General features: G+C 38.4%; 3 protein-coding genes across 5 annotated transcripts; 2 read left to right on the plus strand and 1 right to left on the minus strand.

Moving 5' to 3' along the window:
• Positions 1-61,054: 61,054 nt before the first annotated feature.
• Positions 61,055-90,050, plus strand: LOC114646788 (uncharacterized). 3 transcript variants are annotated; one of them, XM_028795126.2, is made up of 3 exons: positions 61,055-61,257; positions 76,433-76,588; positions 88,166-90,050. In XM_028795126.2, exon 3 carries the CDS (start codon positions 88,333-88,335, stop codon positions 89,251-89,253), a length of 921 nt encoding a protein of 306 aa, XP_028650959.1. In that variant the 5' UTR covers positions 61,055-61,257; positions 76,433-76,588; positions 88,166-88,332; the 3' UTR covers positions 89,254-90,050. The 3 variants fall into 3 exon arrangements, with proteins under 3 accessions (XP_028650959.1, XP_051779975.1, XP_028650960.1); XM_051924015.1 differs by having other exon boundaries at positions 76,433-76,521; XM_028795127.2 differs by lacking the exon at positions 76,433-76,588.
• Positions 90,051-109,855: 19,805 nt separating this feature from the next.
• On the plus strand, positions 109,856-112,784 carry LOC114646790 (uncharacterized). The gene is made up of 3 exons (XM_028795129.2): positions 109,856-110,878; positions 112,023-112,241; positions 112,333-112,784. The coding sequence occupies exons 1-3, from the start codon at positions 110,055-110,057 to the stop codon at positions 112,538-112,540; spliced, it is 1,251 nt and encodes a 416-aa protein (XP_028650962.1). The 5' UTR covers positions 109,856-110,054; the 3' UTR covers positions 112,541-112,784.
• On the minus strand, positions 112,719-119,255 carry LOC114646789 (uncharacterized). Its single transcript, XM_028795128.2, has 13 exons — positions 119,065-119,255; positions 117,379-117,500; positions 116,912-117,218; positions 116,733-116,818; positions 116,312-116,364; positions 116,020-116,059; positions 115,854-115,918; positions 115,542-115,631; positions 115,044-115,357; positions 114,595-114,773; positions 114,211-114,383; positions 113,418-113,632; positions 112,719-113,317 (listed from the first exon to the last, which is right to left on the minus strand). The coding sequence occupies exons 1-13, from the start codon at positions 119,219-119,221 to the stop codon at positions 113,082-113,084; spliced, it is 2,037 nt and encodes a 678-aa protein (XP_028650961.1). The 5' UTR covers positions 119,222-119,255; the 3' UTR covers positions 112,719-113,081.
• Positions 119,256-121,896: the final 2,641 nt, after the last annotated feature.

The raw sequence follows: 121,896 nt of genomic DNA on the forward strand, positions 1-121,896 counted from the left end.
GGCGCCCTTGACTGATTTGACAAAGAAGTGGGTCCAAAACATTGTGGTATGGACTGAAAAGACAGGCGCTGCATTTAGTGACTTGAAGCTGGCCCTTACATCCGCACCTATTTTGAAAGCACCTAACTTTTCTTTATCTTTCATCCTCCAGACGGACACTTCGGACACAGGCCTGTGAGCCGTGCTGAGCCAAAGTGTCGATGGTGTGGAACACCCCATCATGTTCCTGAGCGGGAATCTGTTGGACCGGGAGACCAGGTATGCGGTGGTGGAGAGGGAGGCTTTGGCGATTGAATGGGCTATTACTCAGCTGAGGTACTACCTGTTGGGCCGGGAATTCACCCTTGTCACAGACTATGCACCTTTACAGTAGATGGCCATGCACAAGGAGTCGAATCCGTGCTCTCTTCACGCCAACACCGATGCTCTTTCTCAGGTTCACGACCTCTCAGTTAGGGTCGCCCGACCCAATGGGTCTGGGCTGAGGAGGTGGCCTTATCACGCACATGCGCATGGGTGGCAGCTAAAGGGCTTGAGTAAGGGCAATTCCAATTTAAACCAGGATGTGACAGAGTGCACTGACTCTTTTTCTCTCTTTCCTGTAGACCAGTCATGGGAGATTCCACCTGGTCCTCTTGACATCACTTCCGGGACCGAGTCTATGGAAGAAGACCTTGCCGACTCCGGCCCCTGTGATGTCATATCCGTGCTAGAGCTTATAGTTGAAGACCCCCATGAGCCCGACCCCTTTGACCTCACTTTCTGTCTTCCCCTTTATAAGCCTCCACCTCTTCCCTATTCCCTCAGTTCTGTTTTGGACTCGGTTTTGTGCACATCAGTGCTGTATTCATTTTTACGACATTGCAGCCAGGATACCAATTAGGGTGGCTGCCCCAAACCTTGCTATGGCTCTGTGTGGAGTTTGTAACACTGCTCACTAACCATTACCTCTTTTCTTACCCTAGCTTCCACTACTCTTTCCCATAACTTCATGCTGTGACTAATCAATTTTATCCCTTCATAGCGATTACAGTTATGCACATCACCCTTATTCTTAAAAATCTATACCAGTACACTTCTACATTTTTCTGGCATCCTTTCACTTTCCAAGATTGCATTAAACAATCTGGTTGAAAACTCCACTGCCATCTCTTCTAAACACCTCCATGCTTCCACAGGTATGTCATCTGGTCCAACAAACTTCCCTTTCTTCATCCTCTTCATAGCTGTCCTAACTTTTTCCTTGCTATCTGTTGAATTTCCTGGTTCAACACATCATCCCACCTTCTCTCGCTCTCATTCTCTTCATTCATCAACCTCTCAAAGTACTCTTTCCATCTGCTCAACACACCCTCCTTACTTGTGAGAATGTTTCCATCATTATCCTTTATCGCCCTAACCTTCTTCTCATCTTTCCCAGCTCAGTCCCTTCTATCTAGCCAATCGGTATAAGTCCTTTTCTCCCTCCTCAGTGTCCAACCACAAATACAACTCATCGTATGTTTTATCTTTAGCCTTTGCCACCTCTCTCTTCACCTTACGCCTCATCTCCTTGTACTCCTATCTACTTTTCTTCATCTTTCTGACTATCCCACTTCTTCGCCAACCTCTTCTTCTGTATATTTTCCTGTAGTTTCCCATTCCACCACTAGGTTTCTTTGTCCTCCTTCCTCTGTCCAGATGTCACACCAAGCACCTTTCTAGCTGTCTCCCTTTCCACTTCTTCTGTAGTTGCCCATCTATGTGGTAATTCTTCACTGCCACCCAGTGCCTGTCTTACCTCCTCCCTGAACTCAACCTTGCAGTCTCCTTTTTCAACTTCCACCATTTGATCCTTGGCTCTGCCCTCATTCTCCTCCGCTTATTGTTCACCAATCTCCAATCTCCTTCAGACTGACACTCCTGCATAGAATATAATCTACCTGTGTGTCTTTTCCTCCACTCTTGTAGGTCACTCTGTGTTCCTCCCTCTTCTTAAAATACATATTCACCACAGTCATATCCACCCTTTTTGCAAAATCTACTATCATCTGACCTTCTGTATTCCTCTCATTGACACCATACCTACCCATTGCCTCCTTATCTCCTCTGTTCCCTTCACCAACATGTCCATTGAAATCCACTCCAATCACCACTCTTTGTTCCTTGGGTACACTGTCCATCACTTCATCCAACTCACTCCAGAATCTTCTTTCTCATCGATCGCACACCCAACTTGCGGTGCATATGCACTGACAACATTCATCATCACACCTTCAATTTCCCGCTTCATAATCATCACTTTGTCCGACACTCTTTTCACCTCCAAAACACTCTTGACATACTGTTCCTTTAGGATAACTCCTACCCCATTTTTCCTGCCATTCACACCATGGTAGAACAGTCTGAGCCCGCCTCCAATACACCTGGCCTTGCTCCCCTTCCATCTGGTTTCTTGCACATGCAATATATCAACCTTCCTCGTCTCCATCATATCGGCTAACTCTGTCTCTTTACCAGTCATGTGCCCAACATTCAAAGTTCCTACCCTCACATCCTCTCTCCTAACCTTTCTCTTTTCCCCCGCCTCCTGACATGCCTTCCCCCTCTTGTTCTCCTTCGGCCAACAGTAGCCCAATTTTCCCCAGCACCCTGTTGGCTAACAGTATTGGTGGCGGCCATTGTTAACATATACCTTATATACTTATACCAGATGCCTTTCCTGATGTAACCCTCCCCATTTATTCAGGCTTGGGATAAAGAAGAATCACATTGGTTTGTGCATCCCCCAAAAAATTACTTACAAATATAATATAAAAATTACTTACAAGTATAATATGAAAAAATGAAATATAAACATAAAATATGCCAGCACGGTATAATACAATGTTATTAAAATTAAGTCCAAAGACTTGATTTTAATTATTTTTAGCAACACAGGAATGAATATAGTCTTAAAGGCAATGTAGTCCAAAAGCAGACTGGAGTCTATTATAAAAGGCTTAACCTACATTCAATGTCAAGCGTTCTTAGCCAAAGTCAGACTAAATTAAACCTTGCAAAGATCTGTTTTTTAAATAATATTCACTATGGGAAAAAAAACACAAATCTCTCTCTTTGTTTTAACAAAGTTTTGAAATCCATGCTGCCATCCTTTATTGGATGGTTCAGTAACATCAAATTTCACAAACCATGTGATTAACTGGGGGATCGTAGCTATAAATATTATGAAAGGATCTATGAAAAATACAGCAGAAAATGGTGATGCCATGAGAAAACATGATAAAATTAGCTGTAAACAAATATTAACAAGACAAATAAAAATAGTAAGAGTTCACATTTATAGAAATCAAATCTGGACAATGAGTAATGTGTTCCTGATACATTGTAAGTTCTAAATCTAATTATCTTTGGTCAGCTGCATTTTAAAAAGAGGCAGACCAAGTGCCACCATGGACAATAAGAAGTGAAAGAAACTGGAAAAATGTAGTAATGGCAAATCTATACAATTTATTAAAAATCAATATAAGAGGGCATTAAGAAAAACTTCAGCAACATATTTAATGATGTTCTGCCAGGATGAATGATAAATGAATGGTCACAAGGATGTCATTATTAGTAGGAACCAGGAGGGAAACATAGTCAAAAGGAAAGGAAAGTTAGATATCTGGAAGTCAAGAGTATTGCTGGCAAAACAAAAGCACTAAGAAACATAAACAGAGATTTCAAAATCAAGAACTTTGCTTGCTAGATTTCATTTAGTAAATATCCACAATCTCGGAAGTTGTTGTTACAATGCCAGCTTTTATACCACCACTGCTGTGTAACAAGTCTTTGCGCACATTCCAAGACCTTGCCCCTAGCAGCTGATCCTGCCACCACAAAGCTTGACAAGTTAGAAAACATACACATGACGTAACAGTCAGGTGTGATCGGCAACTAACTTAACTGATATGAAATCTGGAGCATTTCACGTTTTACTATTTACTGCATCCAAGAGTCAGTTATTACACTTTTATTTAATAAATAGTTTTATAACAATGAGTTATATTGAAAAGTAGTAGCAATAACAGAATACAATTACATGTGTTAATAGACTAAATTAAATATGTGCTTTTTTAGCAGAATTAAACATGGAGAGCAATTAGGCTTGTGCTGGCTCAGTGGCTTTCACACACAGCAGACTGGAATTCAGGTGATGTGAAAATGACATCGATTGATGTGTGTTAGTGGTGGCAGATCAATATTACCCTATGAAAGGAGAAAAGGAACTGAAATAAGTTTCCATTCTATTAATATTAGTTAGAACAAATTTGTTAAAATTACATAAATAAGTAAGAACTTGAAAAGGAACTGATTTATTGTATAACAGGAATATGAATGGTACATGATTGCAAGAAGATCATGTTGTGATGGAGGCTGGCAGCTCAACCCGGCCGACACCCCCAGGATGCTAGATGGCGACTTCCCTGTAGCTTAGCGGTGCCCCAGATTCCCGCAGGGAACCGTGGGAGATGGAGTTCAGCTTCACAGCCCTGCTGGGTACCGTGGGTGCCACCAGGGGATGCTGCAGGGAGACACGGGGACTTATGTTTCCCATATAGCCCAGAAATACTCCCAAGTCATTGGGACAGAAGGACAGAAGTACTTCTGGACTGAAGAAAATACAAATCTCCATCTGACCCGGAACTGCTGAGGAATCACATGGACGGAAGGACAGAGGCACTTCCAGGTCAAGGACTATATAAAGGACTAGTGGAGACCCAGCAAGAGTTGGGAGGGAGTGTGACGGAGCTGCTGGGAGGAGAATTGTATTAGTTATTATTGATTTATTGAGGTGTTTGTGGTGCTTTGGGGCACAACATAAAGAAAAGAAGAAAGTAAAAAATATTCTTAGTACTTTTTAGCCTGTGTCCAGTGTGTTTGTCTGTTGGGGTAAAGATGAGCAATAGTGCCACCTAGCATCCACGTGGGACAATGTATATCTGGGACTGAAAGATCAGGCCTGGGAGGCAGAGATCATGGACTTAAGCCACTGAAACTCCCTGTCCACACTGTCCATTTTTAACCCCATTCTCTATTTATATCAGTTAGGGCAGCTGCATCTTTTCTGTGTTATTAACAAGTTGGTTGGTAACATCGGTTCTTTACTTTAATAATCTGAGTCAACTCAGTCTTTTAGATGCTTACATGATTGCTTTCCCCTTCCATTTATTGCTATTGGGATCAATGTTTCTAACGTTACTTGTGTCACATAATCCACATGCTCATTATCCAGTAGTATGCTAAAAATGTGGAAAACACATGTATTTATGCTTAAATATTACTACAGTTTACTTCTAAAAAAATTAGCATACAGCATAAACAGGAAAGGCATTCCCATAATACTGTGCTTTTGAATTGAAGACCTGTCTCTCCTTTTCTGCATGGCAAAACCCAAAACAAACAAATCAAATAGAGAACTAATAAAAAGTACATTAGAATGAACCAAGGGTTGAAGCCTGTAAATCTAAATTCCAAAAGATGCAAAAATCAAAAACAGGAATTGAAACAAAGATGCAGAAATGAAGAATCTGTAACTTCAGCAGCATCATGTTTTATACAGCTGGGGAAGAGCACAGGGCCAGATAACAAATTAAACTAGTACATTTATTATTAATAAACAACAAAATCACAAAATATTGAATAAACAACACAATATCAATAAATATCATAATATTACAGAAATACAGCAAAGAAACAACCAAACCAAAAACAGAATTCACATACCATACCCATACCATACCATTTTCTAAACCTGCTTAATCCTGAGCAGGGTTACCAGGAGCTGGAACTTATCCCAGAAAGCATATGGTGCAAGGCAGGAACAACCCCTGGACATGAAGCCAGCCCATTCCTGGTCATAACATAACATGAATCATCATAATTAAAAGCAACACACAGATTGCCTGTCTTGAGCCAGGTGAAAGACCCTTGCTGAAACATAACATAGTCTAGATGACACCACAAAATAGCAGCCCAAAATATTAGAAAAATGGCATAACATAAACAAAAGTGACTTTGTTAAATATTAATTCTAGACACTGGAAAAATCATTAATCTTAATCTCCGATGTTTCAAAATCCCCAAAAGAACTCCCAAAAATATTAAGAAAAATGTATCTGAAGAAATATAAATTTTAATGCCTCATAAATAACAACAAACATGAGTCTATTATACTAAAATAATTAGTTTCACGCCTTGATTTAAATGTTATTGGTAAGCAGATTGTTCCAGAGTTTAGTTGCTCTGTAACTAAAACATCTGCTTCATACACTAGCTTCATTTATTCTGAGAATATTGTTTTGAGCTCCTCAGTTGTAGATTTCTGTCTGTTACATGATCCAATCTCTGCAATATTTTAACTATTGGATACATAGCCAAACATTTTTTGAAGAATAAAGCCACCCAGGCTCTTGTGATGTCAGAACAACCATAAATCATCACCCACCCACAACTGTACTCTGTATTTAGTGTGAGATTCTTGTGGTGACAGCAAACATGATGTTGTGCATAATGATCAAACACGTCCATCTTAGTCTCATCTGTTCAGAGGACATTGTTCCAGAAGTTGTGTGGTTTTTACCCATTCAACTTTGCAACCTTAAGCAGTGGTGCCAGCTTATTTTAGGAAAGGTACTTTTTCCTGACTATCCTTCCATATTGTCCTATAGAGCCTTGGATGTAGCTTTTGGGTACTTTGTATTTGGTAACACTTTAGATTAAGCACTGCAGAAATGCATCTACTACTCATTTACTCTTATGTAACAAGACCTTAACAAAGGCTTTTTTTGCTCTTAATAACATTTACAAGGACAACCGTAAAGCAGTTAAGCCACCTTCAATACGTTGCTATTGTTGAATTGTTCAGTTCCAAAAGATCTAATACAGTATCTTACCTTCAGCTTTCATACAGCCAGTTCCTGTTTCCTGAAGACTTCTGTCCGGCATTTCAAAGTATTTCATCACCGTCTTGCCATAATCTAAAAACTATTTACTGTATTATTGTTCACCAATTGTTGAAAGCTTCATAGTTTGTTCTTTCAAGGGACTGCAAATTGTTTGTGAAATATTTCACTTAACACATTTATGGTTTCCCTTATGAAGTTACTTGCGACAGAAATTCTCAGTTAAATTCTTTGTTTTGGAGAGTTTTCACTTCCTGTTTGGGGATTTCTATTCAATTTCATTCAAGTTTATCACTTTGAATCCAAAGGTTAAATTTAATGAGAAAATCAAGGGTTAGGAAATTATCTCAGCTGTCACGCTTTTGTCTTTCCAGAAAGTTTGTATGAATTACTGCCATGTGCAAAATTACCCCTTGGACAACTTTAGGAATATTCCCGACTCCAAGCTTGCTCATCTTCAAAAGGATGACCATCTATAGCTGTAACAAGGGTCAGTGGTCTGATCCTGGTCTTGTAATCCTTGCTGAATTTGTAAAAGTGGGAAGACAGGAGCCTTTTCTGGGATAACCACACCATAGGAGGTGTTCATGTCTAGAATGAATAGCTTATGACATTCTTCTGTAAACCTAGGATCTCATGTGAGTCCACATCTGGATTTAGTAGCACAAAATGGGTTTAAGCCCTGTTTGACTCAAGGTACTATCCTAGGATATGTTCATTGGGTCTTTTTCTATTGAGTTTCACAGAACTTCTTGTCGGAGCTTGGTGTAGCGTAACGAATGGAGCCATAGAATTTAAACAATTTTAATTGTCAAGAAGAGCTGTCTGAAGAAAACAACCATTTGGAAAGAATAAAAAAAATGCAAGACTCTGATCATCAGAGAGATCATCATCTCTCATTCTTTCCTGCTGGTACAGTAATTTAAGCATTCAAAGAAACCAAACACTGTTGTTAAACCAGTAACAGCACACTTAAGGTAAAAAAGAAATCACTCTGCTACTTCCTCTGCTCATTAGCAATGATAATCTTTCCTGTGGGGTGAGCAGTGGTCAATGAAAGGATTACTCAGCAGGTTCCATGCAAGTTTAATGATATTTTCCCTGGGAAGCCACAGTAAATAATCTACAGGGAATATTGTCAGTGTTGTGTCAGCAGTATAGCTTGAGTTTTACCGGCATGTAGTTAAGCCTCTCAGACTGAGAGTTTTAGAATAACTGTATTTGAATTTTGCCTTCAACACTGCAATGTACCTGGAGCCAGTCATGTTAAAACACAATGATGAAGAAGATATTGAAGATATTGAGTACATACAAGAGTACAGTTAATTTATTCATCTTCTATGTTGCCGCAATCCAATACAAAGTTACAGAAGACAAAGACACAAGGATGGAATCAAGTCTGGATGAACTGTTGTCTGCTTTATGAAACAATCTCTCCCATACCCACACTCTCTCATTTGCACCAGATCAAATAAGAGTCACCAACCTAACCTGCAGAACTTTTAGACAGGATTGCCCACAGAAGCAGAGATACTGGGAGAACATTCTGGGGATTAACTTCATCCTCCTGGATATGAGTGGCATCAGAGCTAGCTTGAACAGGATTAATGGTAACTAGCGGTGCTACCCGTCTAAGATGGGTTAAAATCTAAGAAATCAATGCATTATCTTATCATTAATGTTACAGTCTACCGTGCAATGCATATGTTTCTGTTATATGCCATTTGGTATGAGATTTGTAAAAGCAGTGTTAATGTTTGTGATGTGCCATCTATTGGAATGACAACTGCAATGCATTTTATTACTAAAATGTTTTGAGATGCGGCATCTTTTGGAATGAAAGAAACATAGCAACTGGACAGACACACAGACTATTATCCTTTTATTAAGGTGGATTGTTATATGTATATTTTGTTTTCTGTAAATTTCACTTACAGTACTGGGTGCACTCTACAACTGCTAAGTTACACGCCATAGCTCTGGCTTCACACTGCTCAATATCTGCAGGTATAGAGTCTGCAATCACATACAATACATTAAAGGGGCAGAAGATAGCTGTGTCCCAATGACTTTGAATCCATTTCACTTCTTAATATGAATATTGCTGTGATCATATTGCTTTCAAAGAAAGCAATTTGTAGTTATTGCTCTCACCTTTGATGCCATTTCTCCACTTTAATATTCCTTCCCCTCACTTCATGTGGGATGCATTTTCCTATGGATCACCATTGCTGCTAAAATCTAATACAAAAAATAGCCTTGCTGGACTCTTTTGAGCCATGCTACAGTATACATGTAATGAACTTCTTTGTGAATAAGGCAACAACTTTTAAAAAAAAAAAAAATGATGCCAGCTGTGGAATTAGAAACTGATGGGTTTTCAGAAGGAAATCCAAAAAGAACTGCTTTATGCCATGCAGGGGTCTAAATACTAAAACACCAATCAAGGAAACTGAACCTCAAAGTCCAGAAAGAACCAAAAAATCTAAATTACAAACCCTGTCTCTTAGCCTTTCCTTCTCTAAACAAGTCATTGATGCTTTTACAGTCTTTGATTTAAAGCTTACACAAAGCCTGTATGCATGCTGCCATCTCATAAAGTGGCTGCGCAATGATACTACGTGCCATGTCCATATGATGTTACATGCTGCACTTTCTCTTTTGACATGGAATTTTGTTCATTTCTGTTGTTAATTTTTTTTAGTATTGTCACAAAGGTCCTTTTGCTTTTTTATTTATGGTAATGCCATCTTGTTAGTGGTTGCCTGGCAGGTTGCTTAGTGTGTGTGTTATGTCACAGCCAGGATTTGACCCTGGCTTGTACTTATTTGTTGTTTCAATGACATTTTTAAATTATCATTTTGCATGTTTTTATGTAATTTCTGTTACGTTTGTCTATAATTTAGTATTTGTATTCTGTAACTTTAAATTTAGAACCATTCTATGTGCTTTATGGATATAGCCCCAGGAGGTGGGGTCACTTTGATGTCATTGCTGCTGGGTCCTACTTCTGGCTTTAAATTCAGTCTGGATAGAGAGACTCAGCAGTGGAATACTGAGATTGTGTTGGACTTATTATTATGGAAGTATTATTATTCTAAATTTAGTTTTTTTGTGATTTTCTTCTCATTTTCTTGGAGTCAGCCTTTGGATACTGTGTTGGAATTACTTTGCTGTTATATGCAAATCCTTAGCCTTTTTTGATCTATTGAGCATTTTTGTCTCATTGTTCTATCTCTCAATAAAGATTATGTGGTTGCTCTTTTGTGCACAAGCCAGGGGTTTATGGCTTGTGGGTAGATCACCAGTTTAGCCACCATATTGTCACTACTACAGGACCACCCTCAGCCTTTATATTGAAGTTTCAGAGCTGTTCTCAGTAGAGTGCCATTGAGGTTCGTGGAGAAGAGATGATAGTTCTGCGTACTGTTTTTGGATTTCTGATTTCGGGATTGCAATTTGGACTTGATAGCCACCGTTTTGCCATTTTTTTTTCCTATGGCCTTGCCATTTTTATGCATCTTGTACTTTTTATTTTATAAAGTTTCATCATTTGCTTTGTCTTCTCAAGCCACACCTTTTATGGTCCACCCTGTCCCTTTAAAGGCATTTTTGTGTATTTGGGACATTTAAATGTAATTTTGAACTTCTAAAGTCTGTACCCTGTTTTGGGTCTGGTCTGTGCAGGCCTTGAAACCTGCCTTTTGATTTTGGCATCAGGCTACCTGAGGATAAGACCTGTTTCTGAGGCTTACCATTTAGGTCCTGGTCGGGTGTTTATATATGTATGAGTCCTGTTTTCTCCTTTTCACTCTCTTATATGTTGCATTTGTCTTCAGTTATTTCAGTCAGGTTACAACATTTCTTTTGTTCCTTCTGGATATGAATCTTACATACCCCTTTTTGTTTTGACGAACAATCTTTATAAAGCTTTGTTTTGACTTTCATTTGTTTACTATATCTTTCTTGTATGTCATCCAAACACAATTTATGTTCTAGTCGATATTGCAGTCAATTCTATTTATCCATGGGGTTTACATCTTTGAAAACCCCACAGATATGGAAACAACAACTACTGAAGAATTGATCCTATAGAAAAAGTTCTGTTAGGTTCCAGGGGACCCTAGTGCTACCCATTATCATAAGCATATCATTTCATGTTATGAAGATCAATTAAGCTCATCACAACACGTTTGTGCTTAGGAGCACTTGACAAAACACTTTCAGTAGCACTATGCTTCACTTGCATTGCTGAAATGAATTAAATATGTCTGAAAAACACAGTGAACATGTAGAAAATTATCAGAATGTAGAGACTTGTTAAAAAAACAGAATCTAAGAGTATTAGATCATTAAATCATATCACTGAAGCAGACAGGAAGGGAAATGTATCATAATAGTTTGGGTTTGGGTGGAACAAGTGGGCAGGACCCATTGGGTCGGGTGCAGGGAGAGTTGTGGGGGGGATGAATGGGACACTTGCTGTCTGCTCTTGCACTCTCAAGGCTGCTTCACCCACAAAAATCTTGTTTCAACTTTTACGTTTCCTAGATAGCCAATGACAATCATCTTCCTAGCTCTCCTCCACAGGCCATGAGTGACCGTGGTAGGGTTGATCCAAGGACCTCACTAAAGAATCCAATTGATAGTAGCAACAGGTAGTATGTACAAAGAGTAGGGACGTAATCAGTGTGAGCTTGTAAACAACCGAAACAATCATCATGAATGAGGTTCAACAGCTTACCCACACAGCCTGGCATTGTGTAATCAAATGTTGAGCATCACAGTCCTGTCATTGCTCAAACTTGTTGTGATTAGGAGTTCCAAACATAGTAAAATGTGATTTGAGGCCTCCTAAAAGGACCATAAAGGCAGGGCCTTAATACAGTATAATCAGTTTCTGGCCTAGCAGACTGCAAAAATGGAAAGCTGTCAAAATATTCAGAAATACTTCAAAATATAACCTCAAAGCCCCACCAAAAGGATAGCCAAAAAACTTTAACTTGTATGTACAGGGCAAACTTTGAGTCTTTATAAATAAAGCATTTATTAGAAAACAAATTAGAAAATTTCAAGAAAAATGCTTAAAGGGGAGAAACTAGGCAAAGGAGTCCAAGACAAACAAGTCCCAATCCTTAAATCCAAAAAAACAGAATCTAATACCAGAGCAAAAAGATCAAAGAACCAGCAAAAGCAAAGAAATGGCAATACTCACAAAAACTCCTTCACACTATAATGTTCTTCTAATTTTAGATTCCTTCTCTCTGGCTTTAAATAGCGAGAGTCAGGGCTCAAAAGCAGTGATGTTAGGAAGGCCCACTTCTTGGGGCTCCGCCCACAATAGCAAAGATTGGTAGCACAATTGGAGAGAGAATACACTATTATTAATATAACAAAAAATATGACAAGTAATCATTCAATAATACTTAAAACATACATATATACAGACCTTCCCATAACAAATCTCATATGTTGCTACTGTGTGATTTTTTTTGTACTCTTCAAGGTCGTGAATAAGCAAGATTTGACCGCGGGTGTTGTGAAATGGGTTGCAGTTCTCTAACAGCCGACAAGCGGATCTGCTTGAGCTGAATTCAGAGATATCAAGGATTTATTGTAATGTCCTTTCTTCTTTTATAAACTTGCCCATTTTCACTTATACTAGCTTTGCTGCTATAAAAAAACATGGCAGCACACATACAGAAATAGCATACAAACATTTACTGTAGATACTAATAATGACTTATTTAAAAACCAAGACAAATAACTCATGCTGACACAACATGCATAGATAGCTCAATAGTGTGAAAATGCCATTGAACATACAAAAAAAGCCTTACTAGAGTTTGTGTGATGGTGCATATCAATGTGCTTCTGTGGCTTCAATATCTGATATTATCTTTCCTGTCCCCTACTTAAGTTTTTTCTCAGCTTATTGTGTAGTTACTTCTTAACCTGGCTTCCACTACTTTTTCCCATAACTTCATGCTGTGGCTCATCAATTTTATCCCCCTGTAGTTACTACAGTCCTGCACATCCATCTTATTCTTAAATATTGGCACCAGTACACTTCTTCTCCACTCCTCAGGCATCCTCTCACTTTCCAAGATTCCATTAAACAATGTGGTGAAAAACTCCACTGCCATCTCTCCTAAACACCTCCATGCTTCCACAGGTATGTCATCTTAGACCAACGACCTTTCCATTTTTCACCCTCATCATAGCTTTCCTTACTTCCTCCTTGCTAATCCGTTGCACTTCGATTCACTATCTCCACATCATCCAACCTCTTCTCTCTCTCTCGTTCTCTTCATTCATCAGCCTCTCAAAGTACTCTTTCCATCTGCTCAACACACCCTCCTCACTTGTGAGTACATTTCCATCTTTATCCTTTATCACCCTAACCTGCTGCACATCTTTCTCAGCTAGGTCCCTCTGTCTACCCAATCGCTACAGGTCCTTTTCTCCCTCCTTAGTGTCCAACCTCTCATACAACTCATCATTCGCCTTTTCTTTAGACTTCACCACCTCTCTCTTCACCTCCTTGTCTCCTCTGTTCCCTTCACCAACATGTCCATTGAAATCCACTCCAATCACCACTTTCTGTCCCTTTGGTACACTGTTCATCACTTCATCCAACTCACTCCAAAAATCTTTTCTCATCCATCGCACCCCCAACTTGCGGGGCATATGCACTAACAACATTCATCATCACACCTCCAATTTCCAGCTTCATAATCAATACTCTGTCTGACACTCCTTTCACCTCCAAAACACTCTTGACATACTGTACATTCAGAATAACCCCCACCCCATTTCTCCTCCCATCCACACCATGATAGAACAATTTGAATCTACCTCCGATTCCCCTGGCTTTACTCCTCCTCCATTTAGTCTCTTGCACGCACAACATTTCAACCTTCCTTCTCTCCATCATATCTGCTAACTTTCACCCCTTACCAGTCATACTGCCAACATTCAAAGTTCCTACCCTCAGTTCCACTCTTTTTACCTTCCTCCTTTCTTTTTGCCTCCGGACATGTCTCACCCATCTTCTTCTTCTTCTTCAGCCAACAGTAGCCCAATTTCCACCAGAGCCACTATATAACTAAATGGTCCATTTTAAGGCTCATAAAGGTAGGAATTGAGATGGATCTATGACTTTTGGTCCACAGGCAAGAATCAGAACAGGCAGTGGACATGGAATAGCATAACTAATCAGGCGAGCCAGATAGAAATATTGACTTGCTGCATGAGCACTTTGAGACACATCAATGGAACTGATATGCAGTCTAACAAAGAGATTCAGGTTCAGCCACTGTGTATCTAATACTCCATTGTAAGGATCAGAGAGTTGGGAAGTGAGACAAATCTGTGACCTCAGGCTCCATGGGCAAGAAATGGCACTGGTGGTGGACACAGAGTAGCATAATGAGGTTGGGTGAGCGAGACAGGAGTGTAGGCTTGCTGCATGAGCACTGTGACATGGAGCAATGGAACTGAAATGCAGCCTAACATAGAGGTTTGGGTTCAGCCATTATGTAACTAATGGCCTATTGTAAAGACCACTACCTCACTATAGACTTTTTTTTTAATGTTTCCTCAAATATCACCTGACAGCTGCACAAGTATTGCACTGGCTGTGGGCTATGCCACTAGTCTATAAGTATACTGATATAGAACTACTTTCTTGCAATAATAGCAGAACTTTTTCATATGTTTATTAAAAAACTACATGAAGCAGTTTAAAGATAATTTAACAGATTTTTATTTTTTTAAGAATGTCAGCCTTGCCAGGAATCCCTTATTTGAAAACCACTGTATTAGGCAACACTTAAAAATCAATTCATCTAGAGGTAGTGCTGCTGCTTTGCAGTAAGGAGACTGTGGAAGATTGTGGGTTCGCCTCCCGGTTCCTCCCTGTGTGGATAGCGCTTTGAGTACTGAGAAAAGCGCTATATAAATGTAATGAATTATTATTATTATGATGTTGGGCCCAGTAAATAACAATATCTTCCCATTGTAGTGTGATTCTCCACTGGAATGCTTTCTTTGAGGGGTTCTTATTCTTATTTTGAACTGTTTTCATTCCACAAACCAGGTTTAATAGTGACTCACATCTGCACTCATGTGCTTGCCCTACAATAGACAGGTGTAATTCCTCCTTTCCCCAGGTACATGTATCATGGAACTTAATAAAGAGGCAGACAAGGAAACCAATGTTGATTATACACTGTTTGGCTTTCATTTCATTATGTTACATAAATACAGATTTATTTAACCTTATTTCCCAACCTGCTGTGCCATTTGTAATGACTATCCACAGGCTCCCTTACACTTAATCAGTAGGGGTACAACAAAACATTTTTCAATAATAATACTAGAGCATTAGAAATTATTTTGATGTGAAAAGGTGCAAAGATGGTCAATTACTGTTCATGTAGTATGATGGCTTAGAGGTCCCTAGAGTGCCTCTTGCACCACATAGTCAAAGGATCCAGGTTACTTCTTATAGTGCCATTATTGTTCTTTGAAAAGCAAGTGAGAGAGATAGACAGAGCAAGAAAATTGTAAAATGGATTTGAAAGTGTCAATAAAACACTCCTGTTTTAGACCCACTTTTTATAAGATCGACCAAAAGCCTAAGAGATGTATTATTCTGATGAATATATCATTTTGCAGCCTTACTGTATTTGTTGCATTGCTGTAACAACTGCTTTACAATAAATCAAACAATGCCCCAAGGTGTTATTCAGTTGATTGAGTATGAATCTCGACTACCAGTGGTTCTCTCAATTACCTCCTAAAGAAAGGATGAATGATATTTAGAGAAGTGATTACATTTTTCCCCCTGGCTTGAAAGTACTCCATCATAAAGTTAGCAAAAGAAGACCAAATGAAGTGCTGCAGTTCCGGAGAATGCAGAAGCATCAGTGGCCATTTGTTTATACTAACTAATGTCCTATCCAGGATTGCTTCATACTTTCAGCCTGATAATGGAGAAATTAATGCTGACTTCACATGAAATAGACAAGGTGGAATTTCAAGATTGTTATATTAACTGTTAGTATACACTGGTGTCTCATGTAAGGCTGGTTCCTGTCATATGCATGATGCTTCAGGGGAGTTCCCTGATAGATTTAAATGGATTAAAAAGAAACCAAGACTGTTATATTATAGTATATTAACTGTCAGTGATGAGCCAGATGATTTATGCAAAAATTAACCTTACTTTACAAAAAAATTCACTGAACAAGTGGTGTTTTGTGACCATTGAAATTCATGAAGTTAATGTGTATATTTTCATCTCATCTTCAGCCTTTTTCTCCTTGTGCAAAAGGGACAATTTATTCTGACAAAGAGCATGGGGGAATATGACTAAAGATCACTTACCTACAAGTACTGCAGAGGCGATTCTCCCATCGTAAAACCCATTGGCCAGGGTGCATGGATATCAGAGAGTCTCCAGAAAAATTCTGCCTTGTTACATCTTATGGAGGTGGGTAGAGTTAGTGCTGCTAGTTCTATTTCTGACCCCAAATGAGCAGTATAAGGGAGAACCAGTGGCATAAATATGAAGGCTGGAAGTGCAGGGGGAGAATGAAAGTATATGAAGCCACATGAAAAATGCTTTGGAAGACTGGGAGGGCAGAGACATCATTAGAAGTCAGATGAAGAAGGAGACAGTAGTTTCAGGCCCACAAAAAAAATGCAGCCAGCAATATTCCTTGCTTTCTAGCCCAAAACCATTTAAATCCTACACCCCAAAAATAACTAATTTGAATTAGTTTTGCTATTGAAGAATAATATATACAGTGGTGTGAAAAACTATTTGCCCCCTTCCTGATTTCTTATTCTTTTGCATGTTTGTCACACAAAATGTTTCTGATCATCAAACACATTTAACCATTAGTCAAATATAACACAAGTAAACACAAAATGCAGTTTTTAAATGATGGTTTTTATTATTTAGGGAGAAAAAAAATCCAAACCTACATGGCCCTGTGTGAAAAAGTAATTGCCCCCTTGTTAAAAAATAACCTAACTGTGGTGTATCACACCTGAGTTCAATTTCCGTAGCCACCCCCAGGCCTGATTACTGCCACACCTGTTTCAATCAAGAAATCACTTAAATAGGAGCTGCCTGACACAGAGAAGTAGACCAAAAGCACCTCAAAAGCTAGACATCATGCCAAGATCCAAAGAAATTCAGGAACAAATGAGAACAGAAGTAATTGAGATCTATCAGTCTGGTAAAGGTTATAAAGCCATTTCTGAAGCTTTGGGACTCCAGCGAACCACAGTGAGAGCCATTATCCACAAATGGCAAAAACATGGAACAGTGGTGAACCTTCCCAGGAGTGGCCGGCCGACCAAATTACCCCAAGAGCGCAGAGACGACTCATCCGAGAGGTCACAAAAGACCCCAGGACAACGTCTAAAGAACTGCAGGCCTCACTTGCCTCAATTAAGGTCAGTGTTCACGACTCCACCATAAGAAAGAGACTGGGCAAAAACGGCCTGCATGGCAGATGTCCAAGACGCAAACCACTGTTAAGCAAAAAGAACATTAGGGCTTGTCTCAATTTTGCTAAGAAACATCTCAATGATTGCCAAGACTTTTGGGAAAATACCTTGTGGACTGATGAGACAAAAGTTGAACTTTTTGGAAGGCAAATGTCCCGTTACATCTGGCGTAAAAGGAACACAGCATTTCAGAAAAAGAACATCATACCAACAGTAAAATATGGTGGTGGTAGTGTGATGGTCTGGGGTTGTTTTGCTGCTTCAGGACCTGGAAGGCTTGCTGTGATAGATGGAACCATGAATTCTACTGTCTACCAAAAAATCCTGAAGGAGAATGTCCGGCCATCTGTTCGTCAACTCAAGCTGAAGCGATCTTGGGTGCTGCAACAGGACAATGACCCAAAACACACCAGCAAATCCACCTCTGAATGGCTGAAGAAAAACAAAATGAAGACTTTGGAGTGGCCTAGTCAAAGTCCTGACCTGAATCCAATTGAGATGCTATGGCATGACCTTAAAAAGGCGGTTCATGCTAGAAAACCCTCAAATAAAGCTGAATTACAACAATTTTGCAAAGATGAGTGGGCCAAAATTCCTCCAGAGCGCTGTAAAAGACTCATTGCAAGTTATCGCAAACGCTTGATTGCAGTTATTGCTGCTAAGGGTGGCCCAACCAGTTATTAGGTTCAGGGGGCAATTACTTTTTCACACAGGGCCATGTAGGTTTGGATTTTTTTTTCTCCCTAAATAATAAAAACCACCATTTACAAACTGCATTTTGTGTTTACTTGTGTTATATTTGACTAATGGTTAAATGTGTTTGATGATCAGAAACATTTTGTGTGACAAACATGCAAAAGAATAAGAAATCAGGAAGGGGGCAAATAGTTTTTCACACCACTGTAGGGTGCACTTGGAATGTGCCAAAATTCATTTTAGCCAATGAAAGGAGTCAAGGATCAGAAGGCAGAAACGGTATTGGAGGGCAGCTGAGGAAGGAGACAGTGGTTTTGGCTCCTTAGGAAGCAATACTCTTTGCTTTCTAACCCAGAAGATTAAAAAAATTAAAATTATTTTGGCAAATTGCATGCAAAAAAAAAACTTGGATGTTTTGCTCATCATATTAGCTGTTAATATGACCTGGTGTTCTATGCACTGCTTTTACCTGTTCTGTGCATGATACTGCCAGAATAGGTTCCAGCTCCATCACAACCCTGAATTGGTGACAGTGCTAACAGTTAGAACATGATGTCTCTCCTAGGGTTAGTTTCTATCATATGCCTGATGCTCCAGAGGTACACTCCATTTCCCCAAAAGTATGTTAAGCATTAATATGTACTAGTGCTCTATCCCGGTCTGTCTCCTGATTGGTTCCTGTTGCTGATTGGATAGGCTACATCTCCCCATGACTCTGAATTGACATAAGCAGGTTTAAAAAAGGGTGGATGGTTATCTGTTAGTGATCACCTGCAAAAGATGACGTTACCCAAGTCCTGTATCATCTCTCAGACAGGGTTCCTTCCCTGGCTGGGGTTTAAATTCATATTTCATGTCTCTTCATTTTTGATTCTTTTATTTATGTTGACTATTCATTGTTTTTGGTTTTGTCTATGTATATAAACTGTTTTTGCTATGTGTCATGTGTTTTGTAGGTAGTAACCTAAGAGGTGGGGCCACATGCCAATCTCTGCCAGGAACTGCCGTCCACCCTATATATCCGGAGAGTCTTCCACTTTTCCTGGCGGATCATTGTGGATGTACTCTGGAGTTGGTGAGTTATCTGTGTTTTGCTGTGCTTGTGCCCTTCTTGCTGTTTTTTCGACCACTCTGTTTAGATTCTGCTTTGGGACTTTGTTCGACTTGCATTGCCTTTGTTTCAGGCAACTCAATTTTGCCTTTGTTCTTCATGGAGCTTCATTATGATTGGAATCCTTTCTGTGAAGAATAAATCTTTTATTTTATGAAGACCCATGCTCTTTTCGAGATGTATAAAAACTAAACTTTGTGCAAAGCCACGCACGCTTCACACCATGCATACGAAAGTCTCTGCTCAGTTTTGCAAATGGATGGCATCCAGCATTAAAGTAGTGCTACTATTCCTTCTTGGATTCTCTTTGTTTTTTAGATTTGTATCCATTACATCAAATGTAATCAAATACACTAAAATTAATTGCATATAATTTACAAATTATTTCACTTGATTGTAATCATTCTGTAACAATATAATGGTGCAAAGAATGGCCAAACTATTCCAATTACCATGGCTGTTTAATCGTTATTAGAAGACATCACAAATGGAAGAAGTAGAAGAGAGCGCATATTTAGATATCTTACTGATTTCTTTTCCCATGATGCTGACTAGCTTCTAAGTCAAATTCGATTTCCAAGAGCTATCCTCTAGGAGCTGTATGCTGAACTGCCACCAGCTTTACAAAGACAGACTTTGAGGAATTGTGCTCTACCTGCTCATTTGGAAGTTCTGTCTCCTCTTGGGTTTTTAGCCACAGGAACTTTTCAACATGAACTTGCTGGCCAATCCGGTATTCCACATTTATCATTAAGTTGTGCCATGCCAGTTGTATGGGATGGTATTATCCTCTTGTAATCCAGATATATAAGATTTCCTTCCACTGTGGTTGAACTGGAAAACATCAAAGTGCAATTCGCAGCAACGTCCGGTTTTCCAAAAGTAATTGGAGCTGTCAAGTACACACACACATTGCAATTACAATGGTGCTGGACAAGTTACTTTAGCCAGGGATGAAACACCACAAGAACGAAACGGAGTTACATCATCTATAGCCTATAAAAATGGTAATTCCACATAGTTGCAGGTGTTTTTTCCAACTAGTGCAGCAAAAGGCAAGCAGTCATTTTAAAGAGAGTGAATCACCTCAAATAGCCATGTAAAGAGCAGAGAAACTATCCAGTGTGGTGCGTGGCGCCAACACTACACTATTAAAGTGCCTTAAGAGAATAAATTTGTTTATGTAAATAGAAAGCATTTCCACTCCATTAATGTGCTGATCTACTGTATTCAACAACAACATTTATTTATATATATATATATATATATATATACAGTGGTGTGAAAAACTATTTGCCCCCTTCCTGATTTCTTATTCTTTTGCATGTTTGTCACACAAAATGTTTCTGATCATCAAACACATTTAACCATTAGTCAAATATAACACAAGTAAACACAAAATGCAGTTTTTAAATGATGGTGTTTATTATTTAGGGAGAAAAAAAATCCAAACCTACATGGCCCTGTGTGAAAAAGTAATTGCCCCCTTGTTAAAAAACAACCTAACTGTGGTGTATCACACCTGAGTTCAATTTCCGTAGCCACCCCCAGGCCTGATTACTGCCACACCTGTTTCAATCAAGAAATCACTTAAATAGGAGCTGCCTGACACAGAGAAGTAGACCAAAAGCACCTCAAAAGCTAGACATCATGCCAAGATCCAAAGAAATTCAGGAACAAATGAGAACAGAAGTAATTGAGATCTATCAGTCTGGTAAAGGTTATAAAGCCATTTCTAAAGCTTTGGGACTCCAGCGAACCACAGTGAGAGCCATTATCCACAAATGGCAAAAACATGGAACAGTGGTGAACCTTCCCAGGAGTGGCTGGCCGACCAAAATTACCCCAAGAGCGCAGAGACGACTCATCCGAGAGGTCACAAAAGACCCCAGGACAACGTCTAAAGAACTGCAGGCCTCACTTGCCTCAATTAAGGTCAGTGTTCACGACTCCACCATAAGAAAGAGACTGGGCAAAAACGGCCTGCATGGCAGATTTCCAAGACGCAAACCACTGTTAAGCAAAAAGAGCATTAGGGCTCGTCTCAATTTTGCTAAGAAACATCTCAATGATTGCCAAGACTTTTGGGAAAATACCTTGTGGACTGATGAGACAAAAGTTGAACTTTTTGGAAGGTAAATGTCCCGTTACATCTGGCGTAAAAGGAACACAGCATTTCAGAAAAAGAACATCATACCAACAGTAAAATATGGTGGTGGTAGTGTGATGGTCTGGGGTTGTTTTGCTGCTTCAGGACCTGGAAGGCTTGCTGTGATAGATGGAACCATGAATTCTACTGTCTACCAAAAAATCCTGAAGGAGAATGTCCGGCCATCAGTTCGTCAACTCAAGCTGAAGCGATCTTGGGTGCTGCAACAGGACAATGACCCAAAACACACCAGCAAATCCACCTCTGAATGGCTGAAGAAAAACAAAATGAAGACTTTGGAGTGGCCTAGTCAAAGTCCTGACCTGAATCCAATTGAGATGCTATGGCATGACCTTAAAAAGGCGGTTCATGCTAGAAAACCCTCAAATAAAGCTGAATTACAACAATTTTGCAAAGATGAGTGGGCCAAAATTCCTCCAGAGCGCTGTAAAAGACTCATTGCAAGTTTTCGCAAACGCTTGATTGCAGTTATTGCTGCTAAGGGTGGCCCAACCAGTTATTAGGTTCAGGGGGCAATTACTTTTTCACACAGGGCCATGTAGGTTTGGATTTTTTTTTCTCCCTAAATAATAAAAACCACCATTTACAAACTGCATTTTGTGTTTACTTGTGTTATATTTGACTAATGGTTAAATGTGTTTGATGATCAGAAACATTTTGTGTGACAAACATGCAAAAGAATAAGAAATCAGGAAGGGGGCAAATAGTTTTTCACACCACTGTATATATATATACAAATAATGTAGCTCAAAGTGCTTTAAATGATGAAGAAAGAGAAAAAAGACAAAATAAATAAGAATGAAAATTAGGGAACACTAATTAGCATAGAATAAAAGTAATGTGTGATGGCCAGGGAGGACAGAAAAAACAAAAAAAAAACTCCAGATGGCTGGAGAAAAAAATGAAAACTACAGGGATTCCAGGCCATGAGACCGCCCAGCCCCCTCTAGGCATTCTACCTAACATAAATGACCTCAATCAGTCCTCATTGTATTTAGGGTTCTCATGGAAGAACTTGATGATGATGGTCACGTGGACTTCTTGCCTTTAATCCATCAATGTAGGGATATCACAATGCTTTGATTAGGTGGTGGTGGCAGATTGCCACCACAGAAAACCGAAAAAAGAACAGAAGAGGAAGTAGGGGTTACTATGGATTTTGGAGCCACCATGAATAATAATGATAATTAATTGAATATACAGAGCATCAGGATTAAACTAAAATGAAATTATGAGAAAGCCATGTTAAAGTATTGTGTTTCCAGCAGTGTTTTAAAGTGCTCTACTGTATTAGCCTGGAAAATTCCTATTGACAAGCTACTCCAGATTTTAGGTGCATAACAGTAGAAGGCCGCCTCACCACTTGTTTTAGGTTTAGCTCTTGGGATTCTAAGTAGACACTCATTTGAAGATCTAAGGTTACGATTTGGAGTGTAAGGTGTAAAACATTTCGAAATATAGGATCGAGTGAGATTATTTAAGGCTTTGTAAACCATAAGCAGTATTTTAAAGTCAATTCTAAATGACCCAGGTAACCCATGTAGTCACATTAAAACTGGAGAAATGTTCTTTTCCTACTTTAGATTCTAGCAGCTGTATTCTGCACTAGTTGCAATCAATTGATGTCTTTTTTGAGTAGTACTGATAGGACTGCGTTACAGTAATCTAGTTGACTGAAAACAAAAGCATGAACTAATTTCTGTGACATGCCTAATTTGCCTTAATGGTGGCGCTAGCCCTGCTTATATTCCTTAGTTCATTGGCCACTTCTCTTACAGCATCCACTGTTGCATTTTGTAACTCCAGAACAGCGTCCATAAGTACAAAGCCAGAAGGTCACCCTGCAGTTTTCAAGGCAGAGATGTGTGTGCAGCCAGCGCCTGAAGATGTGCTGGGCACAGCATCACCATCACCTCTTGGAGTCTTGTCCTTGGCATAGAGGTCTGCTTTTGTAATATTGTCTGAAAAAGAATAAACAGACAGCTATTCTATTTCTATTTTTATTTATTTCGGGCACTGTGCGACTTTCTGAACTTGAACTTTCAAGAGTCTTCACCATGCTGTATCACTCCATCAGTTTCCTTTTGTTGATTATACCACTACTTAAGCCAACAAATAGTACATTTTTCCTTGCCTCCACTTTGCATTTGCTGAAATTCTTTTTTCCACATGCTTTCACCATTGTCTTTTAACAAATCACTGAAAGGAAAGTCTATTTATATTGATTTGCATATACAAATATGCAAAGTTCTGGGAGGAGTCGGTGTGGGGCTGTAGATGCGTGCGTGTGTGTTAAAATTCATGTTGATTGGGATTCATAAAGAGGAAATGCGTTGAACTTGACGTACACACAGTTTCATGCAACTGAACTTTTTTTACGCATATTTCCAGTTTTGTCTGTACGCCACCCCTCCTTTAACCGCCACCTTATCGTGGTGGACGGGTTTGTGTGTCCCAATGATCCTAGGAGCTCTGTTGTCCGGGGCTTTATGCCCCTGGTAGGGCCACCCAAGGCAAACTGCTCATAGGTGAGGGATGAGACAAAGAGCGGTTCAAACCTCCTATGATGAAAAACAATTTTGGACGGCGTTTTCCCTTGCCCGGATGCGGGTCACCAGGCCCCCACTCTGGAGCCAGGCCTGGAGGTGGGGCTCGATGGCGAGCGCCTGGTGGCCGGGCCTGCACCCATGGGGCTCGGCCGGGCACAGCCCGAAGAGGCAACATGGGTCCCCCTTCCCATGGGCTCACCACCTATGGGAGGGGCCAAGGAGGTCGGGTGCAGTGTGAGTTGGGTGGTGGCCGAAGGCGGGGACCTTGGCAGTCCGATCCTCGGCTACAAAAGCTGGCTCTTGGGACGTGGAATGTCACCTTTCTGAAGGGGAAGGAGCCTGAGCTAGTGCGCGAGGTTGAGAGGTTCCGGCTAGATATAGTCGGACTCACCTCGATGCACAACTTGGACTCTGGAACCAATCTCCTTGAGAGGGGCTGGACTCTGTACCACTCTGGAGTTGCCCCCGGTGAGAGGCGCCGAGCGGGTGTGGGTATACTTATTGCCCCCCGACTTGTAGCCTGTACATTGGGGTTTACCCCGGTGGACGAGAGGGTAGCCTCCCTTCGCCTTCGGGTGGGGGGACGGGTCCTAACTGTTGTTTGTGCGTATGCACCAAACAGCAGTTCGGAGTACCCACCCTTTTTGGAGTCCCTGGAGGGGGTGCTAGAGGGCATACCTTCTGGGGACTCCCTCGTTCTGCTGGGAGACTTCAATGCTCACGTGGGCAATGACAGTGAGACCTGGAAGGGCGTGATTGGGAGGAATGGCCCCCCTGATCTGAACCCGAGTGGTGTTTTGTTATTGGACTTCTGTGCTCGTCACGGATTGTCCATAACCACCATCCGGCGTTTAAGGAAGGGGAAGCAGTGCAGTGTCAACACTGTATATGGTGGGGATGGTGCGCTGCTGACCTCGACTCGGGACGTTGTGGGTCGGTGGGGGGAGTACTTCGAAGACCTCCTCAATCCCATTAACATGCCTTCCAATGAGGAAGCAGAGCCTGGGGACTCAGAGGTGGGCTCCCCCATCTCTGGGACTGAGGTCACCGAGGTGGTCAAAAAACTCCTTGGTGGCAGGGCCCCGGGGGTGGATGAGATACGCCCGGAGTTCCTCAAGGCTCTGGATGTTGTAGGACTGTCTTGGTTGACACGCCTCTGCAACATCGCATGGACATCAGGGACAGTGCCTCTGGATTGGCAGACCGGGGTGGTGGTCCCCCTCTTTAAGAAGAGGGATCGGAGGGTGTGTTCCAACTACAGAGGGATCACACTCCTCAGCCTTCCTGGAAAAGTCTATTCAGGGGTCCTGGGGAGGAGGGTCCGTCGGATAGTCGAACCTCGGATTCAGGAGGAACAGTGTGGTTTTCGTCCTGGTCGTGGAACAGTGGACCAGCTCTATACCCTTAGCAGGGTCCTGGAGGGTGCATGGGAGTTTGCCCAACCAGTCTACATGTGTTTTGTGGACTTGGAAAAGGCATTCGACCGTGTCCCTCGGGGAATCCTGTGGGGGGTACTCCGAGAGTATGGGGTACCAGCCCCCCTGATAAGGGCTGTTCGGTCCCTGTATGATCGGTGCCAGAGCTTGGTCTGCATTGTCGGCAGTAAGTCGAACCCGTTTCCATTGAGAGTTGGACTCCGCCAGGGCTGCCCTGTGTCACCGATTCTGTTCATAACTTTTATGGACAGAATTTCTAGGCGCAGCCAGGGCGTTGAGGGGGTTCGGTTTGGTGGGCTCAGGATTGGGTCACTGCTTTTTGCAGATGATGTTGTCCTGTTTGCTTCATCAGGCCGTGATCTTCAGCTCTCTCTGGATCGGTTCGCAGCCGAGTGTGAAGCGGCTGGGATGAGAATCAGCACCTCCACATCCGAGACCATGGTCCTCAGCCGGAAAAGGGTGGAGTGCCCTCTCAGGGTTGGTAGCGAGATCCTGCCCCAAGTGGAGGAGTTCAAGTATCTCGGGGTCTTGTTCACGAGTGAGGGAAGAATGGAGCGTGAGATCGACAGGCGGATCGGTGCGGCATCCGCAGTAATGCGGGCTCTGCATCGGTCTGTCGTGGTGAAAAAAGAGCTGAGCCGCAAGGCGAAGCTCTCAATTTACCAGTCGATCTATGTTCCTACCCTCACCTATGGTCATGAGCTATGGGTAGTGACCGAAAGAACAAGATCGCGAATACAAGCGGCTGAAATGAGTTTCCTCCGCAGGGTGTCTGGGCTTTCCCTTAAAGATAGGGTGAGAAGCTCAGTCATCCGGGAGGGGCTCAGAGTAGAGCCGCTGCTCCTCCGCATCGAGAGGAGTCAGATGAGGTGGCTCGGGCATCTGATCAGGATGCCTCCTGGACGCCTCCCTGGTGAGGTGTTCCGGGCACGTCCAACCAGGAGGAGGCCCCGGGGAAGACCCAGGACACGCTGGAGGGACTATATCTCTCGGCTGGCCTGGGAACGCCTTGGGATTCTCCCGGAAGAGCTAGAAGAAGTGGCAGCGGAGAGGGAAGTCTGGGCATCTCTGCTCAAGCTGCTGCCCCCGCGACCCGACCTCGGATAAGCGGGAGACAATGGATGGATGGATGGATCTGTACGCCATGTTTTAGTGTGAATTCTACACATAGTGTTATATGTAAGGCCCCTGGTGCTTGCACTTACTACCCAAGGTTTGATAGCGGGTGTTATTGGATGTGTTTTGGACTATGCGCTTTTGAGCTCATTAGTGCTTGGGACTCCTAATTAACGATATCCTGGGGCAATTTAGTCTTTGTCAAATTCCAGCTTTTGTTGTTTGCAAAATGAACAATTTGTGTTTTTTGTTTCTGTTTCTTGACATATTTTTCTTTTATGTTGTTGTCTTTGGGAAGTGTAATCACCAGCTGGAACTTTTCCGAGTGTTGAACCTCTATAGGCAGGGCTGGATTAACCATTTATTGAAATAAGCACATGCTTAGGGCACCAGGTTCCACAAAAAAAGGGCTCCCACAATAAATGAAAAAATTACATATATACAGTAAATATACAATAATGAAAATAATAAAATGGTAGTAATAGAGGTTAATGATATATATTAATCTTGGGAAAACAACAAAATTAGAATCTGGTAACTGCCACATGGTCCACCGAGGCTCACATGATCGTTCTTGTCTTGGTCATTTTGGCTGTCCCATTCAGTTGTCCACTGAGAGTGACTGAACTTACATACATGGGGACACCAAAATCTTTTAAGTGCTTAGGGCCTGTAAAGGTCCTAATCTGGTCCTGGCTACAAGTTGTGGTCAGGCAACTTATTGAGCTTTAACCCCTATAGTCTTTGAGCTCCAGCATGGGCTCATTGTTCATACTGCTTGAAACGTGTGCTTCAAAAATGTGCAAATGCAAAATGAATTAAAAAAAAAAGCTCCCTGAGGTCTGTGCATCCTGCTGACTGCTGTTTTAAGTAAGTATAAACAGTTTCAGCATTAAGACATCCGGTCAGCATCCAGCAGCTTTTATCATGATTCTGAAAAAAACCTCAGAGCCGTCAAAGACCATCCTCTGAGTCTGTAGCAATGCAAGCAGCCATTAAAGCCCACAGAATTCCAGTAAAACTATGATATATGTCATAAAAATTGAAAAAATTCTAGCATGACAATCTTTGATGTAGATTATAGCACTTTCCATTTTATACAGAAACAGACTTTGACTTGACCTTCTGTTTAATGGAATCCGTAAACTGGTCCCTTGGGCCAAAGGTTATTGGCTGAGTAGAATTTTATTTTTATTTACAAGTCTTTCCTTAGGAAGATCACCATCAGATGCAAATGCACAGGACAAAGGCACAACTACATCCACACCGGTGCATTCTTGAAACTTTGTGTAATGATTTTCCACAAAGAAGAAAAATTAACCGACAAAGAAATTAATGTAACACATGGGTCAAAGTGAAAGAGTACTTTTTAGGTTGGACAGAAGTCATAGATATGTGTAGAAATGTTATGGTGTAACCTGGGTTTTATCCCTGGCTCAAGTTTTTTGTTTTTTTTATTATTTTTAGTTTATTGTCTGTAATGTATTTTGTTGTTAACTAAGTTTTTGGTTTTTTTTCCGTTAATATTATTTTGTTGTATCAAGTTTATTATGTATTTATTAGTTTATTCCTGCATGTCCTCTATTTTCTTTATCTTGAGCCCAAAGGGGTGGGACCCCCTTATGCTTCAATTGGGTGGCCAGCCCCAGTGCTATTTAAAGGTCAGCAGCATATGAAGAGAAGGTTGTCTTCTGTTTCTGGTTTTCAACTTCTGGCATTGATTTAATCTTTATAGATTATGTTTTGGTTTAAGGTCCTTTCAACCTCTCTGTTTCCTTTTTGTTAGTTTCTGCCTGTGTCTTTGGTTTTTTTTCAAGATTCAAGATTTTGAATTCTTACAATAAATCCTTAAATTTTAATGGAACTTAGTTTGTTTTTTTAGGGGCCAGAGGCTTTACTTTTTTGTCTTTACCAATTAAATATATTTTTGAGACTTTAAAGCCTTTTGTACTATTAAGACTATTTATATGTATATTTTTTATGTATTTTGGATTTTTTATGCATGAAAATTGAATTTGTGACATAGGTTTTTATAAGGCAGGCAGTGTAGTGTAGTGATTAAGGATTTGGACTTCAAACCTTGAGGTTGTGAGTTCAAATCCTGCTGCACGCATCATGTGACCCCAAGCGAGTCACTTCACCTGCCTGTGCTCAAACTGGAAAAAGAAAAGAAATGTAACCAATTGTATCTCAAATGTTGTATGCTGCTTTACATAAAGGTGTCAGCCAAATAAATAAAAGTAAATTTGGTTTTTAAATTACATTTTATATTTGGTTTTGAAATTACAAAGGCAGATGACTTTATTGTCATATTTTCTTTATTTACGTAAACCATAACAGTGATTGACACACTGATGACTTCATAAGATGTTACGATATAAATAAGACAACGATCATCTGCTGTTTTATCCTTCAGGGATCTAAAAATCTTTGAAAATCTTAGCAGTAGTTAGCTTTATTTCCCAGTTGGCTCTAGTAGTAGCATACTTTTGCTGTTCTTGTTTCGGTTTATGTTTTTATTTTTTATACATATTTTTTCATGGATTTCTGAAATCAAACTCTTGTTTAATTATTTATTCATGGAAATTCCAATTGCTTAAAGATCAAATTTTTTGGGCTGTCTTGTCTGCCATTTTGTATTTTCCATGATCACTGCCATGCATGATTCCCGTCATTAAGACTCCTTGACAGGTTTCTACAGGCATGTCCTTGGAGGTCACAATCTTCAAGTACATCACAATGGGATAAATAGAATTCACTTCATCAATCAGGTTGAGAAGTCAAACCCCTTTATCAAATCACTTTCTCTAAAAGTTTCTCAGTCCTAAAGTTTTCTGGTTTTAACTTTTGCTTTGAATTTTTGACCATGATTCTCATCTTCCATTTTGGCTTTGACACTCATATTTTTGATTTCTCAGTTTTTCTCCTTTTTCTTGTGTTTTCTCCTGGTCATTTCTCAAATCATGGTAGCTCACTGACGCAACACTTCTGATATTTTGATGCTTTGCTTGCCCTGATCATGTCTGTTTGCTGCTGGTTTAGCAGTGCTCACAATAATCCTCGGGCACTGCAACATGTCCATATTACCTTTATTCCACTAATGGGTCTGTGTAGGCCATAACCCTGCATCTTGATTTTGGAGCTTGACTGTCTGGAGTAGTGAGGTCTTTTCGTGCAGACCTGTGGTGGAGTGCAGGTCCTTCTTTTGTTTTAGAGATATGTTACCTGGTTTGAACTTTTTGAAAAGGTATGATTGTAAAGAAAATAGAACAAGCAGGAAAATGAAACATCAAAAAAGAAACAGAATTAATCAAAACAAAAAAAAAAACAATCCTTCAACTTCTTTTTGGTTAAGCATTTTAGCTTTCCTTCGCCTAGACAGAGCCACCATGCCTATATTATCAGACTGTTGAAATCACACCTCATATGACTTCCATAGTTGGCGGGTCATTTATTTTTATTGCTACTATAGTGATGCCATTTTGAAATTTTTTTTATTGTGATTTCCTACATTTTGTTGAATGGCTGCCTAGGTGCAGCCATCTTATTATTTAGCAATGACACCATTGCCAGTTAAATGACCAGCATTTTACATCTGACATCACTGCACTGCACTCCATCATAGTTTTGAAATATCTGCATTAAAATTACAAACCAGTTTATAGTGATGTTTTTTTCTCCTAATATTTTTGGTTTCTGATTTTTTTTCTTTGTTTTTAACCACTTATTTGCTTTTTTTTTAATTGCCAACTGTTATTTTTTTACTCTACTCTCCCAGTATTCAGCTTCCTCTAAATTGGATTTTTGCCTCTCTCTGTCTCTTGGCACTAGATTCTATTAGTGGAAGTAGTTTGTGCTTCCATTTAGTTTATTGTTTAAAGTTTTCTTCAAGTCTTTGTTGTTTATCTTTCCATCTTTGATCAGAGTTCAAAGCTGTCAGGGTCAGAATGTTGATGGGAATGATGGGAATGGGTTGTAACCAAAAAGCAAGATAATCTTGCACCAAACCCAATATGTATAACCCAAACTCGAAAATCAAAAATAAGGTATGGTAGTGAAACAGTCTTCTAAATTTATTTGAGAAGAAGAACATTCCAATAGGAGAAGACACATGTACAGTATTTTAGCTTTAAAATGTGTCTTTACCTGATTGGTTTGCATAATGGAATATGAAAACTATTAAACAAAGAGAATACCCTAAAGAAAGTGGAAAGTGCAATGTTTATCTAAACGTTAGAATTATCCAAACAGATAGCCAGACTTTATTACAACACAGAAATGACACAGTACCGTTTAGGGAAAGATCAAGACATTTATCAAAAAACAGGTAGATGTTGCTACACTGAAATATAAAGGATTAAATAATCTAAACCAGCTGCACTTAATAGGAAAACTCTTATTCAGACCTGGACACAAGAACAAATTAATCTAGACCGTGAACAAAACAAAAATTCAGTTATTTTGTATATTTGTGGCCAGTACACAGAATAAAATTAGTGCTATGTAAACTATCTGTCTTCGAAGCACCAATTACTGGCACTTTTGTATCTGCTTCAATCCCAGAAGCTACAATGCTCTGTCTGTGACCTTGATGATCACTGTGCAAGTCCTTAGTCTACCACTTCAGACAACATTAGCAAGCTTCACCTTAACCATCCATCTTCACTGTTCTATAGGCTGTAGTGAGGATATTCTCGCCAAGTTGACAACAGTGAAAATTTGTTGAAGAAAGTAAAAATATGTTCAAAATCTTTAGCACAAAGAAAAGAAAGGTTGATAATGAAAACCGTGCATTTAAAGATGAGTACAGTCATGGCCAAAGGTTTTGAGAATGACATAAGTATTGGTTTTCACAAGGTTTGTTGCTTCAGTGTTTTTAAAATCTTTTTGTCAGATGTTTCTATGGTATATTGAAATATAATTACAAGCATTTCATAAGTTTCAAAGGCTTTTATTGACAATTACATTATGTTTATGCAAAGTGTCAATATTTGCAGTGTTGGCCCTTCTTTTTCAAGACCTCTGCAATTCGCCCTGGTCAATGCTGTCAATCAACTTCTTGGCCAAATCCTGTCTGATGGCAGCCCATTCTTGAATAATTAATGCTTGGAGTTTGTCAGAATTTGTGGGTTTTTGTTTGTCCACCTGCCTCTTGAAGACTGACTAGATGTTCTCAATGATTAAGGTCTGGGGAGTTTCCTGGCCATGGACACAAAATTTCAATGTTTTGTTGCCAGAGCCACTTAGTTATCAATTTTGCCTTATGGTACGGTGCTCCATCATCCTGGAAAATGCATTGTTCATCAACAATCTGTTCTTGGATAGTTGGGAGAAGTTGCTCCCGAATGATGCTTTGGTACCAGAAAGAACTGCAAACTCTTACGTCTAAACAAAACAATGCAAAAGTTTTTACTTTTTTATCTGATATAACATCCTACCCCACTGACCTAAATCTCCAGCTCCAGGGTAAAAACACTGCAATATGTGACCTCATGTCAACAGTGACTTCTTTGCAGAGAAAACTGGTTGTTTTTAAATACGACCTATTGCAGGGCAGCATGCTTCACTTCCCAAACCTTTTGGCACAAACAAAAGAAAAACATCACTATCAGAATTATGCCTGTTCCTGGAGAAATTTAGTAAAAACTTAAAAACTCGAAGACTGGAATAATAAGGCTTGGTGTACATTGAAAACACATTTGCAGTAAAAAGGGTCACAAAATTTTCCATGGAAGTCCAGAAAGTCTACTGAAATTTATATTTTGTTAAAGCGAAATCTGTTTATCCATTCTATGTTGTATGAATGTTTGTCCATTCCAAAAAAAGTATTCATTGTTCTGAAAATTTTGTTACTTCAATATTCTCTATAATGGGATTTTACCTGTATGTATATCATTTCAACACAAATAACAGTGATAAATAAGAACACAAAGTAAAATGAACAAGAACAGTAAAAATGCAGAAATTGAGAACCTGACAGTAAGCCTCCTAATAAATAAAACATGTAATGATTTTTTCCTGAACAAAGTGAATATAGACATCTTTCTCCATGGGTCTGTTTGTTAGTTATTGACTATCAGCATCAAAAAAAGAACATTTTCATTGTGATTTTCTTTCCTTTAACCAGTAAGGGGAGAAATGCAGTCTGACTTCTTATTAAAGGGACTGCATTCCCAGGAAGCAAATGCCCCCTGCTGGGTACAAGATTGTTCAAAGATGGATAAATCTCCTTTGTTTTGTACTGCCACTTTCATGACAAAGACAATCCTAAAGATTAATATGCACTTTAAATTACAGTGCATCCGGAAAGTATTCACAGCGCATCACTTTTTCCACATTTTGTTATGTTACAGCCTTATTCCAAAATGGATTAAATTCATTTTTTTTCCTCAGAATTCTACACACAACACCCCATAATGACAACGTGAAAAAAGTTTACTTGAGGTTTTTGCAAATTTATTAAAAATTAAAAAACTTATAAATCCCATGTACATAAGTATTCATAGACTTTGCCGTGAAGCTCGAAATTGAGCTCAGGTGCATCCTGTTTCCCCTGATCATCCTTGAGATGTTTCTGCAGCTTAATTGGAGTCCACCTGTGGTAAATTCAGTTGATTGGACATGATTTGGAAAGGCACACACCTGTCTATATAAGGTCCCACAGTTGACAGTTCATGTCAGAGCACAAACCAAGCATAAAGTCAAAGGAATTGTCTGTAGACCACCAAGACAGGATTGTCTCGAGGCACATATCTGGGGAAGGTTACAGAAAAATTTCTGCTGCTTTGAATGTCCCAATGAGCACAGTGGCCTCCATCATACGTAAGTGGAAGAAGTTCGAAACCACCAGGACTCTTCCTAGAGCTGGCCGGCCATCTAAACTCAGCAATCGGGGGAGAAGGGCCTTAATCAGGGAAGTGACCAAGAACCCGATGGTCACTCTGTCAGAGCTCCAGAGGTCCTCTGTGGAGAGAGGAGAACCTTCCAGAAGGACAACCATCTCTGCAGCAATCAACCAATCAGGCCTGTATGATAGAGTGGCCAGACAGAAGTAACTCCTTAGTAAAGGGCACATGGCAGCCCTCCTGGAGTTTGCCAAAAGGCACCTGAAGGACTCTCAGACCATGAGAAGGAAAATTCTGTGGTCTGATGAGACAAAGATTGAACTCTGTGGTGTGAATGCCAGGCGTCACGTTTGGAGGAAACCTGGCACCATCCCTACAGTGAAGCATGGTGGTGGCAGCATCATGCTGTGGGGATGTTTTTCACCTGCAGGAACTGGGAGACTAGTCAGGATAAAGGGAAAGATGACTGCAGCAATGTACAGAGACATCCTGGATGAAAACCTGCTCCAGAGCACTCTTGACCTCAGACTGGGGCGATGGTTCATCTTTCAGCAGGACAACGACCCTGAGCACACAGCCAAGATATCAAAGGAGTGGCTTCAGGACAACTCTGTGAATGTCCTTGAGTGGCCCAGCCAGAGCCCAGACTTGAAACCGATTGAACATCTCTGAAGAGATCTTAAAATGGCTGTGCACCGACGCTTCCCATCCAACCTGATGGAGCTTGAGAGGGGCTGCAAAGAGGAATGGGCGAAACTGGCCAAGGATAGGTGTGCCAAAGCTTGTGGCATCATATTCAACAAGACTTGAGGCTGTAATTGCTTCCAAAGGTGCATCGACAAAGTATTGAGCAAAGGCTGTGAATACTTATGTACATGGGATTTCTCAGTTTTTAAATTTTTAATAAATTTGCAAAAACCTCAAGTAAACTTTTTTCACGTTGTCATTGTGGGGTGTTGTGTTCAGAATTCTGAGGAAAAAAAATGAATTTAATCCATTTTGGAATAAGGCTGTAACATAACAAAATGTGGAAAAAGTGATGCGCTATGAATACTTTCTGGATGCACTGTACAAAATATACCAGATAGCCCAACTGGAATTTCAAAAAAGTTTAATAAAACTAGTTTACATTGGGTAATTTCATGAGGTTTTCAAGTGGCTAAGGGGTAGATAGGGTCAGGAGGGGCTTTGGACTACAGCTTTTTTGTGCCAGTCATATGCCATTTCTACCGATGCAACAACTTTCCAGTTGGCAAGCTGTGAGCAATAGGTATATTGCTGATACCAGAGAGTAACTTTTCTGCCATTGCTAGCCATTCATCTACACCCCGCTCATATATGTATCCTTACTTATTCTGTGACCATGATGGAAGAAAATTTTAAAGGATGCAGAGTTCTCTGAGGAGAGCAATGCTTAATTTTGTGAGCAAGTTAATTGAAAGCTGACTTAAAAAGAGAAATACTGAAGGAAGAACACCGTGTGCAAATCAGATGAGTCCCTGGTAGGTAAAGCCATGAGATGCTAACAACCGGTAAAATTAAACACAGAGAATCAGAAGGAGAAAAATAAAGCAACACGGCACACTGGCAATTTTTGAGTCACAGTACATACAAAGATAAACATGAGATTTGTTTTTTCTTTAGTCAGTCTCCTTATTTCTTACGAAAAGTACAATAACATTTAGACCACTACGGGATATTCTGCACATGATCATTTTTGTGCTTGTATTTATAATAGATACAGATCCTTTGTACAGAAAACATGAAGATGAAATCTCATCATATAATATGGTTGTCCAGAGGGTTGTATAATATATTTATTGTGTTCATTCAAGCACCCTGTCACATAAAGATTCTGCCTCTGCATGCTGTGTGAAAAGTGCTATTCACAGATCTCCTCATGAGTTTCATGTGGTGAGCTTTGGTTCTGACAGGTAGCATAATGGTGAGCTTGGGCCATCATACATTTACTGTGCTGCATTAGCTGGAAATTAATAACTTAATTATCTTTCCATTTTCTAAGTTTATAGATTATTAATATCAAACAATCAGCTTTAATACATTGTGAATTACATCCACTGTGGCTAAAGGTCAAACTGGTTTTAGGAAGGTGGGACAGCTGCTCCCTGGGCAGAAGTGGACCTTTCTTTAGCCTTATGTGCTGCTTGTATAGTAGGTAGAAGACATCAGTTAGCAGACTGCCAGGAGTAGACGAGCAGCATCCTTAAGAGTAAAGAACTGGGGGTTTGCATGTCTGCCAATGCCCTGTGAGCCTGATAAAACTGTCACTGAAGCTGCAGCAATGGATGAAAAATACTCTTGACTTATAAGGTTAACTGTTTATGACCTCACATTTCTTCCTGAATGACATTTCTGACTAACATTTGACTTTGCCTAATTGAAACATGTAAATTATTTTGAATTTTCTCCAATTATCAAAATATTTCGACCTTGTACAAGCTGTGCCAGCTGTATCTTTTTCCATTTGTCATAAAGTTATTATGAGTAGCAAACATAGTGGATTTACAGGCAGCTAAACCAGGAAAATGCTATTACAAAAATGCAATAACTCTTCAAACAAATGTGCTAATTGTTAATTAACTGTGTTAACTTAGCAAAAACAAGTAACACAGTCGACATGTTAGTGTAAAAAAGAAATAAACAAAAAGTAGGAAATTTAACTATTAGCCTTCTGCTTTCTTGGCTTTTTGTTCTGTCATTGCCATATAACTCTGAGCTCCATATGTGGTCAACTAATAAACTGGTATTGCTGTGATCACAGTAGGTCAGTTGCCGTTTGCTATGAGCTCTGGATAATCCTATGCTGATCTAGTCTTACATATTTACAGTAACAAGACTATTTTTCGTGTTTAGTGCCACTGCAGTGTGAAGTCAAGAAAATGACAACAAAATTGTGTACTAACTTAGACCACTCCATGAGTAGGTTTTCTGGTTTAGTATGGTAGATAATGTTATGAAATGAATTCTACACACATCACACAGACTGGTTCAGACATGAAAAACCACAAATGTGTCATTAAAAATAAAAAAATAAAAAATTTGGAAACCATATTGTAAGTTTTATTTGGACTGCAGTATAGCATGATACTCAAATAAAAAATATTTAACTCAACGCCGCAGAAAAAGTCAAGTCAAGCAATGCATGGAAATATTTATATTGCATAATATAAGAAATACAAAAATACAGACCACCATACATTTAAACATTAATCTTCAGTTAAAAGACACACAGTTGGTGTCCCTAATTAAGAAATCTTTGTAGTACTCTACAGATTGAGTCTGTGGGTGCCAAAATCAAGATGAAGTTCCCTATACTTCCTTTGATACTAAGGATTTATGAAACCTTAACATCACTCAGCAATGGAGTTAGCAAGAAAGCCAAAGCGTGACTTGTAGTAGTTTGTGTTGCATGGTAGCCAAGACACAACCTCTGTTGCTGTCTGTCCTATATCTGTTATATAACTCATTTTACATATTGTTTAAGTACATTTTTAGTAGAGTGGCATGGTAGCACAGAGTTATTGGTGGAAGCCTGCACTTTAGTCACTGTCTGTGGGAAGCTTGCAATATCTCCATGGTTTTTCATCTGTTTGGGAAATTTTCTTTAAATAGCAGTCAATATCACTGTTCTGATGTTTCCAAGATGGATGTTCTTAATGACAACAATCCTGAGGAAGTTCTGATTTAGAACGGCTTGGTTGTTTATAACAAAACTGAATAGGTTTGGGAGAGAATTCAGTTTACAAAGCCAGGATAATTTTAATATTTTTTTGAAAAACATCCATTTACACCAGGGGTAGGCAACGTCAGTCATGGAGGGCTGCAATTGCTGCCGGTTTTTGTTTCAAACCAGTTTCTTAATGAGAAGTCAATAATTGCTAATGAAGCATTTACTGCTCAAGTGACATTTTTTTGCTTTGTTTTAATGGTCTCGCTTGCTAAGGTTCCCTACCCTTATTTACTTATTTCAGTCTTAAAGAGCTGCAATCTCTATTTTTAATTGGCTCATTATTAGCAATAAGATGCAAATGACAAAGGAGCCAGCATTTCTCCATCTAACGTTTCCATTTACATTTGTATGGATTCACTTTGCACTTTTTGGTTTGATAAAACATTTAAGAGAAAAATGTGCTTCAAATCGTTTGGATAATTTCCTTTGTATGATATAAGAACATTATATTGCAGACTAACAAGCCATAAAATTAAATAAGGTCTGAGATTGACAAGGATTGGTTTCTAATTAAGCAATTGGGTTAGAACGAAAACCTGCAGCCACTGCGGCCCTCCAGGACTGACATTGTCTACTCCTGGTTTACACCAATCAACATACAGGTAAATAGTATTATCCATAACACACTCTATACCGTTGTAGATCTATAAGGCCCAAAATAGGTAAATAAACTGAAAGATAAAATGAAACGTGTAAATGTCATGTGATCTCATCATCTCCATTGTAGGAGTGCTGGAAATAGATGATACTGAAAGTCTTAGTTTGAGAGGAAAGACACACTCAAAAGCAGTCACAAACTCAAACTGAAAGTTTCCTGATAACACCTCTTACATCCCAATGTCATGCAGGTTAGCTTAACTGGAGACTTTAAACTTGTCCTCTGCAACTGAGCATGGATGTGTGAGTGAGTCTTGTGATGAACTAGCAATCGATCCATTGCTGTTTCCTGGCTTGTGACCAAACCAACTGGGATATATTCTTGCTCCCTGAATAAACTAAATTGATTCAAGTATGTTAGTTAATGGATGGATTGGAAAAGGAATATTCCACTAAGAATTTACAAGCAGTCCAGTTTATTAGATGCAAAGATGCACAGGTAAATGTTCTAAAAATGGCTGGCAACCATCAAAATGACTCCTTTGTTTGTTGTTAAGTGGATCTTCCCCTCACAATTGTTCCCCTCTCTTCAGCTCTGTCTGCCCCTCTACCTTTCTCCAATTGTGGTAATGCATGTTAAGAGTCTGTGGCTGTAAGTAGGTATTTTAAAATATAGACAGTGCATTGAGGCTCAGAGGGGTGTAGGTGTACTTGGAGTGGCTTCTGAGGTTGATGGGGATATCATCTTCAGCCAATTGCCTAATTAGTACTTCAGAGTCTGTAATCAATGCATTTGCAGCAGGTTAAAAGGAGCTTGAGCAGGAAATTAGGCAAGAATCAAACTGGAATCAGAAGCAAAGATAGAATAAGGAGTGTGAGCCAGCATGGTTGAGTGAGGCAGAGTGGTCAGTGGTCCTATGAGGGAGTGAGAGGAATGCTGCTTCAAGGGCAGGTCACTCATACTGAGCACCATGGAGGAGGTGGGATCAACTGAGTGCTCCGAGACAGAGAGGTCCTGCAGACGCAGACAGAGACAGCAGGAATAAGGGAGCCAGGCTTTGAGCATGCCAGTAGATGCCAAAGGAGGCATGGAGCCAGAGACTGGGACCCAAAGGATAAAACGACACACTGGGCTAAGAGGAGGTAAAGGAAAAGAACCAAATGTCTGAAGAGTGTTATTGTTTGATTTTGCATACCTTATTTATTGCTATTTTTTACCTCCACGGAAGAGAACTTGTTTTTATAATAGATTATTTACTTATTTATTTAGAAGTACTACACTTTTTTGCACTTGGGCTTTTGAACTCTTGCTGTGTTATATGTTCTCATTGCCAGATTCACCCTCAGTTATGACAATCAATTCTGCCAGGTGCAACGAATATGGCAGCAGCACCCAACCTGGACCATCACACCAGTCATCACACACACTGCTGATGGTTGATGAATGACAATTATTATTTGTCAAAGTCAAAATTTGTTACTGTCCTATTTTTCACAGTCAAGATGCCATTACAACATAGGGATCAATTGAACACATCAGTTTCTGTGTGAAGTGTCGCCCTTTCCTGTGCTCCCCTGAAAATTCCTCCCAATACAGCCAATGCATCTATTCATTAGCAATGTACTTTTATATGAACATCTTTAGCTATACTTCCAACCACAAGAAAAATATTAACATCTTTAATTTTTTCATGCTATATATTTATCATGTTACGTAATGCAGAAGTTCAATGGCAAGTCTTACTGTAAATAGTTATTTATTCTGAATGACCTTGTCTGAGCTTCTAGTTAAAATATGATTCACTTGACTTCATGTTACACATAACACTTTTTGAATGTTAAAAATCAGCAGAGGAGTCATTTGCTGCTTATAGCATATCTGTGATCAAGAGCAATACAATTACATCACTTGGCCTGGAACAGTTTTACAGTATATGTTGTTAAATAAATGTGAACTTTAGTGTTCTTTTTGAGCTGAAACCTCTCTGCAAGGCTAGGATGGCTGTTGGAAGGCAGGATTTATTAAAGAGACAGCCACACCTTTATATGTGTCCCTTAGAAAAATTAAAGGTTACATTTGACAAATGCTGAAGGAAGGAAGGAAGCAAATGCAGAGTTAAGGATTATCAATCCATGTGCTAAAGGTTCCAAAATGTTACGTGGAGGAAGTCTAGATGGTTTTTATGTATAACAGATGTAACCACCTAATGCTAAGCTGTAATTATGTTGAGAGCTGCTCAAACACCAGAATATGTAAAAGAAGCACATCGGGTTTTATAACCTTCATGTTTTAAATGACTATTAACTAAACAGGTGGCACTATTAACTGCTGTCTATCTTTTTTTAAACTCCGCAAATAGATTTGAAAGCAAATGTTTCAGACTACAAAGACTCTGGTATTTAGAATAAGGGAAGGCCTAGAAATGAGCTTTTACTATTCAATCAGAAATTAACCATCATTACTGATCAAAATCAGGATCATGGGGGTTGAAAGCCTGCCTCAGCATGACAGAATTCAGTAGTGGAAGGAGCTCCAGTCCAATCCAGGGCATACTCACATACACAAACTCATATAGGGCCATGTGGTTAGTTGTGAAGATCAGTTAGATTCAATCCATCACTGTGCTCTGTGTATTTCATAAGCATTGAATGCTGGGCATTAGCTGGTAGGTAGCTTTCTGGAGAGGAAAACTGCAGTACCAACAGATTTGAGGATAATATGCAAACGCAATGCACTGATTGGGCTACAATATGGACCCTGTGTTTCCCTGTGCTATCAAATTGCATTGAGTACCAAACTATATACCGGTAATCATGTGATATGTTTTCCTTTACATGCAACCTTGAACTGGATTAATAAAGTTGCCTAATGAATGGATGGGTATTTTACTTTATTGATAAATATTATGACTCATTTTTATGAAATTACAAGCTAATTATGAAAGCTAACAATTGCCATTTCTGATAAGTAGCTTTAATAATTCTGGCAATAATGTTAACATGTAAAATAATTACTCTTTTTTCTATTTAAGCTTTTAAGTCCTTGATCTATTCATCTAATCTGTTTTACATAAATCAAGTAATTTAAAAAAAGACAAAAATAAACATTCACCAGAATTAAACAATGCAGCAAGTTCCTATTAGTACATAATGGACTTTTCCAGTTCATGCCTAATCTCATTATAGGATGCAGATTAAAGCAGAATTCAGTACGTAATGGACAGCTTGTAGCCATCGCCTCTTGTTTCTATTAGAGGTAACACATTTTTAAATTACTGATATAAACCTCAAACATGCAAGCTTTAGTGCAGGTGTGCATGTCTGTTTGCACATCTGTCAGGTTTCATGTTACAGAACCCTTTCTGCTATTGGTTGGATACACCTGTTGTGAATTAATGGACAATATTTTCCACAGACACCAGGTCAAGGTCTTTTGCCAGATTACTTCTGACAGCCAAAACAGCAAGTTCAGCCACCCTCCAGAATCACAAGTAGGGCTTCAAATGCATTAATTAAAAAACAAGTGACTTTTAAAACTGCCAGAAGTGCTGAATATTCTTGTACTGATTGCTGAGTATTATAAATTGCCTTCTGGGAGCTAAGAAGAAAGATCTGGGGGGACACAGCTGGGGTTCTCCATTTATTTCCTCAATTGATGAGCTATAAAAGGCAAAGGTGTGATAGCGCGCTGCCAGCAGCCACTGAGACATGATCACTAATCACAATGGAGAATTGCTGCTTCTCTCTCCCCTTCTCTCTCTTTATTGGAGTCTCTCCCAATCACCTCCTGGATCATCAATATGCCATCTCCTTGGCTTTTTATAGATGTACCAGACAGGTGGAGTAAGGCCATGCATTCAGGTTCTCCTTCTTGTTAATAAGGAAGAAACTGACAGAGTTGTGAAATTCTTGGCTTGTGTCTCTGCCCTTCTGTGTTTCCTTGTTTTCATTCCCCATAAAGTCAGAGCAATGGTCACACTCTGCAGGGTATGCAGGGCTGTTTTTTTATAATGTGTAGTCATGTATAACTACTTGTGGCTTGTTTATACAGTATATGATGCCTTGGCACTTTACACTGTATTACTTTAATTCAGGCGAGCATCTCATGAATGTTTGATGCTCCTGTTGTCATTTATTCCTATAAAGTAGGTCTCAAAAATGCATTAAATCATCTCTCTATCCACTTTTTGAAACACTCTATTGTTTGCAGGTTCTATCAGATGAGAAACGCAGATTAGGGCACCAGTTCAACTTATAGCACAGTTACAAAAGCCATTTTAGAGACTTCAATCAATCTAATATTCCCATACTTTCATATGGAAGGAAGGCAGTAATTCTGAGGCAAAACCATATGTAAACAGAAAGGAGTCAAACTGGAATTTGAACCCAGAATTCTGAGGTATGCTGCCATCTGCAGAGCAGGTCATTAATTTTAAAAACTTAGAATGCTTTAGTCACTGGCCTGAGCCTGATTGTTCATTCTCATTATATATTGTTTGGTCTCATTATATGATTCTGCACTTATGGGGTGTATTCATAAGGGGGATAAAACAGTGTATAGGAGTCAGGTGGAGAAGTTTGTTTCCTAGTACAAACTTTCACTGCACCAAAGAGCTTCTATGTCCAGTCACTATTTAAGGAGTGGATATAGAGGTGGTCCACTTGTACAAGTACTTGAGTGTCCACAGTAATGACAGATTGGACGGGTGTCATAACACAGAGGAACTATATAAGAAAGAGCTGAGCAAGCTCCTCTTCCTTAGGAGTCTGTGGTATTTAATGTGGGTAGTGACATCCTTCATATCTTCTATTACTCTGTGATGGCCAGTGCGATTTTCTACACTGTGGTGTGCTGGGCTGGTAACATCACTTCTAGAGAGGCCCACCAAATCAACAGGCTAATTAAAAAGGGCATACTCAGTTATGGGACACACTTTGAACCCTCAGAAAAGGATAGAATGAAGACAAAACTGAGTGTCATTACGGAAAATGCTACACATCCCCTCTCTTACACTGAGGACTTTCGGCCAATGAATTATTCAGAAGTGCGTCAAGAAACACTGCTAGGGCTCCTATATACCAACAGCAATAACTCTGCATAATGCCAAACTAGGACTGTGACAGCCAAGTTTAACGTTTTGTTTGTTTTTATATTTTCCTTTTTCTTAGTCAGTCTGGTGTTTGCTAAGACCATGTATTTATATATTTACTAGGGGGCTTACCCCCTGCTCGCTTCGCTCGCCAACCCCCCTTCCCTACACTACACACCAGCCACTTCGCATCTCTGCCACTCGTGTTGTGAAGAGGGGGGCTGAACGCACCCCATGGAGATGCATTCGCTCCTCCGAAACCCCCTCTTAAACGGTGATACAATGGGAAACAAATAGGTTTTTTTAACCTCCTCTTTGCTCGATCAGCTGCTGGATTGCTGCTGCTACCATGACACATGATCTGCATCTCGCGCAGCGCTTCGAACATTTAAAAGCCTGTACAGCAGCTGTCTTTGTCGTCTACTCTTTGTGTTTTATTTCCAGCCCTGGGTGTGGTTAAATCTGTTGGCACAAAGTCACGTCTCGCAGGACGTGAGTTCTTGATATTTTAGTTTATAGTTTAAAAATGGAATAAGAATCTGAAAATCTAACATCACATTAAAGTTTGATAAATACTGAAAAGAATGATACCAAACATATATATGTAGGTTTTAAAATAACCCAGATTTAAAGTGTAACAAAAAATGTGACATAAAAACGTCACATAAAATCGTTGCACAAAATCGTTGCACTTTTAGGCTTAGGATTTTATATATAGAGAGTAGATTTGTGTATTCATTTATTTGAAGAGCTTCTGTAAAAAGCCAAATTTCCCCCTGGGTTACAAATAAAGTTCTATCTAATCAAAAATAAATTTAAACTGAATATGGCCACTGATTAAGTTAACTAAAGATCCAGTAGCTATCATCAAACGCATCAAGAATCAGTCAATTCAACTCTTACTTTTTCCACATACATCTTGCACCTCTGCAGGATAGCAAGCACACTTGTGTACATTTGGTTATAGTTACTTTGCTCATAATTTTGTACATCAAGTTAATTCTTTAAAACAGTGGAATAATGGACTTTATATTAACATGATTTAACAATGTTAATCAAAATATAACAATATGCTGACACTGAATGTATGATAATGTGAATAAATGTTGTAAAGGACAGCAAATTGTTCTTGATGCATTATAATTGTAGACTTGAAATTGAAACCTGAATTTGGGTTTGAGTCCTGGCTAGCTCACTGCCCCTGTGGATTTTGGACAGTCTCCTCATGTCTGTATCGAACTCATAACTGGAATAGGCTGAGTGAGTGTGGGTCCATGCTAGAATGTGCCTATGATGGACTGTGCATGGCTGCCATCTCGCCTTTCACTTGATGCTAGCAAGACAGACTTTGGCCTCCCAGCTTCTGGAATAATGAAGGTCCAAGAATGAATGTATGAATAGATAAATTTGTATCCTTTAGTCAGCTGAAAATTTGGAAAAAATAACACATTTATGTAAAAAATGGCTACTTTAAGGTGGTAATCATATTTTGTAAAATGCAATGATCAGGATAATCTTCTATACCACAGAGAAACTCTACTACCATATGTGCTTAGATTTTTAAGTCTTTGGATATAACCTGATATTTCAGATAAATCTTATTAAAATAAAGTGAAACTTAATGATTAATTGATACAGTGCAAATTTTATAGGTAATAAAAATTGCTCAGACATACCAAAGTGGAAGAAAAAAGCAAATTACCTGAATGAAGATAAAAATGCCCTGTGTAATTCTATTCTTTATTTTACCAGTCCTTGAATTGACACATGCTGGCACAGGATGATCATTCAACAGGAAGACGACAACAAATCCCAAAGTAAAAGAAAGCTTTCGGTTTACCAGTTTGTTGTGTCGCAGGGCTGGTTAAAGCTTTGTTTCAAGATATACAGCTCCAGATGTTCGTCTGCATAAAAATAATCCAGATGTGACCAATATCAATTTTAATCCACAATCCCAGACAAAGCTTGTCTCTTTCTGGTGTCACTTAATTGACTATTCCTTTCCTGAATTTAGACTTGCTGCAGCTGCCGTCTGACCTCCTCCCTCTCTTCCTTTTTTCATAAGCCAAAGTCTTCCCAAACTCCTTGTCACTTCTAGATAGGACAGATTGGGAGTCCCCAAAAAGTCAAACATCCAGGGGTCACATTTTTACTCTAAGACCTCTTGCACCCTCGGTACATGTTAGAGTTTAGTCCACAAAGGAAATGCATTTGATGAGATGACCCCCTGATGGTACTGCATGATAGATAGAAATCTTAGCAGTGAGAGGAACATCAATGTTGACCAAATCACCAGCTGCATTTGTGGAAATGCAGCTCCAAACATCCAGAGAACCTCCACCATGCTTCACTGTTGCCAGCAGACACTCATTCACATACTGTTCTCCATCCCTTTGATGGACAAACTGGCTTCTGCTAGAGCGCAAAAATGTGAAATTTTGACTCCACAGTCCTAAGCACCTGCTTTTCTACTTATTATAAGAGGATGTGACATAATGAAACAAATAAAAAATCATTCCATTTCTGCTATGCAAAAATTTAATTGCTTGGGCTTTTATTTAAAGTTTTTACCAATATAAAAGGTGACAAACATATGCTTTTTCCTTCAAAAGTCTGAAAACAATGAACCGTAGAAAGAAAACACCTTCACCTTCTCAGTCATCACTTTGTACCGTGATATCTCATTTCCTTATTCACTTTACTGCACTCTCAATTAACTATTCATGTAAAGCAAGAAATTTGCTATTTCTCTGTGATTGTATGGTGAGACAAAATAATGCATTCACCTCTGAACTGTCATAAACAAAATTAAATGTAAACTTGGCAGATAAAAAGAAAACAGGATGTATTTGAGAAATAGACCATGAAATGTCTCCCCTTAGTTTTAAGGTTCAGAGACAGTTGCATTTTAAGTATTTTATTTTATTTTTTTTAGCGTTTTATTGATTTTATTAAAATGAAATAACATTCCATACAAGCAAGTAAAGTTTAACAAAACTAGGTTCGAAACAAATCAACCCCCATCCATAAAGTCATTTAAAATATTTTATATATAATTACTCTGGCAGTGACTGTGTCATCTGTGGAAGACAAAATTGTTTGTTATTATATTTTTATTGATAAAGTGAAAAGGTAATCCAAATGCCAGAACAGGAAACAATCAATATGTGAATTAAACCCAAACGGTTCCCACCTACCAACCTCCCACACCTGTCCTATGTCCTTAAACATTTTAACTCTTGTCACACATGGGCACTTAAATTTCCTCCATGACTCAATCAAGGCTTTTTTTGCCACTCCAGGACAAGAGGGGGCACTGCAGCTCTCGTTTAGTCTCTCCACAGCTCCAAGAAGGTACCCAATAAGGGCATATGATGTGCCCAGAAAAGGTATTAACCCCTACCTGCTGGAGCCTTATAAAAATGGAGTCATGGCATTTGGACCCAAGCTTGCTTCAGGATGTATCTCTCAGTGTGACCTGCTCTAATCTTGAGCTATCTTTTCAGAGCTGCAGGAGGCCTATTTTTATTTTGTTTATGAGGTGCCATCGTGCATTTGTTTTTCTTTGTTGCAAAATATAGTTGGGGTGGCCCAGTTGGATCCCCAGCTATTCTTCCGGACTTTTTTTAATTGCTCAGGCAATTACACCCTGTAAGCAGGAGAATCTCTTTTGTTAACGGAATCAATGAATGCCCCATTAATTCACAATACAGACAACATCAGAATCAGACTATAAATAAAAGAGAGCAGGTTCTTCAGGTTGACCACATCAGGGAACATGTATCTTTAAGAAAGGAGCAGTTTAGCTACTACTGTGCCCATACATATAACATACACAGGAAGGCCTGAAAGGTCTAGGAATAAAAGTATTGAAGAGAGTGAGCTTGGAATTAGAGAGCAAAAAGCCAGAACAGGTGAACAAAGGCAATACATATTCATAAATGTCTTTGGGACATCATGGGGGAAGAAGTGACAAAGGGAATGGGAAGTATGTGACTTGCAATAGTTAAGATATAACGTATGCAAAATTTTAAGCTGAATAAAATGATTGTTGGGGTCTCTAGATGAGAATTGTATTATTTTTTAAAATAATATTCCAGCAAAGAGTAAAGAGTAATATAAGGTCTTGAACCACCAACACATGAGGAATGGGGATTTATAGGAGACCACACATAACAACAAGTACAAAAAAACTGAGACCAGCTTTCTGGGAGGAGAGAACAAGTTAGCAGGAAAGAAAATGGAAGGTAGGATAAAGGAGAGGTAAGCGAGATGCCATAGATCCTTAGTCCTGAGTTGTACATAGCAGAAAAAGAACAAAGAATGAAAGTCAAAGGAAGATTGAAAATTTTGGAATGATTTAAGGCCACAATCACCAAAGAGATCTCCAAATGAACTACCACCACACTGCATTCAGACAGACAGGCAGACATCTTAGGCAACAATGTGAATATTTAATAAATTATTCCTTATCTTTACACACTGCATTGTTTTTTTTAAATATTTCCTTCCTTTAAATATTGCTTCTGCCTGAGTAAATTAATCAAAAAACTTCAAAAAGAGACATAAGGAAAATGTTGCAAACAGGAGTTACAGTGGATTCAGAAAGTATTCACTCCTCTTTCTGCACATTTTATTGTCTGTACATATAATTTTAAATTTGCCATTTTGGCCCACTCAATGACCCAAAATGACAAAAGTGAAAACATGTTTTAAGAAAGGTTTGCAAACTTAAAAAAAAATTTTGGACAAGGAAAGGAAAATTGCACTATGGAAAATAAACAAAGGTCAGTAAACTATCAAGAATATTTTTGCAGCTTTCTATTATGACTGTAATTTTGAACCAAAGATAGAGTTCATTCGGGACACACCATCAAGCTTTGACTACATCCCCTTTTTAAATGTATCCATGCTTCACTGATCAATGGACAACAGTCTCATTTCATTGGGTTCCAGAAAAATGCTACATCACTCAGAGTGATGTTTTTTATATACCCTGCACATTCAGCTCTCCCATTACTGTCATCTCACTGTTCGTACTTATTCAGTGAACCTCTTTGAAGGACAAAACGTACAGTTAACCTTGTCCCTATGATTCAAAATAAAAAATGAAATATTGTATTAAGCCTCCTCTTAACCTCCTTCTCCCAGTGTAGTGGAGGGTTATTTTCATGAGTCTTAGCTCAGTAATCCAGTTCATCAGATCCAGGGCTTAATCTTGTATCTTTTTCTCAGAACTCTTCTAATACGACAATATCTTTTCATATTGTTCAGTAGCTGAAATCTTACTTATTATGCATTGTGTAATTCAGACTTGATACAGCTGGAGCACTGACACACAGACGTACACACACACGTGTCCACGCAGGCACAGCAGTATACACACGCAGGCCCATGTGCACATAAGGCCTGGGATACACATGCACAGACATGCAAATCCTTTCATACGTCAGCACTGAAATGCAGAGATAACCACAGAGGGACATGCAGGAGATCAATGAGAATCACACAGAGGGATCCCAAACACCATAAGCCAACAGTCTTGCTTGCTGGACCAGGATGCAGCCCATGCATGCTCATAAGTATACTACCCATCCATCCATTTATCCATTTTCTGAACCTGCTATTCCTATTCAAGGTGGTGGTCCAGGTAAAAAAAAATCATTTTCTTATATGTTCAGCCAGATTTTGCAGGGTATTCCTATTTGTTCTCATTGGCAGTACACCTCTAATTGGGTATGAAAGCCAAAAGATTTAAGAAAAATTGTATTTTTATCAACAAAAACACACAAGGAAAAGATTATCCAAGAGAATGAACTGAAAGTATCATAAGCAGAACAAGACTGGGCCTCACTATTATAGAGGTTCTGGTTACTGTAACTATTCACTGGAGTGGATTGCTCTCCCACCCACCATCTGAAAAAAATTGTGTTCAAGCACCAAATACTCTCCCACACATATTGCTATGGTATTGCAACAGTATGATGTAAGAATTATTATGTGTGCATGTGTGTAAGTGACTTAGCCTGTTACACTATAAATGTTTCTGGCAAATGATAGTAAAAACTTAACCTAATTACAGACACGTCTGAAAAATATATGACACTTTAACAGCCAAATCAAGAATGAAGTGAGTAGAGCTTCTAAGTTACATGGAAAAAGAAACTGGAATGGTGGTAGTGTTAGTGTGGATTAATATTAATCCTTTGGAACAAGCAAACTTACTCAAATGGGTGATGTTAAAAGTTGCTGAGCTGACAAAACTGAAAAGAGGCTTCACCTCCTAAACTAGGCCTTATACAGGGAGATTCACTCGAAAGAGGCCCCAATTATTTTGTAATAACTCTCACTAGGACGAAGCAATCTGAACGAAACAATGTGCAATATGCTCCTCGGTATATGGAGCTTCGAAACAATCCAGGATGCCCCTGCGTCGGAGCGATGAGGAAGGAGCCAGACAGCCACCTCAACGTTTAGCCTCCGTTTGCAACTTCTGGATGCATACCGCCCGTACCCCTTCACTCAGTCACTCAACTTCTCATCAGGATGGTGGTGTACAGTATTGAGCAGCGTGTCTTCATGGTGCAAACCTATTGGGTCACCAATTCGTTTAAGTAATGTCAGAATCAACTGCATGATCATGAGTTAACGGAAGGTTACTTCCAGCAAGATGGAGCAACGTGTCATATATCGGCAAGGAGCATGGCAGAAATTGAGTCCTTCTTCAGCAACAGGGTAATTTCAAACGGGCTTTGGCCACCACAGTCGCCGGATCTGACACCACCAGACTTCTTCCTTTGGGGTATGCTCAAAGGAAAAGTCTATCAGAACAAGCCTCACACTGTGGAAAATTTGAAGGAAAACATCCAACATGAAATTTCTGCTATTCCCCTCGAGATGCTTGCCAATACGTTGAGGAACATGGAATGCCTGCGTCAAAATGTGTCTGGCGGAAAACGGAAAACACTTCCAAATTCGCATGTAATGCAATCAATTACACATATCTCAAGGTATATAGCATATTTGTTTGGTTCATGTTGCTTCATCCTAACAAAAGTTACAGCAGAATATTTGGGGCCACTTTCGAATGAATCTCCGTGTATTAAAAAAAATAGGCCTCTACTTTCAGACCTGCCTGTTAGGAATCTGTTTTTCAGTAAATCCTGCATCATTTCCTAGCATAAATACCTGTTCATATGTTATGGAGAGTTTTCTAGACCAGTCATTTTTGTTCTTTACAGAACCATTTCATGGCTCCCATAATTAGGACAGTGCTCCATGTTGTTAGGGGTGTGCCTTCAGAAGTGGTGATTGCTCAGTAATGACGCAACAGGTTAAATTAAAGATCATCTTTCAAAACATAAATTTGTGGATAAAAAAAACATTTTCAATAGTTCCTGGCCTGATTTGTGCTTAGTTGTTTGACCAAGAATTTGTCTCTTCTTTTATCGTCATTAGGTGTTGATTGACTTCCCAGTTTAGACTTTTATTTTGGCTCCTGACTATGTGTTTTTTTATTATCATTAATTATTCTTTGCTAGTGAGCCTAGCATAACACCAAATAGGCTTCAAAGATATGTATTAGGCCTTGCTCTCAAAAACTCATTTGGCAGGTTCTTTGTCCTACATATCAAAAGGAGTGAAGCTTATAATTCACAAAAAGTTACAGATTTGTCTGGTTTCGATTTGGCTCGAAAACTAATCAGCACATCATCATCTCATAACAGGCTTAAGTCTCGTGTTTGGTATTTTTCCATCCAGCTGTTTTTGCTCTAGACTGTCCTCAAGAAACTGTGACACACAGACACACACACACACACACACACACACACACACAGACAGACACATCGAGATATCAATGTTTTCAGTATCGGGAGACCATAAAACATCAAGATTAAAACCGAAGATCAAAATTTTTCATGAATCTAAAGCTTTCGTTCATCAAGCATAGATAATAGTTTATGGTGGGGGAGGGCACAAAGCACTTACAGAACAAACAACCTACTAAATTAAGATGCTTAACAAATATACAAGAACTAAAAACTGAAGAAAACACAATATAAAAAGCAAAATATTAAATTATAAAACTTAAAAAAAAACATTGAAAAGCAAACAGAAAAATAAACAAGGAGAACACAGAGCAGGGATGGAGTCCTGGCTAAATCATAACTGTTGACTTGTTTAAAACAATGTATTTCAAAAGCTAAAATGCATTAGGCACACCATGGGAGGAGCTGAAATCTTACTAACAGACAATGTAACAAAGATGACCACTTTATGACGATGGTGGTATAGTGGGAGTGCTGCTGCCTCACGGTAAGTAGACCAGGTGTCTCTTGTCCTCCCTGTGTAGAATTTGTATGTTCTCCCTATGACTGCATGGGTTTCTTCTAGGTGGTCCAGTTTCCTCACAATGTCCAAAGACATGCAGGTTAGGTGGATTGGCAATACTAAGTTGACCCTAGTGTGTGGTTGGAGGGTGTGTGTGTTTGAGTGTGTGTGTCTGTGTGTTCACTCTGTGATGGACTGGCACCCTATCCAGGATTTATTCCTGCCTTGCATTCTGTGCTAGATAGGATTGGCTCCAGCACACCCCATGACCCTGTTCAGGACTAAGCAGGTTAGAAAATGACTGACTGACTTCATGACAACATTCACTTCAGCTCCCTTCTTAATGTTATCTACTCATTTGTGAAAACAAGATAATCATTTATTTTTCATTGGGATTGTTTTGGCCATTCTTTTTGGCAAGAGTAAGCAATCGATATTAAAAGAAAATTGCCAAACACACCCCAGCCAGAAAAGTCCACATAAGCTGTAGCCACGCTCTCAGTCAGCTTGAAGCAACCCTAACCCTAATTTCTAGAAAAAAAATAGGAGATGAACATGTCAAAGTACGGCCTGAACTAGAGAGAAACATTTTTGAAAAGGACCTCAAGAGAAAATATAGTCAGAGACATGAAGTTTGTTAACCAGAAGGCAATCTTATCTTTCATCAAAACAAAAAGGGAAAAATGAAATTGTAGTCAGAAGTTAAAAAGAAAGAGATCATTTTAACACAGAAAATTCAAAGAAATGACTGACAAAGACTTCACAGGTCTTTATCCAATCTTTGATAAATTAGAACTTAAATGGGCAACTCCTAACCTCATTGGTGTTAACCCCAAGCCTGACTAAATGTTGGAATTCTATGTAACTAAAGTTAAACCTTAGTTAGGCTCCTGGTGACACGTCATGTTACACTTTATAGTGTTAAGCCTGAGTAACTCTGTGGACAGTATTAGTGGAAGAAATAACATCATACCGCAAAACAAATATATATATATATATATATATATATATATATATATATATATATATATATATATATATATATATCTGTGCTTTCTGCCACTTTACGGTAACTCCAGAGTAACTCATTAGTATTCATGTGTGGGGTGAAGCCTTAAACAAAAAAACACAGTGGCAAACAAAAAGCTGTAGAAGGAGTTTTAGAATGAACTGAAACTGAACTATTACTCCAATCAAGAGATAGTGATGACGATGTGAATTGGTCAACAGACATTGCCATGGAAAGGGAAACTGAGACATGATACAACACTGCCTGGTGAATTTTGTCACGTGAAGGTTCAATGTGGTGCAACAGTAGCTGCATGACAAAAGGCAAAATAATTGTGATCAATGACAATAAAGATATTAGCCCCCTAAGCACTGTTCACAATGCAGCAAATGTTAATGTTCATGTCAGGGGAAATGTGTAAGTCACTAAGCCTTGAGTTGTGGTAGCCTGCAATAACACAAGCGGTGCGTCAATCATGCAGTTCAGACACTGACATTAAACCATCTCATGTGCAAGCAACACACAGAAAATGTAAGAAAAGTGTGCAAAGAAACATTCTTCTATTGTCCTGATTGCAACGTCAGACTTGTGCATTGGTGATCACCTCAAAACATGTCACATGAAGGACGTGTACTAAATCTGCATCAGTACAGCAGTGGACACTAGACAAATCTCTTCTACCATATTTATGTTCAACCATTGGTATTTACATGTTTTTGTTACACATAATACATTTTTTTCTTTTTTTTTGCTGATTTTTCCTAGGATAAATATATCGCTAAGGAACACGAATAGTCATAGTCATATCATTGACATCATTGTCACACCGTCCCAATGAACTGCCCTCCAGCCATTGCTGCTAACACTAGCTTTCAGTATAGTCATGTAATTTTCTAACCTGCTTAATCTAGACCAGGATCTCTGAAGCATGTCCCAGCTTGCATAAGGTGAAAAGCAGGAATAAACCCTGGAGAAGGGCAACAGTCCATCATAGGACAAACACTCCCATGCACCAGGACCAATTTAGCATCACCAATTCACGTAACCTGCATGTCTTTAGATAGTGAGAGGAAACCAGAGCACCTGGAGGAAACCCACACAGCCCTGGTGAAAACATGAAAACTCTACGCAGGGAGGATCTGCGAAACGAACCTTGGTCTCCGTACTGCGAGACAGCTGTGCTGCCCTTTCAGTACAGTAATGAAGCAGAAAAACAAAGAGATATCCTACATTTTCTTGTACTTTTGATTCTTAAGTACACTTAATTTCAGATAAAGTACTTTACAACTTCTACTTGAGTAGTTTTCTCAAGGGGAAATTTTACTTTTAATTAAGACACTTTCCAGAAAGTCATCTCTACTTTTACTCAAGTATGACTGTCAGGTACTTTATGCAACATTGCTTTCTATGATACTATGACAAAAAAAACACTGCTTAGGGATAAAAAAAATATATAAAATGTATTCAATGTTAATCTGAAATAGCGTGTTTCTACATGGAAATGGTTTAATTCTCCTCATTTGTTTTCAATAATAATGGTCAGACATATGAAGTAACTAGATGTGCTACCCATCCAAGATTTGTTGAAATCTAAGTACTCTCTGTAGACCTCAGCGTTAACGTTTGCAGTGCACATTCTATTAGAATGTACTTGGTAATGCATGTAGTAATAAAATGCTTTGCATTTGTCATTTCAACAGATGGCATACACAAACATTTGTAGTAATAAAATGCATTAATACAAATGTTTGTGAGGTACCATCTGTTGGAATGAGAAATGCAATGCATATGTCTCTATTAAATGCCATTTGGTATGGGATTCGTAAAAGGAGTATTAATGCTTGTTATGTGCCATCTGTTGGAATGATAAATGTAATCCATTTTATTATTACAAATGTTTTTGATGTGCCATCTGATGGAATTAAGACACACAGCAACCAGACAGTTACACAGATACTCAGACATTTATCCTTTTATTAAGGTGAACAAGTAATAGGTACAAACAAAACAATTTCCAGATGCCAAAGTAACGTGTCTAAAAAGCTAAAAGTCTCCATCTGATTTTACCTTTAATTGTCTGCAGCCCCATGATCATTTGGGGTTAGTTCCTTCATTGTACCTATAGGTGTTGTGGTTTCTACCTCCTGGTGACCCTGAAATGGATTAAAAAGTTTTACATGGAAAAGATAAAATGGTAGGCATGACACAGCATTTAGGCGCAGTCTGAGACTTAGTTAACTGTTTTGAAAGTTTTAAACTTTTCAAGTCACTTCATCAATGAGTTAATTATTTTGTTTATTAAATGTTTTTCTTAACAGTGAGCAATGTTAAAAAAACAGTTATAACAGAATGAAATCACATACATTAGTACATAAAAATGATTTTAATATCATTACACAATATCTTGTAATCAAAAACGTGAGCTGCTGTGACTGAGATTTTGAACATGCCTCTATGGAGCACACGATTGCCTCTTCAAGTGTTCAACTGTTTTGCTGCCAGAAGTGGCCATTAATCAAGTAAAATGGGAAACTACAAAAAATTGACAAGTTAAAGTAGCCTCTCTGAAGGTATATTTGAAACAGGAAACGTATCCATAATTAAAGATGCAAAGAATGTTTCTCTGTTTTAAGATAGATGGGTATGCGAATTAGACAGTGCATTTCAATGGGAGCTTTTAAATGACAACTTTTATTGGCTAACTGAACAGATTATAATATGTAAGCTTTTGAGGCAGCTAAGGCCCCTTCTTCAGCTTGCATATTGTAATCAGTTCAGTAAGCGAAAAAAAATGTATCATTTTGCTTGACTTCTCATTGCATTCATAATGGCTAACATGGTAGAACACCCTGTTACTAATGGGAACTTTTGAAATTTCAAAAATGTGTACAGAAAACTGTATTCAAGATATTTTAACAAAAATGTAACTGTTCTGACAAATTCCATTAAGAGCCAAGTTGTGTCATGTGAACAGACAATTATGTATGGCAACTGTAGTAGGTGCCTTTTAATTTAGAAATGGAAAAAGGGATGAGTTAAAAAAATGTTCCTCCATTATGAATAGCTGTAGGCCATCTCCTTGTGCCCTGCTACAGTACTTTGAATATCTAATGATGATATGAGACATATTGATTTACTTCATTTTTAGTAGTTTTTTTTTTTTACTTAATATTATTTTCTTCAAAAACCTTTTAATTCAAAAGTCTCGTTTCTTTTGCCCTTCCTCTGGAGAGCTGTAATACATCTGATAAAATGCTAAGTTTAGCTTTTAATTATCACTCAGATAAAGGATTATTAATCTTTGCTTTTCCAGTCTTCCTCTTTACTACTATTCCATTATTTGCATGAGATGAAATGATTTTTCCTATTTTTTTACCCTAAACGTAACCTTGATTTTCTCATTCAACATTACACTTGTAAATATTTCATAACCTGCCTCAATAAGTCACATGTTAATACTCCCGTGACCCTGCACTGTATTTCACCCTTCAGAAAATGTCATTGCTTAATATTTTCATTCTTAGCAAGTGCTCATTTTTTGACTTGACCCGCTTTTCCCCAAAGATTTATTTTGTGTTGTGAATGTAACTAAACATACGGCATTCTGTAACTCTACTTTTACTGTTCATAAAATATGATTTTTCTGATATGAGGTAAAATCAGAATATGAACAGATGTTTCATTTGTCTGTTTTCTAATGCTGTTCTCAGATTTAAGAAAGAATTTTCTTTAGAAACACTGCCACTGCCAAAGGTTTTGTATAAACTATAGGCTTTTTTTTATAGGGGGAGCTATCCATCTATATTTTATACCTACTTTTCTTCTCAGGCTTGTGGGTATATAACACAAAAGCAACCAGACCATAATAATAGTAATAAATACTGCAGACAGATTGCCATAAATTCAGATTTGAATAAATCTGAGCAGTGTATAATATTATCTTCTTATATAATACACTACCGTGGCTATCCATTTGTCTGTCCAGGATTTTTAATCACCAGTAGCTTGCAAACCGTTGAACAATTGACCTGAAATTTGGTACACATATACCACGTGACATCTATATCCACTTTCAGGGTGATGATTGACCTCCAAGGTTATTCCTCTTTTTATTTTTATTTTATTTTATTGTGGAATCTAACAGCAGCCCTCAACAGGGTGTGCATACGAGCGCCGTTCTCATCCCTACCACCGTCGCTGTCACTTCCCCTACTTCCCCCCCATTCTTAAGTGACTTTAAGTGAAAAGTTAAGGAAAATGTACTAAGCAATTGCAACACCAACACTGACTTCATCAGTTGTAATGCGAAAAGATGCCGACGAAAGAAGAGAAAAAGCAGGCCGCTAAGGTGGAGAACAGAAGAGCTGCTCAGGAAGCAGCAAGTGCATCAACCTCTAAGCAAATGAATGCTAAACGTACAGAGAAAGAGGATGAAAACTATGAATGCTCAAGTCAAGTGTATTCACTGCACGTTATTGTGCACTGTGCCGTTATTGGTATATTATATTAATTATGGAAATAATAAAAATGGAATCACAAAAATTAATGAAAACAAAATTCTGGGCACATGAACACACAGGCTTTTTCTCCAATGATGCTACTACACCTGTAACAACACCAGCAGTTGTGGTGATTGATGTTGATTTATATAGTCACAATCTGAAAATAAGTAACAGCAAACAATTCAGAATGATTTGAGAAGCTATTGACTACCCATTTAAATTCTAGTAATTGTTGTATCGCTTCCCTTCCTCTAAAATTGAGTTTTAAAGCTCTGAATTGTAGCTATGTGTTTTCCCTTGCTACTCATAAATAATTGTCTGTATGTGTATCACGTGTACTTATATATTAGGACTTGAATGATTGTGTCCAGAGGTGAGACTTGTTTAGCATCAGGGTTTGTTGGTGTCTTCTTGATTGTAGATATAAACAAAGTAATGTTAGACAGATTGTTCCCATGTGTCTGTCTGCACACATATGTATATATTGTGTTTTACCTGTTATGAAATTCAGTGATGCCATGAATTAAATTAAATGTCTCCAGAATGCCTGTTAAGTGAACGCTTAACCATCTTCTGTTTGCGTAAATCTGAATTGTCTTGGACACTATGAGGAAAGCCATCCAGCAGGAAAAATAAACCCAAGATGGGATGCCAGTTCTCTCTGAACACACACACACACACACACACACACACACACACACACACACACACACACACACACAGATGAGCCAAGTCTCACTCATTTAAAGACAATTTGGAGCTACTTGTTAAGATAACAGCATATATTTGGACTGTAAGTGAAAACCAAATCCACCAATGAACATGAATAAAAACAAAAATGTTAACTTCAAAGTCAGAACAGACTGATACTCTATTTACAATTTCTACAATAAGTCACACTTCTCAGTAGTGTTTATGGGCGAAACTCTGCAAAGTGTTTTTCCCAAGACATATGTTGTGTTCACCAGTGACCTTGTTCGACGAATATTTTCCTGGAAGTTCGTCATGCAGCTAGCTTAATCAATCATGCAAAGACACATGATTCTTTGCAAGGCCAGCGTGACAACACAGAGCTGTAACAGCCAAACTGTCACACACGTTTACTGTTAAGATTATTGCCAACATGGCATGATGTGTTTCGTGCTTGATAGTGTTGGGCAATATTTTCCCCCATCTCTAAATGCAGTCAATTTACCAAAAGGAAGCCCAGTTCTTCCACTCATGTTTATTTCAACCTCTTGGATTTCCATCCCTCATGCATTTAAAAAAAATACAGAAAAATTTACATTAGCTGACTATAATGAGAAAATTATGAGTACTGCCACCAGATTTATACCACTGTTTCATTATGCATGCAAATTAGCCATTTTCCCAGCTGTGATTCCAAAACAAGCTGTAAAGGAGCCTTGCCCGTCCCCCTCCCCTCATCAGAAAACACATGACAAACAATGAAATAATAAAAATAAAAGATTTATTACTGTTTACAAGGCATTTCTTTCTTCTCTATGAAAGTATCTGTACAGATAAATCAGAAACAAAACAGACATTAAAGCTGCACCTGGAGCCATGACTTCAAAAAGTCATACGAGCCCCACACTGGAGCTTAGTGGTATGGGCAATGTGTGGCCCAAGAGTGGAACTCTGTGAGCGCAATGATCTATAATTTATTTACTTATTGCTAGCTTGTGGTCGTTTGTTGTATTTTAGTTGTGGTATTCCTTCAGTCTGTGTATTTTGTTGTTTAATACAAGGTGGCAAAATGGTTAGCACTACTGTCTCACAGCTCAGATCACATATTTGGCAACCACAATTGGTCCAGCATAGCTGACAGACTTTTCCCTAGCCCTCAGTGACACTTAAAAGACAATTGCACCATTATAATCTACCCAAATCTAGTTCCAGTCCTCCTTACCCATTGATTTCACTACATTTAGGCAATCTCACAGCTCACACGACTGTTCAGAGAGACCTGCAAGCATACATTTTAAGAGAAGTGTATGAGAAAAAAGGATGAACTTGTCTAGTCATCCATTGAATGTCTGAACCTGATTATTTCATTGTAGAATTTTGGGAGAGCTGAAGGCTATCCCTGAAGTACTGAGCAGGAATCAACCTTGAAGAGGAGGCCAGTCTATGCACACCTCCACATTCATTCATAGACAGCCAGTTTAGAGATGCCAGACCTAACCTCAGACATGCAAACTTATAATTAAAACTGGCATACCTACAGGAAATTAATTTGCATGGTAAGAAAATGTAAACCCCACACACGCAGTGATCAGGCTAGGATTTTAACCCATACATCACTCTTTGAAAGTAAAACATTGTAGAATTATTTCCTCCATTGCAATGGAAAATCTATATATATATATAAAATCCATCGTCTGTATGACTATTGGCTTTTCATTAGAGAACTTTTTAACGGATTTAGATTGGCTTTTTTTCTATAATTTGCTTGAACATTCCAGTTGATTTTGCGAACTTCTCTCATCACACTAAGTATTATAGTTTGGTTGTGGCACTGATTTTTCCACGCAAATTTGAGACACAGGCTGTGGGCCAAGGGGATGGGGAAAAGTGACCTCAGGAGTAGGGAGCCGGACGGGGCCATCCCCACTCACGCGCCAGCCTCCATTCGAGTCAGTCTACCTCTCACCACGTGTTGGAGCATACCTTGCCTCCACTTAGCTAGCAATACCTGTTTGTTTAGCAGACATTATCATCTAGATATTGTTAAAGAGTAACCTCTGACGTTTTTGAGAGAGAGATCTAGCTATGCGTGTTTTAGAGAGATATCATGGTCACGTGCTGTTCTCCACATGTGGGGGACACTTTCCCATCAGCCGAACACAATCAGATACAGTAGCAACATGACACGTTGGAGCATACCTACCTTCTGCTTGGCCAGAGATACCTTGCCAACTTTTTACATTTTTGGCAAAGAGATCACAGCTACATTCTTGCCCCTGATAGCAAAAACAAAAATATTGTATATCAAGAGGCCCTCAGATATGAAAGGTATCAATATAAATTCTTCTCAATACAAATTATTATATTTTTTTTAATTGATTTTTAAAGTTTTTCCTGTTTCACTAGTATGCGGGTGGAGCTACAGGGGACAGCTACTAAAAAATAAAACATAATAATAAAAATAGAACAGACATTAAACACAATAAAATTAGACAATACAGTTCATCCTAGCTTGCAAAAACAGTCTTCAGTATAAGTAGACTTGTGTTCTGCAATTAAACAGACGATCACAAAAGGAAAGACTGGTGGTGCTAAAGTTCTTGGAAAAATTCAAGTCTGATAGAAATTCAACAATCACATTCCAGCTGCAAGAACCTTGGAACTGGAAGTGACAAATTTTAATGAAAAGCAGAAAAGAAATACTCATTGACTGTTAAAATTTGGAAACAAATTTAAGAACATCATTATCCTCCAGAATGGTTTGAATTAAGTTTTGCAATTCTGCATGTTCTCTGCAAACATTTCAAAACAGGATGATTAACGTTTTCCACTGCCATTAAGCAGGTTCAGAATTGCACAGTGTTCAATATTTTTACCAAGCTGTAGACTATTTGATATCTTACATTATTGCATATGTATAGTTGGGACAAAGGCAGGCTGAATAACTTAATCGGGGCTATGAAGCAGAGGCAGGAAGTGAACCAGCATCCTTGCGGTGTAGGCATTCTCCACAGGTCTGCAAGGGGTTTGCACCAATTACTCAAGTTAGATCTGCTGATGAAGACTTTAAACTGCCCCTCCGTGAGTGAGTGTGACAAGCCAGGACTGCTTCCTGCTGAACAAGCGGTGATTAAAATGGTTAGATTTAAAGGAAACGCAAAATGAAGATTCTTTATGTTGTATGTTAAATTGTGCAATCAGTCTTAATAGTAGCAGTGGGAAGAAGCAGACTAAATATTCTAACAAAAATAATGTCTCAAAATGTTGTTTACGTGCTAATTACCGCATAGTATAGATAGATAGATAGATAGATAGATAGATAGATAGATAGATAGATAGATAGATAGATAGATAGATAGATAGATAGATAGATAGATACTTTATTAATCCCAAGGGGAAATTCACATTGGCATGGTATATTAAAATCCAACCATAATGAAAAAAATGTATTCTCTCCAAAGACGCAAAGATCGGAGTTACACAGAATCAACTAACGCATTTTAGAAACCAACAGTACTTTTTTAAATCATCTAGTCTACAGATACCAAAACGACTGTATACACCACATTTTTCTGATTGGCGCGCCTGTCTTTGCCCTCCACAACTCCACAAAGCGCGCTCTCGATTTGACGCGTGCCCGATATCCCACTGGCCAAAGAGCTGCAGCGACGCTTCGCGGGCAGTTGCTTCAGTACCGACTAATAAGTTTCAGTTTTGGAGAAGTGAAAATAGAAAGTAAAAACATAGATCGGATGGCTGCTCCCACTGTAAAAAAAAACAGCTGAGAACAAGTAATAAGGATACATATTTTAATAGCACAGAAGTGGTCATCTGGAAGGAAACGAGCTGTACGTAGGTTTCTCCTTGCTCAGCAGACTGGGAATTTCTCAGACGCATCATTTCTGTTACTGGTAAGCTCTACCTGCTCGTTCACTAAATCTAACTAATGTATAAAAGTTATGTAGAAATCTTAAGATATAAAGGAATGTTTGGTCGGGTGCTTCAATTAGCCTTCTTCCCCCATAACTGACTCCGAGGATTTCCTTCATATTTTATTTTATGTTATAATTTATATTTTGTGTTGTGGTTGTATTTCTAGCACACGTTAGCGTAACTAGTCGATACAGTGAATTCTGATTCGTATTCTTAAGGCAAATGTATTAAAAGGATACATTTTTCCGCCAGTTTATACCATTTTAATCAAAGATAGGAATTCGATCGCAACGTGCTGAAAGACAAGTCGTAAGGTGGTACAGAGGAAATGTATTATTAGATCAAAACAATGTAAATAAAAATATTGCATGCAGTGGGTTAAGAAACTATTCTGACTTCTTCACTTTATGCACACTTTATTGTGTTGTAGATTTAATTTTAAATGGATAAACTTGCCATATTGAGCTTGCACTCAATATCCCATTATGGCAAAGTTAAACCATGTTTTCAGAAAAGTTTGTAAACTTGCTAAAAATCAGAAACTGAAATCCCTCATTCATACACTGTAAGTATTCAGACCATTAATTCAGTAGTTTGTAGAAACCCAGCAATTACAGCTTCACGTCTTGCTGGGAAAGTCTCTACAAGCTTTGCACATCCGGATTTCATCAGTTTAGTCTATTCTTCCTTGTAGATCCTCTCAAGCTTTATTAGATTGGATGGGGAGTGTCTGTTAACTGACATTTTTATGTCCCTGCACAGATGTTCTATTGGATTTTAATCTGAGATGATCAAGGACATGTCCTTGTGCCACTCCAGTGTTGTCTTGGCTGTATGCTTCAGGTCATTGTCATGTTGAAAGGTGAACTGTTGCTCCAGTCTGAAGTTGCATGTACTCTAGAGCAATATTTCTTCCAGGACCTCTTTTTATGTGGAAACATTCATCCTTCCCTCAATTCTGACCTGCCACTGAAAAGCATGCCATAGAATGACGCTGCCACCACCATACAATACTTCACTTTAGGGAAGGTATTTAGGCAGGTGATGAGCAGTACTTGGTCTTTTCCAGACATCATGCTTGGACTATGCTGCCCAAAGAGTTCAATTTTTGTCTCATCAGATCAGAGAATCTTTTACCTCACTCTCACAGAATTCTTTAAATTGTCATATGCCTTTTCCTCAAGAGCAGCTTCCATCTAGCCACTCTACCATAAATGCACAGAGTGCTGCTGAGGTGGTTTTCCTTCTGGCCAGCTCTCTCATCTCAACAGTGGACTTCTGGAGCTTTGTTAGAGTGACCATTGGGTTCTTGGTCATCTTCCTGACCAAGGCCCTGTTGCTCAGTTTGGCAGGATAGCCAACTCTAATAAGAATCCAAATGTCTTCCATTTCCCAATTATTGGGGCCACTTGGAACACTCAAAACTTTAGAAATGGTTTTATTCTCTCACCCTGATCTATAGCTCACCATGGTTGGATCACAGAGGTCTACAGAGAGTTCCTTGGACATCAAGACTTGGTTTTTGTCCTGACATACAGTTTGAATTGTAGAACCTTATAAATAAAGGGTTGTTGCTTTTTAGACAATGTCCAATCAATTCACTTTTCAACAGGCGCACTCAAATCAAGTTCTAGAAACATCTCAAGGATAATTAGAGCAAGTAGGATGTGCCTAACCACAATTTAGTGCCAGAGCAAAGAGTTGAAATACTTATATGAACGAGGGATTTAAGTTTTTAAGTTTTAATAACATATTTTCACTTTGTCATTATGGGTTATTGAGTATAGATTACAGTGATCCCTCGCTATATCGCGCTTCGCCTTTCGCGGCTTCACTCCATCGCGGATTTTATATGAAAGCATATTTAAATATATATCGCGGATTTTTTGCTGGTTCGCGGATTTCTGCGGACAATGGGTCTTTTAATTTCTGTTACATGCTTCCTCAGTTGGTTTGCCCAGTTGATTTCATACAAGGGACGCTATTGGCAGATGGCTGAGAAGCTACCCGGCTTACTTTTCTCTGTCTCTTGCGCTGACTTTCTCTGATCCTGACGTAGGGGGATTGAGCAGGGGGGCTGTTCGCACACCTAGACGATACGGACGCTCGTCTAAAAATGCTGAAAGATTATCTTCACGTTGCTATCTTTTGTGCAGCTGCTTCCTGAAATGACATGCTGTACGGTGCTTCGCATACTTAAAAGCTCGAAGGGCACGTATTGATTTTTGATTGAAAAACAAACTCTGTCTCTCTCTCTCTCTTCCTGCTCCTGACGGAGGGGGTGTGAGCTGCCGCCTTCAACAGCTTTGTGCCGCGGTGCTTCGCATACTTAAAAGCAAACAGCCCTATTGATTTGTTTGCTTTCCTCTGTCTTTCTGACAGACTCTGCTCCTGACGCGCACTCCTTTGAAGAGGAAAATATGTTTGCATTCTTTTAATTGTGAGACGGAACTGTCATCTCTGTCTTGTCATGGAGCACAGTTTAAACTTTTGAAAAAGAGACAAATGTTTGTTTGCAGTGTTTGAATAACGTTCCTGTCTCTCTACAACCTCCTGTGTTTCTGCGCAAATCTGTGACCCAAGCATGACAATATAAAAATAACCATATAAACATATGGTTTCTACTTCGCGGATTTTCTTATTTCGCGGGTGGCTCTGGAACGCAACCCCCACGATGGAGGAGGGATTACTGTAATGGACAAATGTATCTATTTTTAATTAAGTGAAGAGGTCTGAAGATTTTCTAAATCTACTGTATAGTAAAGCAATCACTATTATGATTCTTTAAATATGTCCAGTCTTTATACTACATATGTAATTATGTAATATGCCTCACATTTTACCTTTCATTCCCTTATTCATCTTTGCAGCTTTATTCTTTCTATTTCTCTCTGATACCTTTACTAGCTGTGTTACATGGCTTCACCTGGGAAATTTCCTAAGACAATGGGCTTCAGTTATAGTGCTGTCAGTAAACCGAATTTATCAGAAGTACAATGATTTTATATATATATATAATACGAGCGACATTCAAAAAGTTTCCTCACTTTCGTATTTTCATTGGAAACGTTGAAGGTGGGAGGTGTAATAATTGTAAAAAGTTGGTACGATGCTGGGAAAATTGCATCGCAGATGAAGGTGACTATTTGGAAAAGCGATGTCATTTGTATTTGAAATTCTTAATAAATAGAATTTAAAAAAGTGTGGAAACATTTTGAACATCCCTCGTATTTGTAGTTTTGTTACCAGGGGCTAATACTATTAATTCACTTCAGTTTCTTACTATTTAATACAATTGGCCTTGAGAAAAAAACATTCCTGCCATAGATAAATTCCTGCTTTTCCTCGTGACAGACTTCAGCTTTGTTAATGATCAACATAATTTTACCAGAAACTGTATTCTTTTGAATTCAAACACATAATAAGTTGAATAGTGGGAATTATGAGAATGAATGTCCACCTGCCTTGTGCCCTATGCTTGCTGGGATAGGTTTCAGCTTCCCTGCAACCCCCCTCAGAATAAAGCAGGTTTAGAAAACGGATGAATTGATTATTATTATTATTTAAGTTTTTATTCTGATATGATTCATGTGTTTACATCATTGACTCAAGCATTACGTTTCTTGTTCTTCATCACTTGTATGTTCAAGCTTTTCTGTTTTTCTGTGTTTTGATGTGAATAATAGGTGTCATGAAATTTTTAGTACAACCGCACCCCACAGTGTGAGTCAAAGTAATGCTCAGGCCCAGAAACTGCTTCACAGGAGGTTTACAACATAAAGCACACAACCTTATCAAAACTGTTAGCTGTTACAGTCAAGTCAGTAAATGTTGGTATATGAAATAAAATATCAGCATACATTGTGTGTACTGTCAGGATTTGAGTAAAGAAACACTGGCAATGTGAATATGGTTTGTTGACTTTTTATTAACACAACAGATAGTGTATTCGTTTCAGTACACAGTGTGAGTACTTCAATATTTGGTGTACGTACTATGAAGAATAAATCAATTAAGTCACAAACGGCACCTTATAGAAAAGAAATAATACCATGAAAGAAATGTTAACATTTTTTATAATCATGTCTTTTGGGATAGGCTTGATTAAATTAAGTACTCTTGTTTTCCCTAAACATTCTTCATTAGATTAATGGATGACTTTTAGTTGTGAGATAGTGTGAGTGTGTGCATGAATGTGCCCTGTGGTGGACTGGCCCCATACTGTCACAATAGACTCTGTGAAGGAGATTAAGTGGCTTAGGAATGGAAAATGACAGACCATTTCCCCAAGGCTATAAAAGCAACACATGGCGGTGTGGCATCAGATCAACATGAAATTAAGGGGACCATGTTTAAAAATGTCTTTTTTTCTAAACGACTCATACAATATTTTTGTTAACCCCTTTGAAGCAAAGCTTAAAGTCTATATTTCAATCATATCTTTGTTTCAAATCCATTGTGGTGGTGCACAGAACCAAAATTATGAAAATTGTGCAACTGTCCAAATATTTATGGACCTGACTGACATTTTTATGCATATGTGGGTCAGCCTGTAACTTTTTAAGTAACAGTCTGATAACTGGCACATTTAGTGCATTAGTAATTGCTGCCAGGACATCCATTAAGCTTTTCACTAGTGTTTTTGGCACTGTCTCTAAAGAACAGGTAGCACTTTCAATTTAGATATTAAAGTTATGACTTCCTGCTCTGTTATCAAATAAAAATTACTAAAGCAGTGTATGCAAGGTAAGACAGGAATTGCCGATGTAGTGTTTAGTTTGCAAGGTAACACTAAAACATGGGACCTTAAATTGTAAATTTTATCATTTACAAAGTTCATAAAGCCTGCACTGCTAATACTTGTAAGGATGTGACATTGATTTTCACAATTTCTATTTGTAAGAATAGCTACTGTTCTAAACGGTACATAAGGATTATTTCTACTGTCATCTATTAATCTAGCACAATAGGTCAAACTGGCCTTAAACAGAGCTTTATTATATTTTTTAACACTCTTTGTCCATGCAGTTCAAAAGATCTGCAGCTTTGTTGCACTCTATCTATGTTACAGTTACTCAAGCTTAAGTGTGTGAGTACTCTGATTAAACCAGAGTGAGTTTATATGTGTTCCTGCTTGCTTTAGTTTTAAGGAGAGCTGCTGTATACAAAGCCTCTTTTAAAGTCAACTTATAATTTGATGTTATATCATCTAAGTTGTTTTCACAATTATTCTTGCATTTCCCAAAATATCTACAAATTTTGATGCAGACTTATAATCTAGATGTCACATTGTTCTTATTTTAATCTGCAAGAAAATTGGTAAGGGCAAGAACAAATCAAATGTAATTAAGCAGTGATGAGAAATAACTTCATTTAATGCAGTGATATTTCAATTTTGATCTTCAGCTCTGTAAGTAATAATTAGATTATTGTTTGGTTATGTCAGTGAGTTGGGACAATCTGGTAAAACCCTACTGAGTTTAACAAATGAGTAGAATATTTGCTGTAAGTTTCAGTTTCAACATCAATGTTGTATATTAAAATTCCCCGTCAACAATACATGCTCATAATGTATAGCTGAATCACATAAAAGGCTGCCAAATTATTTCATAAATACTGAATATTGCCCTGGTTGTTATGAAGTAGAAAGTCCCAAAAAAACTCAGAAATGCCCATTGGGGGAATTACCATCAATCCTTGGCTTAAACCCCAAAAGACAAAGAAGAATCTTTATAAAATAAAACGATTTATTTTCACAAATGGTTCTGTTAAACTGTGAAGCTCTAGAAAGCACACAAGGTAAGTTCCAATCACAAATCCAAAGAATGGTTGAAAAGCAGAGCACAAATCCATCAATATACAAAAAACACAAGAATACTCACAAGAGAAACTCACCAGACCACAAGTGCATTCAATGAACTGCAAGGAACTGTGGGTTGGCTCCGCCTTTAGTGCTGACACAGTGATAGGCAGACAGCCCTACATCTTGGGGAACCACTCACAAAACACATGGTACATAGAACAAGATACACAAATACATAGAAACTAAATGACCAACATTTGTAACATAAACAAAGGAAATTAATACATTAAAAAAACAGATTTTAAACAGCATTTTAACACTAGCCTGGGGAGGACTAAGGCTGAAACATAACATTGGTTGTCTGTAGATTAGGACTTCAGTTGGAATCTGTTTTAACTCTTTCAGGGCTGATGTTGACTTTTGTCGAAATTCAGGGGTAGAGGACGGTAATTGGCTGTAAACTGCAACAAAACTTGCCCTTTATGTTTTAGTTCAACTCTCTTTGTTTGAAGGAAAGTTATGTAGCTTTGTTGATTTGACCTCGATTCCCTGCACGTGCATGAATAGTGAAGAGCAAACAGCCTCTAAAATGGCAGCGACATCTGGCGAGAGACTAAAGCAAAGCAAAGCAAAATACTCCATGGACATTTTACGTATTATTTCTGAATCAGTCTTTGACTTTTCGGACTCTGAGTTTGATGCAAGTTATCTGGAGATGGAAAACGAAAATGAGGTACCTGCATCAGCCTGTCGGTCCCCAGCTACTTGTGGTGCTGAACACATTTGTGTAGCAGATACGTCTACAGCAGCGTTCGCCTAGGAGGACCACCACTTATGACGACAGGAGGTACAAACCATATTGCGTCACACTGCGACTGCTATGCGAAGACAGAGAGGTAGCCGGCCTGCCGTGCATTCCAGCTGGCCATTGAGCCACCCCTGTGCAGCTACTGCTGCCAGAGATGGCAAACAGGTGCCAACAGCAACCACAGCACGTAGCAACAGATATTTTATGTTGGTTTCTATGTGAAATGAGTGCATTGTGTGCTTTTCAGAGTTTTTTGGAAAAAATATTCTATTCTAATATTCTATTCTAATATCTAATATGAGTGTCTAAAAGGATGTGAGTTCGGCTACATTTTTATAAGCAGTTTGCAGTTCATCACACAGAATTATCCCAAGGACACCTCGTCAACCAGTATGTCTTGATTTATGAAGGAATGTCCAGTAAAACCATGTGGTGCTACCTTAGCTACAGAAATAATGTCAGATTTACTAAGCCAGTTTTCAGTAAAAAGATAAAAAATCAGATTTTGTACATAACATCATTTACCAAAGCAGGTTAATTTCTGGAGAGAAGATGCTTAGTAAACAGCATTTTTAGCTGCAAAGATGTTTTTTGAACTGTTTCTTTTTTTTGTTTTGTTTTAATTTGAGTTACCGTCCTTAGCGTTTTCTCAAAAAACATGTAAAAGGCATATTTTTTGGCTTGAAAATTTACAGTTTTATTAAATTTTTACTATAAAACATGCAAAACACTAAAAGTACAAAGTACAATGTGTAAAAAGTATAATAATAGTAATATATGAAATTAATAATAATGTTGATGATGGTGTTAATATTGTATATTCTGTCAAAATATGTCTTTTGTGTGGTATGTCTTTGAACGGGAAAACTGCTTAGGTGTACAATCATTTTCCCAATAGCATAACGGTTAGTCACAACAACAATTCTTTCAATCACGTCATCATCAAGAAATAATTTCAAGTAAGTAAGTGGATCTTGGCTGTCAACGTTCACTTTTATTCCTGTCTGCCCCACAAAATCAAAACAAGGTGGTACTGGTTTATTTGAAGCAGGATCAACAGAAACCCAAACACAAGCGTCACTTTCATATTCATCAGTATCACTTTCGGTTTCACTCTCCTTTTCAGTTTCACTGCCTGAAGACAGATTCACTTCATCATCACAGCTGATGAGCAACTCCTCAACATTACTGCTTGTATCACTGTCAAGAGCATACAACACCTGGGCTTCTGAAGAACATGTCTTATGGGACGTCATTATGAGGCTAGGATAACATGTGTCTACATCATTAACACTCTGACAATTATGTAAGACACGCCTATACCATTGCTGTAACGCTCAGGACTAACAGTGTTATCAGTTTTACACCCCGAGTCATCCTTGGGTCTGACGGTTATGCGAGACACTTCTATACAGCTGCCTGAGTGACACTCAAGATTCCTCATATTGTTGTAAAACAATATCATTAGTCTTGGGGTGTAATAATGAGGTGGATACTCTTAGGTCTAATTTTGCTCTTTATTCTTTCATTGTCTTTTTTTAGATTTTGCTTCGAGACTATATTTAGAAGATGTCCCACAACAATGATTCTGGGTAACAGCTACAGAATTAATTAATTAATTTAAGATCACAATGCTGCAGCCTGTATGGTGCTCAGCAAGGTAGTTTTGCTGCCATAACTTGGGATAAAATAAAAGATCTCTTCCAGTTAGGATGAAGACCATCTCTCTTGAAAAATATAGGTCTTTCACAAAATTCATGCCAATTATTCACAAAGGTTATGCTTTTATTTGCATATGAGGTCTCTAACCAGCAGTGAAAGGTATTGTTAAATACCACATAAGTTCCAAAATTTTGCTTTAGCTCTGGTGCATAAGTATATGAAGTTCCTCCCTAATTCCTCATATTGTTGTAAAACAATATCATTAGTATTGGGGTGTAATAATGAGGTAGATACTTCATTGTTGGCCAGAAAGCCCAATTTAGCCTCAATTTCGGATACATTGACCTTTGAGAGGCATTTAACTTAACTGCTGGATAAAGTTAGTTTGGGATTCCAACATTCTGCACTATTGAATTAGCAATTATGAGTACTTTCATTTTTTTCAGTCTTGACAAACATGCTGCTGAGTGCTCAAAATCTGTTCTGGGTCCAAATTGGTGACCACGGTGCAGAAGGACTGAATTTTGACTTCTTAGACCCTCATCTCACGGTTACCCACTCACCTTATGGCCGGATTGGTACTGCTAATTATGGGCGCTCACTGACCACAATGGGGCCTGGAGAGACTGAAGCCGAATCATAAATAGCCAAATTGTTTAAACAAACTGAGTCAATCCAATTTTTGGTTTGCCTAATCACTAGTACCTTTCTAAAATGCTCCTTCATAGCATGTATTTTCCTAACCAACTGTTAATTAACTATACATTTTTGGTAGGTGTATTTATCTATACCATTGGCCAGAAAACCTAAGCTATACATGCTGCAGGACATACAACATGCAGACATTCTGGCATTGCAAAGGAGCAGGATAAATGTGACATTAGTGAATAATACTTTCTTTTACAGTACTAGATTTAATCTCTTCTTCATTGCCTTTTCTTTACCATCTGGTCTATTATTTTCTTTATTAGAATTCCATTGTTACATCTTAGGCACTTGACTGCTGTGTTCACCATTACATCCTTGTGCCCAGAATGTTTCCAATAAGAATGAAGCTTCAAATAAAAATAAGGCTGCAGATCTAAAATGTATTGCAGCAATAACCCAGCACTGAAGGTAAAAGAACTCGCTGTGGATTTCAGGGGACACAGAGAAAATCATGTTCCTGTCAGCAGTGGCAGTATAAATTTAGAAAATGATAAATGTATCTCTTCTGTAGGCACTTGCAAACATGAAACATGAGAAAATGTATGTTTACAAATGTTGTAACTGGTGAAATCATTATGCGGCACAGTAACATAACTGCATAGGACAGAAAGTTAAATCACCTGAATGTTGCATGACTTTAGTCATGCAAACAATTTGTCTAAAAAAAACTAAATAACTGCAAATTGTAACTTTCTGTACATGATTGTACAGTATGTTCACTGAATACATGTATATATATCCCTACATGTCTGATATCATTACAATGCATTTGTACTGTGCAAATTATGATTTTCTGTAAGATGATAATAAACTAATGTGTTTTATGAGCTTTGAAATAGATAGATAGATAGATAGATAGATAGATAGATAGATAGATAGATAGATAGATAGATAGATAGATAGATAGATAGATAGATAGATACTTTATTAATCCCAAGGGGAAATTCACAAATAGGTACATACACACATTTTTTAGTTAATATATTACATTTTGTGGTGAAGATCCTTTGTCTCCTTTACAGTTTGTCCTTTGGAAAATTGTGAAATTCAAACATTGACACTGCTACAGTATAACGGTGTGTGTTTGTTAATTCTGTTCATTTGAGAGGTTGTTGTTGAAAGTTATTAATTTACTATCTTGAATATTTTAACTTTGAATTCTTTATTTATTTAATAAATGTAATTAAATTATTAACTTTTTTGAGTAAATAGATTTTTTGGCAGTTATGGTCTCTCTAACTTCGGTTGAATTAATAACAATATTTTGCTATCGTTGAAAGGTTTTTCTTTTAATTTTCATTTATCAGACCTCTGTCTGTTTAACGATAAGCCTTTTGAAACATCCCAAATGACTATAACTCTCTGTTTCTGCTTTGCAATCCCCTTATGATTTATACACAAGGCTTAAAATCATGACTTATGGATTGCTGTTTTCTGTAAAATATTAGAAAGTCACGATTTTGGTTGTCCACTCAAATTACAAGGAAATTTGCCACTGGATGTGATCTAACAGACAGGCAGTTCTAGGAAGGCTGAGACCTGGTTATAACAGGAAAACAGTCTTAACAGTTTGTTATTAAACAAACAATATGGTCAAAAACGAGGGCTGTTTTGAACAAAAACAGGAAATGATGAGAGCTTGAGAAAGAAAACTTTCATGTTTGAAAAATTTGGAAAGCGAAAAATGTGGAAAAGCACTTGCCATAATGAAGCTATTAATTATTTAATTTATCAATTATTTTATATAATGAGTTTAACAAACAAAGGAAGGAAATCAAAATAAGAAAACACTAAATTTCAAAGTACAAATGTAACAACAAAAAATAAATTCCAAAAATATGAAGAAGAAAAAACAAGAACCAAGGGACAGCACAAATTATTTCCCACAGCTCCCATGTTTGTTTTTCTTTGTTGTTGTTTACTATTGTTTGCTACATTTTTTGGATAATATGGATAGCAGAATTTGTGAAGAAAGACTCACACTCACTTACATGTGCCAGCAATGGCTGGACCTGTGTCCTTTAACTCCCAGAGCACTTGGGCTAATTGCCAGACTCCAGTATAACTATTGCTGGGGAAAGAGAGCAGGAGCCACAATAAAAAGGAGAAGGTACAAATCTTACCTGTCTTTTATCATCATGGACAATGTAAGATCACTTGTAAATAGAACGGATGTGCTCTCAATGCTTAGCAGGTACCAATCTCAGCGGTCTTATGTGTACTTCATGTAGATGTGGCTTAGAGCTAAAACTCTGTACTCTATGGTTGTATTGGATGGTTTTAATATCAGGCAGGTATACAAAACCAGCCACAAAAGCAGTAAGAAAAAAGAAGGTGGATTTATTATTTTTGTGAAAGAAAAGTGGTGCAATTACATTGCACATTACAATTAAAACACAGGTATGTGACCAGAGTGTTGAACTGCTCATGAAGGGCTTATGGCCTTTTTTATATGTTGAGGAAGTTTGCAAATACCATTGTGTTGTCAGTTTGCACCCTCCCATTGGCAGATTCGGCTGTCACAACCAACACAGTATATTCTGTGCTGAACAATCTCACTAGTGCTTTTAACACAATTTCTGGGAACTTTAACCATGTTTAATTTTCCACAACTCCTCAATTTATACTAGTTTGTGGACTATGCAACAAGTGACTTGAGGATCCCAGACCTTATATATGCCAGAGTTAAAGAGGCATATAACACTATTGCTTTGGCACCATTTGGGCAGGTCTGACCATATTTTGGTTCAGCTCATACCTGCATATAAGCCCATTGTCCAGTATCTGCCAGTCACCACCAGAACCATGAGGGATTGGACAATGAAGGCTGATGAGGGTGTGAAGGATGTTTTTGATAATACTGACTGATGCTTTTTGAGTCACATGGTGAGAATTTGGAGGGATGCAGACACTGTAGTAGAGACTACATCATGTTTTGTGTGGATAACACAGTCCCCACAATGACAGCACAATATTTTTCCAAACAACATGCCATGGATAACAAGAGACCTAAAAGCCCTTCTGAATTAGAAGCCTTCCAGTCTGGAGATTAGAAGAAAATCAAGCAAGTGCAGTCAGAACTGAGGAAGCAGCTACATGAGAGGAAATCTCACTACAGGGACAAGCTGCAGTGCAGGTTACAGCAGAACAACATGAAGGAAGTGTGGAATGGGATGAGGACAATCACTGGTTACACGCAGGCTGTAAAACCTGCAAAGGAAGGGAGCAAGGACCATGAACTGAATGAGTTCTTCAACATGTTTGACTCATCCTTGTTATTTCAATCCTCCCCAAAAAGTGCAAGCCTCTGCGCATAAGCTGAGGAGGTTCTGTAATCCCAAATGCCATTTCCACACTGCACGACCTATAGTGATATCACATCTGTTGCCTCCAGTCCCCTTCCTGACCATCGCTGCTGATCAGGTAAAGAGAGATCTAGGGAAACTGTGCATGAACAAGGTTGAGGGCAGGATGGAATCAGTCCTAGGATGCTGAAAACATGTGCCAGCCAACTCTGTGGGGTCCTTCAGCACTTGCTCTCCCTTTCCCTGAGTTTTCAGAAGGGTCCCCATGTATGGCAAACATCCTGTGTAATCCCAGTACCAAACAAAGTGCATTCTAGTGACTCATTACTTTATACATCAAGAAGACCTTTGACCGACTGGTCTTTAAACAGCTACTAACCTAAGTTTGGTCTTCTGCAGTTTGCTTATCAGACACATATAGGTGTGAAGGATGTTCTGATCTACATGCTCCACAGAGTTTACTCCCACTTGTACAAAGCCAGTACCACAGTCAGAATAATGTTCTTTGATTTCTGCAGTCCTTTTAACACAATTCTGGCTCGTCAACCAGGGAAAAACTTCTAGGCTATGCATCTTGATGTCCCGACAATCTCTTGGATGATGGATTACCTGACCAACAGGCAGCAGTTTATGAGATTCAAATATTTTGTGACAGAAATGGTGGTTTATAACACTGAGACAACTCAGGGAACTGTGCTGTCTCACTTCCTATTCAGCCAATATATAACAGACTTGAAGTATAATACTAGTGCTTGCCATCCATAGAGGTTCCCCTTTGACTCCTCCATCATAGGCTGCATTAATAATGATAATGTGACAGAGTACAGGAGCCTGTTGAAGGTCTGTGTCTTGTATTGTAGGAAGAACCACCTGCAGCTCAACAAGACAAGACAAAAGAGATGGTGGTGGACATCCAGTATGCCAAAGAGCCTCTGAGAGTAGTCACCATTCAGGGACAGAATATGGAATTAGTGCAGAGCTACAAGTACCTGAGGGTTCACATAAACAATGAACTGGGTCTGAAAACACATTGGAGCTATTTAAGAAGGGACAGAGCAGACTGTACCTCCTAAGGATACTCAGATGTTTTGGTGTATGCAGAAAGCTGCTAGAGATGTTTTACAAGTCCATAGCATCCAGTGTATTGTTTTACACTGTGGTCTCCTGGGGAAGCAACTTGAGTTCAAAAGATGCATAATGCCTGAACAAATTTATTTATTATTTATTCTCCATCACAGAGCTAACCACGGACACATTGGATGTGATTGTGGGAAAGAGAATGGTGGCAAAATTGGATGAAATTATTAAGCACCATCCCCCTTCAGGAGGTGTTCTCTTAAAGCATTTTTAGCCACAGGCTTATTCCACCAATATGTGTGAAGAAGTGCCTCTGAGGGTCTTTTCTGCCTACTGCTATCAGGCGATTCAATGCATCCTCCCTAACACCCCAGACTAAATGCTTATACTCTTTAATTTTCTATTTCAGCACAGTACACATAATTAATTAGTAATAATTTATTTATCTAATGGTACTAATGAAGTTGATCTAATCTAAACTAAACTAAAACAGCAATAAACAGCCTAGAAGTAAAAGACAAAAATCTCAAAATCCAAAATAGATAATGCCTACTTAAAAAAAAAAATTGAAGAAATAAAGAAAAAACTATGAATAACAATGAAACAAACAAAGGCCAAATTCACAATGCAAATATTAAGCCCAAAATTAAATAAAAAAGATATTTCAAAATAAAATGTTAAGAAACTGCAAAATGAAATAAAACATGAAGTGTAAAAAGGGGACAGAAGCACACAACACTAGGGTAATGTCACTACACTGCGTCACAATCTGGCTTTTGTTTTTCATTTTTCACAGCTGCAGCTGGGTCCTCCCTGTGTGGAGTTGCATGTTCTCCCCTTGTCTGCATGGGTTTCTTACGGGTGCTCTGGTTTCCTCCTACTCTCCAAAGACATGCCGATTAGGTAAACTTCTGATGCTAAATTGGCATTGATGTGACTGTGTTCACCCTGAAATGAACTGCTGCACTGTCCACGTTTTGTTCCTGCCTTTTTCTTGTTCTAACTGGGACAGGCTCCAGCAACCTCCTCGTCTGGACTAAGTGGGTTAGAAAATTACATGATATGACACTAGCTGTGCTTGTTGAGGGTTTCCAAAAAAGTTCAAAATGTAGCTACCAGAAAGGTTCAAGCACTTGGTACGACGCATGTACAAAAAAAATCCATAGTCCTTGTTTTAAAAGATTTAGTGAAATCCTAAGCAAACAATTCACAAACAAATAAAGAAGAAACTTGATAATGCAGACAAAAAAGAAAAATAACTTCTTGTCTATGATGTTTCATTTAAGGCAGGGGTGTCTAACTCCAGTAATGGGAGGGTGCTGCTATGGCTGCAGGCTTTCATTCTAACCATTTTCTTAGTAGCAAAAACTGGTCACTAATTAACTGTTTTTGCCTTAATTGTAATTGACTTTCTTTTTAAAACTCTGACCTATTATTTCTAAGACCTAGGTTATAACATATGTACATAACAGATTACTACATGCCTTTATATCTTTTTTACTAACAGATCATGTTTTTGTCTAGCTATTTACCTAATATCTGAGATCATTCTATTGCCACACCAGAGATATAACTAAACATTAGAAAGATAGATAGACAGGTAGACGTTATTTGTCTCAAAGGGGAAATGTTGCTTTTTATAGATGCTTATTAAGTAAAACAAAATACAAAAAAATGTCACATATTCACGTCTGGGGACCACCTTCCTGACTCTAGTGAGGTAAGCAGTTACACCCCAAGATGAGAGGGTGTACTGATGCTAACATTGTCTTCACCTCCCTCTTTCACAGAAAAGAAAAAATGCAGAAGAAGGATGAATGACCCCACCCCACCATCCAGAGAAAACTCCACCCCTTCTCGTGTCAGCTCTGTAAAGCCGGTCCATTCCTGGAAGGTGGCGTCAGATATCTACTGAAGGACAGAACTCCTGAATGACTACCTGAGTGGTAAATCTTAAAATATTGTTTTTCAGTTTGAGCTGATAGTTGCCTATCTTTTTTGTTGCGATTAAAAGGGGTTACCAGGGTGGTACCCCAACCTTTTTTTGACTCCTTGAGTTGTCTGCTTAACCAGCCACCCTTACAACATACACACACAATATAGGAGCATTCTGTTAACATTTTAGCTTATAGGGTATAAAAAAGAATCTCCCATTAGCTATGTTGCTATGTGAAAACTACAGTTTTGTGAATTTATAATGAACTCTTACAACAGAGATCCCTTGGTTTATTAAAATATTTAAAACATCATTTTGGGTGTTTTAGGGTCCAAAGAATCTCATGGTAAAATTGATTTTTTTTCAATGCATTTTTTTATGTTAAAAATAATTACCTTCTCCCCTGTCCCATTTTCATTTTTCATTTTGCAGACAGGGCCATCTTAACGTGTGTGCACAAAGGGCACTGGCTGGGGACCCCAAGTGCATAGGGGCCCACGATATTTCTGATACCTATGTATGTTTCTGTTTTGCTATCAAAACAGGGGCCCCAGAGCTTTACTTTGCCTGGGGGTCTATGGTATTGTTAAGATGGCCCTAAAGGCACTGCCATATTGAGACATTTTACATTTGTTCTTACTAGGCAGGAAATGTGTAGCGCGTAACATAATTTCCACGACAGCGTAAAGGAAATACTTCCTGGTTGTCCAGTGTATGTGTCCAAAAATCCTAGCGTTATTACTGAGTGTTAACGACAGGTCTCCGATTACAAATTCTTTTTTTTTCTTTGACTACAATTTGCATCCTTCATTTTGGCTCTATTTTAGTTACTGACTCATTTGCTATGCTTTGTTTCATGTAATGGGGTTTGTTAACTAGGTCTTTAAAAAGTCCTCAAGCCATCTCCTGTTTTAATTTCTAAGTTAATCTGGCAGTGGCTGTAAGAGATATTTACATCCCCCTGGTGCTGAAGTGAGGCTAATTAATATACTTGGGGCCTGAGATCTAATTAGGGTTCTTGTCCCAACTCTATCAGACACAAAAAGACACCCAAAATTTAACAAAAGACAGAGAGAAATAAAGCTAAACTAAGAAGGTTAACAATGATGAAACAATAAGCAGAAATAAAGCTAAAACAGAACATCATAAAAAAAGAGAATAAAGAGCAAATAAAATTAGCAACAAACAAAATTCCAAGGTAAGACATAAATCAGGCAATAACACATTTAAGGTCTGCTTATAAAGCATAGCTGAGTAACAAAAAGTAGTATACAGTCCTATGGTTTTTCATTGCAACTCTGTGGAAGACGATGCTTGCCCTTTACTTAGGGAAAAGCACCACATTATCACCATTTTAGCCATTCACGCCTCTATGGTAGTTTTCATGACAGTACATTGTGCAGGTGACAGAGGAAAATAGCAAGAAAACCTGATGATGCTTGTTTGTGACTACTAGGTCAAAAAGCCAGACTGATCTTGTCTGTTGATTAGAGTTTAGTTGTCAGTTAGTGTAAATAATTCTTAGAAGTATGAGTTCACTCTTATATGACATGTAAGGGAGCTGTCATATGGTAAAGGTCACATGATTGTAAATGTGGAACAGCAGCTCGACCTTTATACAAGAGTGGTGCCTTGTCAGCACTTAAAAACAATTAAATGCTTCAGCAACTTGGCCATCTATTATCTAGTGTGAAAAAACAGAGCCCTGATAAAGTACCTTAAGCATGTGTTTGGTAGTTTTTGTTGTGGTTTTTTTTTTTGTCTATTTTTTATTATTTGGTTTGGTGACATTTTATCACTATTTATTTTGTGCACCATCAAAATACACTGAGGATAGTTCAGTGGTTCGTTCAACACCTACATTTCAAAGGGTGGAAAAAAGAAAAGTAGAATCTAGTGTGAAAAATATCAAGAATGACACATTCAGGAGTGTGTTTGTAGTATTTTGGTAACACTTTCGTTTAGGTACTGCAAAAATGCATCTATCATTCATTTACTCTTATGTAACAAGACCTTAACAACAAAGGGATTCACTCGTCTTTAGTGCAGTCCTTCCATAATTTAGTGAATCCATGGTTCACTGTACACTCTTAAAAATAATTTCATAGAACTAATGTATGTGGTTCTTTACTGGGTTGTGAGGTTATTTATAGTGCCATTGCTTCACAAAACTTATTTTATTCTGGAATGGGTCCTTTGCATTTCAAGTTGGTTCTTTGTGATTTGAAACATTCAAATATTTGCAAAAAAATCTGAAATGTTTAATGTATGGTAGGTTACCTAGAAGGACACCAACAAATTATGAAAACCTGGACTTAGTTTGTGTAACTGTATGTATGCAGCAGCAGTATATTTAAAATCATGACCCACTGGTATTTCACAGATCTTTTACCATCTATTGCATTGTTATTTACTGTATGGAGCCTGTTACGTATCTAAATAAATAAAGGGTCATTCTGGAACCTTCATGTAGATGGGTCTTTTTGGAACCAAAAATGGTTCTCTGTGGCATCACTCTAAAAAAACACTCTGGCACCTTAATTTTAAGAGTGTCAGGAAAATATTGTCAATAGCCATTGACATTCAGTTATAAAAATGAATGAACACATTTAAAAAACAAATCCCTAAGTAATGAACACACAACAACTCTGTTAATTTTGCCATAAGCACTAACAGTGGGAAATGCTGTTACATCATAAATCCAGCATCATAATATTGAAACCCTCTACATTGACAATTATATTATTGTTATTGGAGCAAACCTTTTTGACAGAATATTGCTATGCTGCATCTGGTATGATCTCAGTAATATAAACCCACCAGGATGCAGTCTAGCTGGCCTTGTAATGGATTTCTTTGTATGGTAGTAATGTGAGACTTTAATACTATATGTACTATATTTTGGATACTCCAGTAATTAGCCATTGTAGTATTACAAACTGGGCATTATTAAGATGTGATGTCTAAAGCACTGCCCATTATAACACTGTAAGTGTACAAAATCTCCCGTGGTAATTGGGGGTCCTATTGGTTCCCCACTGTTGGCTGAACACTAGAATTTACTCGAGACTATAGCATTTTAGGCAGCCATGAAGTTTGATATTCAGCGCATCACTATGGTCTGTGCATTCAATAAGAATTGCATTTATATAACCCATATAAGAAATATCATAAACCACATATATTTTTTATTTCTACTTATAAATGCAGTATATTCCATTGCTTGCTCACCATTTTGTAATACATTTTTTTGTTTTTGTTTTCACTGTTAATTAATCCCCTTGGGATTAATAAAGTATCTATCTATCTATCTATCTATCTATCTATCTATCTATCTATCTATCTATCTATCTATCTATCTATCTATCTATCTATCTATCTATCTATCTATCTATCTATCTATCTATCTATCTATCTATCTATCTATCTATCTATCTATCTATCTATCTACCAAGCTTTGAGAAACAGGGTAAGTACTGAGAAAGTTCTTTGTTTCCAGAGATTGTTAGCAAGAGGGGTGGCAAAGCTTATAGCTAATCACTCATTAGTCTTTTGTACCAAAAAAATATTATCTTAAAATTATAAAAAAAAGTGGTACAATGCACAAGCATTTGATGCCACAAAACAGCTGAACCTTGAACATCACTAATGTACAACTAGGAATGCCATGTTGTGGTCCACTATAACCTTCCACCCTTAAAACTTTTGCATACGTCAACAACATCTGAAGAAGGTAACAGTTGAAACACTGAGTTAACTTCAGCACTCATCTCTGTAAAATTTTATCAGGGGTCTCCTGTCAGGACCAGATTATGGATTTGAATACTGAAAGATTCTTTAATACAAGTACGATACAAGGGGAGGATTTCAATGTGGTCTGGAAGTTCATTGGATAGTAGTAAAAGTAGGGTGTATTATATGCTTTTAATGAGTTTGAATGTAACTCAAAGGTCAACTAAATGTAACTTAAAGCTGAAAGTGTAGGAGATCTTTGCCTCGTCTTAGAGAAAACAAGAACATAATTTTCCAAGGTTAGAATGAAGTAAATGAGTAATGAACACCCCTCCAGAAAGTGGGGATGACCTGATGGTAAAGCCCATTCACCCCTTCGATAAAGCGATAAGATCAATAGGACACTCTGCAAAACACCCCTCTTAAAGACGCGGTGTTCAGAACAATGGGAGAATCAGCATGAGTCAGAAATTACTGGTGGCATTAGCTGATTGGAGGAGGTAATAATGTTCTGCATATTAAGAGTCAGTTGACGTGATGTATTGGATGAGTTGATGTAATCAGAAAAAAGCATAAAGGCAGACGACTTGCTTAACTGATTGCTCACTCCATGGATTGAGACATTTGTGCATATAAATAAATGTTCTGCAATCTCATCTGGGCTCAGTGACTGACGACTGACTTCTTTAAAGATGGAGGAAAGTTTTTTTTCCACAACAATGCAATTAAGACCATCGACAGACGAAAGAGACTGGCACTTCAAGTGGATAAGCACATTAAAAAACATGATGAGAAAGGAGATGATGAAGAGCCAAATGAAAATGGAGTGACAATGGCTGGCTACAGTTTACAAGTCTTGGGGTCATGAGTAATGCTCTCAAGCAAAGAAACAGTTACAGATTTTCTGTTGTAAAGATTGTTTGAACTGTTCAACACTTTACCAAGCAAATAGGAGTAAAAGACAGATTTTACTGTTTTGTTACCCTGTAGCATTCAATCCAGACCTGGCAGCAGGAAAGCAGTTTTGAACTGGAGACTTAACTTTGGGGTCTCAAAAACTGTAAATATGAGACTCTGTGTGTATGTGAAGGGTATGATATATTTGTAAATAGGATACATAATGTGTATTCCCCCTAAGAATTACACATACTGCATATGCTGTGTATTTCAATGTATATTAGTAAAGTTTGTATATAGTTAAAATTGTTTAGAGTATATTACTGTGTTAGCATTCCATTCTTCTTTTGCACCTTCTTTGATCTGACAGCTGGCAACCACGGCTTTCTACTTCCCCTTATCTTCTGCATTTCTTTTTTCTTCCCCACATTCTTTCAATACTGACCATTGTTTAATATCATCACTTCACATTCTTCTTTTATTTCCCTTGCCTCTGGTGCCATCCATTATTCATTCTGTCACCAATTGTACCATTTTCCCACTTGACCCCCTTAAAATATGTCCTGCAAATGTCATCTCCTGTATACCCATCCTCTTCATTTCTTCTTCATTTGTCAACTTCTCTGTCAAACTAATTTTCATTATCCCTGTGCAGCACCGGATCTCAAAGCTTTCCAGCCTCCTAGTAGTTGCTTTCCCATATGCCCATGTATCACTGTCATAACCTGGGAAGACATATATGTGTTCTCAGTAATTTCTTTTTAAGCTCAATGGTCAAATTCATTCTCAGGAATTCTTTGCTGTCCCAGAAGCTTTCATTTGTTTTACCTGTTCTTTTTATCTCTATCTTCAATCTCCTTGGTCTGTAGTACAGCTTCCAAGGTGTTTATATTCCTTCATCTGCTCTAATTGTTGACCTTCCACTTTTATATTTATCTTTGATGTTCCCTTCTTGCTAATCACTGTTACTTTAGTCTTGCTAGCACTCCTTTCCATCTATTCCTTGCACACTTTATAGATCCCTTCTACCATCTTCTGTGAATCCTCCACTCTTGATGTCAGTATCACAATACTGCATAACATAAGTTTGTAATCACTTCTCCATTTATATTTGTCCCCTAATGCTCTTCTAACACCTTTTTTATTAGGAATTCACTATATTCACCCAGAAATTCACCCTATATACAGTATGTGAAATAGTATGTGTGGTAGTATACATCCTTGTCTAACTCCTCTCTTAATATCCACGTCCTCTGTTTCTTCTGAATAAGTTCTTATTTTTGCTTTCTGCTCCAGTTTCAGTACAATTTGGATATAATTCTTTTCTCATGACTTACCTTAGTATGCCTGTTTTGTACAGTACTTCTAACAGATTAATGTTTCATTCTATCAAAAGCTTTAACATAATCGATGTAAAACATGTATAGATTTTTCTTATTTTCTATCATTTTTTTCAGCTATCATCCTCACCATATATATTATATCCCATTCTCCTTTCCATTTTCTGAACTTTCTTCTAGGTATTTCTCAATTAATGGTTAGCATTGGTGTTATCTTTTATTATTATAAACAAGGGGGCTCCGCCCCCTGCTCGCTTCGCTCACCTACCCCCGGCGTTTTGAACCCGTGCCCGCTGGGCAGCCACGTGTGAGGATGACGCACGTTTAATACGGAGCGTTCGCCCGTGTCACTCTGGGGCCCCCCACTGTTAATACGGAGCTCCGTCCATACTATTATGCGGTGCATTGTGGACTACTGCGGACCCCGTAGTGTTTCCCATTTCAGTTTGTATCTCGGTCAGTCGAGCTTTGGTTTTTGAAGCTTCTGAATTCCAGTCTTCATTATCAGTAACCTGCTGTCCATGTGTTTGTCCCCCTCGTTTAACCTGTTTATGACGTCTTACTTTGCTTTCTACTCTGTCTTTCATTTCTGATCTCGCTTTATTCTGCTTTTGTTTCAATGACACCTGGTCCGCGGTGAATATAATTTCCCTTTTTCGAGTAATAATTTTCATTTGTTTGCGATACTGTGATGTTTATCGTACTGTTAATAATACATCACTGTAATGTGATTCACCTATGCTGTATAGGTTAGATGTGTGAGGATGACGTATGTTTAATACGGAGCGTTCGCCCGTGTCTCTCTGGGTCTCCCCACTGTTACTACGAAGCTCTTTCCGAACTATTATGCGGCGCATTGTGGAGCATTGCGGACTCTGTAGTGTTTCCCATTTCACTTCGTATCTCGTTTAGTCGAGCTCTTTCTTTTTGGAGCAATGCCTGCCTGGTCTGCGGCATTTCAGACGCACGTTGTAGGAGCCTGCGTTCATTAATTATATCCAGGCAGGCGTGTGTTTGTATCTCGGTCACTGGAGCTGTGTCGTGTTGAATCCGTGCCTGCTTTGCCTACGCAGTTTGAGACGCGCGTTGTAGGCGTCCACGTACATTAGATCTGTCCACGCAGGGTTGGTGTCGAAGCTATGTTACTTGTTGAGCTGTTTGGTTTTGGACCCGAGACAGTTTTGCTTCTGCGGTTTCAGACGCGTGTCCGTACCATCTCGGGTTTAATGTATGAACCTTTGTGGACTCCGTAGGGGGCGTTGACTCCTCTTCTTTTACTATGTCTCCTCCTGCGCTTTTACCACGCATTAGTGCCACTCACAATATGGCGGTGACGCCTGCGCTTTCCGGATTATGTCGGTTTTTACCATGCTGTGTACCTCCGCTGTGTGGTGTGGACGTTTAACTGTCGTTGTTTCTGCCTTTATATTCTGTATCTCGGTGTGCATGTGTTTCGTGCCTAGGTTTTTTTGAAGCTGTTGCATTCCAGTTTTCATCATCTGTAAACCGCTCTCAATGTGTTCGTCCCCGTTCTTTAATCCCTTTATAAAGTTTTACTTTGTTTCCTACTCTGTGTTTTATTTCTGACCTCGCTTTATCCTGCTTGCGGCATGTCAGACGGTTCGTAGTCTTTCTCGTTTTACTCTGGGCAGGGGGGCTTTGTTCTGTAACCTGCTCTCCATGTGTTTGTCCCTGTTCTTTAACCTTTTTATGACATTTTACTTTGTTTCCTACTCTGACGGTTCGTAGTGTCTCCCGTTTTGCTCTGGTGGGTGGGGGGGGGCTTTGTGTGGCACCTGCGCACGTGCGTAGTCTCTCCAGTTTCACTCTGGGGGGGGGGGGCTTTGTGTGGCACTTGCGCACTATGTCTTTTGCGTCCACGGGCAGGTCCCTGCGTCCATATCCGGTTTACCATTCTCGTTTAGTAATATGGATGGTATTATCTGTTATTGGTGATATCTCTAGTTATCAGATCTCTACTAAAGTTCAAATGTTTTTTTAACATATGATAGAAGAAATAAGCCACAAACTTTTTTTTTCTTAAACAAAATTTTTGCATTGACAAATGCAAGATTTGACCATTTGCAAGATCTGTTACATTGACATTGGTATGAAGCACTGTAGTGGGAATTCAGGGAACCTTCCGGGGGATAAAAGGCACTACACAAGTTAGTTATAAGATTATTAGTTATATCATTATAGCTTTTTTTATTGCTGTTGTGGTTATTTTGTCCTCACTGTGGCTTTGAGGTGGCACTGTAAATGAAATTAGCTTTACACAGTGCATTTGTCAGTGCATTGTCCATTTGTGGAGCTAACACTTCCTGTTGGACACAGGGCTATACAGTAAGTGAGGTATGGAGAATGCTGTCATTTAGGAATTGCCTGCCTTAAATAGATGAACCATATTATACAAAATTACTTAATCTGCAGGCAAAAGCTATGCTACCTTGTATGTTTGACTTGCATCACGCAGAACATGAACTTTTATTGACACATACACACTTAGAAACTGTGTGTCCAATGCTAAAATGGCTATTTCATTATATGGTTTCAGACAATTGTCCTTTTACAATGCAACCCTACCACAAATCAGCACCGCAGCTCTATTTAATTTAGAACATGGAAGACAAATACAGGTAATTTCAATGGTAAAACAGGTTAAAATAAAAACAACAACACAAACAAATATATATTTTTCTGAATTTGTATTGGACCATATTGTACCAATCACCAAAATGAATGGACTGAGGTAAACACTAAATAATGGTACAATAACAGGCTTGTTTAGTGTATAAATATAAGCAGCAACACCGAGCCTAATAAGAATTTACCTCACTCCCATTTGGTACAGACCATTAGGCTTTCTCTGGGTCCTAAGGTTTAATTATGGGGTCCTGCAACCTCCAGGGGAATCCCTGTACTTCTCATTTGTTTGTATTCCGTTTTGCTCACTCCAGCTTCCTCCTAAATACTAAAGATGTTCAGGTTAAGTGGATAAAATGAATTTGTTTCTGCGTGGATGAGTGTGCCCTCCACTGGCTTTCTTATTTCCTTGTATATAAATTAGGTTCTAGCTCTTTCCGATTTCGAATTGGATGAAGGAGGTTAAGGAATGGATAGATGAGCATATGGTAATGTTAACATCACTGGCTATTGTATTTTCAATTGAGAACATTTGCATTTTGCATAAATGTTGAATAACAGCTGCATGTCATATTACCCAGTTTTTAGTAATCTCTCCCCAGCTGACACAATCATTATTTGGTTAAATGAAACACTTCTTTCTTTATTTTGTCTAATCTAGATGTGCTTTCTGCCTTTAATGTACCAGTCAGGAGTACAGAATGAAAAGGATACCCTCTGTAGTGTGGTTATGGTGATATTTCTCTGCTGTCAACATTCCCAACTTTATGTCTTTTTATTTCCAAAATAAACTTCTAAGATAGCCTGTAATATAAGCAGCTCAACAAATGATTGGACCTATACTGAATAGCCTATATTACCATTAGTACTGAAGTAGTATCCTTCTAGCCCATTCAACAGTGTTCCCATGTTTGTGATTCTGTTTGATGATCCTACCAAATCCATACCCTTGGTTCAATTAGTCATGTATGGTGATGTCTTGGGGATTGCTCTAAACATTAGCATTGTACAAATGTGCTATGAAATTGCATTAAAGATGATGCCAAAGCGGAGAGAAGCTGTTAAAACTTCACTAAAAAAACATAACTTTTTAGGTTAAATCTGAAAAAAGTGTATTCATTAAATAAAGTAAATTTCAAGAAAAACAAAATGTGATGCTCAGGGCCCACACAAGCCCCAACCCTAACCCCCAATTCGTAGCATCTTGTAGTTTGTAACTGGATATGGATTGGGACAAGTGGAGATGCAATATTAAGCTGAAGGTGTGACAGTGCATAGTGTATATTAATTAAAAGCAACAGCAGTGTCAAATGTGTGATGCAGTTAAAAATCTTCAATAAATGAGTGTCGAAAAAGATATAATCCAAAAAATAGTCAAAATCAATAATAAAACCAAATCCAATAAATACTTAATTCCAGCAGTAAAGACAGAATCAGCCTTTTCCCATTTCCTCCCACCCTGCTCTTTCGAGACACCAACAAGCATGGCTCTCTCTCTCTCTGAGTCACCGCTGCTGGTTCTCGCTGGGTCTTCCATAGCTCGTCTCACTCCTTGCCACCTCTGTCAGTCATTGCAGAGAGTTTTCCCTCCAGCCTGGCTACCTTTCTCTCCCTCCCTCTCGCTCACTCACTACCACCTCCTCCAGCCCCCACAGTGAGCCCCTACAGCTCACAACCTCCTCTGATCCTTCCAAACAATCAAGAGGCTTGATGAACTTTTCCTGAATGGCACTCCTCACATGCTTCTCCCCACCATTTCCCTCTCTCACTCACACATTGGTTACCATTACTGATCTTCGTCTTCATTTTGCCCTTTCTTTCTTTTTTATCCTTCTTTCTACTCAAACTTTTATAAATGCGAGTGTGAGTGCTGCCCTACATGTTCCACATAGCAGCTAATCAGCCCAATTCCCAATTAAGAGCTTCATAGCTGCCTTTCTTTACTACATACACCTAAAACTCACAAGTTGCACTATTTTTAAAAGAACCTACACCTGGTTAATCCACCACAGACAAATGACACACCATGTCACACAAAACAAAAAAATGTAAACATATTCCAACAAATACAAAAAAATGTCAAAAGTGCCAAATTTAAAAGATTAATTTCTCTAAAGAAAATATCTATCCATCCATTATCCAACCCGCTGAATCCGAACACAGGGTCACGGGGGTCTGCTGGAGCCAATCCCAGCCAACACAGGGCACAAGGCAGGAACCAATCCCGGGCAGGGTGCCAACCCACCACAGTAAAGAAAATATAAAATAATCAAAACTAAGTACTAAATCACCAACAGACAAAGCTAAAAACAAGAGGAAAGAGTCAAAACCAAGGATCAGCCAAACATTGTTAAAAGACCAAAAGCAATACAGGAGCTAAAAAGCAAAGATAAACCAACTGATACCACAGCCGCAAAGCAAAAGCGATAAAAGCTTTAGATAGTCCTGCCATAAAGCAGACTAAAGCACCTGGGGTCTATAATTTAATTAGGTGTCCATCAGTCTACCATCAATTACATTGAATTTTGTGTTTCAGCCAGGGAGCATTTTTGTGAAGAATAAAACTTTTTTATTTTTATGAAGTTTTATTAAATTATCTAGCCAGGGTTAGTGATATATCCATCTCTAGTGGACATTTTTAGAAGTGTTTTTGCAAGCTTTTTGTGACTTCTTGGCACTTCTACTTACAACAATGAGATACTCAATAAGATACAGCGGGAAGTAAATTAAACTAAAATAAGAGTCTAGGATAAAATAATGTACAATTACAGAATGATGGATATAAGAAGGTTAAAACAAAACATTTTACACAAAACAAGACCCGAAATATAAGTAAAGCAAAAAATAAAATAAATGGAAGAACCTACTAAAATCCCAATTGCATGAAAATGCATAATAACCATAATGTTATTTCTGAATAATAATAACATTTGTGCTGTTTTGATTTTTCTTTTATTCTTTTTATCTTTTAGAGGGAAAACTCAAGCATCTGCTCAACTTAAACCACAGTGATAAAGCTTGATGCTTAGTCTACTAACTTTAACATTTCATTGTGTCTTCTGAATATTCTGAAGCTGTTTGCCTTGTTGGAAGATTTAAACCTGCTTACAGGAAGTGTAGTGTAATTTTAATATCCAACATGGAAGTAGACACCGATGTCACTGCTCAAGTGCAACATTTTCTGGTGGGCAAAGAGGAACGATTTACTGCCTTAGAAATAGCAAAAGGTATTGGTCTTAGCACAGCCAAAGAAGTGAACCCAGTACTCTACAAACTAGAGAAACGAGGTGAGCTTGTGCGAATGAATGAAAAAGGACGTCCTCTGTGGTGTCTTTCTAGTCAATATCTGGAAAGTCCAGAAATCAAGCTACAAGAGCAAGCAGTTATGTCTATTGATGAACCTTTTCTAAAGCTTTCTAACAATGATAATGCTGAAGCTGTGCAAATCCTAGCATTATTTGAAAATCTGAAGCAAGGAGAAAAGCTGGACTCTTGCACAATAGCCAGCAGACTAACACTTGAGAGAAAAACGGTCAACAAGCACTTGTACCAACTACAGAGAGAGGGAAGAGTGAGACAATGTGAAGGGAGTAGGTGGGCCCAAGTTTCAGGGACAACGCAGCAAGATGCTGCAGTGGAACTTAAAGCAGAATCCCTCAAACAAGAAGACATATCCATGACAGAAGAGAACATACTCCTCAGTGCCCATCAGGCATGTGAGGAACAGTCATCTTCAAGCAGTCTTCACCAAAACTGTGAATCTGACAGAGCCCTGATTGAAAGAGGTACAAATTTAAGTGAAGAGCGTAAAGAATTGCAGAAGAAGATGAAAGAAGAAAGTGCTGGAAGTCTTGAAAGCATCCAGCAAATTTTAGAAAATCTGAACACTGGAGAATCTGTGCCAGCGTCCTACATAAGGAAAGAACTAAACCTTCCCATGAAAGATGTAAATCGGCATCTTTACCAGCTATTGAAAGAAAATAAAGTGGGAAAAGATGGAACATTACCACCGCGATGGTTCCTGTTACGAAACAAGGAGCCAGGTTACACCGGAGACTAACGCTAAAGAGAAGAGTCAAAGACCAAAGTCAGGCTGAGCAAAAAGTCATTTCGTTACCAGAATCAGCAAGATAAACCAATAGGCATAGCCTGTATTACTGGACTGGACCAAAAAGGTTAAGACAACAGTATTTTTTCAGTTGAAAATGACTGTGATGATGAAATTAGCCATTCAAGGTAGTATTGATGACAGAAATCAACTATTTTATTGATGTGAGGTTGACCAGCATGAGAAAAATGTAACTCTGTAATTCTGTCACATTCGTTAAACTAAGTGCATAAAATAATTGTTAAGATTTACCCTCTTATTTTACACTATGCATTGTAAGTTGAAGAAAGCTGACAATTGTGGGTGAAAAAATCATCTTATCATTGAGTAAAATCAGAACCTATGCTATGATTTTAGTAAACTGCTGGGCCAGCATGATTATGATATATAATATACTAACTCCCATTCACATTACATGTTCCAAAAAAGTAATCAACTAAGTTACTTTCTAGTAAAATGTTATGTCAATAACTGCAGTGGCTGGTTAGGACTTCATTTTTAATATTTCTATTTCAATTTAACTTTGTAATTTTCCCCTGCTCCCTTGTTCTCTTTTTGTTTACGTTTTTTTTTTTTTTTTTGCATTGTTTGTAATTTTGCCTTTGTCCTTTTTCCTGTAATTATGTAATTTCATGTGTAAACTAAGCATCTTATATAGCCCACCTGAGGCATTAGCCCACTGTACCTATTGTCATTGTTTGGCCCTTTGTGTGCACCCATATTAGTATAAATTTGTACTGTTCTTTTGACCATTATTGTATTATATTACAGTGTTTTGATTCTTGACATTTGCTTTTGTCCTTTTTTTTCCTTTTTTTTGTGGACTCAACTTACTTTTATTGTTATAGTATTATTGAATATCTTTTTTAGTTGATTTAATATTTAGCTTGGTCATTATTCAGTTTCATCCTGGTATGATACTTGAGAGTTTCCAAGCACATACATCTCAAACAGTTCCAAAAATGCTCACTAGAGGGGGAGTTCCCATCAAAAACCCCATCTAGTAACACAGAGGGCTACAAAGAATCTTTATAAATATTTTTATTTCACAAAAATGTTCTGTAACAACAAGAAGCTCCATGGAGCACAAAGGGAAAAATTGCTGCCTGAAAAGGCAAAGGCAATACCCAGGCATCCAAATCACAAATCTTAGGCAAAGTAAAAAAAAAAACAGACCATTTGTTCAAAATACTCAGAAAATCATAAACCACAAGCAACACACCACTTCCAAGTGCATTTGAACGACCCACAACTGTGGGTTGCTCCCACCTTTATAGGGCTGAGGTCAGTCCCATACAGTGTTGGGCAGGTGGCCCTGCCCCCTGGGGAACACCCACAAAACACACAAAACATAACACAGACATACATATATAGACAGAACCAAATACAAAGCATAATGCAAATAAATAGAAATAAAATTAAGACAAACAAAAAAATCAAAAATCAACAAAGAATTTGAACCCCAGCCATGGGAGGAATCCTGGCTGAAATATAACACATTCTTTGTCTTTTTATTTTTGTATTATTTTTTTTTTTTTGTTTTTTGATACTTTTTTAAACACCTGGTTTGATTTGAATTTTCCTTTGCTTTACTGAATAAAATAAATATTACATATTCACAGTTTGTTTATTTAACATTTAACTATTCCTCTCCTGCATTAGTACCTCAGGCGTTTTGAGGGTGTTGGCCTTAAGGCTAACTGTACATATTTAGGCCTTTTTGAGATTTGTGAAGCCCTGAATCACAACACTGCTACCTTCTGCCAGAAAACCAAAGTTAGGAAACAAATTCACCTTACAACATTGTTCTGGACTGACCCAAACAGATTCTGGACCTCAGTCCCATAGAAAATCTGTGGAGTCACCTAAAGAGTGCTGTGTGTGGGAGATCTCCATGCAATCTGACTGAGAATGAACTCTTTTACAAACAAAACTTCAAAGTACAGGCACAATGCATTGATAAAGGCTGCTCTAATCAAAGCAAAAGGGGCTTCTCTTTAAAGGTGTGCATTGAAGGCATTAAAAGTTTTTATTTAAGTATAAAATGTTCAATATGTTTTTTTTTCACTTTTTTTATCATTGATTACAAGATCTTCACTAAAGAAGAAAGATAAAATTTGTCTTGATTTCAGCCTTTATATTAAATGTTAAGTTTGGCATTTTCCAAGTCAACGCTTTCTCATCTAAATTATAACATATTTATTTTCTACATAAAAGTGTGTCCTAAAGTGAAGCATTTTTTTTACAATTTTTTTAAACTATCTTGCCTGCTCTTCTGTTTTACAGTAGAGGTGGAGAGTACCACGGTCCAAACGTGAAAACAAAAACTTACTGAATGCATCCATTTTTCAAGTCGAGTGTTATGGAGAAATGATCTGTGTCCTAAGATTGCACACATGTTGCAAAACAGCAAGTTTATGTTGTTATCAGAGAGAAAAAGAAAAAAAAGTAAAACATTTTTGTGAGATTTAGCCATTTTAAAAGGAGACCAGCTGTGCAATTCACCCTCCTGCTCATCTTTCTCCACAGCACCCTTTAGCCACAGCTTGTGTTTTCACTTTGTAGAGTAGGATTCAAGCACTGTTATTGACACTATTGAATGCTGTTGCCCAGACATGAACTGCTATGTTCTGCAGACAACTAGACAATAATGAATAAAAAAGCCACACTTGTAATCACTTCTAGTCTGTATGGAAGCTTATTCGTGTCACTCAAAAAAATATTATTGAGTCATCACTCAGAGATATTGCCTGCAGTCTCCAGTATCATCATGTGCATGTGTGCTTCTGTGGTCTAGTGAGGAAATGTTGAGCATGTGCATAGTGTGCAGGCAAGTGACAAAAACTGAACAGACGTCATAGGTATACATTTAGTTTTAATCAGACTGCAGTTTAATAAGTTTCTTACAGATGTTTTAACGTAGTGCAGATACCACTGAGGACGGTTGGGTATCCCACCCAGGAGGGAGATGGAGTCCTCACCTGGCTGGGATACCATGATGGCAGGATGGACTAAATGGAGGCAATACCTGGTCAGGACACCTTATGATCCCTGCCATGGGTGGGTTGCCCGAAGAATACAAGAACTGGCAGGAAAGCACAGCAGGAAGTAGTTCATCCCCCACTTTAATAGGTGTCGGTGTCCCTCATATAGAGTTCCAGTTTGGTCACCCACAGGGCTGCATAGGAGTTGGAGTCCGAAGGAGCAGCCCTGTGTGGATCCCTGGTGGATGATAGGTTGCATTGCCAGGGGAGGAATTGTTTCCAACTGGCTACATCGTGTCACCAGAAGTACTCAAGGGTCCTTAATAAAAGGGACCATACTGCCTTGTCCAGATGAGTTGGAGCTAGGAAGAGGACGAGCAACACTCAGCTGGAGAAGAACAGTGTGTTGGAGAGAGAAGAGGTGTTTGGAGGATAGATAATTTGTGCTTTGGTGCTTTTTTTGAGGTATTTGTGAAATAAACACTGTATTGGTGTGTTTGTGTTGGGGTTTGGAGCTCTCTGGTTGCCCTCAAGCTTCCACAGTAAGTAAAGTGCTAGCACAGAGCTATCATTCCTGCTTCACAGTGTCAGGGTCCACATGGGGTTGCAAATTCTCTGCTTGTATTTATAGAATGATTGGTATCAGTGAACATCAATGAATTTACAGTGAAAAATGTTGTCATCTCTTCTTTTCACATCATACCTTCAGCAAGAGCAACCCAACATGCTCTATAAAATTTGATAATTAGTTTCTGGCATGCCAATCTATATCATCATGGTTTAGCTTTTTCCCACTCTCTGCCTTTTTCACATTCTCAACATTTTTTTATTGTGCATGCAGATGACATGCTGTGGAAAGTATGTAATACTGAGTATTTATTGGTACTGTGAAATTAGTTTTGGCATGCAAGTGGTTTGGCTCTTTCTAAAACCGAAGTTTACACTGCATTGGATTTTTTGTAGTCTATTCATTTCAGATTTATTGTCACATGGCTAAGTACAATGAAACTCTTATACTGTATGTGTTCTTCACCAATACACTGTATCTCAGCATGAATATTATTCACTGTGTAGACTATGTAAAACAACAAGACAAAATCATAATAGGCATGTAGGAAAAAATAGTCATATGATTCAAAGAAGCATCTGTCTGTTGTTACAAGCCAGAACTGCTGAAAAAACATTACACTCCACTGACGATGCCTGCTGTGAGTAAGAAACATATCCTTACCTCAGGAAAGTAGTTCCAAGAATCACTGATAAAATGCATTATTTCCAGTTTACATTTGTTGTCAAAAGCATGCCTCAGAAATGCAGAAATCATGTTTTCTTAATTTGAAACCTTTGCTGTTTAAAACTGGATGTAGACATTTTAAGGCTGTTGTTTTCACGCTGGAACCCTGATACACTTAACCTGCATTGTAAATGCAAGTGCGGGCTATGTATTCTTTAAAATTTATAAAAACTGTTTCACTTTAGTGCGCAGTTTCATGTGACAAATAATATATACCATGATTGTGGAAAAAATAAGTCTGACTCAAAAAATACAGAACGTATCATTTAAGAATAGTTAAAATTTAAATTAGATCATGTTACTTTTTTGTCTCCACTAAGTATATATAATATCTATACATCAATTAATTTTCTAACTTGCTTATCCTGTCATATATATATTAAAGAGACAGCACAGCAAGTCTGACTTGCATAAGAAACAACACATTTCTTTCTTCTTTGTATGCTGACCTATATCCTAGAGGTATGGTCATTTAAATCTCGTGTGCTCAGTAAATGTACAACATCTTTATTTGAGAATGACATTTATTGCTCTATGAATGTACTCCAGTATATGCATAGTATGTTTTATATTCCTGTAGGGTGATCTAAAAATATTGGTGTAGCCTTAAGGTATGCTATACTATTCTGTGTTATTTTTGATTAGCTGACAAGATTTGGGAACCATTCCACGTCATCAAGGGACAGTTGACAACTGACATCTGACATCTCTCCTTCTGTTTAAAAGTGTTTATTCTCTCATCAGAGATCCTTGTGTTGCAGTGTATCAATGAAGACTATGGCCACGGGAGACAGAGTCTTGTTGCTGACTGGCACACTAGCTGCAGTGATCATACTTTGCACCTTAACTTTAGTGGGTAGGATGTGCATTTAGAGGCCCTGTCAGAATTTCTTGTTACCCTAAATGTGTAGAAACCTGAAGGACTATTTCTAAAGAATTAACTTTTTGTAAGTGTCTGCCAGAGTAATTCTGTAAATTTTGAACTACAATTTTGAACAAGTAGTGTTTCAAATGTAAGTTGAGTATTGTAGGACAGAGTGGGCATTGCCCATTCTTCTAGGCATTAGTGGCACACCAGGCCTGTTAAGGCAGCAGATTTTGCAGACATCTAGCTCCATAAAACCCTCACTTATATTCCAAACTAAATGTCTGAACTCCAGTTTGTGCCAGGATCTGCCTGGACTTCATCTGATAACAAAGGTGTAAAGCAGAGTTGAACTGACATCTTTTCATATGCCCCTCTGCAAACTTCTTCAAACAGAAGGTGCAAAAAGGACTCAAGCAAGAACAAAAAACTATAAATGAATGAATGATGGACAGAAGAACTTACCTAAGAGGAGACACTGATTTTGTAACTGGAAGTGACTTTATATCCAACCAGAAGAAGTTCACATTCCCTTAAAACTTGCTGCACCATCCTAAATATTCTCTCTGGCTCTCTCAGGTGGCTCTCTCAAGGGAACTCTGAGGAAACCCTTGAGGGTTCCAAAAATGACTGAAAATACCTGAAACAACCTCTCTCTATGAAACTAAATTCTTTCTCTGTTTGGTGCACGGAGACCAATAAGCTTTTTCTATTTGTGGACCAGAAAGCTGAGATCCTGACTGCCAAGTCAAAGCTGAATGCTAGTAATCTGAAAAGGCTAAGAAGTAGCCATTACTTCAAGAAGGGAACTTTAGCATTATTGTGGTGTGAAATTTTGCATACAGTTGATACATATTTTGTATGTTTTATTTGTAACTTAGGCAAAGCAATGTAATATTAGTGTTACATTAGTGAGAAGCATTCATGTTTACCTCCTAGGACTAAGTCAGGATAGTGAATTTAACGACAGGGTTGGGAGAAGTGCCTTAAACAAGTTTGGCAAATGTTTCTCTGCAGGGCACTCTCAGTCAACCCCTACAGGAAAGCCAGACTGCCTAGCTGGCAAGCTTCACCTTAACACATGGGTTTGGTGGCAGGTGTGAAGGTATTCTGTGCCCCATTGGTCTGAAGTATGGCTCTTTGGAATTGGCTTGTATCAGAAGCCTTTAAGTAAAAATCTATAAATTTGCTTGCTTACCTCACACTCTCTCTCTCTTACCAAACTGATGAATGACCATCACACACCATGAACTGAAAAGGAGAACATAATGGAGAGCACAGCTCTGCAGCCATATTGAGACAAGCATGCGGCCTGTTCTGAAGAAAGCTGACCAAAAAATGATGCTTTAACTAGAGACATTTTAAGTAACTAACAAGTCTGTGTGCCACCTGAAACTACACATCACTATTTTTCAAGTTGTATGGTTGCCAATAATCAAATGAACTTTGCATATTGTTATTATTTATGAATATTATCAATAACACATTATTTTAATTGTAACTTAACTCATGCTTGTCTTTTACTACACCTAATTGCCTGAGGTTATAAATGCAGAAGGGAAGGTGGGGAGAAATGATATGGTACAATACCTTATAAACAGTGAGAAGTCTGTGAGATTTGTGGCATTTTGACAAAGGCTACATATTAATAATACAAAAGGGGAAAGTATATATTACTCTACCAAGACAAAACAAGCATCTAAATTATTGTGCTAAAAAGAGTAATGCTTTTCCCTATGAAGTTGCACATGACATAACAAAGGACCTATTTGAGAAAATCATTGCATACCAAAAACAAAGGATCATGTAGCAAACAGAAATCAGGCAGTCCAATGCAAGAAAAATGTTCCACTTGAAACCGGAGCTGCAACAAAAGAAACAACTTCACACAACATTGGGCATCATCTTTAAAGATTTGGTATCGTAAAGCTATTTATCTGTGCCAAAATAAATTACAAGTCTCACTAACCAGTAAACAGCCAGCCTCTCTGTGTTATATGTTTGTCTGCATCCTGCCTTATGTGTCAACATATATATGTAGTTACCATACTTCTAAAAAATGTATATACTTTTTTTTCTTTTTCTTAAAAATGAGCAAACTTGAGCTACCTTGATATAAGTCTAATAACCGGAGACCTGCCTCCTACAATTGAGAAAGGTAAGGCAAATAAAGTAGATACTGTAAATATTTTTACAATACTAAATCTTTAAAGATGATACTGAATGAATTATATGATTAATTACCAGAATTGCCAAAGGGCAAAACTGATAATTAAATAATTGAGTGAAAACCCCACTTTCCCATATGATTACAACTGCCCCTGGGTGGGCAAATTAAAATTCATCTTTCCTTTCCTAGAGTATGTTTTGATCACTCACTCAAGTTGAGGAGGCCATGGGGCTTCCTTTGTGCTTCCTCTCTATCTTATTATGAAAATGCATGTTTAACAATCCAGGTACACAGTATGATGTGGTAAATCTGCTGGGGCAGCAGTAGAGAATGCATGAGAAGGTATTGTATATCGCTTTGATCTTAAAGTGATCATATGAAGGTTATACTGAGGTAAAAGGTATGGCAATGAGATAATAGGCCTGTGATAAATAACTCTCTTTTGGAAATGTGATATTGATTGTATGTTGATTGGATTTTGTTACAAGGTGTAATGCAATCTTTAAGTTCAATAAAACCTAATCTAAAAGTAAACGACAAATGGCCATTAGCTTTGAACAGTTTTTAGTAGGGAATATGTGAAGAGAAGAGAAGAGAAGAGAAATGTACCAGCTGGGTATAATTCAGACACTCCCAGTGGTTAGTGTCGCTGACTTGTAGATCTAGGAAAGTAATTCTGAACTCCATACCTGGGCACTGTCTATGTGGAGCTTGCATGTTCTCCCTGTGTCTGTCTGTGTTTTTTCAGGTATTCTATTTTTTCACCCAAATCCAAAACACATAGTTAATCAATAGTAATAGATTATCCCAGGTTGATTTAGTATGGGTGTGTGTTTGAGCAACTCCATTAGACTAGTTGCCCACTAAGAGTTGGTTAATGCCTTGTGCATGATGCTACCAGATTAGGCATCTACTTCTAAATTGTATTAAGCAAGATTAAAACTAGATGGATTGTAGGCATTGCAAATTGTGATCAAAATTTCATAGTAGAGATGTAGAGAAGCATCAATCCATGGATGGAGTGACATGTGGCAAAGTCAATCACTACAATATAAGGTACTGTACATAAAATAAAGGACATTACATTTAAATGAAGGTAGTGTGGCAGGACGCCTGGAAGGACCAGGAGAGGGACAATAACTCCCCTGGGCCATGAGAGGGCAGCCACCCTGGACTGTATGGGGATCACGGGTCCAGAGCAAAGAAGCTCAGCCCTGTTGGGGCCCGTGGCCACCTCTGGGGGTGCCCGGAGGATCAAGGAGCCTTGGAATGCAGCCCTTCTGCCACAACCAGAAGTGCTGCCAGAGGAGGTTCCAGATATATCCCGAGTGCTTCCGGGTGCTCATGCGGCACTTCCGCCACACCAGAAAGTGCTGCCAGAAGATCGTCACTGAACACCTGGAGCACATCTGGGGCATTATAAAAGGAGCTGCCTCACTTCATGGTACGAGCTAGAGTCGGGAGGGAGAAGATAAAGCTTGAGAGGAGGGGAGTAGAGGCACCTGAAGTATTGGAAGAGTAAAGGAAAGAAGGGACTGAGATTGGCTGGAAGGACATTGGGAGTTGTTGTGTATAAAGAAGCAAACAATAAATAGTGTGTGTTTTGGACATTTGGTGTCTGTCTGTCTGTGTACGGGGGGCTGTCTTCCACAGTAGGAAATCTCATCAAATAAAGAAATAATTAGCCAGAAGCCATTATGCAACTAGTACCTCATGACCATTTGGGAAACTCAAAAACTAGAAATGACCCAAATACTTATGAAAGAAATTACTGAACTGAAAATGAAGAACATAGCCTGTAATTTAAAATTTCAGTTATACTGTGTTAAAATAGAACAGATGAATAGAAGAAGTGTTGGGGCACCATGAGTCTCCCATTTAAAGTCCAGGGTTGTTTGCAAAAAATATATATATATGAAGTATATGAAGTAACATCAGAATGACCTAAGTTTGGTCCTCTCTTCGTGAGCCCGTAGTTTGTTCTGATGGAGGTCAGTGGTCAGGTGACTTTGTCTAGAGAGGTAAAAATGGAAAGGAAGGAGCGTCCGTTGGTTCAGGTAGATGGTGCTTCTGCATTCTAGGGCAAATGGAAATCAGGTTAGTGGCAGTGTTACATCCAAGTCCTTCCCCATAATGTAAGATGACCCAAACCCCAATTGACATGTCCCAAGCTCGCATGTCTCATAACTAATATTAAGTGTTTTGTAATAGGAGGGGTCCAACTGGCACCCCTCTACATTAAGACCTAAGCCAAGATGTTAATGGATTGACAAACAAAAAATGATCATTAATTGAACAAAATATTGCAAGGTAGGGATGATCACAGGAAGAACACAAAGCACAAATAAATACAAATTAATAAACCCACCTACAGTATCTCTACCTATGACGCTCACTCATGTGCCCATCACATAAGCACCAAACACGCTCCTTTCCAACTCTTCCTCCTGCCAGTTCTCATCAACTTCTCCCCAGACTTTGAAGTGAGCAGTGCTCTGTCTTTATATTCCTTCATTGGGTCACTTATGACCAAGCCCTGGAATTATTTCTGCAGTCAGAGGTTTTTGCTCCAGAGACACCAGCTTAGACTGCCTTCTAATGCCTACTGTTTCTCCTGCACTCCAAAGCCTTTAGTTGCCCTTATAGGGCTGGATCTTCAGCAATGCCCCCAGACGCCTGCCTTGTTTATGGGTTCATGTGCCCTCTACTGCTGAGGATAGGTTGACACCTCTGGAGTCATAGAGAAGTCAGGGATTACCTGCCAACAGATGTTTGCATTAACCCCAACTTGCAGAGTAAGCACTTCATTCTTCTGCAAGAGGCACTCCTGTTTGGCTGGTGCCACTATCTAACGGGGTACACAACAGATTGCATTGCCCTCTAGCAGCTCCTGGGTTACCTTATGCCATACTTGTGCAGCTTTACACCCTTTCAACTTCTTACCAGATGGGAGCCAATTCACAATTCATAGAATAAAACACTGTTTATTGATTGTTCAAACATAACATTAAGTCTAATAAAATGGCTTTTATGACCATAAATACTACATTTAATCTACTACCAAATTTAAATAATGCAATTATCTGAAAAATCACCCACTTCAATAATGCATATCAAATTAATATTTTAAGTGTTATCACAGACTTTGAAACATTATTAAATGATGTGGTTGATAATAATTTCATGAATTACATTAGTCTTTCTAGTAATTTCAAAAAGCAGGGCTCATGGGAACTGTGAACAACTATTTCCATCAAACCCTTACAGTGCAGTTTAATGTTTGATACAGTTAAAAACACAGATTTCATATTATTTAAAAAATGCATTGAAGTTCAGGTAGTTGTTTCAAAATGAAATATTACATTTCAGTACTAATTTTAAAATTAAAACCAGAACAAAAATTTTGACTTAGAGTTACATAAATGTAATTGATGCAAGAAAATTAACTTTTGGGGTTAGTGCTTTACAAAAGAAAGATAAATCAGCCAGAAGAAAAAGATGATGTATAAAAGAACAAGACACCTAAGCTAAGTTCTGGGTGATTCTCGGTATACTTTAATAAAATGAGTAGAGTATGTGAAATGCAGATCCTTTCAGCAATAAAAACACCCCCAAAGTTACTGTTGTATTATAGATGGAATCTATGCTTGTCTACACAGCCAGAAAACGAACTCAAAAGCAATCTATAGAAACAAAAAAACCACAGTTTGCCATGAAATGTTTAATGAGTCATTTTATTAAACACAATCAAAATGTAACAGACTCGGAACGACTGAAGTTACCAGCAATGAAACCATACACTCTCATTATCACTCACTAGAAAAGCAAAAGAAGATTAAGGTAATCACTCAAAACAGTTTTATTTTGTACATTAAATTAATAAAGAGTAGGCAGTAGAGGGAAGATAATTTGCTAAAGCTGCATTTTGTTTGTACGTTAAGAGTATAAAGATATAAAAAAGCTGAAGCTTATTGTGTGGTTCACTTTTTTATATGATCCAGGACCATAGGCATCCTCTTGGCTTGGGGGGAAGCTTTTTTCCTATATTATGTACCACTATATTACAAAAATGTGGTGCTGTATAGTGTGAAGAACCTTATCTAAATATGCACAAATATGGGACCAAAAGATAAAACTGTCTTTGGCTGAATGTCCTGCTTCAGAGATTAATGTTGTTTTAAAATCAATTTAGGACTGCCTTTGAAATCTTTCAAACCGATGAGCTAAAACAGCCGTTCGCACATTCAGTCCTGAGGGCCTACTGTGACTGCAGGTTTTCATCCAACTATTACTTTTAATGACTCCTTCTTCAATTAAACAAACTGGTATTTTCCAGTTTCTGTGGTTTGGCATTGTAAATAAAACAGGAAACAAAGAAAAAGGTTTGGTGCACCCTCAGACAAACCTTGTATACTGTAAAGCACAACAATAAACACAAATTAATGTGTGGTAAGAGGAACGTTTTTACAGTCCTTCAGGTCTATCATTAGACTAGAGAAAGATGATCGTGGTATGAAGTCAGTTAAGAAGGAAGGGCGGATCCAGGAGCTCCGGTACCAGTCGTGATGTCATGTGCAAGCAAGATGTTGGATTCCAGATCTGCAGAGGGAAGGAAAGGACAATGCCAACCCTTGGCCCGGAGTGGAATTGCAAGTTGACAAGCCCTGAGTTTGTCTCGCAGACATGTGTGTGACAGAGTTAATTCAGAAAATTCATAACTGGAAATATTACATTTTATTGGAATGTAGTAAACAGTTCTTACATAGGAGCAATTTAGTGTTTTTTTAACATCTTGTTATTTAAGATCCATCCATCCATCCATTTTCCAACCCACTGAATCCGAACACAGGGTCACGGGGGTCTGCTGGAGCCAATCCCAGCCAACACAGGGCGCAAGGCAGGAACCAATCCCAGGCAGGGTGCCAACCCACCACAGGTTATTTAAGATTTTCATCATTATTATCACTGTGATCTGTATTCCGCTTTTCCAGGGTATTTAAGCTATTATTTACTACAGAGCTTACTAGTGAGTGTTACATTCAAGTAGCTCTAAACTTTCTGTATTAAGTGCTGTAAAATGACAAATGAATAGATGGGACACCTCTGTGGTGAAACAGTGCCAAACTATGGCTTGAAGTGGAATTACAAGCATAGAAGCCTTGAAGATGACCTTATCCACTCCTGGGAAACAACATGTTTTATTCTTAAAGAAACAACTACAGGGTAAATAGCATGCACATGTCAACTAATACTTTTTATATTGCCAGCTTTTAGTGTTTAAGATAAAATTAGATTGATTTTGTGATAATTTAATATGAAAAGAAAACAAATCTGATAGAAACCATATGAACAATTGTTGTCTTCCTTTCCAATTCATGTTTAAGTGGACTTTATTGTATATGTCATCTATACAATGTCACTCCCCAGGACCACAGGGCAACATAAAACAAGTTTTATCCAAATAAAACAAAGGCTAATAACACGCTAAAATAGTAAATTAAGTATTTGGCTGGTTCAAAGTGCCAGAACTCCATTTCTAGGCAGCCATTATGTCAAGAAAGCAGTCCCACTTTATGCAATCTAAAAATTTGTATTAAACATAAATTTGAAACATTGTAAATGGCAATGTTGAAATAGCAAAAATCCGAGTCAATGAAAAGTTATAGCTTTTAAAATGTTTTCTCAAAAATCAGACCATGGTTGTTGTTATTGCAATCATTACAATTGTCCAAGCATCAAAAAAAGCAAAATATTGCCTTTCTTAATGATTACAGGCCATTGGCACTATGGTAATAATGAAAACATATGAATGGCTATTTCTCTATTTCTCTGGTTTTTCAAGTCTGTCATACTGTATATCCTTTTCTTGAGTTTGCTTATTGCGTCAACAAATCAGCTGAAAATAAAGTAAACATAGCTTGTCACAACATTTTGCTTCATTTAGACTTTCCAGGTACTTATGCCTGAGTTCTGCTTGCGCATTTTATTTCAGCATTTAACACAATTTCTCCCTTTTTATAATGATAATGTATTAAAATTCAATCAAAACTGAGTAGATAATGTGGAATATGTAAACGCATAAGTGTAAGAAGATCATCTTTCAGGCTCGTCAGAGGTAAACACTACTATCTTGGAACACCAGGGGGCGAGATGGATGACTCTTCTGTCTCTTTTTTCCACTCCCAGCTCTAAGAAGACCTCCACTGAGGCCAAGTGACTCCTCCCCTTTTGGTCCACAAGCTATAAAAGCAATGGGCTCCTAGGAGGAGATGTCTTATTTGGGAAATGATCCACTTACCTGATGGAGATCCAACCCTGAAGACTCACCACACATTAGAGCTCCTCAACTGCAGCCAATGACTGAGCGCAGCTTGTTGTTCTTAATTGCACTATTGTGCACTTGTTACTCTGCTTCAATATATTATTTCAAATAAATGGGGTTGCCCATCTGGCACCCTAAAATTTCAGTTGGACTGTTGCATTTATCAATGTCAATGACAAGTGCCCCACAGTCCCACTGTGATAAAGTAATTTGAGAGGTAACAGTCCATACAATTTGATCCACCTCAAGTTTGCATATCATCACAACCAGTCCTCAAACCCCTTGCACCTTTTTCCATCCTGTTATACTACTCTGCCATAGAACTCTAGCTCTTAATTAAACTATGCACCATCAACAAAATCCTAGACCTGGGACTTAGTGTTACACATTGCAACTTGATTTAGGACATCCCAACTGTCAGAAATCAGTATCTGTGTATTAGAAGTATTACTTCTTTTACACAAATCCTCTACAAAATCACCCCATAGCATAATGAGCTGAGCCCCCTTCTCTACTAATTACAGTATTCACCAGTAACTCTGTGGCCAGCTCCATTATTAAAATTGCTGATGACACCACCATCATATGCTTGATAACCAACAGTGATGAGATGGCTTATTGATAACAGGTTTACCTGCTGATTCAATTGTACCAAGACAATAAAATCTCTGTCTTAATGTTAACAAAAACAAGGAGCTAGATAAAGACTTTAGCAGGCAGTCCACTCTGCCATTTACATTGGAGGGGGACACAAACTATACCAGCTATCATCAAGAAGGTTCATGAATGCCTTTTCCTAATCATATGCCTGAGCAAAGCTCACAAATCCTCACACATGCTCACCAATTTCTGTATCTGCACAGTGAAGTCCATGCTCACTAGCTGCTTTACACCCTGGTACAGTACCTGGTCACTTCAGAATGGCTATGTACTGCAGAGTGTGGGGAAGTTGGCTCAGAATGCCCTGTTCAGGACATATATAACACACTGTCCTAGAGAAGCAAACAGTAGTTTTAAATATCTCAGCAATTCTGCACATTCACTTTTTTTCCTTTCTTCATATCCACTGTGTTGTAAGTCATTAGCAGACTGAGGAGGTGCCACATCCATTTTTTGTAGTTTGTGGGAGTACATACATAAAACATAACATATTTTTGCCAACATTAAAATTTGTGGCACTGTCCAGTTCTCTTAATGTTAAAATGTAAACGTTAACATTATACAAAGTTACTGTCTGTATACCCGCATTGTTATCACTCTTTAATTTAATATATTCTTTTTCAGTATGCTGCTGCTGGAGTATGTGAATTTCCCCTTGGGATTAATAAAGTATCTATCTATCTATCTATCTATCTATCTATCTATCTATCTATCTATCTATCTATCTATCTATCTATCTATCTATCTATCTATCTATCTATCTATCTATCTATCTATCTATCTATCTATCTATCTACCTAATGTAATCAGATCCTTTTACTGCCCTCACATTGTAATAAGGGCATCTATTGAGAATGAAACTGCTTTTGATAACCGTAAACTGTTACATTCCATTAACACACAAGTTATATGAGATGCCAATATGAGGCTAACAAACATCACGTCTCCGTGGCCCGGGTCAACCTGTGATTAATTTATTTTCAGACAAACTAGCTTTGGAAGAGTTGACGATTCTGCATACGGTTGCTAGCTTGTTGGTAAGGTAACTGTCTGAACCCTCAGTTTTTCATATGTTCTATACTATTTATTGTATCAGCAATCATATCATAACGTGCCAGGTGATAGTGCTTAGATGCTGGCACATTATGCCTTTCCCAGGCCCGCAGAACGCAGAGGAGAGGTGCTAAAATGCTGTGTGTGATCTTGCATGCTCAGTTGCAGAGTACAGCCAGATACTCTTGAATGCAAGGAGCAGGGTCTCAACATGTCAGGAGGAAGGCTGCTCTACAAGCCTCCAGGCACATTTACAAGATGATTGTCATTTATAAAGGTAGGTTGCATAGAAATGTGAGTATGCCAGGTTTTGTAAATCAGATTTTTTATAGTAAATAGTTAACTGTATTTTGCCATGCACGTATTTTGACTATGAAATTTACACAGTTTTATAAGTGAGCCTCCAGGTCACTGTGTAGAATTTTGCATGTTCTCTCCTCGTCTACATTGTTTTTTTCTGGTTAATTTTGTTTTCCACCCACACTGCAAAGGTGCACATTATGTGAATTGACCACATTACTGTATGTTGGCCTTGTGTGATTATACCCTGCAAGGTACTGGCACCCTGTTCAGAGCTGGATCCTGCTTTGTCGCTGATAAAACTTTAATATGCCCTGACTCCAAGCAGCCCTACAGCTGGCTGGACTGATAGATCTAAAGATGTATAAATGGACAAATGTGCATTTTCCTGCTAGTTTTAATGTTAGCAGACATTTCCCATGATTATATCTGTTTTGACACTAACAATATTATGTGTTTCATGATTTCCATAGGTTGATAATATTGTACAAATCAGTGACATTTGGTTAACTCTAAATAAACATAAGCTGATTTAGAGTGGGGGCGGCACGGTGGCGCAGTGGGTAGTGCTGCTGCCTCGCAGTTGGGTGACCTGGAGGCCCGGGTTCGCTTCCCGGGTCCTCCCTGCATGGAGTTTGCATGTTCTCCCCGTGTCTGCGTGGGTTTCCTCCGGGCGCTCCGGTTTCCTCCCACAGTCCAAAGACATGCTGGTTAGGTGGATTGGCGATTCTAAATTGGCCCTAGTGTGTGCTTGGTGTGTGGGTGTGTTTGTGTGTGTCCTGCGGTGGGTTGGCACCCTGCCCGGGATTGGTTCCTGCCTTGTGCCCTGTGTTGGCTGGGATTGGCTCCAGCAGACCCCCCGTGACCCTGTGTTCGGATTCAGCGGGTTGGAAAATGGATGGATGGATGGATGATTTAGAGTGGGAAATGACAATATAAATGGGGGCTTAAATTAAATGAGAGCTAAAAAGGCAGGCATATTAAAAGTCAAAATACACTAACAAACAAGGTCAAAACATAACAGAGTGAGCACAAAGACCCTAAACATAACTAAACAACCCTTTTCTCTAAAAAAAATCACAATAATTTATTTTGGTGTTCTTGTATTATATCATAAGCTTATATACTGTGTGTTGCTTGCCATAGCCAGGAGTGACAACTCAGCTGGTTACTTAACTGAAAATGGGCACAGGTACCATAAGCAATCCAATTAAGACCTTGCAGAACTAGTCAAAACATGGTGGCAACCTTCCAAATAACTAGAACAAAATAAAGCTGTTGTGATCTGCCTACTCACAAAAAAACAATAGATCTGAACTCCCACTCAGGTCTGACTGAAGTGTGTAGGCCTGACCATTCCCAAGCAGCATAGCCCCAAACTCAACATGCAGGCTTATGCACGGCAAGAGGTAATAGTAAAGCAAAGGCTTTGAAATCACAAATATCCAAAGAGGGAGAGTGGAGAACCAAAAATACATAGCATAATTCCTTTAATAAATAAATATTTATTCAGAATTAACAAAATAAAATTTAATAAAATTACAAAAAAAAAGCAAAAAGCTGGAATAAACAAGGATTTTTGTTTGCAACCCTTGGTTTTGGCAAACATTAAGATGGACTTTTGGTTAAAGAATCTGGGTTTGGCTCTCAATGATGTTTCATCTTCTGATCATGCAATATATTGCCTGTTTCTGTACAGGCAACAACAAAAATGACACTAAAAATATCCAAACATAATTCTATGAAATGTTATAGAAAAATATACACATTATAAATTAATTATAATATGGAAGACAATTTAAAATTTTCATATAGATCATGTCTCCATTTTACTGTTTTTAAGTTGTTTTGAACACACAGAAGCAAGGTGCAATATAAATTATGCAGTTCTGATAAAACTGGCAACCCACAAGTTCTCTGTCATTTGCAAAGTATTTCTAAATAAATGCATACCACCCATTGCATATAATCATAACTGTTTATTAAAGAAAAACTAGAATTCTATCTGTGAGATCTCATTGAAGTGATGGAAAGCACAGCTGAAAGTAACAAGATTGCCAGTTTAATCCCTTATCCGTAAGGTCAATGTCACACTACATAACTTTAATTGTGGGGTATGTCAGGATTGCCAACCTAAGTTGCTGATCTTGTCACTGCTCCATGTCAAATTACATGGCTGAAAATCACAGTCCATCTCACACATACCAACCGAGTGTCGATCTCCCAGCACAGTCGTGCCCACCCCTATTTGTGACAGGCAATAGTGTGCTGCCTGATGAAGATGCTGCTATGCAAAGGGTTAACAGCTGCAGTTTATTCAGCAGCAGTTTCTGCCTTTTAACTCTCTTTTCCATTCTGTTATTGTATGTACAATATGAGACATCAGACAGATGAGCTTCTCTTCTGTTTTTGAAGTCCACAGTCCCTGTGCTGCCTTATAGAGCTGCCTCACTGAGTGGTTCTGAGGTCACTTATCCTACCCTTTTTCCTCCAGATGTTACAAAATACACATGTGACATATAGTAGCTTTGTTCTTGTACAGCATATTAAGCTGGTGTTAGCTACAGACAGGTCCTATATAAAACAAAGTAAAGTAACAGAGGCTAAGCTGGATGCTGCATTTTAATACTTTTGAAGTAAAAATCATAGACATTTAATGCCATACATTCTTAAATTCTCCAACTAGCTTGATCTTGATCATGACTCATGGGGTGTTGGTGGAATAGAATGTTTGTGGCACAGGTGGGTGTTGGTGGGGTGGCCAGTGCCTATCCCAGCAGAACTGGGTGTATGGTTAAAAACAGCCCTGGACAGCATGCCAGTCCATCACAAGACCACTCACACTTGAATTTACACACTTGTCTTTTAAGGTGTGGGAGGAAAACCAGAGTAGGCAGAGTAAAAACTCATTCAAAACATGGGTAGAGTTTGCAAACTCCACACATTCACCTAACGTGAAATTTTAACCAGAACAACTGCCAACATGCAATCCAAACTTTTAACCCTAACCCTAACATTATTAGACAACTAAAAAGTATTAAGATAAGCATATTGGGTAATAAGATGTTAGGATAGGTTTGGACTCCTTTGGTACAGTGTCTCTCCGGAAAATCCTTGGGTACCGTTGGTTTGACTTTGTGTCGAATGAGCGGTTGCTCATGGAGTCCAGAATGAGGCACATTACCTGCATTGTGAGGGAGCGTCAGTTATGGCACTACGGCCATGTGGCGCGTTTCCCCGAGGGTGATCCAGCTCATAAGATCCTCATTGTTGGGGACCCAAGTGGCTGAACCAGGTCAAGTGGTCACCCACATAACACCTAGCTGTGGCAGATAGAGGGTCATTTTCAGTGGGTGGGACTGGACTGCATGTCTGCCTGCAGGGTTGCCAACCGGGATCCCGAGTTGTTTCGTTGTGTAGTGGGTGCAGCAACGCACTGTACCAGTGCATGCTCCCCAACTTGACTTGACTTGATAGGTTTATTAATGATAATTAAAGAAAAAAGTTTCTTATGTACTGCACAGTGTTAGAGCCCGATGCCTGATAGTTCCAGAAACCTGGTTATCACCATGTACAATCTGGTTTTTGCTCAACACTCCAGTGTCTTTCAATACCCTAAACATATGGGGAGCTGTGTGAGTGAGTCCTTACTCTGGATTTGAGTTCAGCTCAAGATTTGTTCCTGCCCTGAACTTGATAATTCAGTTACAGGACTTCGAGGCCCTGAAGTAGAATAAGTAGGTTCATATACTTCATAAATGGGTGAAATGACTCAAGCATAGGCTCTAAATGACCCTGAACTTAAATAAATAACTAAAGAATATTATTGAATGAATGAGATTTTCTATGCATGCCCTACCTTTGTGTGTAATTTTCAATTCCGTTTAGTTTATTGTTACTTGGTGTATGATTGTCTGTGATATAATAGCAAGGTTAAGCTCTTCTGCTATATTTTTCAACAGACAAGGTGTCTGCCATTCCCACTTCTGTTTGCTTTGGTCGTAAAACGCCTTTCACTTCTTCTAAATGTCTATGCATTAAACAATGTGTATTGTGTTTCAGAAATATTAGCTGCATATGCCTTCCAACTAATGCACTGCCCAAAAATAGGACCCTCTGAAGATTCCTTTTGAAACCTCTGACCATTACTTTAATTACACTCAAATTCTATACTCTTTTTAAACCTAATGTTATTTCTGTGTAGAAAAGGGTTTCATATTTTGCACACTGGATTTCTATTAAGGTTAAATGACTACCTTTCTACATTGTATAACTACTCATATTGACTCCAAGGCAATATTTAGGGTCAGGTCAAGTGGGTAAAGCAAGAGTGTAGGTGACCTTACCCCATACCAGCTGATGGAGAGACACTGAAAGTACTAATTTAGAAAGTTCTGGGTTACAAAGATAAACAATTTTTTTAATAAAGCTTAGGAAAAATTTCTATAGTTAATGTTCTCATTATGGGAGATGGATGAACCTCTGTGTCACCCTTGGTTGATATCTATATTTTTTCCTCTCAGCAGGCATTTAAAGCTTCAATATATCATTCTTGCCTTTTTGAATCATACTATGTTTATTAGGCACTATTCTTATGCAGCCATTTTTGCTTGTTGCTCTGAGCTCTTTGATGTGTTGTTGGATTTGAGTACATAGTGCACCTTTACTTTAGTTTTGATATTTCATAGTTTATCCACAAGGTGGTGATATTGTATTAGTCCAGTTGATGCAGTAGTTCTTTTGAGAGTTTGAACTTAAATCTACGGTGGCCGAGAAGGGCAAAACAAATTTACATTTCACAAAACAACTTTATAACCATTAAGACAACCTTACAAAGGAATTCAAATTAACATTTCAAAAAACAAATTTACATTAGTGAGAACAATTTACAAATCCCTACACAAATTTACAAGCGGTTAAACAAATTAACAGTTCAGAAAACAACTTTACAAGTGGCCCGAAACAAATTTACAAGCGGCAAATCAAACGGAAAGGGTAGGTACAACACACAGGAAGTGCTTGTTGCTGACCTTTTGTGTCATTCAAACTGTTTTGCGAGGTCGAAAATGAATAGAGTTTGTAGCGATTAGCACTGCCGGGCGAAGATGTTTTGTCCATTTTGTGGTAACCATTTTAGCCAGTTAGCTTGCTTTTGTTATTCTTGTGGGAAATGTTTAGACTTTCTAAAAGAGGCTCCCCAGATGGAAGATGTGATACGTTGTTGTATTGGCTATTTCAATGAAGGCCACTCCTACAATGTAATCGTTGACATGATGTCCTTTGTACATGGTGTAAACATTAGCTTGCGGTGTCTTAAAACTAAACTTACAGAAGCCGGACTATATCGTAGAAAGGAGTATTCCTCCACAAACGCTGCCAGGAATGCCATCAGGTTGGAGCTTCGTGGACCTGGTCAACTTTTTGGCTACCGAACGATGTGGCAAGTACTCAGGCAAAAGTACAATTTGCGAGTAAAGAGAGATGATGTTATGGCTTTACTCCGGGAGCTAAATCCCCGAGGATGCGAGAAGAGAGCACGCAGAAGGTTTATAAGAAGAACTTATCACTCGATGGGGCCGAATTATATGTGGCATGCTGATGGTTACGACAAACTAAAGCCATTCGGATTTGCTATTTCTGGATGCATTGATGGATTTTCACGTAAAGTACTGTGGCTTGTAAGTGGACCAACAAATAACAATCCATCAGTGATCGCTCACAATTTCCTAACTTGTGTGCGACACCTTGGTGTTGTGCCCATGAGGCTGAGGACCGATTGCGGCACGGAGAATGGCATTATGGCTGCAATTCAATGTACCCTACGTCACCAGCATGCCGACTACTACTCGGGAGTGTCTAGCCACATGTATGGCTCATCCACGAACAATCAACGTATTGAGTCGTGGTGGTCCATATTCAGAAAGGGAAGGTAAGTGACCTAAATGAACTATCGCTCTTTATCATTACTCTTAGCCTACACATTTTACAGCTGTGATGCATGTTGAGGAAAAACAATGTATTAAGTTACGTTAAGGCTGATGATTAATCGCCATAAACGCGTTAAAAATTTATGGGATTGACTTTTCAAACGCCACCCCTAAATGCGTTATTTAGGATCCCTGGACAATTACTGTGCTCTGTAGTGTTGGGGCAACGTTCAAAGTTACGTTACATTGTCAAACTAATTTTTAAAGTAGCGAGTAATTTAATGTAATACTTATTTTGTTGGAGAAAATATAAATGTTACTTAAGCTGCTCAAAAATGATAATAATAATTACTATTTTTATTATTAGGATTAGTACTGCTTTATTTCCTATAAGTACTGCCCTTTTCTCTAAGTCGTTGCCTTCTGAGGCTGTCACATAGTGCCCGCAGTTCTTCAGGTCGTTTGGTGACATCCTGCATGTGCTGAAGGGTAAATTTAATCGGCCCAGTTGAGGGTCACAGGGAGCCAGTGATTGTTGCAGCAGTACTGGGTGAAAGACAGGAAGCAAATGCATCTTGGGGGGCTCAGGTCGGGGATATAAAAAGGGGATGGATGTTATTTTCTTCACAACACATATTACAATATATTTTCTTAATTTAAATGTAGTTGACCACTACAATTAAATTTAAAATAAGCGTTTGTGGAGTTTATGTTCTACTATACCCAATGCTAGAACTGACATCCTAAGAAATAAAAAGACTATGACTAAAAATAAGGAGTTCTAAAAGCTGCATTATAAATAAATGGAATTTTGTTTGTTAACATCTTGATCAGGAATAAAGGAGTTCATAAAAATAATTAATTTTTATTATAAGTATGGTTTTTGTATCTCTTACTTTTTAAGGAAAAAAGTGCAAAGAAAAGCAGAGCTTGTAATGCATTAAATTATATAACATATATGGTTACTTTTTTTGTAAGTTATGAGGAATGTGACTACGTTAATTTTAAAAGTAACATTCCCCAAACACTTGTAAACATTTTTTTTCTTTATCTTGATATTATCTCATGATCCACAAGTGTAAATAAATTGGTATGTTTAAGCAAATAGCAGAATTAATATGAAGTTTAACCCAGTTATCTATATAGGTCTCAATTCTGGATGGAGTTATTTGCAGACCTCAGAGATGCAGGACACTTTAATGGAAGTCGTGAACATCAGTGCTTGCTAAGATTTTGCTTCAGTGATGTCATACAGAAGGACCTGGATGAATGCAGGACTCTGTGGAATAGTCACCGGATTCGCCCTTCTACAACCGCATCATGTCCTGGAGGAGTGCCTAATGAACTGTACTATTTACCACACAGGTAATGGATTATCATTTCCCAGTAAATTTTTGTTTTCTTTGTAGCTGAAATGTAAATGAATGCTATTACTCAGATCCATTTCTCAATCCAGATTTGGCTCCAGAGACTGTGGATTTAGGATTGAATGTACAGAACTGGATACTTTCCCCGAATCAAATCAGCCAACGCATTCATGTGGTGACATGAACATGCAGGAGTACTTGGACTTTGTTATGGAGCACAGTCACCTACAGAAGCCAGAGAACTGGGAGTCTGCATCAGAACTGTATATACATCTTAAAGAAATCGCTCAGTTATAATTTGTTCTGTGTACTACAGATCTAATAATGCACACATTAATGGAATAGTGTCTCAAGCGTGTGAAGAGTAACTTGTGCTGTCCGTGAATTTTAAATTTTACTGGAAAAACTTTCAAATCTGTCCTAAATTATTGTAAATAAAGTGAAATGAAATGAAATAAACTGGAGTAAAAGTAAGGCAAAAGTATAAAATATTTATTACACTATTATTTAAGTATCAAAAATAAATATTTAATTTCAAGTAGTCTTGGTTTGGCTTTATTACCAGGAAATCTCTCTTTCAGATCTCAGGATATGATGAAACTGTCCAAATGTAACATACTGTAAACAAGAACACATTAAAACATCTTCAGTTGTTGCTTAAATAAACAGTAATCAAACATGTGGTTTCTTCAAAATCTCAAATATACAAATGCAGCAAAGTTTTATTACAAAATTAAATAATAGTGCAAAAAAGTGCGTCCACCAGTGCAGATGGATGCAGGTTCTCTACCTGCAGTGATTTAAGGCACACACTTATCCATATCTAGTGGACCCTGATTTAAAAACAGCCAAATCCTGGAGAATTCTGAATTCCAAAATCCATATGTGATTTAAACACCTTGTATGAATCCAGCAGTGGTAATTTCATTGTGTTTGAACACGTGTTTGCCATTGGGAACGGTGAATCATCCAGGAACTCAATCCTTGGCAGTGGTTCCAATCCAGACGGGGGAAGTGAAGTTAGTCCAGTTGCAAACATGAAAACATCTTCCACGCAAACAGCAGCCTGACCTTCTGTAAGGAAACAGAATTGTTCATGCACATCTTGGCATATTGTTAAGTATTATTTTTAACTACTTGTAAAATAAATAATTATGCAATCTATTTTGCAAACCTTCACAATCAAGGAGATAGTCAGCCCAGTAGCCTAATGTTTGTCCTTCTTTGAGTCTCCTGTTGCTCCCTGATGGACTGAGGTCAGGTTTGAAAAGTCCCTCAAGTTCAAGAGCAGTGACCTTCTTTTCTGAGTGGCACAGCACAGGGATCATCAAAGTAGGATGCTGCTGCAGTGCAGTCAAAAACTGAAGAGCTGAAAGACCATTTTTAAATCTAAAAAGTACAAAATACATTGTCACACTGCTATAAAGTGCTAATCACATAGTGTATGTGTATGGACAGTATATTAAAAACATGATTACTCCAATAATTTTCAGCGTCTAAGGTTTTAAGATTTTTCTGCTGCTGACAGAGTCAAAAATGTGTTTTAGTGTATCGGGTCATATTAGAGAAACTTCGTGTTGCTTTTGCATTTTCCCTTTAAAGATGAGTCAATGGGGTATGTTCTTAAAGCCTTTCTGAGTTTCTGGTTTTAGATCACTTATTTTAGATGGTTTGAAGGCTTGAACAGCATGCCTGCCCCTATGTACTACTGTTGAAATGAGATGGGAAACTGCAAAAGGACCAGGACATTTCCCTAAAATCACTATCGACTAAAACATTTGTGACTGGCTCATCACCAGAAACCCTTTTTGAAATAATATATGTTGAAAATTATTGGAACTGTCCTTCACTAATAATGCAGTAGTTGTAAGTTGCTTGTTAACAACTGAATTGCAGACTGACATCATGTTTGCTTTTAACATGGCAATGTAACTTACAAAAATTGTAAGACTAGGATATGATGGTACCTGTCAATTACACATGAGTTACAGTCGATAATATACCATCGGAGGTAGTCTGACACAATTGTTCTCTTTTCTTCAAGAGTAGCCACATATCTCAGACAACCAGCTGTCTGTAACATTGTGCTATGTTTTAAAGTACATTCTCGCAAAGCTTCGACAGAAGCAGCACAGTCAATCTAAAACACAAAAAGAGGGGCATATACAGTATACACAGTTATCTCATAAATTTCTGTTCTGTTACTTATCTAGTTTAACCCTATATCTTGTACAATCACAGAACAATAAATGCATTACTCTATATGTTATCAATGAAGTAATGATTTTCTCAAAGCATTGAAGAACCTAATAAATAAACCTTGCCCTACTATAGCATTATGCTTTTCCTACCTCTTGCAAAGCTTTCTTTATTTCTTCTTCAGTTACATCATTCACTGTTGCATTGAATGAAGGCTGGCCTGCAAGATACAGTACAAGATCTTCCGAGAGGAAATGCGGACCTGGGCCTCCATGTACAACTGATACCGCAATCATCTTTCCTGCCAAGAAGTACTCATCCTCCCGGAGAGCTATGAATGAAAATCATTCATATTTTAGAATTTTGGGTGATTTACAATTCGAACCACAATTTCAGATTGCTTTTAATGTTATTTCTACTGTTCCACACATATTTAGCAACTACTTTTGGAAACATACAAATATGTTTCATGATGCATTAAAATCAAGACAACCCTAAGCATGTTGTTGTTAAATATCTCTGGAACAGTTCAAGTAACAAAGTGTATAAGTGATGTGATATATAATTACAAGTCACACATCTTAACACTATGTAGACATACCATTTGCATTGTAGACTAAGTAACGTTGTCCTGTTGGTCCATCAAAAATTGGTCGGTCTTTAAGATGGTTCATCAGTAGAGTTAGAAACTCTCGTCTTGGACCACCTGTATCAATTCCATCCTCAAAAACACCAGCATCATCAGTAAATCTGACCAGCATATCACAGGTTTCTGAATATGTTGCACGCTTGAAACCTCGGACTGCTCCATCCCAGACATTTGACCTTGCAATGTTGAACCGGCTAACTCTTCCATGATCAATATGATGTGACAGCTTTGCAATGACATCAGGTAGTGTAATGTTTACCTCTTCTCTAGAATTACACAAGACTGAGTCACATTTGTGAAATGCCAGACAGTACACAGTTTTCTATTTTTTGCACAACACTGATGTGCAGTAAAGGGCTTCTTTCACATATTATCACAGAAGTAATTCAATCTTTTACCATTAAGTGCACAGAGAATACCTATTGCTATTGTCAATAACTGCCAGCTTACATGGTTGTGTCTGATAAATTCCCCAAATTTACAGGAACTGGCTCTTCATCCTCTTCTTCAACACATGGTGCATAAAGGTGTGTATATTTACTGTAAAGAAATTACCATTCCTATGTTAAAAGACAACTCCACCCATTTTACACTAAAACATTCTTCTTAAGTAATTTCCAACCTAAGTAAATCCCTGAAGTATTTTTTGTAAGTTAACCATTATACAGATATTTTAGAAAGAACTTGCGAGTTTATTTTTTTATCTAATCTAAAAATGTCTACCAAGGGAATAGTCACATTTTGTCAATTTTTTTTGCTTACCTGTAGTAGGTGGACTTAGTCACATTGTATTCAGGTAGAGTATCCTCAGTATCAGATATTACTATCTGAAAAATAAAGTGACATGGGGAACTTAAATGTCCAACACAACACAAAACAAAACTGAAAGAAAAAAATATTATGAGGTAACATTTGGTTCAATACTTACCTGTCCAGCTTGAATCGTTGATGACTGTTTGGATGCATCTCTGAAACATGTTAAAATTACTACTTCAGTACAACAAAGTATCATGGAGTTAAAAAGGAAATTTAAAATTATGGTAAGTTATAATAATCTAGATAATTTTGCTAAATTTCAAAATATTCTTACATTATTTACAACTTCATATATTTAGAGTAAAAACTGTGGTCTCAACATAAACTCAAGGGTCTGTCTCAAACATGTGATTTGATCACATTACCAGCTTACAGATTACTTACATTTGCAAATTGGTACTTACACTACATCTTCTAGTTTGTGTTTGGGTGTACTTTGGTTGCAGTCTTCAAAAACCTGAGGGAAAAAGCATAAAATTCTGAACAATTTTATACAGCCTATATTAGTCATCTCTTACTACATAAATACTTATCAATGAAATATTGCCTGCTGAAACATGGCAAGTTGTTAGTATTTCTGACAGATAAACCTGCTGAACAATAATCAAAATGATTCACATGTGTTACACCAAATGCCATTTAAAATGTAAATCCTACTGTTTGTCCAAGTACAATGCAGGAATGTATTTTCAAACGCAATTACAGATGTTACTAAGTAGCTAGCCTCTGTTGAACCAAAATATTGGCAAGCATTATGCACAGAACAGCTCTGGTTAAGATAATTAATACAACCATTCAGTATATTTCTTTTCTAAATAAACTCACCACAGTGTCAGCCTGATTGAATTCAATTGTGCTCCTACTTGTAACAAAAATTTCAGAATCTGAGTCTGATTCTGAGCTAACATCCACTGCAGTTAAAGGAAACAAAATCAACACGTTATTATGTACAGTATGTCATAGCACTGTGAAATATATAAAAGTGCTAAATCAGATCCACTTACCTCTTCTAAAGTCTTTTTCAAGGCATATAAAAAATGAGATCCTGCAATATGCCTTTCCTATTTCCTTTTTATATTCTGCCAATACGAATGGCCTCTCTGTCCCAGGCACATTGACCACCTCTGAGCAATCTGGATACAAAAGTATATATGGCCCTTCATCCATGTCCTTGTTAAATGTTCTCATTTTCTGGACAGCTAGTTTCAGCAGATCAGGCGCTGCTACCAGAGGGTCTGTAAATAATGGGAGTGTTTTCCCTCTTACAGGTTTTAAATCACTTCCATTTGGCACCATCAATCCTATGTTTATCTAGATAAATAAAAATAAACAGAATGAGTTTTCTGTAAATTATATATTTATAAGTTTGTTGCACAGAAAGTTAAACACCAAATGGGTCCACTCATTAAACAATAACCGTCCCTGTAACCATTGTCTTGTATACATGACACAAACAGTTAAGCCATCTAACCTGAACTTGTCTCTGTTCTTGTTTTAGTCGTCTCTTTGACCCACAGCTAAAGGACTGTCTTTCTTTTGATTTGAAGTTTCTGTAGTCCATGAACTGTTTATATGATGGGCACGGTTGTTCTTCTGGAATGAACAGAATTGAATATCAACACACTATGGACAGAATAATTGTAATCATTTATGAACCATAAAATGTATTGATGTGTATTTAGTTCAACTACTTCCACAATATTGCTTAGTATAATTACTGGTAATATGTGACCTTTAGTTTATGACCACTGCAGGTAACACTGCTTGTTAAAAGATGAGATACAAAGGTGTGCTTCTATAAGTTTTTTTTAACAAAAAAAACAAAAAAACACATACATCATGAATTTCTTTACATTTTCTTCACAATACTCCTAAATTGCATAAATATACAGTACACTAGGAAAATACATTCCATTACCTGTTGTAAAAGCCATTTGTTAGTTAGATTATAATAAGTTGATATTAGTATTTTGTTAGTTATGTTAAGGGGTGGCACGGTGGTGCAGTGGTAGCGCTGCTGCCTCACAGTAAGGGGACCTGGGTTCGCTTCCCGGGTCCTCCCTGCGTGGAGTTTGCATGTTCTCCCCATTCTGTGTGGGTTTCCTCCCACAGTCTAAAGACATTAAGGTTAGGTGCATTGCCGATTCTAAATTGGCCCTAGTGTGTGCTTGGTGTGTGGCTATATGTGTGTGTGTGTCCTGCGGTGGGTTGGCGCCCTGCCCGGGATTGGTTCCTGCCTTGCGCCCTGTGTTGGCTGGGATCTCCAGCAGATTTCCCCCCCTAAAAAGGTGACCCTGTGTTCGGATTCAGCGGGTTACAAAATGGAGGGATGGATAGTTATGTTAAAATGTTTGTGTATATATTAGTGCATAGTCAATGGGAGTTTCTATTATAAGCCCTACAAGCTAAATTGTAAATGGAATATTCTACTTATTTCTTGTCATTCTGACTACACACTATTTCATTTTATGATCTGCCTTGCAGTAGGTAAGGCATGGAGGGCAAACAGATTCAAACCGTACTGACATATTAAAGTAAAGTCTATGCAAGTTTGCAATAGAAACGTAACAAGTATAGAAAGTAACTAATTTTTAACCAGAGAAAGCTAAGACTGTAATTAGACCGAGAAGACACATTTTTTCTGTTTGTGCCTTTTACTCTGCGTGTGTAATAACTTTTCTAAAATGTTGTGATTTTTTCTTTTTCAAATTTTCATTAAACATTTTTGAAATGAACTTTATTGGACTGAGAAATTTGCTTTTGTACGTGTTTGACTCATGCTGGATCCTACCTTGCCAACTGATGCTCATCCTTTGGAACCGAAAAGACGCAGCTATATCTGTACTTTGAAATGTGTTGGCAATTGCTGAATGTTGAAAATAATACGAGAGCAAAACATGTTTTATTTTATTAGGTTACAACCACTACGAAAGTTAACAGTCCCAGTGTATGTTGCGGTAGTAATTAAAAAAACTTAAATGACTGCATTAAGTACAACACACATATATACTGTATATACCAACGTGCACAGAAGTTGTTTATTTGAACGAAATTTTGAATGACTCATACTACGTCAACTGAGCAATAATAAGTTTAACAATAATAATAATAAAAGCCTAGGATAGCTGGCTCTAGATAGCGTTAAGTGTCCACTTACCGGTACTTTGATTAACATTTCCAGGTGGTTTAGACGTCGGCTGTGCATCTGGGTCTTCCGTGCGGGGAGCCTCTTTTAAAAAGTCTAAACATTTCCCACAAGAATAACAAAAGCGGGCTAACTGGCTAAAATGGTTTCCACAAAATGGACAAAACATTGTCGCTTGATTTACCGGCACAAACTACGTTCAATGTTCCCTCGCAAAACAGTTTGAATGACACAAAAGGTCAGCAACAAGCACTTCCTGTGTGTTGTACCTACCCTTTCCGTTTGATTTGCCGCTTGTAAATTTGTTTCGGGCCACTTGTAAAGTTGTTTTCTGAACTGTTAATTTGTTTAACCGCTTGTAAATTTGTGTAGGGATTTGTAAATTGTTCTCACTAATGTAAATTTGTTTTCTGAAATGTTAATTTGAATTCCTTTGTAAGGTTGTCTTAATGGTTATAAAGTTGTTTTGTGAAATGTAAATTTGTTTTGCCCTTCTCGGCCACCGTATAAATCAGTGTGTTGTTATGACCATAACATAGGTTCATTTGAATAATACTGTCACATCTACAGAATATAATGAAATTGTGCATGTTAATCTACATATAACACATTGCCTCTCTCTGGCACCATGCTGAGCAAGTATTCCATTCTTCAAAACATCAGACAAATACTATAGAATCATAACATTCTGAAATCTATTTCAAGGGAAGGAACACAGTCTATCCTAGAAGCTTCAGAGGCAGTCAGTCCATTACTGGGCCCACTCTTGCAAGACCAGTTTAGAATCACTAATTAACAAAACATGCAATCTCCATACCACCAATGACCAGGAGCAGGTTTTGAGCCCAGAACAGTAGGTCCTTGAGACAACAGTGCTAACCACTGCACCACCATACCACCTATGAGTTTTTGCTATTCTATTTAATTTAATCAGTCACATGTAATAGGTTGTGAGGGATGGCCAGCAGCTCAACCCAACCGGGATGCCCAAAGAATGGAAGGATGGGGGAAGGTAGATAATTTTGGACACTGCCTCCCCCAAAACTCTAGATGGCAGCTCCCCTGGAGTGTAGCAGTGCCCGGGATTCCTACAGGGGCATCCTGGGACTTTGAGTTCAGATTCTCTGCCCTGTTGGGTACTGTGGGTGCCGCCAGGAGAAGCTGTAAAAGGACTGGAGGAGCCAGTCAAGTCAAGTTCTTCATCTGACCCGGAAGTGTTGACAGGTCAGATGGACGGAAGGATAGAAGCACTTCTAGGCCAAGAACTATATAAAGGACTGCTGGAGACCCAGCAAGTGAGCCGGAGTCAGGAGGTGTAGGACAGAGCTTGCTGGGAAGTGTGGAGGAGAGAATTGCATTTATTATTATTGTTATTTGTAATTTAATTGCCTGTTTATTGAGGCTGGGGTGCTTGAAGGCACTATTTGAAGAAGAGAGAAAATTAAAGATCTTATTGCTTTTACTTGGTGTTCAGAGCGTTTGTCTATTGGGGTTAACTGTGACCACTACCGTTTACAAGGTATATAGCTCAATTTTTCACTTCTGAAAAATGCTTAAGAAAACATATTTTCGTTTTCAGGGTTAAACTTGTGACACTACATCAAAGCTGCAAGAGAATGGGTTGATTGAGTACCTGATACAATTCTCCCTGTGTCTCCAGGTAACATCACCCATTTTCATTCTGTATGATAAAGACCTTCAGGTTCCGTTCATTGGCAAGTGTGAATGAGTGTATGAATGAGTGGCATGCCATGCAGGGTCACTTGTAACCTTGTCCCAATACTGATAGACTAATCTCTGACTTTCTGCAACGTAAAACTTGAATCAGCAGTTTCAAAAAATGGATGAATTGATTTTAACCCCTTATGTTGTGACCAAAAGGACAAATACTTCACCTTGAGAGAATAAGCAGTGCAACACCCAACTCCTTACCATATAGTCAAATCTATACTAATAAAAGGCAAAGCCCTCACTGACTCACTCATCACTAACTCTCCAACTTCCCGTGTACGTACAAGGCTGAAATTTGGCAGGCTCATTCCTTGCAGCTTACTTACAAAAGTTAAGCAGGTTGCATTTTGAAATTCTACACGTAACGGTCATAACGGTCGACAACATCCGCCATGTTAAACTTTCTTATTTATGGCCCCATCTTCACGAAATTTGGTAGGCAGCTTCTCTGCGCTAACCGAAACCGATGTACGTACTTATTTCGGTGGTATGACACCACTGTCGGCCACCATATTGAACTTTACAACGGTCTTTGTTACTTAATGGGCCCATCTTCAAGAAATTTGGTACGCGGGTTCCCAACGATAACTGAATCCTACTTATGTACATATATACGTCCATAACCTGCAGCTCGGTCCACACTCTGAATCCTCCAGGCACTCCTGAGCATAATCTAATTTTGAAGGTTGGGGCACCAATAATGTTACTGAGAAACTTACAGTCACCGAAACTTTGTAATGGCACGAGACTTCAGGTCACATGCCTGCAAAAGAACCTAATTGAGGCAACTATTTTTGCTGGCGGTGGCTCAGGGGAAAGAGTTTTTATTCCTCGCATCCCTGTTATACCCTCTGATCTCCCATTTCAATTCAAATGCCTCCAATTTCCAGTAAGGCTCTGCTTCGCAATGACAATTAATAAGTCTCAGGGACAGACCCTACAAAAGGTTGCCATTGATTTGAGGCAAGATTGCTTTTCACATGGCCAACTATACGTTGCATGCTCAAGAGTAAACTCAGTGCACAGCTTGGTTATATTACAACCGGAGGGGTGATACAAAAGAGATCCTTAACAAATAATTATTGGTACATTTTCCCTCAGTTTATTACTTAA

The sequence above is a fragment of the Erpetoichthys calabaricus genome, chromosome 2 (assembly GCF_900747795.2).
Source record: "Erpetoichthys calabaricus chromosome 2, fErpCal1.3, whole genome shotgun sequence".
Lineage (NCBI taxonomy): Eukaryota > Metazoa > Chordata > Cladistia > Polypteriformes > Polypteridae > Erpetoichthys > Erpetoichthys calabaricus.

Coding starts and splice junctions, on each gene's coding strand:
- LOC114646788 (XM_028795126.2), top strand. CDS start 88,333: ATGGAAGTAGACACCGATGTCACTGCTCAAGTGCAACATTTTCTGGTG.
- LOC114646790 (XM_028795129.2), top strand. CDS start 110,055: ATGTTTTGTCCATTTTGTGGTAACCATTTTAGCCAGTTAGCTTGCTTT. Junction 110,879..112,022: donor TCCATATTCAGAAAGGGAAG/GTAAGTGACCTA, acceptor TTATCTATATAG/GTCTCAATTCTGGATGGAGT. Junction 112,242..112,332: donor CTGTACTATTTACCACACAG/GTAATGGATTAT, acceptor TTCTCAATCCAG/ATTTGGCTCCAGAGACTGTG.
- LOC114646789 (XM_028795128.2), bottom strand. CDS start 119,221: ATGTTTTGTCCATTTTGTGGAAACCATTTTAGCCAGTTAGCCCGCTTT. Junction 116,365..116,732: donor TCAATCAGGCTGACACTGTG/GTGAGTTTATTT, acceptor TTTTTCCCTCAG/GTTTTTGAAGACTGCAACCA. Junction 115,632..115,853: donor ACTAAGTCCACCTACTACAG/GTAAGCAAAAAA, acceptor ATTTCTTTACAG/TAAATATACACACCTTTATG.